The following is a 110,771-nucleotide window of genomic DNA, read 5'->3' as shown; positions in this document are numbered from 1 at the left end:
GTGGAAATTACTGACAAAAGATGTAAAAGAAAATCCTATGTGATCAGACTATGGAAAAGAGATTTCTTTGCTAGTTAGCTCTCACCTTTCTTCAACCAAAGTTCGTCATCAGTTTCTTCATTTCAGTTGTCAGTCTCTCCTTGTTGCAGATTTGAACAGGTCAATGTACACAGGACTCACTGCATGCTGAGTGGATCATGAGTCTCTACAGACTCCAGCAAGGCAGGAGCTGACAGGCAGGAGGATGTTGGCTACAAATCACCCAAGGGACAATGGTCTCCACTCTTAGAGAAACAGGTTGATTTTCCCGTCTGCTTCCATCCCATCTCACACTTCCTGCCACTGACTGCTCCACACTCCCAGTACCTTTGGTTGTCCAGTATGCAGAGACTGAACACTTTTGACCCTGGTGTGAAAACATTTTTTTGTTGATACCACAGATTCTCACCTGCAAATATGGGTTCCTTTTTTTCTTCTTCTTCTTGTTTTTTTTTTTGTTTTTTTTAAATATAGTTTTCTGATTATTGCCCCCCCATCCCCTCCCCGCGGCGTCTCCTATTGAAATGGTGGCCTACCTGAGAGGTGTTTGCCCCCGGAGACGATAATGATCAACGTAATTAAAAACTATTGAAATATGTTTATGAATTATGTATAGACGCCTAGCTTCAGAGAAAAAAAAAGGATGTGGATTTTATCTTTTATGGGAGAGACATTGATCAGACCTTGTGTGCATGTTGGGCACACAAGTTGCCTCACTCCAGAGGAGCACTTTGCATATTTCCAATTGGAAAATAATTTTTTAAAAGGAGGAAAAGAATGTTACAAATGAGAGTGTCTAAGGTCTGTGTGCTAACCAATGGCCGGTCAGTGAGTCAGGGGGTGTGTCATTGAGGTGTAGTTTAAAGGCTGATGAATGGTTTACTCCTGATTTACTTTGCCTGTATTGATCTCTGTAAATGTTGGACTGTAAGTGCCAGTTTCCACACCCCTGGTGCCCAGTAAGCTGACAATAGAACCAGCCTTTGTATAAGCTGTTGCTTACCTGATTACATGTACCAGCATCAGTACAGGCTGACTGAAAAATCAGTATTCAGTTTAAGTAAAGTTATTGTCAGAGTAATCCTAAATACCATTTTAAGGTCTGAGCTAGAGATCTTTGGACCTGATCCTCAAAAATCCACCTTAAGAGCTGATGGGAGTCACACAGACACCAACTAGGCTGTTGGATCAGTCATCAGGCATTAGGCAACGTTTCTCCCCTGTCTTTTGTGGCCTCAGCACTGTTGTTTCTACATGGTTTAGTTGCAGAGTTCCTAATGCAGACCTATTGGAAAAATCTATATTTGTCTTTTTTTTAGTAGCTGCAATTTTCCGATCCCACAGGGCACTGTGCTCATTTCTTCAAACTATGTGACTGAATCATACAGCAAAATACCGAGTGCAGAGCTCACAAACATATTTAGCATGGATATTTAATCAGTGGCACACTGTCAGACATTGCTGAATGCATTGCATCACTTTTGTTACAGATGAACATTAGTTTCCCTTCTGTTGTTGAATTATGTCACACAGAAAGAAAAACCTAATGACATTTCCTTTGGGTTGCACACATCATTAATTGAACTGTTAATCTGCTGTGTAAATGTTCTATTTAGAGCCAATAATTAGTGGCAAATAGGGCTGCAACAACTAATCGACAAAATCAATAAAAATGGATTAAAATAGTTGGAAAGTGACACATTTAACGGTTAGTTAGGTCTAGTAATGTAACTGTGTACAATAGCACATGATGATACATTGAGCAGCTGTTATGTGGATAATGGTGGTGCCTTCTTGTTTACGGTTCTCAGGCCACAGTGACTTACGCATCTCACAGAGCAAACAGGTTTATCTAATGTTGGTCCACACTGACTCTAAGACAAAGGCCTAAGACCCATGTCACCCTTAACCTCTGTGTTTCTAGGCTGTGTCTATATGCCTGTACTTCCCTGGCACATTTAGTGAATTTCGAAAGACAGCTATAACCTATATGGGACAGACAGTGGTTTTTATTTTCTTAAGCCATTGCATCTGTCCTACTGATGGTGAAAACTGTGCACACATATACACACACACACACACACACACACACACACATAGCTGTTCTGATGACTCTGAATGCAGGTCAGAGTCAGCATGAATTAAATGTTTCTGTTTTCACATATAAACTCTGGACAATGTCATGAGAATCATGTCCAGAGATAGTCTGAAGTTGTTTTAAACACATGCTGCCACAGCGGGAGATTGTCTGGGGAGTAAATCCAGTTGATTTCCGATCTTTTTAAATGTCATCACACAAAAATAGAGTTTTTTATTACATGTGTAGCAAACATTTTATGGTTCATATTTTAATAAAATATTGAAAACAAATTTCTTTATATTCTTTTTAAAATTCTGATTAATCAAAAACATAAACAACCAATTAGTCAATTTTTAAAATAGTTGTTTGTTGCAGCCCTAGTTGCAAAGTTTTGAGGATCCTGCAGTGGTATTAATCCTTGTCCACAAAGATGCAGACCAAAGGGCATGGCATGTCTCTCTTTTGTCATGGTATAGTCAACGTGGTGCAGGAGTCCTACAAGCAAAATACCCCCAGAATCTGTGTGTGCCCACCACCATGTCATCCTCTGAGATCACCGCCAGGCAGCCTTTTTTTGACTGTGTTTTTGCTGAATAGATTCCTGCATTCTTTATTTAGCAAAGTTTGATGTGTTGATCTTCTGATGGTGGTCACTTTTTATCATATTTTGGACAAAGCTGATCCAGGTTCTATTTTACAGTCTCATCCACTGCCTGTTTAGATACTTTCTTTTTAGAAGCAATTTGACTTCTGACATTGGCAGCACAGTGGATGAGTGGTTAGTACTGTTGCATCACAGCAAGAAGGTTCCTGGTTAGAAACCCATCAGGGACCTTTCTGTGTGGAGTTTGCATGTTCTCCCTGTGCTTGTGTGGGTTTTCTCCAGGTACTCCAGTTTCCTCCCACAGTCCAAAAACATGTATGTCAGGTTGATTGGTGACTCTAAATTGCCCATAGGAGTGAGTGTGACTGTGTGAGGTTGTTTGTCTCTATGTGGCCCTGTGATGGACTGGGGACCTGTCCAGGGTGGACCCCTGCCTTTCACCCAAAGAGAGCTGGGATAGGCTCCAGCAGATCCTTGTGAACCTAAATAGGAATAAGTGGGTATAGATAATGGATGGATGGACATCTGACACTTTCAGTTAGTTCTGCTGCCATGTTTCCCACTGTCACAGCACTACTCAGTGAGCAATGTGCATCTGGACACATGAGGCACAGCCATATTTGTAACATGTAGTAATAAATAATAATTACACGTTTTATTTATAGAGCACAAGACATTCAAAGACACTTTACAGAAGAGAAAAACACATAAACCAAGAGAACAAAAAAAAAACGTTCATTGAGTAGCAGGAAACATTTATACACTTATCAAAAGCTGTATTGAATAGTTTTTGACGGTGGACTGGTCAGTACAGTTACATGTGTTGGGAAATAGAATGGAGAGTGTCCAGTTCTTGTCCCCTGTATTGACAGAACCCTGATTAAAGTGTACTGACAACTCTTCATTAGTTTCCTCTGGAGTGCCAGGCTTGCAGTTTGCATTAGCTCAGGCATTTCAAGCAGTGTTCAAGTGTGCAGTATTACTCATGAACAGTGCTCAAGCTGTTGAATCAGTTTGGCAGACACAGGAGAACCAGGCTGGTGATGCAGGACTGATACATTCCAGCCTGACACAGAGGCCTCAGCTTACAGCGAAGTCTCAAGTTGTCAACTGTCATTCCACCTATGTCTGATGTGAAAACATATCTTATGGAAAATCTGGTTTAGTGACTTTTGTTAGGATTGAGCCTGATTGATAAGTCAGTTCACGTCAGCCATAGAGAACATCCACATGTCACATGGTGAAAACATCATGGCACAAGTTCATCATTGATATGAGACCAACACTGTTGCAGAGGCATCTCGCAGCCATGTTCGATACCTTCAGGTCTTGGGCAACAGCTGATGTGTTTCTGAAAACATGACCTCAGGTTTTGTGCACTAAATGTGTGTGAAGGGAATGTTTGTGTTACGGCTATCTGACCATACATTTGCTAAGATTACACTTCATTCTGGACTCACACTTTTATCTCACTCACTGCACAACCCATGTTGTCATTTATTACTTTGACCTAAACATTCAACTTCTGCTGGACTTTGTGTGTAACCCTAATCCTAGTGTTCACTAACAAATGTTAGCATGCTAACATGCTAAAATAAGGCAGTGACCATTTTTCTTATTATACCTGCTACCTACCTGGTTACCATTGATAAATCATTGCAAACCTGAAAACATGAAGCTAAAAGCTAGAGAAGGTAAAGTGGGAGTTAAAATCCCTTTTAAAAAAAATAGATGTTTTTGCTTTTTGCTAAAGAATGATCTGAAGTATTTCATTGGAAGTTTGTCTGTGGAAGGTGGAAGTAGCGAGTCTTCATTTGAGCAACTAAAGTATGTACGGTGGTAAAGGCTTGCAACAGTAGAATTCATTTTAGTTGTTTTGCTGAATTAGCCTGCCAGCTAGTTAGTTAGGGTGGCTAACGAAGGGCTGCCTTTGAGTTCCGCTCTGTTGCACTTATTTTTACTGGTCACTATTATTTGTCACTGAGTGCTTCATTCTACATTCTCTGTCAAAAGGTACAAAACTGACACTAAGGTTTTCAGTCCATGTCCAAAATCTAAGTATCAGCTCTTCATATATTAGTCACATCTAAGCACTCTACATTTCAATAGGGTGCTTTGTTGACTTTTTTTCTAGGTAATTCAGCAGCACAATATGAGATCATGACGAAATCCTATATAGATAGAAACGCATTGTCCTGCTAATTGGTAAATGTTATTAACTTGATGCTGAGCCTGGGTCTTTTCAGGTGTGTCTGGTTCTATATCCTGCCAGTTCTCCACCTGGTCCTGAGATATGTGGTGCAGCTGCACAGCGTCTGCACATCCTGTTGATATTTGGGTCATTGTTACACTCCCACTCTGCACTGTTACACTAACACTCTCCACATGTGAACAGCAAGAGGTTGGTGCTGTTTTTTTTAGCCAGGCAATCAGATGGATGCAGTTTGTTTCATTGCATTATGTTGAGTGAAAGGTTAGTGTGAGGAATTCAAACCTGCCTGTCACCCTGTCATAGTGACTCCCTGATGAACAAGCCCTTTGAACCAGAAAGTTTATGCCATGACTAAACTACCTAGGCTTAGAGACGTAAACTAAAGTTTACAGTTGGAAAACATCATTTTTGTTTATTATATAAAAAACATGGATAGCTAAAATTCAGTGTAAAAATATTTTCATTTATTTTTAATGTCTGGGTAAATTTTTCCTTTCAGTGTTTATATTGTCTTCATTTGCTGCCATGCTGAAGTTTAAAAGTTGAAGTTGAAAAAAAAAGCTCCTGTCTCTCTTGCTCTTTTGCAGATGCATCCGCACACCTTTGTATTTGGACTGCAGATTCTTTTCAAAAGTCAATTTTTAGATTTCAGAAGTCATTTTCTCTGATGTCTCGGTTGAGTTCTGTTTTCTTTCTATTGCAATTTAAAAAAATAAACAAATGTATTGAAATGAAATAAATGACACGATATTTGCTAGGTTTGAAGTAATAATACTTATTGTACATAAGCATTTTTTTCTTCCCTTGTACTGAAAAAAGAAATTAAATGGTTGTATATTGTGTAGAAAAGCAAACAAAAAGCCATGAATATTGTGAAGCTTGTCATTTCGTTTTGTGATCACTGTGTATTATTGTGTAACAAATGTGCAAAATGTTGGGGATTCTTTTTTTCCCTCTCCTGCTTGTTAAAGCAGTCTCCCCGGATGCATTTGCTTTGGTTTTGGACTAGTTAGAGTCTGCAGGAATGTGCTCACTGGTTCAGACAGACCTTACGCAGCAGAACATTTTTCTGTTTTCTCTCTGAGCTCTGAAACTTTTACACTTCTTACAGGATCATTTCCTAAATTTGCTGTAAAAGAATAAGATGAAGGTTCCTGGTCTTGGGGTCAGCGTGGTGTTTTTGAATGGACGGGCGGTTTCTTCAGAACCTCAATAGTTCTAATCCCAATAAAATGTTTAGAAATCAGTTAGCTGTCTAAGGCATTGAACATTTTAAAGACTTAATAAAGGGTCAGTAATGCACTCATAATTTGTAGCAAATATGCTCAAACTCACAAAAAAACTCAAACATAATCTTAATCTTTTGAGAAGCTTCCAGATTTTCACCAATGTTCACTCGCTGTTTCTAAGGCCTGTCCTCACTGAAAAGAAGCTATTTTTGGAGGCAACACTACTGGCATCTGGACTGACCTTAAGAGACATATATTTGTTAAATGGCCAAAGCTGACCCTGAATCAGTGATCACTTTTCCTGCTTATACCAGCATTACCAAGTGTATGGTCCTCTACTTTATCTTCTATTAGTTGTTGCTAATACAGGGAAACATTGAATCACTAAATTGGTTTTATCAGTTTGCCTGTAGAAGCATTTCTTTTTGCATAATGTTGACAATGTTGAAATTATTATCCGAAGAAGCAGAAACAGAAGATGAAATCGACTAGAAACTATTTGAAGTCCTTTTAGTTTTGCTTTCATCAATCCTGATCTTTTGCACATAATTGATATTTAACAGTCTTCAAAAAAGTAAAAGAAAATAATGCTGTTTGAATACTGCCAGTTGATTGACAATTATGCATTGACTGAAAAAAAATAAGCTAATTTTGGAGGAAATAACTTTGTAATATTTATCTCTTGCAAGCTATGTTTAATAAAGGTTGAAACAATTTGCTTCCAAGGGTGACTTCATTAACCTTTTTGTAGTAGAACTGAAAAGCAGACTTTTCTGACAGTGATTTAAACATGGACACTGCCTTTTAGGAGACCTTTTAGGAGTTCTAAAGAAATATACTGTAATGTTGGTTACACTATGGGAAAGGTAGTATTCAATGCTTTCTTTAAGAGGTTAACCCATATTAAGCACGCAACTTCAAGATATTCATACTTCCACCACAAAGATAAAAACCTTTCATTTTGTCTTTTGAAAATCCCCTAACTTTCTGAAAGGTTAACACTCTTTCAAGCTGTATTTTCTGTGATGTGAGAGTATATTCAAGCCTGAATTAAGAGTTTCATTGTTGAGCTTAGTAGCAACAGTGGACAAAACATCCTATACCAACCGCTAGGTGGCAGAATGGTCTGTGTAAAAAAAAAAAAAAAAAAAAAAAAGATTTTGGCAAGCAAATTAATTTTACAGTTTAATAGAGCCACACCCAAAGTCTGACTGACTGTTTACAAGATGACCTTTTGTGAGACCTTATCACACCTTCAGCCCCACATCAACTCATCACAGTTCTTCTTTCACTTCTTTCTTTTTCCTGCAAAAACTCCCTTTAACACAAGAAACCTCCAGAGTAGAGTGGGGGGTGGGGGGGAGCCACTGGCTCCCATTAACTTCCATTAAAAAATCAGCACCAATTATCACTATTGTTGCCACAGTAATCATTGTGGCTTCGACCAGATATTCCTAATTTTTTTATGTCGATATTTGCTCCGTAACACAAGATATTAAGGTACCAATCAGGGGCCTGCTTTCATCCATGTCACTGTTTTATTTTATTTAACCTTTATTTAACCAGTAAATAAACTCAATCAGATTAAAAATCTCTTTTGCAACAACAAATAGACATTATAACCATTCACCCATACAATAAACACAGTGCAAAACATATGACTAAAACATCACAATAAAACAGACATGCAATACAAGGTGTCAACGAGTGTAGTCTGCAGTGTTCCTAAAGCATCCATTAGTTAAAACATCGACAGACACAATTTCCAATTAAGTTATGAAATCTTTCTTTGAATGTATTTAATGAGATCAGCTGCTTTAATTTCAGATTTACTTGCAAACTATTCCAGACTGAGGATGCGGCATATTTCTGCATGCCTTCTTTCCCAACTCTGTTTTTACCTTAGGAACACACAATGTCAAGAAATCTCGTGACCAAAGACTGTAATTATTTGAATCCTGACATGTAAAAACCTGAAGTTACCTAGGAAGCAGACTTAAAACACATATATAAATAAATAAATACCAACGTTTTAATCTGTGAGGGGATAAATCAGACCATACAGAGCACAATGGTGAGTGAGAGCTTTGTAATTTGTTGTGAATCACAGAGCACCATTAATAACAGTATCAAGGGCACACAAGCACTGGAAAGAAGCATTCATATAAACATCACCATAATCTAGCAGAGACATGAACGAAGCAGCAACAAGTTTCTACTCTGATTCGATGAGATGACCTTGAGAAGTGGTGATCGAAGGCAGGGCCACAGGCCTTGCCTTTGCTTTTGAGAAGGTCATCAGTTTTGTTTTATGAAAGCTGTCATTGGAAAAGGTTTGAGTGATGTTATTGATATAAAGAATGAATAGAAGTGGTACAAGAACTGACCCTTGTGGTATGCTGTTAGTAACAGTAGGTGGATTGGAAATGAGACCCTTTGTTTGTACACACTGAGTTCTTTGTGAGAGGTAATTTTCAAACTAGATTGGTTTGAAAGTCTAATACTGCTAAGTCTCTGTTTTAATAGTGTATGATCAGCAGTGTCGAAGGCTTTGGAAAGATCGATGAAAAGGACGGCACAATGTTGCTTATTGTCTAGAGAGTCAATGAGATCATTTAGAACTTTTAAAACTGCAGTGGTTGTGCTATGTGATTTTCTAAAACCAGATTGAAAATATTATTTTTTTTCAAGGAATTCCTTAAGCTGCTGACTGACAGGTTTTTCCAGAACCTTGGCCAGGACAGATAATTGGATGGTAAGCACAGTAGGGTCGCCTCCTTTAAAAAGAGGAAGAAAAAAGTCTGATTTCCATATGTTTGGAATTTGAGAGGCGGAAAGAGACTAATTAAAAATATATATCAAAGGAGATGCAATAAGATCAGCTGCTATGCATAAAAAATAAGGCTCTAATTTATCAGGACCAGCTGATTTAGAAATATCCAAAAGCCTCAGAGACAGTAAAAGGAGTAAAACAAAAAGCAGAATTTGCAGAAGGATGAACATCTGGCTCAAAAATACTAGCACTATCACGAGTGAGATTTAAAGACTTTGAGTCCCAATCCCAGATAAAATTCTACTGAATTTGAAGAAAGTCACTTCCTTTCCAGCCTTCGTTATGCCGGCTTTAAGGTACAGATGTGTGAACTGTACCATGGAGCTAATCTCCTCTGATTCACTAACTTTTTTTTCAGACGGACCACAGAATAAAATGTTTTACACAGCAAGGTAGCAGCACTGCCAACAAGATAATATTCTTCCAAATCTAGACAGTGTCAGACAGACAATATTAAAGGATACTTCTAGGATTTCCAAGAGGCAATTCCAGGTTACACAGTGTCCAGCGAACAGGTTAATGCTAAAATGAAGTTCATCTTATCATTCTACTTGTTTTGCTTTTTTTGAAATCATTATTATTATCATTATGATTAATCATTATTGCAGTGCTTTCATTATGTTGAAGTGCATGTGACATTTCCAGGGAAACATGTTGAAGAAGTTTTTGCAGACAACAGTTGCACCATTATGTCTGTGTGTGCAGCAGGAAAGCACACCAAAGCAGTCATGTGACGTGTGAAGTGTGGCTGTAAACAGCCTGTGTTAGGGCGGCTGTGTTGCTATGGGACAAGATGTGACAGTGGGTGGGGCGTGCATGCCGTGGAACACTGTTGAACGTGTGGAACATGAAGTTCTTTAACTGTTTACCTACAGGTCTGACTCAAGGACAAGCACAAAGCAGTTGGAAAATGTTGTACATTTAGTGCGCTTCAGAGTCAAACATACAGCAGATTTATGTTCTGATCCCTTTAGTGCACTGTTCAAGTGCCTTGAAATGATTTTATTGTGATTTGGCACTGCATAAATAAAACTGAATTGAATTCACTTATATTGCAAGCATCCCCTGTGTCTTTTTAATATCTAACATTTTGGCACAGTGTAAGTTAGGTTACAGAGCTGGACTTAGGAAGGGGCTGGCCTCACTTAGCATAAGGTTAAATAGGCGACCAGGTGCAGACACATCTGCCAACATTGCTAAAGCTCACAGATAACAGCTTCTATCTTGATATTGAATCTGTAACAGAAATGTATAAAAAATATTGGTTTCATAGGGGGACTACTATTTCTTACTTCAGAAAAAGTGCTGTTTGTTTACATACTTGCTCATGTAGCTGGGACAGATCCTGACTGGCTGAAGTGAGAGCAAACACACTGATAGAGCATAGAGCCTATCTAAAGTAGCTTTACTGGAAACATGTATTTAATGGTGCAAAGTCATGTTTTTATTAATTATTTTTCTTTAACACCCACCTACTCCAAGGCAACAATAATGCAGAGCTGCCTGAGTTGCAGCATGTAATTATATAAAACCTGGGAACTGATTAACAGTCATGGCATTGTTGAGAAATCTGTCTGAAGCATTCATCTCCCACCTTCTACCTGTATCAGAGAAAGAAGCCAGATCTCAAGATCACAAGAAGCTTATGAGTTAAAACATTTCCTCTTTTACTGATAGCATAGTAGCAAGGTCTTGAAATGATCTGGGTGCGTGCCTAGTCAAGTGTACCTGAGGAATAATGATGGGCATTGGTAATGAACAGTGGAGTGGATGGTGGACCAGCAAGATTTAGTTCACAGTGAGAATTGTTTTGCAGCTGGCCTGCTGAAGGTGGCAAAGACATTTCACATTCCGTCATTCAGTGTATGTTGTTCTCCTATCACTCTAAGCTTTTTGAGCAATGTCTCTTGGTGTCAATGTCAAACCAGTGTCTGTGCATGTCTCAAATGCATGCTCCATCTTGTATACCGTTGTTTGCTTGTGTTAGTGTGTGTGCAGGTAGGGAAGCTGTGTGCTGGTGGAGTACCTGCATATATAAGGGGAGGAGCCGTGTGTGTGTGTGTGTTGAACTTGTGTGTGCAGTACAGCAGTTGTGTGGGTGGGTGGACAAACTGTGTACATGGCTGTACACAGGTGAAACAGTGTTGTGCACAGACAGGGAGCTCACTGAAGATGTGTATAGGTGGAGCTGCTCTGTGCATGAATGGAAAAGCTAAATGAGGCTGTGTGTGCAGGTGGAATCAGTTGTGTGTGCCTGTGGAGTGTGGCCAGTGGTATATGATGGGTATTCAGTATGAGCATGCTCAGACTGTTCTCTGTTAATGTTTTTAACTTAAGAGATAATTGCCCCCATGCTAAGGAAGAGTTCTCACCCTCTTACCCTGATTATCCAGTCACCTCCCTCTCTGTGGTTTACATTCAGAAAAACTGATTTTTTTTGTAGAATTTCTGTTTTAAATCCATTCTTATCAACATATGCAGAAATAAAGTCAGTGGTATTCTAAGATCTGAGGGTTTTATTTTGTTCTAAGACATAATCTGACCTGTCCCCAACATCACAGCTGTGAACTCTCACAACTCTCTCATTTATTACAGAGTGGTTTAAAGATTTTTGTAGTCAACCTTTTTAGAAGTTTTCTTGATACTACGCTGTAAGGGGAATGTTAATTCATTCCATGCATCAAGGCTGAACTATCTGACAGGCAAACTGGGTATCTGACGCTGAGTTCTAGATCCCCTGAGTAGCTGTAAGGCCCTTGGTACACTGTGTTAGTTTGTGGTGAATAAATTAGATATAATCCAGTTTTTTCCGTGCAGCCCCTAACTGGGTTAATAAGGTCCTGTCTAAAATATCCAAAAAACTATACCTTCCTTAAGGATCAGCCAATAATAAAGAATTGAATTCAGCTGAGACCGATGCTCAGCAGAAGAGAAAGGCTGTGGAGCTGTTTTTGTAGAAGTCACAATGAAATACCAAAAGTGAAAGCAACCTCAGCAGAAGTGAACAGAAAGTCCCTCCAGTCCAATAAAAGAACAGAGACAGAGTGTGTACATGCCTTGCCTGCATGGCCTGTGCATGGCCAAGGAATTCAGCCAATCACAAACTGCACAGCAGCAGACTCCAGCCAATCAGGGCTCTGTGGGGTTTTCACAAACAGTGTCATAAAGATGGGAGTTTATTTTTCTGGATGGCTGTACCAGCACAAAGAAGTAGTAGTTGAGAAACCTGTCAAACGTCTTAGTTGTTGTGATGATGAGAGAACTTTCATCTTGCCCACATCTGTGTTCTCAGTTTCTACATATTCCTTCAATTTCTTAGCATATTCTGTACATATACTATAGCCCATACACAGAACTTTTCTGAAAAGCACTGCATGTCTCTAACCCTCTGTTTTGTCCTTTAACTATTGTCCCTGTATTTTTCCTTATCTGCTTTTAGAGGTCTAACATTTTATGGCTTCCTGTGTGGCACTCGGCCCATCCAGTGATGGGCATCATAAAGTCAGAATTGTGTTGATAATCATGAATAAGACTGTTGCCCTGTATCAACTCCACCTGAGCCTCTCTCACTCCTGGTTACCTGACATAGGCTAGACTGTGTCAGAAAAGTGAGGCATAAAAAAACATGATTCAGCTTAACAACATGCCAACCTTCTCAGTGTTTTCAGGACATGGCAGATGTGACTCAGCCTCTAGGGCAAAGACATAAAGGCACAACAGAGTTTGACTACTGTTAGAAAGACAGTATTTTGTGTCAGTATTTGGTGTGTCCCTCTAACTTATTTTATTTAATTTTATTTATTTTGTTTTTATGTGAAATTATATTTAGGCACTTATGGGATCTTCAATTGAATTAAGCATCACTAGAACTATATAAAGATTGAGCTATTTCATCATAAAATTGTGAGCATCATGATTTCATGGTGATGTCACAAGAGTTAGCTTAGTTTGGACATACATGTACTGTTGAACACTGGATTTGGAGCTTGATAGGTGTGAATTATAGGAAGTGTGGTGTTTATGAAGTTGACTGGGACTAAAAGGAAATATCAGCCTCTAGTGCTACAGTTTCAGACATTCTCTTTTCACTTTGTGATTACCCCAGAAGAAAGCTGCAGTACCCTTCTTGACCATGTAGCTTTAGCCAGACTACACGACACATCAAACAATCAGTGAGTACTGTGAAGAATGCTAGTAAGTTGATCATCTCTCTACTTGTTATTCTAAATATATTAGTCTACTCTTTTTGGGTGGCTTCTTATGCATGTTCCATTAACCATAACATGTGTGCCTTTATCACAAGCATGCATTGGGTCACAGCTATGATCAGACTTGCTGTGTAAGTGCACTGAACTTCCTGTGGTGAATCACAGTCTCCACTGAGGGAACAAAAAGAGGAAGGATGAAGAAATAAATGCCTGGATGAAACCAGTTCAGAGGCTGTGTGTGTGGGTGGGTGGATGTGTGAGAACATGCTGCTCTCAAATGTTAACCCTCCTAATCCACTGCTTCAGCCCAAGAGGAGGGGAGTGCTCAGACATGACGAAAATGTATTCCTGACGCTTGAGAGCAGGTTATTTAAAGAGCACTACTGAACAATACTGAGAACTCAGGAAAAAAGAAAGTACAAAGTGTATCTCTGTTGTATTATAATAACATAAACATAATATCAAACCAACCCTACAGAACAAACCATATAAAATACAGTAGCATATACATTAGACTTTACCCAATTTTTCCTTTTAATTCAGCTGCTGAAATATGGGGAGACATTGGCTACACTGAGCCCAGACAAGACCATTATGTCTGTTTCTGTAAACAAGATGTTTCATATGATTAAAACCGTAGACTTGGTAGCAAGTGGGTGAAATGCCATAAGACATGACAGAAATGATAACCAAAGATGAAAAGATAAGGGCAACATTGTCAGAATATGGTTAGAGGACAATCAATTCTACTTCATCAGGCTGTGCCATCGTAAATCTGCTGGTCCTTGTGACATGTAACATAGTTCTCCCTACCCTCCCATACATTATGACTGACCTAACATACCTTGATGAGACCTTTAATTAGCCTTACCCAAGGAAAGAATAAATATTCTGCACCGTGACCTGGCCTCAGTTCACTGTTTCACCTGAAAACAACAGCCCACTCAGGAGTGACGTTTTCCTCAAATTAGTCTACAGTGGTTAGACCAACTGGCACACAACACAAGTTCACTCCAGTATCAACAACTGTTAACCAGCTACAATCACCTAAGTTCATATCAAGCATCAGCACTGCCCCTACCATCAGCACAATGTTGCAGCCTACCAAACCAGGTGGTCACCCTTAGCTGCCATCTTGACAAGTAATGAACCACATGGATGAATAGCCTAATAAGCCTATTAGCATCAGCAGGAAGCTGGCTGCTCTAGATTCCTCTTATATTCAGCGCGGTTACTAGAGAAAAATGTGATTTGTCAGCAGAGCACCAACCTCTCATAGGCAGATCTTAGCTTTCCAACCATGCTGTTCTACCTCTGCTATCAACCGCCAACTCTAAGATTTTCCCTCTCTGAGGCATTTTCTATTGTGTCCAGTTTCCACAGAAATAGATCAGTGATAGCTATATAATTTCCCAGGAGTGACGTTTTCCTCAAATTAGGCTACAGTGGTTAGACCAACTGGCACACAACACATAGCTGCATTGCATCCTGTCTGCAGTGAGGAGGAGCTTTCTTCCTGTTCACCCTTGTGAACAAACAAAATACCAGAGTTTCCTTTTTTGTCATATTGAAATTATATTAGCAGCACTACAATCTTAAACTACCCATTCTTGTTCATAAGTGTACTTTGTTATTTATGTATGTTTGTAAAGTCTATGTACAGGCAAACAAAGTGGGCACAAAACTAGGAGAAACATTACATTTTGCTGTCTGGGTCTGCTGATGAAATGGACTTATTTTGATTTCCTCCTGGCAGAACCTTACAAATATATGAATGTATTATTTGTTCCTGGAATTCCTCTGTAGTGCAGGAATGTGGTCCAGTTAACCAAGAACCATGAAAATCCTTTCTAATGTTCTTTGTGACTATGTAGCAGAATTCCAGTCTACAGTAGTGAAACTGCAGTGCCAAAGGTGCAGCCCCAGTCATGGAGTGATGTACTGATAAATAGTTTCCTTATCTGTTGCTCTCAGCAGTTACCAGACGTCAGCAGCCCAGAGTTGAGAGCATATTTTGAAAAGGAAAAAAATCATGCACAGGCCTGTGGCTGCAAATACAACAGCAAAAAACTGCTTGTATTTTCAGGTATCAAATAATGATATGCCAATGTCCATACTCAATGTAGGGCTTCAAGAGTCGATGGAGATGTAAATGACACAGTGTGCCATGGAACATGTGCCACTCCAAACATCCACTTCGTAGAGCTCTAGCCAGAACACGGGGACTGGTCTCTGCAATATACACCATCTCCTTTAAGTTGCTTACCTATTGACAAATTCTTCCAGTTTTACTGGGAATTAATTTGGCAGATCATGCAACTATTTTCCAGGAACACCAACAATCATGTCACTCATTTTGTGGCAAGGAGGGCTATAGGGTGAAATTAAATTTAATCAAATTTCCCTGACAGTGAAAGGGCCCCATGCAAACACAGTTTGATCAAACAAAAGGTTGAGGCGTTCCTGCAGATTTTACTACCTTTTCAGAAATTTTATTCTACATACTGCATTTCTAGGAGGTCAAATATTTCTGACAAAATTCTAAATTCTTTACAGCAACTGATTGGGCTGCTTTGAGACACTACTCCCCAAAACACTAACACTACTGACAATTTAGTTACCAGTTAACCTAACCTACATGTCTGGACTCTGAGGGGAAATCCAAGCAGGCACTGGGAGAACATGCCGGCTCCAAAGAGAACACCAGCCCAGTGCTATTTATTTCCATGCATCTCATAGCACCTTGTAATTTACCTAGCAATACCTGTTTCCTCTTACACAATCCATTTCCAGTCCACTTGGAATGTGTAATCCTCTCAAGATGCTCCAGGCAATCCTCTTGATCTGTTCACAGTTGGACATCGCCAGCCTCTCGACATTATCTTTTGGGTCAGTTTTTAGACTCAAAGCTCAAAGGTCAAACTTTCCAGGCTATGAAACACTTCTTGCAACTACAACTATTTTATCATGACAACCTCTACAACAAAGTCTCTATGAAATTCAGGACTAAAACCCTCAATATAATAATATCTCCCCCAATAAAAGCGTTCTCTACGGGGTCCAAGTATTGCTGAAAACTGTCTATACAACTCACTGGTCGTACAGGGAATTCTGAACCACAACTTGATAGTGGATAATCAAAACCACGGTTATAAAGGGACAGCACCCACAATGGACATTTTCAACATGGATTTAATAGAAAATAAACCCATAGGGTTTCATACAAAAAAATACTTCTATCAAGGATGCATTGCAAACATGCTTTCTGACAAATCAGTCTTAAACATTGATTTTCTTAGTGCCCTGAAGTAACAGAAGCTATGAAACGGCCACAGTAGAGAGCTCACAGTGAAACGTTGTCTAGGACAACTGCAGGATTGATACAATGATTACCCTCATTATACAGTGAGTGCCATGATTACTGGCGCACTGTATGGATTACGTTTGGCACTCGCTGTCACAAAAACTACAGCCAATCACCAATCAAATGAGGCTCTATCAAATTCAAAGTGTATTCGCTGGAAAATTCACTTTTCACATCACAAACATTTTTGTACTGAATTAAACAGAAACTCTTAATAGGCAGTAGTAGACCAAAATGCATCAAACCAAAAGTGCAATAAAATACAGGAATAAACTTTTTTCCAAACACTGGTACACAAGCAAATATGAATGCTGCAGGAGATTTTACTACCTTTTCAAAAATGTTATTCTACATACCGTATTTCTAGGAAGTAAAATATTTCTGACAAAATTCTAAATTCTTTACAGCAACTTGGGCTTATGGAACAAAAGACAATGGTGAAATCCCTCACAAATAGGCTTAACTGGAATGACAGCATCATGAGGGAAACACAACTGCACCCTCACCTCCACAAAAAGCAAAGATTATGTCATCAGGGGCTGACTCATACACTGCTGGCCCCAGTAACAAAGTCATAAAGTGGCTGTAGATAGACAAGGAGACCCAGACTTTGAATCTCTGGAAGGGACAGCTTATTCAGAAATGCAGCATGCCACATGCTCTGTGGTTCGATCTCCATGTCCACAACCTGCAGAGCACCAGTAGAAAGACGATAGGAGGTGATGAACTGCAGCGAAGACAGCTGACAGAAGTGAGCATCCTTCTGTCAACCTATACAGTCCTGGCTTTACTTCTCCACCCAACACATCTCCTTGAGTTTGGACCTTCTGCTCCTTTTCAAGTGCCTTGGATGAATGGTCCCTGAGAGCTGGACCACGGTTTAGAATCCCTGCTGGATTTCAGCAGACTGGCAGCATGCGAGCATTGCCATTGTACTCCTCTGCCTGGAAAATATTAGAGCTTAATTAGACAGATTATCAATGAAGATTTTTTTATTATCAACTTAACAGTGTGTTAAGGTAACTTGTAACACCAAAGACGACACCTACCTCAGCGTATGCTGGAGGCGGTGCGAACTGGAAGGTTGGTGCATTCATGAAGATGGGGCTGTCGTCTCCATCAACGTCATCCAGGAGTGGTGTAAGGGGCTGGTCTATACGGCAGTCACGGGTGACATCACAGTAACTGGGGAGCTCAGAGGGCATCCTGAGGGACACCCAGCTCTGAGAGGCATTGCTGACTGAACCCTCCTGGCTGCTCACACTGTTGCTACGGCTGCCCAGACCAGCTGTCCCAATGACCAGAGGAAGCTCCAGGATCAGCTTCTCACTACCAGGTATATGGACATATATCTGGAAGGGGAATTATGAATAATAATAATGATTTTCGATTCTCAAAAAGGTGACAGCCAATAACTACTTGCAGAACTCGCAAGCTTACCATCAGTGCGTACTCTACACGAATGATGTTGCAGCCCAGCATGGATGGTTTGATCTTGGGTACCCTGATGGTCTTTGCCTGCCAAGCATCACACATGCCAGAGATTATGTGGTTTCCTCGCACTGAGGATAACTTCTGGCGGAAGACCTTGGTGCGACCGTTGGCCTGGTAAGTGTGCTTGGCAATGATGGCAGCCTTGGGCACCACAATGCGGGAGCAGGTGTTCTCAAACTTTGCATTGATGCAGATATCTTCACCTTCACAGAAGCCACGGCGTTCAATTTTTGCATTCAGTGACACCTGACCATCAGGGATGAACATGCAAGTGACCTTTTTTTCCTTCATGCCACCTGTTGGAGACTGAAGAGACATAAGGAAGTAAGATTCAATTCAGCTGAAGACTATGTCAAGCACCATTATGTCATTATTATTGGACAAGTAGACACAAAGAGCTCAATTTATTTGGGCAGGAGCCAGATTATGAAAAGCTGTTGTTTGTGTCAATGAACTCACCAGCAGGTCTGGTGTGTTGACATCCAGAGGCTCCTCCACCTCAAAGGGCTTCTTGCACTCTAGGGTTGGCTGGTGTGGCCTTTCCATGAAGGCCTTCACATAGTATTGGACATACCCAAACTTCCCCTTGTATGATGATACAAGCTGCCTGTGACAAGTGTGAGGAAAGTTTAAGCCATAAACATTATGTAAAATACAGGTCAGCACTGTTTGAAATGAGAAATGCTGACTTACCCTTGCTGAGGGAGCTCAAATCCAAACATGTACTCATATTTGTTGCCAGGCCTCAAAACGACAGATCCATCAGAATCTAAAAAAAAATAAAATAAAAAATAAAATTACATAAAATTATTTAACATTACTGTTACATTCTTCAGTTGCCTGCTTTCCTTCCTTAAGTAACGTTAGTGACTGCTGTCTCTATGTGTAGCTGGTTTGATTCAACATCAGTGGAATAATTATCCCCAAGTCAACTCTGGGAGTATCCACCAAAGTGAAATCAGTGACTCTCAGCTGATGAAGTTATTCGACCGCTGAAAATACCTTTCATTAACGTTACAACATATTAGTGAGTTAGGATTAACGTTAGCTAACAATTCACTGAAGTGCCACTAACAAATGTGTCAAATCTGTCATGTTAATGTGTTACTGCAGGACAAAGCTGACTGGCCAAAAAAATTAATGTCTATACCTGTAGGCTGGTCGTCCAGGCGTAGGACCTCTTCAAATCGAAGGTACTCGGCCTCCTGCCTGCATCGCTGTTTGCCTTTAGCGTACTCCACCTTAGCACAGCCGAGACCCAGGACCTTCACTGCGGACACACGGGTCAACTCGTTCACTTCTACTTCTATCTTGCCACACACCTTATCCCCGCCGCAATAAAACGTTTTGCTGGGGTCCGTAAAGATAATTTGGAAGGTTTTCGCTCTCTTCGTCATAGCTACCATGTCTGCTTGTTACAAAAATCCAAAGAAGCTGTACTGCTCTCTGCAGCTGCTGGATTAAACCTGTTACGCTGCGTTGAAGTAACAACCTGCGCTTATATCTCCTGTAAACAAAGACTGCTGGTTTTATACGACCATCCACAATGAATAGTATGGCTCAGCGCATGCACAGCGCTCTGATTGGTGGAAAATCTTTGTTTGTGTCAGCTCTAGCCAATCCGCCCCTGAAGCCGACGCGTGGACACCGCGTGGCTGGAAGAATGAGGAGCGTGCTGAGCAAATGTGAACACAGGAAGTAGAAGGCAGACAGAACAGTACATTTGTAGTAAACACTGAAACCAGAAAACTACTGCTATAGATATGCGCAGTTTCATTAGTACATACACTCATCAAATACACCCACAGTCATTAGTATCATAACATATGCTGTATATAAATACAAATAGATAAATAAATAAATATATAGATACATCGAAAATACAATATGTATGTTTGTTAAAAGAGACATTTAGAGGTGCTTCACAGTTCTGTAGATTATAATGCAAATGAAAAAAATAAAGAGAAAAAAAAGGATGTTGACTAATGCATGGAAATGTTTTTAGTATGAAAGTACTGAATTGTTGACATGTTGACTTCATAGATGAGCTTCCCATTCATTCCTGTCCTTAGAAACAGTTGTTGACAAAATGACTAGCTAGTATAATAAGGGGTGTGAAATTGGGCTGATGTTAAAGACAAACATTTACAGCCCCTATAGCATCTACCCTACACTAAATGATCAAAACACCTCTCTGCCAGGGTCACAGTTCATTTATGGACTGGTCTTGTCATGCTCTGAAGTATGGATCAGAACATCTAAATGCTAAAGCTGGATTCCCAACTGGCCAAACAGGAATCTGAACTCCAGAAGCCAATTTAGGTGGTCTTGTACAAAGTAGTTGTAATTTAAGGATAAAAGCTTTACATATGTATAGTTGTTTATGTGTGAGCTGAATATTTTAAGTTTTACAAATCTAGTATTGGAATGCATTTCTGTTATTTTGTCCATCTCTTGTATATGAGGAATGAAGGTTCCAGCCGTTCTTCACTCACCACCGATAGCACGGCCATACTCGTTAATGCCTTTGTCACCTCTTGTTTGGATTACTGTAACTCACTCCTCACTGGTCTACCTCTCAAATCACTTCACAAACTCCAACTTGTCCAGAACTCTGCTGCCCGAATCATCACCAGAACTCCATCCTCACATCATATCACCCCTGTCCTTAAACAACTTCACTGGGTCCCAGTGTCCTTCCGTATAAACTATAAAATCCTCCTTCTCACCTACAAAGCCCTCCACTCTATTGCCCCACCATACATCACTGATCTACTTCATATCTATTCTCCGCCTCGTACTCTCCGCTCCTCCAGTGCCACTCTCCTCTGCACCCCTACAGCGCGCCTGGCCACCATGGGCGCTAGATCCTTCGGCCACACTGCACCCCGCCTTTGGAACATTCTCCCTCATCGCATCCGGTCGTCTCCGGACTTATCAACTTTTAAATCATCACTCAAAACGTATCTGTTCCATATAGCGTTTTCCACCTAACTCTCTCAACTTCTCAAAAGCAGCCCGTGATGTTCTACCACCCTCCACCTGTTTCATATTGTTTCATATTTGTTGTTCTGTCATCTGGGTTTCTGCGTTTCAGTTTACTTTTAATGTACATCGCCCACTTCCTAGATACTCTACACTTTTGCCTTTACATTTTGGCCCTCTGTTTATGTATTGTTGTTATCATTGTTTTAATGCACTCTATGTATTTCATGCTGTATGCTTCCTTTTTCTCCCTGTAAGGTGACCTTGAGACTTTGAAAGGTGCCTTGAAATAAAATGTATTCTTATTATTATTATTAAATGTCATTGTTATAAATGCTGCTACACTTGAGAACTACTGTTTCATAACAAATAAACACATGTGGCTCTGGTTGGTTGGCTAATTCCCCACACACTACCAATACAGCAATAGGTTGTTTTAAGTGCACTGGGCTTTAAATCTCTATAGTTGGGCTACTGACTCAATCTGTGCTAAAGTGCCAGTTTTTGAGTGTGTGTGACTCAGGACTTTTACTTAGTTTTACCGTTGTTTCATTTGTAATGTGTGAGTGTGATGTCATGTGGTCTGCATTGTCCATTATTGTTGAGGTCTTGGGCTAGATGCAGTTATAAATCTGATGAGATTCCTTTGTCTCCTTCTGTAAACTTCCGGTTCTGGACTTCCTAGTTTTGGACTTTTGTTTGTGTTTCTTGTGTCGCCTGGGTTTATTCCAGGTAGTTATGTGTTCATTTATGTTGATTGTTTATCACTTGTGTCTACTTGGTTCTCCCTTGTGTCTCTCTCTCCATGTGTGTGTGTGTGTATGGTGCTTTCCGAGGCAACTAGGTGATTGGCCACACCTGTTCCTAATTAGGCATTAGAGCAAGAGTATATAGACCTGCACACTGCCACACATATTTGCTGGATTATTCTGTGTCTTCTTGTCATCATGGGACACAGTGCATATACTTGTACTGTTAAACCTTGTGCTGCATTTGACATCATCGACTGCAGTATCTTACTACATAGACTGGAGCATGTGATTGGAATCAAAGGAACAGTGTTAAAGTGGTTCTAATCTTATTTATTGGACAGATTCCTAGTTGTTCATGTCCATGATGAACCTTCCACGTGCACAAAAGTTAGTTATGGAGTTCCACAAGGTTCTGAATATAACCTCAGCATCTTCAGCTCTGCTACCTCCAGCTCTGCCTCCTGCCTTTTTCTCAGTGCCACTGTCTCTAACTATACAACTTTGCTGGTCTCACCACTGTCTTGTATACCTTTCCTTTCATTCTTGCTGACACTCTTTTGTCACACATCACACCTGACACTTTCCTCCACCCGTTCCAACCTGCTTGCACATGTCCCTTCACTTCTTTTCCACACTCTTCGTTGCTCTGGACTGTTGACCCTAGGTACTTAAAATCCTCCACCTTCTTCACCTCTACTCCCTGTAACCTCACCATTCTACTTGAGTCCCTCTCATTTACACACATGTACTCTGTTTTACTGCGGCTAACCTTCATTCCTCTCCTTTCCAGAGCAAACCTCCACCTCTCTAGATTTTCCTCCACCTGCTCCTTGCTCTCACTACAGATGACAATGTCATCTGCAAACATCATGGTCCACGGAGATTCCTGTCTAACCTCATCTGTCAGCCTGTCCATCACCACAGCAAACAAGAAGGGGCTCAAAGCCGATTCTTGGTGCAGTCCCACCTCCACCTTGAACTCCTCTCTCACCCCTACAGCACACCTCTCCACTGTCTTACAGCTCTCATACAAGTCCTGCACCACTCAAACATACTTCTCTGCCACTCCAGACTTCCTCATACAAAACCATAGCTCCTCTCTCCTGTCATACGCTTTTTCCAAATCTACAAAGACACAATGCAGCTCCTTCTGGCCTTCTCTGTACTACTCCATCAGAATTCTCAAAGCAAATATTGCATCTGTGGTTCTCTTTCTTGACATGAAACCATACTGCTCCTCACAAATGCTCACTTCTGACCTCAGCCTAGCCTCCACTACTCTTTCCCATAACTTCATTGTGTGACTCATCAGCTTTATTCCTCTATAGTTTCCACAACTCTGCATGTCTCCCTTGTTCTTAAAGATGGGCACCAGTACACTTCTCCTCCATTCCTCAGGCATCCTCTCACTCTCGAAGATCTTGTTAAGTAGCTCAGTCAAAAACTCTACTGCCACCTCTCCTAAACACTTTCATACCTCCACAGGTATGTCGTGAGAACCAACTGCCTTTCCACTCTTCATCCTCTTCAACGCCTTCCTCACTTCATCCTTACTGATCTTTGCTACCTCCTGCTCCACAACAGTCACCTCTTCTACTCTGTGCTGACATTTTCCTCATTCATCAACTCTTCAAAGTATTCCTTCCATCTTTCCATCACACTTGTGGCATCTGTCAACACATTTCCATCCCTGTCTTTCATCACCCTAACCTGCTGCACATCCTTCCCATCTCTGTTTCATACAAATCCCCATACGCCCTTTGTTTGGCCTTTGCCACCTCTACCTTCACTTTACGCTGCATCTCCCTGCACTCCTGTCTGTTCTCTTCTGTCCTCTCAGTGTCCCACTTCTTCTTAGCTAACCTTTTCCTCTTAACACACTCCTGAACTTCCTCATTCCACCACCAAGTCTCCTTATCTGCTTTCCTCTTTCCAGATGACACACCAAGTACCCTCCTACCTGTCTTTAGCTTTACTTTAGCTTTAGCTGTCCAGTCATCTGGAAGAACCTCCTGACCTCCCAGAGCCTATTCCAGTTCCTCCATGAAAGCCACACAAGACTCTTCCTTTTCCACCACTTGGTCCTCTGCTCTGTCCTTGTCCTCTTCATCTTCCTCACCACCAGAGTCATCCTACACACTACCATCCTATGCTGTCTGGCTACACTCTCCCCAGCCACTACTTTGCAGTCACTGATCTCTTTCAGGTTGAAACGTCTGCACAAGATGTAATCAACTTGTGTGCTCCTGCCTCCGCTCTTATATGTCACCCTATGCTCCTCCCTTTTCTGGAAAAATGTGTTCACTACAGCCATTTCCATACTTTTTGCGAAGTCCACCACCATCTGTCCTTCTGCATTCCTGTCCTGCATACCAAACTTACCCATCACTTCCTCGTCACCTCTGTTTCCCTCACCAACATGTTCATTGAAGTTTGCCCCAATCACCACTCTCTCACCACTAGGGATACCCTGAATCACCTCATCCATCTCCCTCCAGAATTTCTGCATCTCTTCTAACTCACATCCTACCTGTGGGGCATAACCACTGCCAACATTCAACATCACACCTTCAACTTCCAGCTTTAGACTCATCACCCTATCTGACTCTCTCCACCTCCAGAACATTCCTAGCAAAATCCTCCTTCAGGATAACTCCTACTTCATTACTCTTTCCATCCACACCATGATAAAACAGCTTGAACCCTGCTCCTAATCCATAGGCCTTGCTACCTTTCCACCTGGTCTCCTGAACACACAAGATATCCACCTTTCTTCTCTCCATCATATCAGCCAACTCTCTAGTTTTCACTCACAAAGTTCCCACATTCAAAGTTCCTACTCTAAGTCCTACACTCCTACCCTTCCTCTCCTCTTTGCCTATGAACACGCCTTCCTCTCCTCTCCTTCTTCGACCAATAGTAGTCCAATTTCCACTGGCACCCTGTAAGTCAACAGCACCAGTAGCAGTCGTCGTTAACCTGGGCCGCGACCGATCCAGTATGGAAATCATATTTGTGATCGCGTCTTTGATTTGGCTTAGATTTTACGTCGGACAGAGTCAACATCATCACTGACTACATTAATTTCTGTAGAGACACAGTACTCCCAGTTAGTACGGTGCTATCCTAACAATAAACCATGAATCACCAGTGACATTAAAGACCTCCTGAACTAGAAGAAGAGGGCTTTCCAGGACAGGGATAAGGAAAAGCTATGCAACAGGAGCTCGAAAAGATACTGAGGTGAGCTAAGGTGGAGTACAAGAAAAAGTTGGAAAAACAGCTGGAGAACAATAATACCAAGAAGATGTGGAGGGGAGTAAGGACCATCACTGGCTACAAACTGAATAACTCTCAGTCTTTGGATGGTGATGTGGATAGAGTCAATACCTTCAACCAGTATTACATCAGGTTTGACATTGTGGCTACTCCCCTCCACCACCACCCCAACGGTTGCTCCCTCCACCTCTGAGGCTCACTACACCTTATTCTTTATGTCTGCTTCCTCCACCTCCACCTGCACCTCCACAGCCACCTCTGTTGCTGCTTTCTGTACCTCCATGTCTACAGCTGTTCCCTCCACCATTATTACCTCTACGGCTGTTCCCTCCACCATTACCTTGGAGGCTGCCCCCTTCCACATATTCAGCTGCCTCCTCTACCTCTGTGGCTGCTTCCTTCTTCTCCAACGTGGTAGATGCGCCTTCTAACTCTACCTCCACTATGCGGCTGCTCCCTCAATCTCCACTTCTGAGGCTGCTCCCTCCACCTCCACCTCTGCAGCTCCTTACTATACCTCCTCCTCTATGACTGCTACCTCCATCTCCACCTCTATGGCTGCTCCCTCTTCCTCCACCATCCCTCTGTTACAATCTGAACAGCTCCTTCTGTCTCTAACTACGGAAGAGGTTGGAGCTGAGCTCAGGAGACATCGGCCTGAGAAGGCAGCAGGACCAAATGGAGTATGTCCAAGGCTTCTGAAGGACTGTGCAGGACAACTAGCTGTCCCTCTTCAGAGGCCCTTTAATATGAGCCTTTGGCTGGAAAAAGTCCCGGTGCTGTGGAAAACTTCTTGTCTAATACTGGTGCCCAAAACATGGTGGCTGGTGGAGCTAAATGACTATGGACCGATGGCTCTGACATCCAATATCATGAAGACCTTGGAGCGGCTCCTTGTCCGTCACATGAGGCTGCTTTGCCTATCAAAAACACATGGGAGTGCAAGATACGGTGTTGTACATGCTGCACAGGGCATATGCCTATCTTGATGTGCCTAGTTCATATATGAGGATTATGATCTTGACTTCTCCAGTGCTTTCAACATTATATGGCCTCCTATATTGAGAGACAAGCTTCTATATATGGTGGTGGCCCCCTCCCTGACATCATGGATTATGGGCTATTTGACATCCAGACCGCAGTATGTCAGGCTGGGGAAATGTGTTTCTGGGACACTGGAATGCAGCACTGGGGCTCCACAGGGGACTGTTCTTGCTCGTTTTCTGTTCACGGTTGACACAGCAGACTTTAGGTATAACTCAGAGTCCTGCCACATACATAAATATTCTGATGATACAGCTGTTGTGGCATGTGTACATGGTGGACGGGAGGGGGAGTACAGGGACCTAGTGGAGACCTTCACTGACTGGAGCAAAAAGAACTATCTTCTCCTGAACACCACCAAGACTAAGGAGCTGGTGGTGGATTTTAGGAGATCAAAAGCACCATGCCAGTAAGTCTGCATTGATGGACATGAGACAGAGACTGTACAGACCTTCAAGTACCTGGGGGTGGTACTGGACGAAAAACTGGAGTGGTCTGCCAATGTGGATGCAGTGTACAGGAAAGGGCAGAATCACCTCTTCTTCTTGAGACGGCTTGGTTCCTACAATGTCAGCAGTGACATGCAGTGCATGTTCCACCACACTGTCATGGCAAGTACACTGTTCTATGGTGTTGTCTGTTGGGGGAGTGGCTTTATGAACAGGAACTGTAAGCGACTGGACAAACTGGTGAAGAAGACCAGTTCTGTGCTAGGCAGTTGGCTGGACCCTCTAAGAACTGTGGTGGAGCATCAGATATGGAGGAAGCTACCAAGCCATGAGGTCAAAGAAACAGCCTGCAGAGCTCAGAGACAGGATTGTTAAGACACAGACCTGTGTTCACTTGCTGTTTTTGGCAAGCACCCTTGTAATGGGATGCTATTCATATAACCTGCCAGTAGTTGTAATGTTGTGGCTCACTGCCCACTGAAACAGTAGTTACCTACAGTATGAAAAGCCACCTCAGTGAAGTGTCTAGATTACTTTGGTTCCAAAAATTGACACCAGTTTACTAGGATCTCACTGCTTCTCTCAACTACAGTAAGCCAGGTGAGCCATGCAGATGATGCAGCAGTGACAGTGACCTGCCCCAATTCCCCTTTTAACAGTTCAGTCCACACTGGCAAAAGGCACCTCATAGTAGAAGACAGTGTACCTAGCCTATCCACAAGTCATTAAGGCAAAAGTTACGCTTTTGTGATCATAGACAGGAGAGACTTTTTTTTTAAATCTTTTTTATTGGGTGTAAAATCTGTTGTCAACACACATAGCTGTTTTTAAATGAAGTCATTCCCAAAAGAGATGATTTTACTTCCAAACAAATGAAAGCAGCAAAGCACTGACAGCTGTCCTCTCAGCTCCTCACTGATAGCTCTGTATCAATCTGCTACTCCTGAAAGCAAAGTAAAAAGTTCATTTGCTCTAGTAATGCATTATATATGGTCCAATGCATTCAGAGATGACATCTTAAAATGCAAGTAAGGCAGATAATGTTCCCAGCAGGTCTTCTAAGTAGATTCTTGCAGAAGCCCACTGGGATGGTTTTTGTTTTCTGGTCAACTCCACAGCAAATCAGGAACAGAATCCTGAAAGCCTTGGTATATGACCAACTCCAAACAGCAGTGAACACTCACTGACCTCAATGAAGGATATCCTCTCCAGAATGGCTTCAGCATTCTGAAACAAAATTTCTTCAGTTACATCTCAGTTCACTTTTTTTAGTTCATTTATCATTAATTCAGCTTTCTTTGGTTTCTGGTGTAACAGCAGTCTGATCAGCTGATGTACATTGCAAACAGATATAGGTACCTTACATTAAAATTAAAAGCATACAAAGGTGCTGTAAACATGAGGCAACATGGCTTAAAGGAGGCACCTGATTGTCAGTTATTTACCTTAATATCTTATACTACGAAGCAAATTTGGAAGATTGTGTTCAAACAAAGATGACAAAGCCACAATATTACTGTCAGGGACTTAGTAATTAGTGCCGATTTTGAAATGGAAAGTCAATGGGAGCCAGTGGCTACTTCCTATATGGCTTCAAAACTGGAAGCAGGCTTGCTATGTCCACCCCTTCGACAGTCACTGGCTACAACTCATTCCATTTAGTTCTGTGATCAGACTACATCAGATGGACAGCAACAGCCTTTTGGTGTATGTCAGAAAGCAGCAGAGAGATGGAAGCTGTCACTGCCAATTCTGAACAGTGGCTGTACAATCAGGAAATGCTCATATTCACACAAGACTGGAAAACAGCTGTTTCACATTTACACACTAGGAATGTGTGTTTCAAGAACCATACCAGGACCCCAAACACAGGCAGCATGGAGACCAACGATGCCAGATATTGAGTTAGTCTAGCACTGACTTTTGAACAAACCAGCTAATGAACCAACTGGCTGCAGATACCATACAGTGCTTTCATTTTGTAGAGGCTGTCAGAACACAGAGATAAACCCACTTGCTGCTGTCACAATTTGATGAGTGTCTCATGACCCTGGCATCACCATGACCTGAAAACAAAAGGACAACTTTTCAACAAATCTCACTGAAAACATTTACAAAATACAAGACTAGCTCATTTTTGAGGTCTTCATATGTGGTTAGCCTCCTTTTATGTGAAGAAAATGTAAATTACATAAATATAAGAAATGTTAATATTCACTTTAATGGCAAACACCCTTCTGTCCTCAACTGGTTGTAACACTGTTTCAGGTACAGAGACTCATAGTATTATTTTTAGAGGATTCTAGATTTCAGCCTGCTCACTCCAGAGTAACAGCCAAGGTTATTGTATTGTCAAACACCAACCCCAATACGGCAATGTTACTGAATGGAATGTTATCAAAAAGGTGCACTGCCTGTCTGCTACGAATGAATCTGTTGGAATACTGTCACTTCACGAGTTATCATTGTGTTCTGCGGTAATATCCCAGCATGCCCATGGCAGTGAACATGTGGGTAAAGCCAAACTGCAGATTTGCTCTGTGAGGCATTTCCAACGACACGACCCTACAGTTAAAGATGTGTCGGGATAGACCTCAGCATTGACTGGCAGAGACCATCTTATCCCATCACTTCCAACTGCTTTCTGTTCAACACACCTTAGCTACTGTTCCTAGTAGCACAGACCTGGAAGAAAGTTTGGAAGTACAGCATGACAAATTGCTTACCATATATAGTAAATGCCAAAGTAACATGTTCACTCAAGAGATAGGCTTCAATGTGCATGTCCTCCACTCTGTATACATTACCCTAACTCAAAAGGCTTACATGAAAAGCAAGCCAAGTAAAAGGGACTGAACACTTTCAGAAGTTACTGCACATTTTTCACTTGATTACTTTGGAGGACGATGCAACTAAGCAATCCAACAGCTTTCATTTCAATTAATTGCACAAAGAGTTTCTCAGTATCATGTCAGTTTAGTTTAGATAACAGAATCAGTATTGAGAAGAGAAAAAGGTGGGTCTCTTACTCTTTCTTTGAATGAGCCAAAATCAGAAAATTTACCCAGTTTACATTGTCATGTTGGCTGAAAACCAATTATGAGGCTTGGCTCAAAGATGGATGGCAACTACTTATTTCCTCTTGGTACCACATATTTAGCCATTTACAGCAAGTGCCGTTTGTTTAGCTACCCAATAGCAGCTGCATGAAATACACAAGGTCAATGTGCAAGGACTGTACTTACATCAGGCTGCTTCATCAGTGGTGAAGGCTTGTACAGTGAGGAATCCTGCAGAGGACAGGACAAAGGTGAAAACAATTCCAGAACTAAACATATTTATTTAATCAGTGCAGTGTGCTGTTCAGAAAGGCAGCTGTCAGTCACACCTCAGAGCAGTTGAACACATTCAGCCAATCATCATAACATTTAGTCAACAACAGATGTATTCTGTGGTAAGACTTACCTAGTGTGATGTCTTCTCCAGTACCTGGATGGGTGACCATGAAAAAATTTTTTAAACCACTTCCAATTATAAGAGGTAGGAAAGACAGGGGAAGACACCAACTAAACAACTGTCAGTTCCCATTAGTAACACTGCTGTAGATAGATGACAGCAGTGGGTTGCAAGAGAATTAATTGCTCTATGCACTGCATGAGCTGCATGGCCCACCTAACAGGACCAGAGTATATGCTGTGCCACCAACAATAGCTTATCTCACTCACCTGCACAACAGCTAAAACAATGACCTAAAATGTAAAAGGGTGTACTCACTAGGCGATTCGAACCGTATCCGAGCGCGTTTGACCCCTAAAGCACGGTTCGTATGAGTGAGCGCTCCGTGCCGCGCTCGTGCGCGGTTCGTCTAGCCGTCCCAGCCCTGCTTGGAAGAGGTGGGCCAGAGCACGGTTCGGTTGGGCTCGTCTGGCACACGTATTTTGAGTGCTATCCGCGCCGGAGCACGGAACTGGAGACGTGACGTCACTTAAGCGACTGTTCCATTTCTCGATTTCTTGAACATTTCTCCGAGCGACAAAAGCAAGAGATCGGTTCAGCAAAACACTGTGCGTCACCGCGTCCCAAACGACTCAAAATGTTAAACAACAACGTGAATACAGCAATGGACTTCATTTTGCTGAGCTACAGCGCTTCTCTTCCTGTTTACTTCAAAACAGTCGCATCATATTGACGTAGGTGTGCTCCGACAAGGAACGTAAAGTGCAATATAAGCGCAGGCCAGCGGGGGAGTAAGGAAGGGAGACAATGGCGCTCGGGCTCGGTTCAAGCCAACCGTGCCTAGTGTGAGTACACCCTAAATGTCCTCCATGATGACATACATTCAGAATATAACTATTTTGTAACACATATTGGAAAATCAAAGAACCTTGTACCTCAAACTCACAAGGGTCCTAAATCTTATACAAGCAGAAAGTCAAATTACATGCCGCTACATTCCTGAAAGGGTGAAGGTTGGTTGCTAATCTCAGGCAGCAGTACATTAAAACTCTTGCTATGATTTGCATAGTCACTAAAAACATTCTTGAATGATATGATGCATAAGCTGTTGTCATACAATATGGTCTTGGTTCAGAGTTCAGCAGCTCTAAGGGTTGTTCAGAAACTACTTCTGGAAAGGAAAGGTTCCTTTTATTCTTTCAAAAGAACACACTGAAGATTATTACTAAGATCAGTACTGACCTCATGTCCCAAAGTGCCACTCCCTATCACATGCACCAATAATATCAGATCCTGGGGGCAGGGGAGAGAGAAAGGCTTGTTCACATCTGACAGTCATATATATTTCATACATACTAAACCAGCAGACAGAATATCCATGTGCCAGGCCTCATTGTCACCATTCAGCAATCAGAAGTGCTGAGATGAAAGCAAAACCTGATGTTCTTGTATCCACTGCTATACTGGGATCAGCTCACTGCATAGAGCAAATCCAACCAACTAGTCTGCACAGTGGCAGTGCAGCATAGGATCCATCTGCCTGGCAATTTCCACTTCCTACTGTTTCCCAACACACAGGACTTTGTTCTTGAAACTCTTCTACAGTGAACTATTGCTTATGTTTTCATCCAACTAATGAAGCTTAGTTTGTGTAAATCATGTGTATTCCTATCTAAGCGAAACGCTGTCTCAAATAGGGAACATACTTCGACTCAAGAACAGTGATGTTACATATGCCACCAAGGCTCTGAAGCATATGTCATGTACTATCAGTATTTTCCACAAAAGCTTGGTTTTGAGGCTTACATTATTTACTAGAGTCAAGAGAGTAACAAATAAATTTCTAAATTAAATGAAAAAAAGTTTTACACATTCTTTCCACAGTTATGACCTTCAATTGGCAATGACATAAGCACTCTTTAATTCACTAGTGAACACTGTTAAATGAGGTTTGGTGGGGTTAATTAATCTTTGACATACAATTGGCTTTGAATCGTCAGGAAAGCTTCGTTCGACAATACAAGTCATGCAACAAGTGCAGTTAACCTACAGTGGGTCAACATAAATTAATACAATTCAGACTTGCTGTATTCTTCAAAATAGTTTAAAAAGCCATTCGCCATTTTAGCATCAAACAGGCTAGCAGCTAGCTCACAATGAGAACAACGTGGTGGTCAAAACGATCACATTTTCCATTACTTAATTACCTGTAAATATTAGATAAAATACATGGATATCGTTATGGCGGTGGTAAACATAGTTCAGTGTGTCATGTACCATGTTTAGGAGACCAGGTAATAATAATTATTTGTAGTTACCTGGTTCACACATTCCGCAGACACGAACCCTTGAAAGCCTAAAGAGGAGGATACAGGCTGCCGCAAAACCATTTATAGCACGAGTTACGTCAATTGAAATCACTTTTCGTCACTTGGTTCTGCGTTCACGGTAACTCGGAAATCGTAAAAGCTAAGGTTTTGTTGGGATAAGTCAGACAGGTTGAATGTCCACACTAGTCCCTAACCCCTCAATCACTATACCGTGAAGCACTATATACGGAGTAGGGTGGAAATTCGGACACAGCCTAGTTTTTATCTTCAACTTTATGCGCATTACATAGTATTGTTATTGTTAGGCAAAAGAGGCTGGACTAGAAACCCAGGGAGTTCTGCTTGTCTCAAACGGAAGAAATTTGTATGGATAGTGTAATTACTACTCTAATTAATTACAATTAATTAATTATTAGAAATGTTTGTTTAAAAGTGAATATGTTAAAATTATATAAAGATATAGCCTACTTTGGTTAGAAGCATGATTGAATAAACCGACTTTCAAAGTGAGAGGGAGTGAGTGTGAGTGTGTGAGGTTTTTTGTCTCTATGTGGCCCTGTGATGGACTGGTGACCTGTCCAGGGTGTACCCCTGCCTTTCACCCAAAGAGAGCTGGGATAGGCTCCAGCAGATCCCTGTCACCCAGGTTAGGAATAAGCAGGTATAGATAATGGATGGATAAATAATTTATCATATCAGAAGAGGGAGAAGAATGCAATTTGAGATCATGGGTACACACGTGGATAAAATTGTTGGTACCCTTCCACAATAGTCACTGAAATAACTTGAAACTAACAAAAGGAATAATAAATAAAAATTTACAGAAAATTAACAAATGAAAATCAGACATTGCTTTTGAATTGTGGTTCAAAATAAGCATTTTTAAAAACAAACTAATGGAACTGGCCTGTTAAACATGTTAAACTAAAGTGTGTCCTGTAATTAGCATCACAGGTGTGTTCAAACTTGGAATCAGTCAGTCTGCCTGTTTAAAGGGTGAAAAGTAACCACTGTGCTGTTTGGTATCATGGCGTGTACCACACTGAACATGGACCACAGAAAGCTAAGGAGAGAGTTGTCTCAGGAGTTTAGAAAGAAAATTATAGACAAGCATGTTAAAGGTAAAGGCTATAAGACCATCTCCAAGCAGCTTGATGCTCCTGTGACTACAGTTGCACATATTATTCAGAGGTTAAAGGTCCATGGGACTATAGCCAACATCCCTGGACGCGGTGACAAGAAGGAAAACTGATGACAAATTAAAGAGACGGATAATACAAATGGTAATCAAAGAGCCCAGAACAACTTCCAAAGAGATTAGAGGTGAACTCCAAGGTACATCAGTGTCAGATTGCACCATCCGTCACTGTTTCAGCCAAAGTGGACTTAATGGAAGACGACCGAGGAGGACTCCACTGTTGAAAGCAAATCATAAAAAAGTGAGACTGGAATTTGCCAAAATGCATATCAACAAGCCACAAAGCTTCTGGGAGAATGTCCTTTGGACAGATGAGAAAAAACTGGAGCTCCAGTTCTATGTTCACATACACAAAACTGAAGCATACAAAGAAAATAACACTGTACCTACTTTGAAACATAGAGGAGGCTTGTTATGCCCTGGGGCTGCTTTGCTGAATCTGGCACAGGGTGTTTTGAATCTGTGCAGGACACAACGAAATCCCAAGACTATTGTGAGGGGTCAAAAATAAAACATTGAATTATTGTAATCACTGGTGTAAAGACCATGTATGGGAAGTTAAATATTACTGAGCATATACTGGTGTAGAGACCATATATAGGAGGTGAAATATTATTGAGCATACACTGATGTAAAGGCCATATATTGGAACAAGCTGAGCAGCAACAGTTACAGTTGAGAAGGGCGTAATCAGACTATATAACCACTGTGTGTGTCCTTGTTTTCAGTTCTGTGGCTACATGCATTCGAAATAGTGTCACAGAACTCCAGATATATCTGACTGTATTTGCTCATGTAATCTGTTTTGCTTTGGAAACAATAAAATTATAGAATCTTCAATAGGCTACTGACTGATCTCTTCAAATAAACCAACTCGGGGGGGCACAGGTGCAGTTCATGTCCCAATACTATCAAGGCATTCTGTAGTGAAATGTGCTGCCTAGTGTCAGAAAGCTTGGTCTCAGTCACAGGTCATGCATCCTCCAAACAGGATAATTACCCAAAACACACAGCTAAAAACACCCAAGAATGGCTAAGAAAAAAACAGTGGACTGTTCTGAATGAGCAGTCCAATGAGACCTGATTTAAATCCTATTGAACATCTGTGGAAAGAGCTGAAACATTCAATTCAATTCAGTTTATTTGTATAGTGCCAAATCACAATGCAATCATCTCAAGGCACTTCACAAAAACAAAAAACCCAACAATTCCCTTATGAGCAAACACTTGGCGACAGTGGAGAGGAAGAACTCCCTTTAATGGAAGAAAAAACCTCCAGCAGAACCGGGCTCAGTTTGGGCGGCCATCTGCCTCGACCGGTTGGGGTGAGTGGATAGAGCAGAGAGAAAAGAACAGCAACAATAAACAACAAATAGACACTGCAGGTTGGTGTATATTAAATGTTCAATTTTGATGCCATATGTCAGAACAAGATCAAGGGTGTGATTAAAACTGGGTGGGTTTATTAACATTTTGAGTGAAACCAATTGAATGTAATAACATGCAGTCTGGAGAAGGAACCCTTCAAACAAGTTACGTCTGGAGTTTGCTCATGAGGAGTCAGGTGCATTGATTGCAGTAATTACCTCAAAAGGTTGTGCAACTAAATATTTAGGGTACCACCATTTTTATCCAGGCCAGTTTCATAAGTTGGTAACTTCAAATGCTTCTGTTGAACCACATTTCAAAAGCAATGTATGATTTTCATTAGTTAATTTTCAGGAAATGTTTAGAACTTTTGTCAGTTCCAAGTTATTGCAGCGACCATTGTGGGTCTTTCTTTAACAGAAGGGTACCAATAATTTTGTCCATTTGTGTAATTGACTTGCCATTACTGGCTAATTTATTGATTCACTCCAAAATAAACATTTCAACTCAACATCTGATTTGTGGTTAATATTTTATCAAATTTACACAATCAGGGAAATTACAATTTCCATTTTAATTAAAATCTACTGTACTTGGCATTGGGTAAAAGAAATGCAGTTAAAGTTGAGAACACTGCAGAAAAATTACAAATGGAAGATAAAGGAAGAAAAGTTTTCACAACACTAATTATTTTTTTTAAATGCAAGAGGTGAATAAAAACATTTGTCTGACAAAAGTATGTAGACAAGTTTTATATCGTACATGTTTTGATAATGATCTAATTAGTGCACACCGATGGTAAAATGAAACTAAAATTTGATTCAAATGATTGTTTAACAAGTTAACAATTTCACTTTATCGCAGATGAGTTTCAAGCCATTACAGAAACTTGTTCCATATATGTGTGTGCATATTTTATATATATAACTAACTGTTCCAGGTCATACATATATCAAGGTAAACACAAACTGTACACAGAAGGGTTTGTTAATGTTTAAAAAGGTCCCCTCACACAGCTATTCCCGAGATAGAGTTTTGCAGGAGCAGGTTGTTGAAAAACTGACTAGTGGTCAAACCACAGTCAGATGACGCCCCCAATTTCCTGCTGAGTGCCAGACACAATCATTTCTCAGCATTTCTGAATTTCCGAGTTCAGCTACAAAGTTCTCTGCTGACTCTACATGTACTTCTGCTTCAGCATCTTTAAAGTCACTCCATGCTATCAGGGTCTGCCTGGGCCATGTAGGCATCCAGTTCAGCATCAAGATGACCTTTGGTCTTTGACATGTAGGCATCCAGCTGGTTGTCCAGTTGTTCACGGGTCACAGCTGGTCGGCCGACGCCTCGTCCACGCCCGCGGCTGCGACCACCTCGACCAGCAAAGCCACCACGCCCACGCAGTCCACCACGGCCTGCCCAACACATACAGAGGCATAACACAGGTGACTGGACAGCACTGACCAGTAAGCAATTCAACTTTAAAGCTTTGAGTTACTCAGTATTCTTCACTTACAAAGACTCACTTCTCACAAATCCTTATGCATGCTTACACAGTAAAGAAAGTAAAACATTGCCAGTCCCTGACCTCTTGCTACTCCTCCACGTGCTGCTCCTCGGGAGAGAGGTCCTCCTCTACCAGCAGCTCCTCCACGGTGGCGGCCCCCTCTACGTATGGCCAGACGACCAGCAGGGCCCCGTCCTCGCAAGGGGCCGCCTGTAGACACTCGCTTACCTTTGCAAGACAAACAAGATGAAAAATCTATAATCTGAAAAGAATAAGAGCCATATTAATGGATGAGGCACTGTTGAAGATTGTGAATAACAACCTCTCAGGTTCAGAGCTCCCCTCATTATTCCTCCTCTGGCTCGCCCTCGCAGGCCTCCCCTGGTCATCCCCCGCATCACTCCTCTACCTCCAGCAGCTCCTCCACGGACTAGAGCACCAACAGGCCGACCCAGCCTGGCCTGGATGTTGCCCTTCCCCAAGCGTTGCTTCAGGCTCTGGATGCAAGTTATTCATGGACACAGGACAAGGTGAACTATACTGAAGAAAAGATGCCCGAACGGTAGTGTTTACATGCAGTTAGTGATAGCTAATGGCCTATTGAAGCGTCACGTTAAACCAACACAAACTGTTCTATGCACTGGGATATGTGGACACATTCTATATGTGTGCTCTAGCAAGTAAATAAATAAAATCGGTGTGTTCCACCACTTTAAGAAAAAAATAAATAAAATACTACATACTAATCTACATTACCATGTAGACAGCTAAACAGTTAGGGATTTTGATATTACTGGATTATTAACCATACTTTCACACACAGACTGACAGACTTAAGCACAATATTAAAAGGGCCTTCAGAAAATGCTTGCCATCAAGTATTCTTAATTCTTTTATTTCTGGATATGTCTGAAACCATTCAGGAATCTAATAAACCACTAGCTATTACATGGTTTTCAGCACCTTCTGATGCTAGGTGGGCACGGAGTTTAAAGAATTTTGCTGGAAACTGCTGCCTACAGAAAACTGCTGGGTGCTACTGTGAACATATTAACATATTAATAAAGTAAAGGACATTTAGCAAGGAGGTAGTCACAATACTGGAACCAAGATTGAGCTCTTTCACCAATTCAGAGTACAAAATTTTTCTTTCTCACATAACACTTTACATACTGCAGGTAAGGCTATTGTATGAGTAAGTTGCTCACTGGTTCCAGAGTAATAAAACATCTAAATTCAAGAAAATGGAGACAGCCTTCCCAGATGAGTTAGTCTTAGGTTTTCATCTGCTGATGTAATGTGATTAAGTAGACCACCCCTCTTATATTACCTCCTTACACAAATACAATATTGACTTAAGTCAGTCCACAGTTAACAACATGGCTCTACATACAAAAGGTCCACTGGCTCCCAGGTTGTCTAACGTTGACCTCCTCACCTGCTTGTGATTCAGAGCAGCTTGCACTGAGGGCCGGTTTTCCATCTGCTGAGCCAGCCGACGATTGCGGGCACTGGCCAAATGCTGCTGTTGCATGGTGGCTCGAATGCTTACCGCAGTGGGCTGCTTGTTCTTCAGCATGTTAGTGAAGCTTTAGAGGTGGGAGGGAAAAAAAAGAGGGAGGAAGTAAAAGAAGGGGACAGGGGATATACAGAGGAGGAGGAAGCAGGGTTCCACATAACGTCATTTCTCATATTATGGATCCAGCCACAGACTCTGGTGGCTCTTTTGTCATGTAAGACTTAAATCCCACTTGTTGGCACTCACTTTCTCTCTCAATCAAATGGCAATCCAGAATTATTTATACTTCAATTTAGAATGTGTTTTCAAACAAACAAAGTTAGACAGGCAAACTAAGATAAGGAAGAAGTAGAGAGAGGCAGAGGGAGAGCACAATTTGCCACTTACAGGCCTCCAGCTGACTGGGTTGTCATCATGATGCAGCAGCAGAGGCCCTGGACATGTGGAGTGCTTAGCCACCCAGTCACTTACAGCATGGACCATGACTTGTGGTCAAACCACAGACACTGAGAGCAGGGAAAGAGAGATGGATGGGAAAGGGAGCTCTTTGTCACGTCCAAGCTAAGACTGAGTAACAACCTTACAGACAGAGTAGAGCAGAGCAGAGATGCCAGAACAGGAGGATAAAGGAGCATGTGCTTCATTTGCTCTGGTTTAAGAGAGAGAAACATTTGACAGATGCAGGAAGGATTAAGAGGTGCTCCATATCCCTGGTTTAGCTTAAGTCTTCCTCTCCTCTTTAAAAGTGTATACTTGATGTATACCGTGCTCTTTACACAATGGGGAGCAGGTGTGCCAAAGCACTTTTTTTTGAGGAGAGTGGTTTGATTCAGCATAGGCTTACCAAGTCTTACCAAATAAGACCACTACCCTTTCCCCTTTTCTAGGTATGTGCACTGCTCACACAAGATATATGGTCTGAGAAAGCCCCCTCTGCTTGTCACAATCACATAAAGCACTGCTAGTGCATCAACAAACTCTGACAGGGCCAACAAAGTTGAATGAGCAATGCACACACTCAGGACAGTCAGAATAGCATCCATGTCGGGTCCGGTCCCCAACAGTAGCCTTCCGTAGAGAGCACTAGAACCTTCACGAGCCATGGATGGCCCTTGCATCTGGTATCTAACTGTTGTTAGGGTGCGTGGCGCCTCACCGCTCATTTAGGGACACTTTAGTGGTGCTTTTCAGGACAACTTTTTGGGAAGAGGCTGCGCTCATTTTGACAGAATTTGCTTGCAGGTTGCTGGAAAAAAACAAAACAAAAAAAAAGACAGGACAGAAAATAAATAAGAATGCAATATATAGATTAAGGAGGTAGTCTACACACGGTGTGAATTAAGCTTGACTTTTATAATCAGACTTTACATTAACCAACATCACATTAACCATTGCCAGAATAGGCAAGGCAATGTTATTTATATAGCACAATTCATACACAGAGTAATTCAAAGTGCTTTATAGAAATAAAAGACAAATTAATGGTAGAATAAATAGAAAATTAACTTGAATGAGCGCAGATAAAGTATTTTTAGTTAGTAATGTGAACCTCATTTTAAGATGGTGATGTTTGCTCAGTTGCCACTAAAGCCACTGTGTGTGTAAGGAGAAGCGATTAACAGCTGCCTGGTCGTATATCACAGATGGACAAACATATGCAGCCAGTCAGCCGCCACTGTAGAGGATGCAGTGTTGGTTTATATTAGCCAGTGAATAACGAGGCAGGCAGATAACGTTAGCCACCACGGGTGTGCTACAGCTTCATATGGTTTAATAGTTAGGAGGTCACAAAGTATTCCAATATTCAATATCAATTTTCAATATCCAATATACAAACTGGCTGAACATAACTGAAACTGAAGCTTGCCCATTGTAGACTTTTGCGCACCACATTAACGGCAAATACTTACTACAGTTTATGTTGTGTTTAAAAATTTTCGATTTACCAAAATTGTCAAATCATTTCAATAGTTCTTCATTCTGACTTACAGTAAAGGTTTCGTAGGTCGAATAAAGCCTTAACGCCAGCTAGCGTCCCCTATTGCTGCTAGCTAGAACAAGCACGATGAGGCCGCAGATGGTGTCCGTACGTTCTTCTTAGGTTAACAAAACCTGTAATGAGGTAATTTCACTTCTCAGCTAAGTTCTGTAACAAACATGAGCAAACTCTACCAGACGAACATGCCTGAACAACGACAAAACACTAGAAAAAGTCTTTCACGAAAAACCTCCCTAAAATGGACGATCCTTGGGAAGAAAATGGAGAGGATCTTGTGACGTATCCGTCACGGTGACGTACTTCCTGTCTGACTGTGTGGACGGCTCACTAACTAAAATGGCTGCAGCTGCGTTAGTGGAGACTTCTTCAGGTAGAGATGCTATCGCTGAAGGACTCCTCGACCTCTTGAAACCTGCTATCCAGCAGCTCGACCTGCATGTACACTCAGTCAGGTAAATCGTATTCTATTCTATAAATCTATTCTGTCTTTATTTATTTAACCTTCACATCCTCCTAGGCTAGTTAGACTCAGTCTCGTGATTCTGTTGACCAGGTGCTGTGTGTTATTGATTATTTCCCCCGGTAAACCAGGCCGTTTTAACATAACATAGATGGACAGAATTTGCGACATTATAATTTTGACTAGTCAATGCAAGTTTTGATATCTAAAATGCAACTATGGAACTCTCAAGCTCGGTCAGGTTGGATAGGGACCGTTGGTGGACACTGGACAGCCATTTTCAAGTCTTTCCAGAGATGTTCGACAGGGTTCAGGTCAGGGCTCTGGCTAGGCCTCTCTAGGACATTCACAGTGTCCCTAAATCACTCCTGTGCTGCCTTGGCTGTGTTTAGGGTCATTGTCATGTTGGAAGGTCTTGTGAGATTAAAAAAAAATGCACCACAGAATCTATAATCTTTTTTTGCACAAGCTGAAGGTTAAGGTACTTTTTTCATGTTTATAGTGAATTTGAATGTAAGAACACTTGCATACAATTTTGATTTTTATAACATATATGAACAGGCAGTAATGCCCTGGAGGTAGCTAATACCTGTGCTTTCACCTGAGATGTGCCTGCCTATAATTAGATTACCGAAGTGTTACACAGCAAGTTGTAATTTTAGCACTGTTCTTAAAAGGATGTTAAGTATTGTAAAATATGGCATTATTAATTGGTATCGTATCACTGTATGGAGGTATGTATCGTGTGATACTTTCTGAATGCATAGTATCTTAAATTACAGTTTTGACTATTTGTAAATACATCACAGATATCTAGATATAATGTAACATTAAATTGGTGGACAACTTAATGTTAAAATGACCTGCCATAGTTTGAAACTTTGTTTTCAGGTGTTGAAGAGCTGCCTTTGTAATTTTAATGTTTGTTCCTGATTTCAGTGAGTCTTTTTTTTTTAATCAACCTACAGTGCATTGTACAGCACTGCATTTTTGTGTTGGATCACTTAGCCTTTCTCTAATGTTACTTTATTCTTTGCAGGGAAAGCCAGGTAGAGTTAAGAGAACATATTGACAGTCTGGCCACAGGTAATTGTAAAGACCGTAATGTTATTATATCAGTCCATGTCACAGGTGTTAACTTTTGCCTTTATCTTAATCAAAGTAATAACTCAGAATACATGTTTGAAGTTCATTAAACAATATCTTGTGTGTCATTTAATGTATGTTCATTGCAGAGTTATGCAGGATAAATGAACATCAGAAGGTGGCTCTAGACCTGGATCCTTATGTAAAGAAGCTGCTGAATGCAAGACGTAGAGTAGTGCTAGTAAACAACATACTGCAGAATGCTCAGGTCAGTGGCCAACCTTTGGTGTGGTAAACATGCATTAACATTTCTGTGAAAGGTGTCACTTGTAGTGACAAACCCATAGTGAACAGAGCTAAAAGATTTTGATTTACCTTTAACAAGTAGATATAAACCACTGCCACTAAAAAATTGTTCCTATCTTTACTACTGTTAGTACTACAACTAATACCTGTAGCTGCTATTACTACAACACATTTTATCATTGTTAGCAACACCACTGCTATTAAAGTTTCTCCCCTAGACTGTCGCTCTCATGAACTCCTAATGTCATAGAGTGGCAATAACACTGTATGCATATTTGCACAACTGTACCTACCTCATGTAAGGTGTGACACCACTGTCACTGTTATACTTCAGTTATAGTTAAATCCTTGCACTCCAATTGCACTAGTTCACAGATTGTATGTATTGTATCGAGGAAAAAAAACCCATGATTTTTCAGTCTTTATTTTGTACATACTGTCTTCCTTTTTTTAGGATTAACTTTTAAGTTTTGTACATTGAGAGCTTAGTGAACCGGAGTCAAATTCCTTGTTTGTGTTCACAAACATAGCTAATTAAGCTGATTCTGATTCCCATTAGTATTACTAAGCTGCTACCTCTAATACTGCTGTAACTCATGATGAAGCCTTATGAAGTTTTAAATCTGGAGAGATTTGAAGCTTCAAACAAAGCAACTGCAGTGACATCTAGTGGCTTTGAAAACCTACAACAGCACTTCAAGGTTGAGACCAAATCAGAACACCCCAGCGATTTTAATTGTTTCAGTCTGTGTAAGGAGACAAGTCCAAGAAGCATAAGGCTTATTAATATTAAGAAATGCTGCATTAAATGCAGATGTCATGCTGTTATATAGGTAGTAATATTTTAAGTAGTAATAGGTAATAAATTAAGTATGTTGTCCAAATAGCCAAGATAGAAAATATTGTTGCAGACATCCAATCCCAAGATTAGATGATAAAGCCTTTTGTCTCTGATGTGCTTTACCTACCATGATAGATATATAGTAATTCATGACTGAATTTAAATGTGATGTGACTGGTAAGGGGTGTTCATTAAATGAAGCTGTAACCTTAATTATTACTTGGTAACAGGTGAAAATGTGTTTATAATTATGCCTTTAGTGCCGATCATCATTATCCCCCATTATTCTCTTCTCTTACAATCTCACTAATCTGCCTGTCACATAGGTTACATGCAAATCTTTCTAAACTTGATTTCTAAATCAAACTTTCTAAAATTGATTTAATTGGTGTCCAAAGCATGAATGACTTTAAATTTCAGTTATCATCATTCACCTGACAGTTTTTGTTAGGTACAAGCTCCGGTATGGTGTGTTGAAACAGTGACTTCACAGATGTGAAACAAGCTTCAGAGTTTCAGTGCTGCACATCTCTAGTTATAATTAATCTTGTATCACCAGCAAATTACCAACTGGTCAAGTTTAAAAGCAAATGATGGCAGAAAAAAACAAATCATACAATGATACAAAAACAAACATACAACCCAAATGTTGTGTCACAGGAACGTCTGAGGCGACTCAACCACAATGTGGCCAAGGAAACAGCGCGAAGAAAGACAATGTTGGAGGCTTCAGGAGTGTTCACATCCCGCTCTCCCAGTAAACCCTGAGCTGCTACCTCCTGCTGCTCTGCCTAGCCAATACTATGAACTGTCGTGACCATCATGTCAGTACAGGCAACTGTAACATGAGAACAAGTCCTGCTTCCTTAGTTCTTATTTAATGATATGTCTGGGTCCTGCACTGCCTTTGTTTCCAGAATAACATCCAGATGGCTATCTGCTTTGCATTAGGCTTCTAGCTTCTAAAACCTTCCAATTTTGTCTGTCTTTTGTTCAAGTTAATGAATGTTCTTGGATACTGAGACAATTATTTATTCATATAGGTTGTTTCAACATTGAGATTAAGATAAATACTTCCATCCATGAACAAGCTAGATTGTCACCAAGTCTGCAGGATAGGTGGTGACATTTGGCTTGAGTTACACAAATTTTTTGTTGAGTACTTTGGTTTAACTTAAAATGTCAGTCTACATGCCCTGTTCCAGTCTCTAGCTTCAGGAGATGGTTGTTGATCTTGAATTGTCCTCTAGGTGACTTCAGAAATGTCATTAAATGGTAGAGATGTGTTTTATTTCTGTTTACAGCCTTTTATTTGCTCAGGTGAATTGATTATGCACCCTAAATATTTGTCTTTGTTTTTTGTATGCTATTCATTGCTTTATTAGGAATGCTTATAAAAGTTACATTAACATCACATTCTCATCTTTTTGTGTGCATAAAATCTTTTGTGTGTTGCTTATTTGCCCACATGCTGATGAAAATAAGGAAAAGGTTGTTTATTGTATCCCTCAATTAAAAGATATTGAACTGAATGAATTTGATGATTTACCTGTCCTTAGTCCCTTGCGTCATTATAAAATAGAAAGTCACCATCTCAATGGGAGCATGAATGCGTTCAGCCAATTTCATGGCAGTTTCTCTGGTAGGGCTTAATTTTACAATTGCAGTATTACTCATAATTCCCATTTATAATTAGACAGTTTATTTTTTAGTTAACTGTGTTGAGTTCCAAACTAGTTCATATCCAGGAATTTACTCAACATAAGTGCAACAATTAAACCCATGTAACACACTGTGTTCACCTGGCCTGCTGTCAATAGCAATACTTTGGTACCCCAGGGGAACACAAATTCTGTTTTAGCTATAGGTCTTATCAAATGACAGTTATTTCAAAGACAGAATGAAGAAATTACAAAATGGTTATGAAAACCATCAAACTATAGAGCAAAAAGATAATATCTGGCCTTTGTGAGACATACCTTGAATTGAATGACTTGAACCCTGAATTTCTACATTTACTGTATTGTCACTTTCATTGACAGCAGAGAGTACAGCGGTGAAGCAGACTGTTGCTAAAAAAAGACAGTTGCACTTTATGTGCGCACGGTTGGTATTACAAACATTTTTGGGGATCGAAACCTGGAGTTGACTTGACCAATGTTCCACCAACTGTAAATTACTGAATTTTAAGGTGATGTCGTTAGGTTTAATGTGAGGTTCAGGTTTAATGTTAGGTTGGTGTTAGATTAAGGTTTAAGGTAAGGATTATGGTTAGTATAGATCGGTACGAAATGAATGTGTGACTGTAAAGGCCCCACTAGGAATAAAAAACGCGCGCATGTGTGTGCTGGGGACGCTAATCTCAGCGGCGCCACCTTAAAAAAACAAGTCTCGCGGGCCTGTCAATCTAGACGAACCAGACAGAGTCTGACTCGCAGCCCCTGCTGTGAGAACCGTTTTGTCATTGGCTGAGAGAGGTAGTCCTCTTGAGACCTGACATCCGATTGGCTGCAGCATGTCGAGACACTGACGCGCACGACGTCTACCGTCTATTGTTGTGGCGTGCGCGTGAGGAATGGGCAGGATGCACGAGGAGGCAGTGGGGCTGATAAAAGGATTGCACAGGAGAGACACCAAGCTAGTGCAGGACAAATGACAAATAATATTAGCTTATGATATTACAAGACTTCAAACAGACCTTAGGCCCGTGGACACTGAGCAAGATATAGGTCTTATACAAAGGGCTATAAACAGACAACACTACAACACTCTAGGATAGCTCAGCGATCCTTCTCTCCAAGTTTTTCTATCCACTCTGGCTGATGTGTAAGTAGAAAACAATTATCGATTTTTTTCTTTCCCCTACTCTCGCCAATATCTCGACCACGCGTTGTAACAGAATAACCGAGAGTACTGTAACCTGCTTGTATCCGCAACGAATGCTTTCTTACGTTATTCTTCCTTCGGGGCCGATTTAGTGTATTCTGTATTCTGCCTTTCAGGCCTGTTCTCTCCCTAATCGTTGAACTTAAAACAATTACATTAATAACTGACTTTATGTAGAAATCAGTTATGTGTTTTATACGCATTTATTTATTATATCAACTGGTTCTTGGATTTATTGAGACAGGGGACTTCGTGACGCATGTTAATCGATGTGGCATCTTAGTGAAGTAAATGTATGAACAGGAAACGGTTCAGGTTTAAATTAACGTCTGGTAGATATGTTGATAGATAGATAGTCTGTATCTCATGTTTTCCTAACAAATCACACTGATGGAAGGGTATTGACCTTCAGTTATCATACTGGTGTTAAAGGTTGGGGCCTGTACGATTAACAGTAACGTTATGTTTAAAAGCATACATGAACGTAAGGTGTGTGGGTGTGTGGCTGGGAGGCTATGTTTGTAGCAACACTGACCTGTGACTGTCAGCATATGGGCAGCTCATCTGTGTGTGAGTTATTTTAAAATAAACTGCCTTGTCTCACGTCTTGTGGATTCTGCGTAATTTGTTAATGACCGTTAGGTGTTCCCGCTGTACAATATATTTGGTTGTAAATGTTAATATCAGTGTTAGTTAAGCCTTAAATGTACAAAAAGGCACATGTTACATGTATATTACATAGTCTTTGTGTTAGGTTGTAATGTCCACAAGTGCAAAGCATTTATTTTACTGTACACTTTTAATATACTTGACAATTAATTTCCATTTTAAATCCACACATTTTGGCATTTATGCTTTAAAATGACTTAAAATTAGTTCAGTAATTAATTGGCTATCAGAAGTGCAGCCATAAGTCTTCTGTTGAACAGCTAATAGATGAATTGTCTAATGTTCCTTAAAAGGATATTTCAACTTCTTTTTGCAGATTGGTATTTCACATACAACACAATTACCTTTTAATTTTTTGACCCCTTAACAGTTAAAAAGTAGTTACAATTAGTGCCTCCAGCCAAACATTAAAGAGAAAGAAAAAGGAAAATTCCAGTATAATTCAACCTGGCAATAAATGTGTCCATTGTGTGCATCATGTTAACTTTGCATTTCAAATAAACCTAAATTTTACATCCAGTCATATCTCAATCTGACCCAAAGGAAACTCAGAGTAACGTCATGAAACCACTTGGCTAACTTCATAGGGATCTATACATGCTGATTAAATATGCAAAAATGCATCTTTGAATTAGTGCTTATATGCTAAGCAATTTGTAATGTCAATAAGCTAAAACCTTTAAAGGGTGAATTAAGCAGAAGCTCTAAAAATGTTTTCATTTGCATACTGGCATCTACTGATTTCTGGTCTCCTTGCTCTGCCAACAGGGACTGATTCAGAGCTGGGTCATCATGATGCCAGTGAACTTTCTGGTCACTCATTGGCTGACCAACTTAATACCAGGTAAGTGATATCAGCACCAAGTGCTTTTGCCTTTATTGACTATAATATCTTCAAACTAAACTAATGTAGAGGTGACTTTTGCACAGGCACAGTGAACTGTGGTCTGAATGAGTGAATCCTGGGGTTGAACACGTGTTCATGCTGTTTGGTTTGTGGTTTGAAACTGTGAAAATCTAAGATATAATAGATATTGGTGTGGGTCTGTAGGTCCTTCTTCAAGCTTGCATCAAGAGGTGGTCAAACTGACTTAAAATATTCAGAAACATACAGGAACTGGAACCAGATATTATATTATGCTGTCAGTATGTCCAGTTGTCATGGAGTGATTATAGGTGTTCATATGTCCATTCTTTGGAACATTTTATAGACTTATTTTTTATGTTGACTTTAAAAGGTGAGATTAAAGTTAATGCAACATTTTCATTTGAAGGTAGCAGAGAATCGTAATCTAAACTTAAAAATAAAATTGGAAAGCATGCTTGTAAATTTTAATTTATCCTGGGTGGGGTGTGACAAAGGACAGGCTGAAATGTAACCAGAGGACAGCAGTCTGGTATAGTAGGCTGGTTGCATGTTTGGTTTGTTTTCTACCTGCCTATGCTTGATTTCAGTGAGTTTATCGATGACCAAATAATGTTCTGCCCACAGGAACACCCTAGGTGAAATCTAAAATGTTATTCATCCTCATTTAACTAAGCAATTCATTGTATACAAGCATAATCTCAAGAGTTTTGTTTACTGGCTTGATTCATTCTATTTCAGTCAAGTGTAAAGCTCCCTTTTTACTCCTACGTTTGATTTAAATATTTATTTCCTTTTACAAATTGAACTCTACTCCACTCTAACACTCTTCCAGGCACATTAGTTCAGTGCGACATATATTTTCATTATCATTGGCTGTTCGTGCATTCTGTCAAAACAATGATGGAATGAGTTGTTAGAGCAAAGTTATATCACAAGTGTCACTTGCTTCTTATTGCATTGAGAAGACACGTTAACAGAGGACAATACTCTACTGGATTCATAAAATTCACACAATTTGTGTTTGTGAGTTCTGTAGGGAAAAATTCTTTATCTTAGGCGACCCAGCATTACCTAGATTTACAAGAGCCACAACAAAGACTGTGCTGATACACAGTAACCTTTATTAATTATATGCTAATAAAATCATTGTTATTTTTGTAGCAAATATGGGTGCAACAATTAATGGATAAAACTGATAAAAAAAACTGCCTTGAAGCACCAGAGAAGTCTGCAGCAAAAGCAGATTTAGAGTCCAGATCAAGAAGGAATAATATTCCTTGGAGTTGGAGTTGCAGAGGGGGAAGAGGGAAACTCTAAACAAAACTATGATACGATTTGTCTCAAAGCTCCTTAAATGCACATTGCCTCTGCCCATGCCCATTGTCATAAAATTGTCTCTTTGAGTGAGGGAATACTGGTTTGTGCAGGGGCCTGGAATACCATCTTAAATTATAATATTGACACAAGAATCAGTAGAAAACACAAACACAGTTCATCAAGAAATGTGAATATGTTAATCAAGGAGAATGGTATATTTGTGTGGAGGAACCTCCATCCCCAAGAGAAAGATTATTCACACTATTCAGCAACTCACAAAGTCGACTCCAGAATTGATTATTTTCTGATTAATATTACAGATAGACACAGGGTTAAGGAATGTATCATAGGGACAGCGGACATCTCCGACCATAATGCAGTATACCTAACTGTAACTTTGAATGACACAAAAAAAAGGACACTCTATGGAGACTGAATTTGGGAATCCTAAATAAGGCATCAATTGTGAAAGAAATAAAGAATGAAATTGAAGACTGTATTAGAATTAACAGAAAAAATGAGATTGAACCAACAATAGTCTGGGACGCAGTTAAAGCAATAATGAGAGGTAATCTGATTTTAAGAACATCATATTTAAATAGAATAAAAAGGTTAAAATATGATAAATTACAACAACAATTAAGGGAATTTGAGATACAGCAACAAACAGTGAGGAATTAACAGAACAAATAAAATCAGTAAGAAAAGATATAGAAAACATGAAGTCTGAAGAGATTGAAAAGAAATTACGATTCATTCTATGAGTCTGGTTCCAAAGCTACAAGGATTTTGGCAAGGCAGCTTAGAACATACCTTCCAAGAAATTAAACACTCAATACAAAAAATCAGAGACCTAACTAGTAATGAAATAAAATATGAGCCAGACATAATTTGGAAAATCTTTAAAGATTACTATAAAACTTTGTAATGATGGTCTTAGAGCGATTACAATAGCACAGGAAGGACATAGAATTGGACTATTTGCCGACGATATTATCACATGCACACAGAATCCTGACTTAACACTACCCAAACTCATGAACGTACCGGATGATTTTGGTCAAATTTCAAGTTATAAACTTAACATTTCCAAAACACAGGTCCCCTGCATTACACTCCAAGTAGCTCTGTCAGACAGAAGTATAAATTAAAATGGGACATGGGCATCATAAAATACCTTGATTGATTATGCAAGATCTGAGCAAGCTATTTGAGATAAACTGTAGTAAAATCATTAACGACATACAGAGATATGTTGAAATGGTTAATGTGAACTCTAGATCTCAGCTCAAGAATAGAGGTGCTGTACTTGTTTCTCTCTCTGCCTGTCCATATTCCAGACTCACAATTTAGAGCATGGAACAAGCAGATATCTAGGTTTATCAACTAGAACTATCAACTAGAAAAAGGGATGGGAGGCCTTGCATTGCCCAATTTAAGAGAACACTACTATGCTGCCCAGATGAAATATATTGTGTCCAGACTATTTTACCAAATAGAAGCAAATAGAGCTCTCCCAAAGCAATGGTTTACCTCAGGCTAGGCTGGGTGATAAACACTACAGACATCAGGAAAACTATACTTTTAAAGTTACTGAAACACTCAAAACTTGGATAGATATAGTTAGAAAATACAAGCTTGAAGCAGGCTGCGTTTGTGGCTTTCGCAGACAATTCATTTTATACAAGGTCAAACAGACAACACTTTTCAAAAATGGATAAATAAAAGAATCACAGCTATTTGCAAAATTGACAGGGTCATTTTTAAACATTTGTTAAAGTTAAAAAAGAATTTAAATCGGAAAATAAAGACTTCTTCTGGTACTTACAATTAAGATGTTTTTATGACTCACAGATCAAAACAGGCCTCTCAGTAGAATGCAATATTTTAATAAAAATGATGATCGAACCTTATAAACAGATACCTTCCAAGATTGTCTCTAGACTGTATACCTGTTTACAGAAATGTAATGGTAATAATTCACTGTATGTAAAACTTAAATGGGAAAAGGAATTTCAGATCGAAGTTTCAGATTGTGACTGGCATCTGATGTGCAACGTACAACATAGCTCCACAAGCTCTGGAGGCTGGAGAGAATTTGGCTGGAAAAATCTTGACACTTTTCTTTGTGACACCTCAAATTAAAAGCAAACAAATTGGCATACAGCAACAATGTTGGAGACAGTGCGGGTGCAGTAATGCCAATCATTCTCACATTTTCTGGTCATATGCCAGAATACAACCTATGGGAAAAGGTTGTCAGCCTTTCTGAGGTTATTTTAAATTATAAGGTTCCCAGGGATCCCCGGATGTTGTACCTAGGAAATGGACAAAATTCAAGGACATGGTGAGTGTTCACTTGCATACTTGAGAATTTATGCGCCATTGATGGTTTCCTTTTCTGTTTCTTTTACCTTATTTTACTGAACTTCATGTTTGTTTCTTCCTACTCAAAGCAAAACAAAGAGTTGAAAAAATGGCACACATACCATTGTTCCTATGCATTATGGTTTCTCTGTGTGTTGCAGAGAGACTCATTTTTGGCACAACAACAAGACTGAAATTCACACTTGATGCAAGGATTCTGAGAGACCTCTCAAATTAGCCTGCTGCTATATTATCAATGGTCAAATTGACTGTCCTGGTTTAAGGTTCATATTTTAACAATAAACTGTTGAAAACAGACTTTTCTATATTCTTTTGTAAAAATCTGATTAATCAATTAATCAATAACATAATTGACAGAATAATCCATCTGTCCATTAGCTATACTCGCTTATTCCTAACTAGGGTCAGTGTAATTGACAGAATAATTGATTATTAAAATATTTTTTTATTGCAGCCCTAGTAGCGAATACAAAATAAATGGCGAACTGTCTGTTTTCCTTTGTATTTTTCAAACTTGAGTATGAACGTGGTCATCAGTGATCACACTACACACTTCAGCATGTAATGACAGATAATGAATGCATTTGTATACAGCATCTCAGTACTGACACCCATCGACTTCCATGTGCTTTGCTTTGTTCAGCTGGACCTAGACTCCTTGTTTCTCCTCTCCCCTCAATTATACCTTGTGATTATTATGTGTTTCTTTTTATTTCAAAATCTTTTCCACCAGCAAATGAGGTATATATCCAGATGTTTGTCACAGAATATATCCTTTATACCAGAATATCAATCAGAAGAGTGTGTGAGTGGGCCACATTAGTGAGCATTATGTGTTAATTAAGCATAAGGAAGCTTCCTCTTGTGTTCTGTGGCAGCAGCATCATGTCGGTGAACCCTCCAAGCAGCAACGACGCCTGCCTCAGCATCGTCCACAGCCTCATGTGTCACCGGCAGGGCGGAGAGAACGAGGGCTTTGCTAAGCGGGCCATTGAGAGCTTGGTGAAAAAGCTGAAGGAGAAGAAGGATGAACTGGACTCACTCATCACTGCCATCACTACCAATGGGGTCCATCCCAGCAAGTGTGTCACCATCCAGAGGACACTGGATGGACGGCTGCAGGTTAGTTAACATCACACATCTAGTTTTATTTACAGCACTCATAAAACTTTAACTGCAATGTTAAAGTGTTACCTTTTTGGGGCAGTTTATGTTTAGCAGGTGATGACATACAATACATATGCATACTATGCAACAAGGTGACAATATACAACAATATACTGTAACGGGTTGAGATACAACTAATTAAAACCTCAAGCCAAAACCTGACTCTTAACACCATTATATAACATCTCCCTCCCTCTCTTTCTCGTTAACCCCCTCTCCTTTAATTGTGTATATTTGTTATGTTTCAGGGTGCATGCATGCATACCTAACCCCCTTACTGAACTTGATGCATTTGACTTTTTGCTTTGGTTTGATTAGCTTGATGTGAAAGCTGTCAGTTGCAGACATTAGTGGTAATATGAGAACAGGAGTACATATGCTGTTTAAATGCTGAAAATGAAGATGAAATACTTGCACTGAGAACATCTGAAAAGGAGCGTGTCAGTCGATCTCCAAGGACATTATCAAATTTTATTTGTGGTGTGAAAAGAAGGCACACCAGTCACAGGAGTTTTTTGATCATACTGTAGATACAGAATATTACTTTGAATTCCAAAGCTGACCTATTAACAAAGCCATCAGTGGAACATGAACTGTCAAGACAGTGATCTTCTAATCTGTGCAATAAAGGAGAGATATGTACTTTGTAGGATTGTTTTATTACCATGGAAATACATATGTACAGCACAGGGCAGTGGTGATTTTCCCTAATACACAAAGTAAAAAGACTGCAGTGTAACTATCCACTCCTAATACTGAACCAGTCTGTTTTAAATTTCTTCTATGGTTTCGTGTAATGCCGGGTAACATCATCTGAATTATTCAATCACTCACTTACCTATCAGTCAATGTGACTTCATGTGTACACCTCTTGATTTCCTTCTCATATGTTAGTGTTCACCAAACAGAGCAGAACCAAATGCAAATAAAAATGTTTTCATTTAAAGTTAGCCTTGTTGCAATGCTGCTGTTACCAAACCCCTGCATTTCCCAATCATAGACATGTCTAAAACTGTTGACAAAATACAGCCCAAATACTTCTCCCAAGTTTTAAACTAAATGATCTGTAGAAAAATACCTTTATAATATTATAGTGTATTATAGTGTGTATAGTGCACATTAGTGCAAAAAGAACAGAGGATGTGTTTATAAAACATAAGAAACTTTCGTTAGAATAATGGTGCTCAATCTTGAAACTAGGCATGGGAATTGGTAAGATTATATTGATAACGTTACCATTATCGATTTTGCTTATTTTTTGATTTTTTTTTATCAATTTAAGAAACACTAGATCTACACAGGTTTTTATTGTCAAAGCAGCTGTTATCTCTGATTGTAAATGCAGTATTAATAAATGCGAGTGAACCTGCATGCAGAGATGAGGGAGCAGACCTTAGATAACGATGAATGTGAATTTAATAATAACTAGGACTGTCAATCGATTAAAATATTTAATTGCGATTAATCGCATGATTGTCATAAGTTAACTCGTGATTAATCACACATTTTTATCTGTTCTAAATGTACCTTAAATTAATACTTTTCAAGTTTTTAATACTCTAATCAACATGGGCATGGACAAACATGGATGCTTTATGCAAATGTATGTTTATTATTAGTGAAACCACAGCATAAAGAACATAGACATGTTTCAAAGATGGTAGATATGTTTTTCAAAGAACTTGTTCATATCTATTAAACACATGGAAAAAAAAGAACACTGAGGTCCAGAGAGCTGGAGTGGGACCTCAGCAGGGATGCAGCCGTCAGCACACTGAGGTCTGAAATGCACGGGAGAAACCTCAGTGGCAATGCGGCCATGGGCACACTGAGATTTGGGGAGCTGGAACAGAACCTCAGCGGCGATGCGATCATTGGTACACTGAGGTCTGGAATGCAGAAGAGGAACCTCAGTGGAGACATGCCTGTTGGCACACTGAGGTCTGGGGAGCTGGAGCGGAACCTCTCTTGCTGAACCGCTGCCGCCTCTGCGGACTCAAGCTGCAAGACTACGGACTCTGGCTGCAGCACAGGATGTCAGCGGCGTTGTCGTCGACAGTTAGAAATGGCCGTGGAACCCATAGCCCGGGTTAATTGATAGAGAGAGGGCTGTGGCAGAGCTTGGGAGTTCAGCTCCTCTGCTACTCCCTGAGCTTCGCTGGGGCTCAAGTCCTGATGCCCAGGAACCAGAGTTTTAGCATGAGTTGTAAGCAGCCTATTACCGATAGTCACCACACATTAAGCAGTGATTGAATAGGAGCCCAGGTCTTCTTCAGAATGAATCAGAGGGACCATATCAGCCACTGAGACTGCCCCAACAACAGAAATCCTATTGAAATACTGAACATACTGAACATTGAAATACTGCCTCCTCATAGTCTTGGGCAGTTCACAGCCTCCCGAAGAAGAATTCCCAAACACAGTTGTCCCTCTGCAGGGTCCATGGTCAGAGGATTCTGTCAAGAAATGCGAACAGACCTGAATGCAGAGATGAGGGTGCAAAGCACATGATGAATGTGAATTTAATAATAACACAAATCAGAAGAATACAAAGAAGCTAGTAACTAATCAGCCAGTAGACCCTAAAAACTAACTGAAACTAAATAGATGCTGAAGACTTGTAGCCTCCTTTTCTTTGGCTTGCTTCTTTGGATGACACCAGTGACTGAGAGAATGAGTGAATCCTGTAATCTGAAACCCCGTGTGTCTCTTCAGCCATCACAACCACACCCGTCGCCAAGCTGCAGGAGGCTAGGGAAAAAGAGAAGGGACAAAAAGGGAGAAGGGAAGAAAAAAGGAGAAACACAACAAAACCCCTGAATCCTGACATATTCAATTCAATTCAATTCAATTTTATTTGTATAGCGCCAAATCACAATACAAATCATCTCAAGCCCTAAAACAAGCCCTTAGCTGCACCAGCTGACCTCCATGCTGTCGGCGGTGTCTGTGGCGCGATATTTGAACTGTAGCTCGGCAGAGATGATGCGGAATCCCTGAGAGAAACAGGGGCAACCAATTTTGTCCTCCACAATCAAGCGCAACCACATCTTTAACAGATCACTGAAGATGTAAGTGTTATGTGAGACTGGAGACTCTGGAGATTCTGGCCAATGAGGCGGCACTGGAGACTCTGGAGACTCTGGCCGAGGAGGCGGCGCTGGAGACTCTTCAATTCAATTCAATTCAATTCAGTTTTATTTGTATAGCGCCAAAGCACAATACAAATCATCTCAAGGCACTTTACAAAAACTAAAACTAAAAACCCAACAAATCCCTTATGAGCAAGCACTTGGCGAAAGTGGAGAGGAAAAAACAATAAACAACAAATAGACACTGCAGGTTGGTGGGGCCAGTAACTGCACGTCAGCGATATACAGCTCCAGGACCAGGGACACCTGCAGAAGATACAGAGAGAGAGAAGAAGAGAGCACAAACTAGGGGAGAGAGAGGGCACAAGGTTAGTGACATTCAGTGGTGGAATATACATGTGAGGTCGGAGGAGAGGAAGAGGGGGGGGGGTTAGGGTAGGGGAGCTCAGTGCACCGATGGTCCTCGGGCAGTCTAGGCCTATAGCAGCATAACTAAGGGATGGTTCAGGGTTGCCTGAAGCCAGCCCTAACTATATGCTTTGTCAAAGAGGAAGGTTTTAAGTCTAGCCTTAAAAGTACAAAGAGTGTCTGCCTTCTGAACCCAGGCTGGGAGCTGGTTCCACAGGAGAGGAGCTTGATAACTAAAGGCTCTGCCTCCCAGTCTGCTTTTGGAAACTCTGGGAACCACAAGTAGACCTGCACTCTGAGAGCGAAGTGGTCTATTGGGATAATATGGTACTATGAGGTCTTTAAGGTATGAAGGAGCTTGATCATGAAGGGATTTGTATGTGAGAAGAAGGATTTTAAATTCTATTCTATATTTTACAGGGAGCCAATGAAGAGAAGCCAATATAGGAGAAATATGATCTCTCTTGCTAGTTCCTGTCAGGATTCTGGCTGCGGCATTCTGGATTAATTGGAGGCTTTTTATGGAGATATTGGGACATCCTGATAGTAATGAGTTACAGTAATCTAGCCTTGAGGTAACAAATGCATGGACTAGTTTTTCTGCATCATTTTGAGACAGGATGTTCCTAATTTTGGAAATGTTGCGCAGGTGAAAGAATGCAGTTCTAGAGATTTGTTTTATGTGTGAGTTAAAGGACATGTCCTGGTCAAAAATAACTCCAAGGTTTTTCACAGTAGTGCTGGAGGCCAGGTTTATGCCATCTAAAGTAGCTATAATTTTAGAAAAGTTATTTCTGAGATTTTTTGGCCCAAATATAATGACTTCTGTTTTCTCTGAGTTTAAAAATAAAAAGTTACTGATCATCCAGGCCTTTATGTCAGTTAGACAGGCTTGAAGTCTGGTTAACTGGTTTGTGTTAACAGGTTTAATAGATAGATACAACTGAGTGTCATCTGCATAGCAGTGGTAATTAATAGAGTGCTTCCTAATGACATATCCTAAAGGAAGCATGTACAGGGTGAACAGAATCGGTCCTAGCACGGAGCCTTGTGGAACTCCATAACTAACTTTTGTTCGTGTGGAAGGTTCATCATGGACATGAACAAACTGGAATCTGTCCGATAAATAGGATTGGAACCATTTTAACGCTGTTCCTCTGATACCAGTCACATGTTCCAGTCTCTGTAATAAGATGTTGTGGTCAATGGTGTCGAATGCAGCACTAAGGTCCAGGAGGACAAGTATAGAAACAAGTCCATTATCTGAGGCTAAGAGAAGATCGTTGGTAACTTTCAACAGTGTTGTTTCTGTACTATGATGTGCTCTAAATCCTGATTGAAAATCTTCAAATAGTTCATTCCTGTGTAAGTGGTCTGATAGCTGCTTAGCAACAGCTTTTTCTAGGATTTTAGAAATAAATGGCAGGTTGGATATTGGTCTATAATTAGCCAAAACTCCTGGATCAAGACTAGGCTTTTTGAGTAAAGGTTTGATTACTGCAGTCTTAAAGGCCTGTGGTACGTAGCCTGATACTAGAGATAAATTTACCAAGTCTAATAAAGATGAGTTCATTAATGGCAGGGTGTCTTTAAGCAGTCTAGTCGGGATGGGGTCTAAGAGACACGTTGATGATTTCGATGAAGCAACTACTGATGTAAATTCAGAGAGATCTATGGGAGAGAAGCAGTCTAAACATAACTGAGGTCCTACAGATGATTCAAGAGCTACTGTAGTAGAAGATTCATTTATTGCAGGTATAGGAAGCATCTGCTGAATTTTACCTCTAATAGTTGTGATTTTATTTGTAAAGAAACTCATAAATTCATCACTGCTGAGAGCTAAGGGAACACTGGGCTCAACAGAGCTGTGACTTTTTGTCAGCCTGGCTACAGTGCTGAAAAGAAACCTGAGATTGTTCTTATTTTCCTCTATTAGTCATGAATAGTATGCAGTTCTGGCTTTACGGAGAACTTTTTTATATGTTAGTAGACTGTTTTTCCAGGCTAGAAAAATTTCCTCTAAGTTTGTGGAACGCCACTTCCTTTCCAGCCTTCGTGATGCCTGCTTTAAGGTACGAATATGTAAATTATACCATGGGGCTAGTCTTCTCTGATTCACTAACTTCTTTTTCAGAGGGGCTACAGAATCAAGCGTTTCACGCAGTGAGGTTACAGCGCTGTCAACAACATGATCAATTTGGTAGGGAGTGGGATTGAAGCAGCTGCCCTCCACTATGTTTGTACTTGGCATAGATGTAAATAAAGATGGAATCATTTTCTTAAATTTATTAACAGCGTTGTCGGATAAACATCTGCTGTAGTGGAATTTTCTTCCAAACTCTGCATGATCCATCATTTTAAATTCAAAAGTTATTAAAGAATGATCTGACAAAACAGGATTTGGGGGAAAAACTATTAGCTGTTCAATTTCGATGCTATAGGTCAGAACAAGATCAAGGGTGTGATTGAAACAGTGGGTGGGTTTATTAACGTTTTGACTGAAACCAATTGAATCTAATATAGAATTAAATGCAATGCTGAGGCTGTTATTTTCAACATCTACATGAATGTTAAAATCTCCCACTATAATGACTTTATCTGATCGAAGCACTAAATCAGACAGAAAGTCAGGGAATTCAGTTAAAAACTCTGAGTAAGGAACAGGTGGACGGTACACAGTGACAAGTAGAACTGGTTTTTGTGTTTTCCAGTTTGGATGCGATAGACTAAGAGTGAGGCTCTCAAATGAGTTATAACTGTTCTGAGGATGAAAGTTTAATAATAAGTTTGAGTGGAAGATTGCAGATACTCCTCCACCTCGACCTGTGCTTCGAGGAACATGATAATTTTTATGACTGAGGGGGGTTGATTCATTCAGACTGACATATTCATCCTGCTGTAACCAGGTTTCAGTAAGATAAAGTAGGTCAATTTGGTGATCAGTTATCAAATCATTTACTAACAGAGATTTAGATGAAAGAGACCTGATATTTATTAATCCACATTTGACAGTTCCGTTTTTCTGTTCAATAAGAGGAGTGGTCTTAATTTTTAAGTTTTTATGAATAACTCCTCTTCTGTTAACTTCTGATTTATTTGATTTATATGTTCGAGGGGCAGACACAGTCTCTATGTGGTTTGAGGGGGCCGGCGGCTCTAAGGAAACTGCAGAGAGGCGTTTTAGACTGAGTCTCTGCATCCCGGTCCCCACTCTGGATTGTCGTGCTTTAGGTCGGCTAATAAACTCGGCCAAATTTCTAGAGATGAGAGCTGCACCATTCAAAGTGGGATGAATGCTGTCTCTCGCTACCAGACCGGGTTTTCCCCAGAAAGTGGCCCAATTGTCTATGAAGCCCACATCGTTTGCTGGACACCACCTAGACAGCCAGCGACGGAACGACGACATGTGGCTAAACATGTCATCGCTGGTCAGATTGGAGAGTGGTCCAGAGAAAACTACGGAGTCCGACATTAATTTAGCAAAATTACACACCGACTCAACATTAATTTTAGTGACCTCCGATTGGCGTAATCGGGTGTCATTGCTGCTGACGTGAATTACAATTTTTCCATATTTACGATTAGCCTTAGCCAGCAGCTTCAGATTTGACTCAATGTTGCCCGCTCTGGCCCCAGGAATACATTTGACTATGGTTGCTGGTGTCTCTATTTTCACATTCCTGACTATGGAATCGCCAATTATCAGAGTCGGTTTCTCAGCGGGTGTGTTGCTGAGCGGGGAAAATCTATTAGAAACGTGAACAGGCAGGTGATGAGCCGTGGGCTTCTGCTTAGGAGTATGTTTCCGTCGGACCGTCACCCAGGCTAATTCTCCGGGCTGCTCCAAAAAAGTGATTCGCTTACCCGGAGAGCAACACCAACAGGGGGCAATCATTCAAGTGTTTGCGATAACTTGCAATGAGTCTGTTACAGCACAGGAGCCTAGTGTTGCGGTTCAGTGATCAATTCTTTCAGTCCACAATGTTCCATGTTCTCCCTGCCTGCTAGCATTTTACACCCTGCTGTCATATGCTGGATTTTCTCGTGGGCCTTTTTGCACAGCCTGGATTTGGGGTCCCGCCTGGTGTGGTTAACCCCAGCTTTGATTGATTGTGTACTTCAGTCACTCGGACTTTATAGTCATTGAGTCCAGCACAAGAGGATACACATAACAGCCATAAGAAGAGTAAAAACAGGGACATAATGAACATGGGTAACTGCATCTTCTTTTGAAAGTGAGTTGTAGTGTAAGATAAAAGGTTTAATATGAGGTGATCCTTTTCAGATATAAGTTAAATTGTACAAGTTTATGATAAATGTAAAAGTGAGAGCCTCTTGTGCAGATGAATTTATACAATGAGCTAGATATACTAGCCTAATCTAACAATGCAACAGAGGAAAGCATTAATGGAACTATTACAATTCAGGGATTCAACAGTTTGTTTTAGAAATTTCTGGCATTTCACTCAATCTCTAACTTCAGAACATAGTTAAAGTTAAAATGTTTTTCAAAACAAATGGTTATCTGTAGTTGCATATTTAGTAGACCTAGGACACCGGTATTCTGTGTACTGCCTAAAGTACATAAATTCCAGAAAGACCCACCATTTAGACCAGCTTGCTTGTTTTACAGGATTTGTTTCATAACTATAGTATTTCACAAGTTGCTGTCTGTGTTTTAAAACCAATAGATGAAAATCGATCATCATGTCTGAATGGTACAACTTAATAACTTGAATAAAGTGAGAAATGTGCATATTAGGGCTGCATAAAATAGTAATAATTGATTAATTGGTCATTTATGTCTTCAATTAATCTGATTTTTACAAATGTAGAGAAGTCTGTTCAACATTTCATTGTCAAAATATTAACCTTAAATGAGTTTGCTACACATGTAATAATATAAAATAAAATTGAATTTTTAAGTGACAACATTTAAACATATCTTAAATTTTAATAAATTAAAACAGGTGCTTACTGGAAACAAAAACAAAGTGACACATTAACACTAATGAAGTGACATGCTTTCAGATGTGCACTTGAATAGACATTATCCTAATGAGTAATCTAAAAATACAATTGTCCGAACAGGAACTGGACGTCACTCAGACTTTTTACTATGAGCTCCCCTGTAAAAAGTCTGGATAATGTCATGGTGTGAGCCAGTGGCGGACAGACTTTCAGGAGAACCAGGACAGCCAACTTAACCAGTGATAATGTAACAGCAGGATAATTTGGGGGACCTTCAGAATCCTTGCATCAAGTGCCACTTTCACTCTCATCGCGGTGCCAAAAACTTTGTCTCTTGGTGATGCACATAGAAACCATAGTTCATGGCAACTGTCCACCAGTTTGCTGGAGCCTATCCCAGCTCTCTTTGGGTGAAAGGCAGGGGTACACCCTGGACAGGTCATTAGTCCATCGCAGGGCACCAACTATTCTAATAATCAATTTTTATAAGTTTTATCAATTAGTTGTTGCAGCCGTATATTATGTAAAGAGTCAGGCTGCATGTTACGTATTTCTTTAGCTGTATGTTATGTGTATTAGTAACCTGCTAATATCTTTAAGGGAAAGTTTCAGCTAGATCACACTTCTAATACCATCTTCCACCTTATGAAATGATGGGGTAGACCTGAGATGAAGGCACACAGAAGTATATGTGTTTTTTCATGTGTCCTCTGTTCTGTATTGTCAAAAGAAGTGAGTTAGTTGTTAAGAACTTAAGCCAACAGTAAGGACGTGAACGAGATACAGTGCTCTGTGAACATAAAAATAACATGTTTTAAATTATACCTTCTATTTTCTATATTTTCATGTTAGACATATTATACTTACATTTTGTAACAGTTATCTCTTTTCCCTGGCTTGTGTGACAGTAAACACTTGTGGTCTAGCCTATTATTCAATATAGTACTGTTTGTGGGAGTTGGCGTCTTTTTTTCTTTGTCTGCAAACCTGCATTCATCTCAGCACCAACCTGTGCTTCACACACAATGTGCAGGTATTGAAGTAGCACTGAAACAGAGAAAAAATTACTCTTGACTTGCATTCTGAGTCATTTAATTAACAATTACATAACCAGTCTGATGGGCACCACACACTGTATATATACTGCAGCCAGTCTGTGTTCATTGATATTTTTGCTCCTTCAGTATAACGTATGCTGCTCAACTCTGTTGTGCTACCTAAATTGGTTTTGGCCAAAGCAAACATTTTGTCATTCACACAGCAGGGAAGCATCTGTGAGATCCGAGGACTGTCTTTAAAGATAAAATCCACTGGTGAACAGGAGGTGAAAAATATAAAGATTTGAACAATGTGTAATGGAATCGCAGAGTAACAACAGAAGCTGAAATCAAACATGGATGTAGGATGTAGTATATCAGGGGTCTCTAACTCCAGTCCTCGAGGTCCACTGTCCTGCTTGTTTTCCAACTATCTCTGTCCTTGGAGCTTCTGATTGGCTGAACACACCTGATCCAGGTAATCAGCAGTGGGTAGGGCAGGGATAGTTGGAAAACAAGCAGGACAGTGGCCATAGAGGACTGGAGTTAGAAACCCCTGCTCGAAAAGATTGATAGGCTTTTTAGTTTTAATGAGCATGACAATGTATAGAAACTGTTATCCTAAAGGTGTGCTCTCTGTCCTCAGGTGGCAGGGAGGAAAGGTTTTCCTCATGTGATTTATGCGCGGCTGTGGCGCTGGCCTGACCTCCACAAGAATGAACTTAAACATGTTAAGTTTTGTCAATACGCATTTGATCTGAAGTATGACAATGTATGTGTCAACCCCTACCATTATGAGAGGGTGGTGTCTCCAGGTATCGGTAAGTCTGCTTCATACTTCAACAACAATGGTAACAATGAGAGTTAAATGAACTGGTGCTTTATTTTTTGTACAACGTGTAGTCAGGTTTTCACTCCATGTTCTCTTTGTCTTTCTCTGACAGTTGGTCTCAGCCTTCAGAACACAGGTGAGTTCTGTTCTACAGCATCACATAATCATTGAATTAGAGCTGGAGACTTAAAATGGTGCCATATGACTTGGTATCTAACTAACAGACATGTTGATCTTCTTGTGCAACAGTCAACAGATGCATGGACTATTTTTTCTGCATCATTTTGAGACAGGATGTTCCTAATTTTGGCAATGTTGCGCAGGTGGAAGATGGGAGTTCTAGAGATTTGTTTTACGTGTGAGTTAAGGGACATGTCTTGGTCAAAAATAACTCCAAGGTTTTTCACAGTAGTGCTGGAGGGCAGGGCTATGCCATCTAAAGTAGCTATAATTTTAGAAAGGTTATTTCTGAGGTTTTTAGGCCCAAATACAATGACTTGTTTGTGTTAACAGGTTTAATAGATATAGATACAACTGAGTGTCATCTGCATAGCAGTGGTAATTAATAGGGATGGTTTCCTAATATTGCCTAAGGGGAGCATGTATAAGGTAAAGAGTGCATCCTAATGACGTAGCCTAAAGGAAGCATGTACAGGGTAGACAGAATCTGTCCTAGCACAGAGCCTTGTGGAACTCCATAACTAACTTTTGTGCGTGTGGAAGGTTCATCATGGACATGAATAAACTGGAATCTGTCCGATAAATAGGATTGGAACCATTTTAACGCTGTTCCTTTGATACCAGTCATATGCTCCAGTCTCTGTAATAAGATGTTGTAGTCAATAGTTCGACACTATTGACCACAACATCTTGCAGCACTAAGGTCTAGGAGGACAAGTATAGAAACTAATCCATTACCTGAGGCTAAGAGAAGATCGTTGGTAACTTTTAACAGTGCTGTTTCTGTACTATGATGTGCTCTAAATCCTGATTGAAAATCTTCAAATAGTTCATTCCTGTGTAAGTGGTCTGATAGCTGCTTAGCAACAGCTTTTTCTAGGATTTTAGAAATAAATGGCAGGTTGGATATTGGTCTATAATTAGCCAAGACTCCTGGATCAAGACTAGGCTTTTTGAATAAAGGTTTGATTACTGCAGTCTTAAAGGCCTGTGGTATGTAGCCTGATACTAGAGATAAATTTAGTAAGTCTAATAAAGATGAGTTAATTAATGGCAGGACTTTATCTTTCAAAGAGATGTTATCCCATCCTGTAAATCAAATATTCTCAATGAAGTGTTTTAATAATGTGACCTAACGGCCTGCCTCCTGCAGCAGCACCAGGTGGACTCATCAAGGAGGAATACATTCATGACTGCATACAGATGGACCTTCCACCTGGCATGCCTCTGTCTGAACATCATGCAGCCCTGAAGCTTCCCCTTCCAGACCACTATGGCCAGCCCTTGCCTCCTCCACAGATGTCCTCTGAGGTCCATGGACCTCCACCTGTCTCCAGATATACTAACCTGCCTGTCTCACCCAAAGGTCAGCTCATCATTACTTATTATTATATTAATTGCTTGTCATTATCAGATGGTGTTCATTATGATTGACCAGAGTACATTGTTTTAGGAAGATAGCAGATAAATACTTTTGGGTCTCAATTAAATGGATTTGAAGAATAAAATAATGTGCTCAAAAACTGCAGAGAGCTATAGCTTCTCTATTTGAATTTGGGCTGTCAAACACAAGTCAGATTGCATTGCTTTCTTGTCCTTCCAGTCTCTGGTTCTGGCGCCATCCTGCCACTGCAGGGTGGTCATGGTGATGGCCGTCTCCAAACTCCATCACCCCAGGTTCAAGTCATGACCCCGGCACCACGACCTCCGACCCCAACCCAACCTGCACCTCAACAACAGGCTGCCCAGCAATCTTCGCAGACCTCCCATTCACAACAACCCTCCGTACCTCCTTCTCACTCGCATGGACAAAATGGATACAGCAACAATAACCACTCTCAGAGCCAGGCTGCTTTCCATAGTGAGTTCACATACTGAAATCTTTACTGTATTGTAGTACTGCACTGCTGGATTGCCTTAGAGTCCTGTTTGTCTGGACAAACAGATGGAAAAATGCCATATGTTTACTGTGTTTTCTTTTCTGCTTAAGAGAATGATTATTATAAATGGGTGCTATACTCTGATGAACACATCAAATTGTCACAGTGATTATGTTACTTTCAGCAGTTTGGACAGGCAGCAGCACAGCCTCCTATACTCCCATAGGACTGCAGCAGAACGGCCGCAGTCACCAACAACCTCCCCTCCATCATTCAAACCATCACTGTAAGATACAGCTTCTCTTCTCTGCAATGTTTCCTTTTTTGCATATGATAACCTTATGTAATGTCTATGGCTTTTAGAAAATTCTCCTCACACTGTTTTAGTATTTAATGACTTAGATTATATATAATATATTGGCAGTAGAAAATCTGGAGTGTGTTTAGTTAATTATATTTTCCCCAGGGCATGTTTTGGTGAATATCATTAATGAAGTGCATGATCAAAGCTGGAAGCTTACATTGAAACACTCTCAGACAGATATCTGCTCACTGATTTTACTAAATACAAAATGTAGTATAAGAAAATGATGATAATCATGATGATTATGAGTTTGGCTTCTTACAATTGAATGTGTTTTCCCGTTTGCCATTGTGTCTTTGTTACTGCACTGTATACTCACCAAAATCTGATCTCTGAGTCCTATACGCTTGTGTCTTATATTTATTTATTTTGAAGCTATGCTATTCTGTAATATTTTACATCGAGGTACTAATGGGAAAATATGTGTTTATGAATTGTAAAGCCTTTGATGCACTTTGAAAACCTGAAGGCACACTCTTTTATGACCTACAATTCAGGTTGAGTTTAGAAAATTCAGAGTTAGGTAGAGACCTACAAATACTGATTTGCTTTTACTTCTTCAGACTAATCTCCTGTTCCTCTACTTTTCCAGGGTCTCAGCATCATAGTTCAACCTCTTTCCCTCCCTCGGTGTCCAATCATCCAGGTTGTTCACTATTGTGTTGTACATATGAAGACACTGAACTGTTAATTGTTAATGGTGCCACTGATTTCTTATAGTTTTTGGACTTGTGTTACTTCCTTCAGAAGTGTGCTGCACATAGCTTAGTGAGTAGTCATTTATAAACATACAGTAATAGCATATAGTAATTAATTTATTTACTTTCACACCAGCGTTTCTTGACAGACATTTATCATAAACCATAAACAGTTGGTGATGACAGATCTACTGACATATATAACCAAACATACATCTAAACAACTTAATTACAATGGTTTTTGAAGCAGGACTATAATTCTCAAAGATTAAATGGAGCACAAATCAGAACTTGCTATCCACTCATTCATTCACTGCATGTGTTAACTACCTGTCTGTCACACCTTTGGTTTGGTCACTGCAGGACCAGAGTTTTGGTGCTCTATCTCCTACTTCGAAATGGATGTCCAGGTGGGTGAGATGTTCAAGGTGCCCTCCAGCTGCCCAGTAGTGACAGTTGATGGTTACGTTGACCCGTCAGGAGGTGATCGCTTCTGCCTCGGCCAGCTAAGTAATGTCCACCGCACAGATGCCAGTGAGAGAGCTAGGTGTGTAGACAAACACTCCTCTGCTGTGTGTCTTAAATAGATTTAATGGCTGCCTGTATTTTTTCTTTTTTATATTAAAGACTTTCATATAGGATCAAGTAGCAACAAAGATTATATTATTTAATGAATGATTTTATTAATTTCATTTGTTTGACTTACTGCTATCCCCCTATAAAAAATCTGCTATTAAACGATTTTATCTTCTGCTGCCACCAACACTTTGTCCTGTTCATGTTACAGCTGAATAAATATTTTAAAATGAATGCAATAATTAAAATAATAGTGATTTTAGATTTTAGATTTAGAGCACAGGTAACTATCCCACCTGTTTTTGATGTTTTTTCTGTCTAACAGGTTACACATAGGTAAAGGTGTGCAGCTGGAGTGTCGTGGAGAGGGTGATGTGTGGATGCGGTGTATGAGCGACCACGCTGTGTTTGTACAAAGCTACTACCTCGACAGAGAGGCAGGCCGAGCACCAGGTGATGCTGTACATAAGATCTACCCTGGAGCCTACATCAAGGTCAGAATCCAGCTCACACACATCACTCACATTTTCACACACATAGATTCTCTATTGTTAAACTCCTCAGCTATTCTATTCGCACGAGAACACCCATGAAAAAGCAGCATTGAGCTTACAGATAGCAAGACTTCTAGGAGAATACACAAGTGACACTTCCATTTGGAATGAGCCTTTCATAATGTTAAGTTGTTAAGTGTTGTTAAATGTTATTAAGAATGAATGGTACTATTGCTTGTGTGTGTCAGGTGTTTGACCTGCGGCAGTGCCACAGACAGATGCAGCAACAGGCAGCGACAGCTCAGGCTGCAGCTGCTGCACAGGCAGCTGCTGTGGCAGGAAATATTCCTGGTCCAGGCAGCGTTGGAGGCATTGCACCTGCAGTTAGTAAGTGTGTTATGAGTTTGTTTGTGTTTGATATTAACATTACCCACTGGAAGCCAGTTTGAAATGCAATGAAGGGTTCAGTGTTCACAGTAGAAATGTTGCCATTCTCTCCATATACAAGCCTCTGGATCATGGGCACAGTAAAGAGGGAATTCAATTCCAAGGGCCCACGGACTAACAGTGGCCCAAGAAACATATATAATTATTATGTAGGGGGATGGAATTACATTCTTTCATTCTTGTGACAGCCCAGTACAGGAGCTGCAAGAAAATACAAATGGTAAGTAAAATGTACTGAAGCTTCCTGATCTGTGGCACTATCCGAGGCTACTAAAAGAAAAAAAAAGCGTAACAATAAAAAAAGAATTGCTTGACACCCAGTCTGGAGCTTTGTGCAGCTTTGATCAACTTTTGGCTCTGTATATGTTCTCTCTGGTATTTGTTGTTTGTATTACCATATGTGTCATACAGTATGTCTTATATGTATTATGTGCTAATGCAACTGCAGCCAGTACACCATGTAAGAGTTTTTATCTTAATACTCTTTTCTGTTTAATACTGATAGCCAAATGATAACTCATGAGTATTCAGGATAGTGTATGTGTGTGTGCCTATGGATTGTTGCTCAAATTTAAACCAACATATATTGTTAAAATTGAACCTTATCAGTTTGTTACTGTAGAAATGACCTGTAAAGTTGTTCAGCAACAGTTATTTAGCGACAGTTGGTGTCGGAATGAACTGTTCTCTGTGATCTGGAAAGAATGACTGAATAGCCCTGTGACAGTAAGCACCATCACAGATTATCACGTGTGATTTCAGGTCTGTCTGCCGCAGCAGGGATCGGTGTGGATGACCTCAGGCGATTATGTATCCTGAGGCTTAGCTTTGTGAAAGGGTGGGGGCCTGACTACCCACGGCAGAGCATCAAACACACCCCCTGCTGGGTGGAGGTACACCTGCACCGTGCTCTGCAACTTCTGGATGAGGTGTTGCACACTATGCCATTGGCAGACCCAGGGCCTGCTAATTGAAGACCATGTTTAAATTCCAATCTGGAGTGTGTGAACATTTGCACAGTGTTTGGACATTTTTGCTTCAGGCCAAAAATGCTATCTAATTATTATAAAGAGCAAATTAATCAGAAACACAGAGAAGACAAGATCAAGAACACATTATGCTTTTAACAATCAATGCACACATCATTCATGCTGTCACATAAACATATATAGACATATAATATACATACAATAAAACCAAAAGGTCTACAGCCACACAGTCATAAAATGCTTAATCTCTAAAATCTAAACTCAAACACATTGAAGTAGGGTCAAATTTTGACTTTGTATACTTACCAGTTTTCATCTGTCCTAATGACATTTGCATAAACTAGAAATCCAGTTCAATTCAAATCAATTCAATTCAATTCAGTTTTATTTGTATAGCGCCAAATCACAATTCAATCATCTCAAGGCACACAAATGCAGGGATGTGTTTCAGAAATCGAATCCCTTATATGCAATTTGGATTTCTTCTAAATGTGGGAGTGTTTGACTCATTCACTTAGACATTCATGAATAATGTTATCCAGGAGTCGACAACATCCCAAACAGATAACTGCTTACCTCTGGAAAATGCTGACAGTAAATTTCAGCATCACAGTTCTCTTCATGTCTTTATAAAGCAACAAATGTGACATAGAAGTGTGGGTTAAGGAAGCCAGTGTTAACGTCCTCTGTGTGTTTGTGCCGTGCTCTTAACTGTATCTTGATTTAAACTAAAACTGTTCACGTGAGTAGCTGGTTAAACCTATTTTGCTCAGTTCGAACTATATTATTTTTGTACCAAAAGTCTAAAATGTCAAAAACATTAAGCTTTAAAGTAGTGTTGTACTTTGTAATGAAACAGTACTACCCTGTATGTAACCAAATTGTTGGTGGAAATCACCAAAGCCAGAATACCTCATAACTAAAGTGCAAAGTCGCAGTTGAGTTTCCTGCCCAAACCGCACACACATTGTTCATCACTGGCAGGCTGAAGTCTGGGAGGGCACAGGCTGGGTACCGGAAGTTTGGGATTTGTTATTGAGTCATACGCTACAGTTTTCCAGCACAGTGGACTCATGAAAGAGACTTATGGTGACTTACAATGTCCAGAGACAGAAAACTGAGTGCTTGTATTGTCAGACCAATAGTGTGACACTAGTGCCTTTCTGTTTTCTGGTCTGACCTGTCAGGATATAATCTCTTGCTAACATGTAGCTAGCAGTTTGTTTGAACTCTGGCCTGTCGTGTACAGTAGGGTTGTGCAGCTGAAGTCCGCTCAGTCTAGGCAGTTGGCTGTGTTAGGAGAGGAGGAAAATGAAGAAGACTGTTTTTGTATGGGTTCAAGGGGCACAGTACCTCCAGTAGCTGACTGAATGTGAGCGGGTTCTCTCACATTGAGGAACTACTTTTAAAATAAAATTCTTTAAGAATTACTATCAGACCAAAACCTTAAGTTAGGACTGACACACATTTTAGGAAGTTGTTCTAGTTAGCAGCTACCTTTAGCCTGAGGGAGGGTGTAGACTTGGAATTGCACTCTCATGCTGTGTCTTTATATACAGTGTTTCTGTGGAGGGAAATGTATGTGCATCATATCCAGAAAAAAAGATTGGCATTAAAATCTACATAACCACTGGATCTGTCTGACTCAGACTGTGGAACATGAGTTTGGAGAAGAGTAGCGATTATACTGAGCCATACATCTTTCAATATATGAACTGTATAGATAGTCTATAAAAATGGACTTGAAAAATAAAAAAAGATGTGCTTTAAAGCCAAAACCCAGCACACAGATGTACTGTATATATAACTATATATGCTTGTAAAAGCCTTTAGTTGATTTCACCATGAGGAAGGATGCACAAGAGTTCAAATAAACCGCTGCAAACAGGCTGCTTGTGTTAGACACAGCATACCATATAGACAGAGATCTGCTGTCCTGAGGCAGGCAACAGATATTACTGAATAAAAGGGTACAATGTAATCTGTGTCAAAGGGTCTAATCTGTGAAATCCAAAGTGGGAATACAGTCTGTTGATCTAGATCCCAATGTGAAGAAATGTACTGTGTTTATGTGTGAAGTCAGGATTCATGAGATGTGTACCTTGGAAACATACAGTATGTCATGTGATTCAGCTGCGTTGCAAAGATCAGCCGTTAACATATGCATATTTGTGATTGTGCCTTTTGTTGTCAACAGTAGATGCACCAACACTGGATTGTAAAGTCAGACACAAGCTTGTCTTTCTACACATAAATTGTGATTTGGTTTTAAGATGTTCAGAATTTTTGCTGATATTCTGTGGTTCCCTCAGGTATCTATGTAGCTCATCAAACTGATTTATAGAGATAGACTAATACTATTAACAAAGAACTCATCTTACCTGCATAGTATTTATTTACTGTCTTAGTCTTTTGTGAGTATAAAATATGAATGAGTATGCCTGGCACTATTTTAATCTTAGCATGGACAACACAAATAGATGTCATATTAATCTGTTCCCTTCTACCTATATTCAGGGAAGTACAAGTGTTCAAGTAGGCTTTCTCAGAAAATGAGCAAATTTGCTATCATCAGCATCATTCTGATCTCTCTCTCATCAGATCACTGTTTATCACATCACCTCCATGAAGTGTCCAGAAATGCTTTGCAGTAGTACCTGTGTGTTTCTAGTGTTATTTTGTGCATTATTATTGATTTGAGCCAATTAATTATTTCACTGCTGTTTTACAGCTTGCAGTTTTAATCGGTCATTTGTACTGATGGAATACCAAAAGTACCATGTAATTAAAAGGAAAATAGGAGAAGCTTAATTTAGACCCAGATATACATTCACTATGTACAGATTATTATCATAGGGCTGTTCCCAAAGCCCAGATTAACTAAAGTGTTTAAGTTCTGATAAAGGTTTCTGACCAATAAGATTCTTTCCATCAGTATATATGTGATTAATGATGACAACAGGGCTGTTATATTCAGCAGTAACATGATGTGTAAAAACTGCTCTCAGCAGCTATGCATCAACACATCCTCAACCTTAGACTGTTAAGTGGGGGTAGTATATAGTCAGTATTTTCTCTGAGATGAATCTACAGAACTGTTTTGGGGTCTTGTGCAGTTGCATGGCAGCCTCTGCATCTCTGGTTGTCTTTGTTCTACAGTACATTTCCTGGAGAGAAATTTAATGTTAAACCAGGATGCACTGCCCAACGGTTTGATTCTGAAAATGGATCAGAAAATGTCTTTTTCTTGCACATGTTAGAAAAAGCAGTTAGGAGTCAGGGTACACTGCAAAATGACAAAGCCTATTACAAGTTGAAAATATTTTGAATTGGAAGTACAGTTAAATATTCCAATATTTTTATATTTCACAAAATATGTTAGCAGAACAAAGCGGACAAAACGTTTCTGGATAAAGTCTTATTTCATTCTATACCAAAACCACTGATGATGCATTTTTCATTCTTGTCTCTTCTTAATGTGACACAAAATTTATGCCATTCATAAAACATTTCACAAGTTTATTCATACAAAACAGAAAAAATATAGTAAATGTTAGAAAATTATTTTTATTTTGTAATTATTTTATTGTAAAATGTGCTGCTCTTGTAATGTTGACTGTATATTAAAATAAAATCAATACATGGTATTGTCATATACAAACTTTGTTGTCTTGCCAGAGACCCCTGTCAAATAAATAGTCTTAAAGTATTATTTGGTGAAATATCCTCACTGGAATGACAAACAGTTCCTATGCAGTGGTGAAATATAGCAGGTAACATGGAGATGAAAAAAAAGCACACAGTTTCTTTTACTCAGAGCCACAGCACATCCGCCATATACAGCCACATGCTAACTTTAACCACAACTTATTCTATGTCCTATCTTCTCTGCCGGACCACCTGAAAGACAGGATCCCTGTGAGGGAGACTGCAGTGGTGTGTGGCATCAAATGTGACAGCAGTAGGAGCACTACATCAGTGAGATACCAAAGACTCCCAGCATCAACTGTCTGTGAACACCAGAATAAAACAGAACCTCAGGGAGTTGCAAAACTGGTGTCATGGACTAATTCAATTCAATTTGATCTATTTGTATAGCACCAAATTATAAAATCATCTCAAGGCACTTTAAATAAAAACCCAACAAATCCCTTATGAACTGCACTTGGCGACAGTGAAGAGGAAAAACTCTCTTTAACAGAAGAAACCTCTAGCAGAACCAGGCTCAGTTTGGGTAACCGGTTGGGGTGAGTGGATAGAGGAGAGAGAAAAGAGTAAACAACAAATAGACACTGCAGGTTGGCGAGGCCAGTAACTGCACATCAGCCATATACAGCTCTAGGACCAGGGACACCTGTGACGCTGGAAGTGTGGGGCCTGCAGCCCCTCCTATTGGTGAGAGGCTGCAAGTGCAAAGCAATGCAATTTTTCTTTCTTTTTAATTCACAAACCATTTTTTACTGTTTATGAGTGCATAATATATGATAGGCAAAATGATATAGTCCCATCTAGAGTCTTTGATCTGCACGCCTAAACGAGAGGCCTTTTCAAGGACGTAGAACACCTACTCCATCTCTATTTCCCTGCCCATCCCTGTGGCCTCAGCAGAGAGGTCATTCTCTGCACTGCGTTGCCTGAAGACCTGGCTGTGCATCACAGAAGAGACTCACTCACCTGGCCCTTTTGCATATGCATCATGATATTCTTGATACGCTTGACATCCGTGCTATCATGAGGGAATTCATCAGCACCACCCCAGAATGCAAGACCAAGGTTAAAAAAATATTTACTGCAGGTTATTTGCGATTATATCAGATGGTTGGGTCGTGTTTTCATTATGTAGTTGATTTAAAGTCTGTCCCCTGTGTAATCTTGCAAAAACAAAATGGACTTTAGAACAAATGAATGTTTCTATCCGCATGTATGTGCATGTGTATGAGTGTGTCAACCTAAATTAAAGGCAAATGTTCTGAGACATAGACTTGCATTCCATGTGTGATTCAATGTGGCCATGTCATCTAGGCCAAACATGACTAGACTTTCCCAATCAAGTTGATTGCCTGGTGTAGCCTATTCAAAGGTTGAAAAACTCCTGTAATACAATTTGGCTATAAGGACATTTTAGTGTAAATTACATCACATGGTCACATATGTATAGTCTAGATAGAATAAGTTAAAACTATGTATCTAGAATTTTAATTTTTATTTATTTATTTTGCTGTTTCACAATATGAAGACACCGGACCGCCTCTCAGCTCCCCCAGCCTTGAATGACTTCCAGTGTCCCTGGGGACACCTGCAAATGGTGCAGCGAGAGAGAGGACAGCAGAGAGAAGGCATAAAATTAGTGACATTCAGTGGTGGAATATACATGTGAGGGTGGAGGAGAAGAAGAGAGGGGAAGGGAGGGGAGGGGTAGGGGTAGGGGAGCTCAGTGCATCATGGGAAGTCCTCAGGCAGTCTAGGCTTATAGCCCTCACTCTGAGCCTCTCACATCCAAACTGGAAAACACAAAAACCAGTTCTACTTGTCATTGTGTACCGTCCACCTGTCCCTTACTCACAGTTTTTAACTGAATTTCCAGACTTCCTGTCTGATTTAGTGCTTAGTTCAGATAAAGTCATTGTAGTGGGAGATTTTAACATTCATGTAGAATGTCACTAACCTTGTGCTCTCTCTCTCTCCCCTAGTTTGTGCTCTCTCCCTCTCTCTCTGTTCTCTATCTGTATCTTCTGCAGGTGTCCCTGGTCCTGGAGCTGTATATTGCTGATGTGCAGTTACTGGCCCCACCAACCTACAGTGTCTATTTGTTGTTTATTGTTGCTGTTCTTTTCTCTCTGCTCTATCCACTCACCCCAACCAGTCGAGGCAGATGGCCGCCCAAACTGAGCCCGGTTCTGCTGGAGGTTTTTTTCTTCCATTAAAGGGAGTTTTTCCTCTCCACTGTCGCCAAGTGCTTGCTCATAAGGGAATTGTTGGGTTTTTAGTTTTAGTTTTTGTAAAGTGCCTTGAGATGATTTGTATTGTGATTTGGCGCTATACAAATAAAATTGAATTGAATTGAATTGAATTGAATTATAATATTAAAGTTAGGACCAAGGAAACGCCCACTCTGGTACTCCGGGTTAAAGAAAGACTTCATTTTAAACAAGAAACTAGAACAAAGCAAGAAAGACCAGACACAGGGAACTAGAGAAACACAAGGACGTGGGAATCTGAACACGGCACATGAACTACAGGGACAGGACATGAACATGAACACAGGGGAGACAGGACAGGAGGGTCTGGGTCATACACTTACTTGGGGGACACACCAGATTCACAGGAAAACATGAACAGGAATACAGGGCATGAGGGTCTGGGTCACACACGCTTAGGGAGACGCACCAGACTCACAGGGAAACATGAACAGGAATACACGGAATCAGGACATGAAGTAGTCTGGGTCACACAGACTTGGGGAGGTGCACCAGACTTCACAGAGAACATGAACAGGGGTACAGGGACACAGGGAAACAGAGTAAAACAGGCTACAGGGAACATGAGGAAAGCAGGGCTACAGGAGAGAGACAGAACAGGAACAAAGCAGGGCTACTTAACTTAAAACAAGGTATCCATGAACATAAATCCAAAAAGGGAAACAGCAAGGCAGGCGTGACAAACGAAAGGAACCAAAGGAACAAAACAAGACACAGGTGAAAACAACTAACTAATTGGGGCAAAGTAAAGAGAACAGAATAAAACAAAAACCAGTTCTGGTCATAACCCGCCAAAATAAAATACCAATAGGAAGTTACAAAATGCAGATCATGACAATATATGGACAAAACAAATTTTGTAATTATTCCACACAAGTGTCATACAGATTTTAAACTACAACTACATATAGATGAATAAATAATGATTTATGAATTATTCCTTTAACAAAAAATTCTCATTAAGTATTTTATGGACTGTAATATAACAGCTTAGTAACTTAAACAAAAAAAATGAAACAGTACCTTCATCTTTATTCTCTCTCCTCAGCCAACCTGTGAGAGGGATGCTACCTTTGGCTGCATCAGAGAGTTCCTTGTGTTTTTTTCTTTTGATCCTTTCTTTCCTTGGCATTTTATTGAAATTGTTGATAGAAATAGAATGCACACATCAAACAGAAATGAGATGATAATATTACTAAACATTTTTAACTTTTTACACAAAAACAGTGAGAATCCTGGAGGGTTGTTAATCATGTTGAATTAGTGTTGATATTGTAAACTTTATGTTTGTATTGGATGGAAGTGCTAGTTATAACTAAATCAAAGATATAAATGTCTTGCATGTTAGCGTTGGACGTGGAATTAGATTTAATTTCACTAAATGCATTTCCTCGGGCTAATGACATGAGAACCTACTAAACTATGCTAGTGCCATTTAATGGCCTTGGATAAAACAAAGGAAATGTCAATGTCAGAAATGTGGAACCAATCGAGTGAAGGAGTTCTGTGGGCACTGGAACTGGTGGAGGAATCCGGTGATTTGGTTAAGATGGATTTTACTGTGGATAACTCAGGAAGGCAGAGTGGGCAACAAGTAAGTTTAATGCTGTATATTATAATTAAGCATAACTTTTATACTACCGCATTTGCAAAGTTTACAACAGCATTATGGTAAGATAAATGTCCATTTTCCGCGTTACCTGTCTGCATGTCATGTTTTGAAGCCTTGCGGTCAAGATACTGCTGCATAGCGCTGTAAAGGGTAAATCTGCTTACCGCTCCGCCTAAATAAATCCACAAAAATCTAAATATTTTATTATGTGTTTATTATAATTGTTAGTGGTAAATGGTATAGAAGCGTATTGTTATTTATAATAATAATTATTATAATAATTTACTATGAGAAGAGAGGGGCACTTTACACTTTTATTCAAAAGGGGCCAGGGTTGAGCCCCCCCCCCGGCCCCCACCCCCGTGCACGCCACTGCATGGTTATGTTCTCCCTCGCACTCAAATGTGAGTGCTCTTAAATTTGTGCCTCAAATGGGTTTGCGCACTCTCAAAACTTTGGCTTCGATATACACTACTCACAAAAAGTTAAGGATATTTGGCTTTTGGATGAAATGTATAGAAATTTTAAAAAGTTTATGCTGCAGTGATATTATATTTCAAAAGTAAGACATTTAAGTAGAAGCATGCAAGGGTGATTACCTCATCTCAAAGAATTTTTTGTAACAACAGTGGTGGGTATACCGCAACAAAAATTTCAATGTCTTAATAATGTGTCATTTGCCCTTGACCATCAATTACAGCTTGACAACGACGTCTCATGCTGTTCACGAGTTGACTTATTGTCTGCTGAGGCAAGGCATTCCACTCTTCTTGAAGGGCATCCCTCAGGTCATTGAGGTTCTGGGGTGCAGGGGTACGAGCCTCTACACGGCGACTCAGCTGATCCCATAAGTTTTATAGGGGATTCAGGTCTGGAGAAAGTACAGGCCACTCCAGTTGAGGTACCCCAGCCTCCATCAACCGTTCTCTTACAATGTGACCTCGATGAGCTGGAGCATTGTCATCCATGAAGATGAAATTAGGCCTGTGTTGTTCATGCAGGGGCACAATGACTGGATTAATGATGTTGTTCAAGTAGTATTGGCTTGTCACTGTACCACTGACAAGATGTAGGTCAGTTCTGTATTGTGTAGACACACCTGCCCAGACTGTAACACCACCACCAGCAAATCCTCGTCTGGTAACAACAGTGGCTGATGCATATCGCTCTCCTTGACGTCTCCAACATCGTTGGTGGCCATCGTTTCTGCTCAGTGTGAATCGTCTTTCATCAGAGAATAGCACTGAGGCCCACTGGTCCCTCGTCCAGGGTAAATGCTCCCTGGCCCATGCAAGACGATGACGCCTGTGCCCGGTGGTGTGGTCAGGTACCCTTGCAGGTCGTCTAGCACGCAGACCATGCTGATGTAAACGGTTTCGAATGGTCTGTGACGCTTGGGTGCCTCTCACCTCCCTTAAATGTGCCTGGAGTTGAGTGGCATTCATCATCCAGTTCCTCAGGGCACCGTTCACAATAAGGCGGTCATCAGCACGGGATGTTGCCAAAGGTCGTCCAATTTTATGCCTTTCTGTGACTCTTCCCGTCTCTCTGTATTTTGTCTCAACCTGCTGATGACACTCTGTGACACTCCAAACTCAGTGGCCACTTCCCTTTGCGAAACACCTGTTTGAAGCCTCGCAATTGCAAGGTACCGTTGGTCAATTGTTAGGTGTCGTCTTGGTCTCATGATGTCAAAGTGTGAACAGCATGGTGAAGAGGACTGTTTAAATACCAATTCTAACTGAATCAGGCAATTTATTGGTTGATTCATGGATCACACACCAGTTGTGAATTTTCCTGTTAAGCACCTTGTTATAGAACAGCAAATTATGCAAAAAGTACTGAAATGAGGAAGAATTGGACATATGCATTCAAAAGAGTAGAGAAGGTCAAATTAAGTTCACCTGTAAAGGTTTTAGTGCATTTTAGGTGCAACCTGAAATTTTACATGAAAGCTAAATATTCTTAACTTTTTGTGAGTAGTGTACTTCCATAGAAATCCATTGCACTGAAGTTTAATGATTTTATGATTTTTTTTTTTTAGATTTTTCTGCATTTCCCCCATGGGGAATGAATAAAGTATCTATCTATCTAACTATCTAATGTGATCGCTTCAATTAAATGGAATTCTGTAGATAACCTATGGGGGGCAGAAATGTGCGTTCGCTACATCTGGTCTGCTGCAAATACTACAGCAGAAGAAGTAGTAGTTAGGGTGTTTCGGTTATCCGAGTAGGTGGAACGCGAGATTGCAAATAAGTGGTTGATTGTTGTGTGATCCGCTGTGGTATTTTCCTGAGAAGTTCTGAAGACATCAGATCAAGCACGACAACATCTGCCTACTAATTAGCAGCTCCGGTGTTGCAGACATAATCAGCTAATAGCTAGAGGTTACTAGCTAATTGAGATTAACTGTTAAGCAGCTGTCACAGGCCAAGAACAAGGAACTAGTATGGACTCCTGGGTCCGCTTTAACGCCCAGAGCCAGGCCAAGGAGAAAGTTATTAGGTAACGTTACTGATTTTATTACCGACATGGAGAACGCCTGATACATAAAAACCTGAACCCTCACTGTAGCCGTTAACTACCGAACTGCTCCTTACTAGTTAGCTAACGTTAGCATTAGCTATGTCTCTGCTAACTGTCAGTAAGATCAGTCACTTGGTCAGGCTGGAGCTGTAGTTGTGAACTTAGAGAGAAAACACAGCTGGGCCGACCTGGTTTCAGTCTTCATACCTTAAGAGGGTCTGAGTTACCTACAGACTAACCTCGGTCCTTATACAAGGATAATTGATGACCCAGATGGCAGTAGTACGCAAATTTTTGGCTCTTCAAAGTTCACCTGGAATTGTTGTCATAGCAACAGTTCCTTTAGACAAAACCATAGCATTAAAATGTGAGTGGGAACTCAAATGTGGAACAACAGCATACACAAAATGAGGCTTATTTGTGGTCCCAGTGCCTGCTGTGAGGTTTTGCTACATACCTGTCCCGTGCAGACTACGTGCAGTCACATGATCAGGACTCAGACAATGATATAAGTGCTAAGCATAGTTTAGGGTTATTATAATTCCACTAATTATGGATTTTATAGGGTGATAATTCTATTAACATTTATGAGATTAAAAATCTGATATCACCTGAGTAATGTTTTTAACAACAATTTTAGCTTTTTAAATTAATTGTTATCCACACACATTATCTGTGACATTTTACAGTGTAAAAATCACAAAATTACCTGAAACCCAGTTTGGTGTGTGTAGATATTTACTAATATTGAGAGATCTGCAAAAAGGTGATCGAAGCTGATATTTTGACCTGGCTGATTAATCCATCTAGCTTTACTCTTCACAAGAAGTCTGCTTTCTCTGTCTTCTATCCACTCACTCCAACCGGTCGAGGCAGATGGTTGCCCAAAACTGAGCCTGGTTCTGTTGGAGGTTTCTCCTGTTAAAGGGAGTTTTCCTCTCCACTGCTGCCAAGTGCTGCCCATAAAGGATTTGTTGGGTTTTTTGCAAAGTGCCTTGAGTCGATTGTATGGTGACTTGGTGCTATACAAATAAATTGAATTGAATTTTTTGAGCCTTCTTTAATGAGCTTTGCAGTCAGCCTAGCAACATTGTGTTGTGCACTCACAGGGCTGCTCAGTATGCCTGCACTCTGCTAGGATACACTCTGCAGAAGGGTGGTGCAGCAGCTCAGCTCCACAAAATCATCTGTCAGCTTGAAGCACATATGAGCCTGACAAGAAAATGTGAGTACAGCCGCCACTTTGAATTGGAAGCACCAATTTTGGAGGAGTGTGACTGTTGTGTTTGTGTCCCACAGTGCTGCGTCTGGGAAACTCTGTGGAGGCGCTGGAGGCCGCTAAGAGGGCCATACACCTTTCCGATAGCATGCTGAGGCTCTGCCTGACCATTGGCCACCTCAACAGAGCCATGTACTTCGCTTGTGACAACATCCTATGGGCTGGAAAAACAGGCCTTATTTCTAACCTGGACCAGCACAAATGGAGTCAGAGATCTTTCAGGTGACCAAGGCTTTTTTTCTTTGTATTTGTTGACAAAACCTTTCAGACAGAAATCTGACCATATACTGAAAGCAGCAAGTCAGTCTTACAATTCAGTTCATTCCAACTGTGTGTTTGAACTATTCAGGTATTACCTCTTCACTCTGATCCTCAACTTGACTCGAGATGTGTATGAGCTCAATCTCCTCATGGAGTGTGAAGCACGTAACAGAGCCACCAAATCCCCACCCTCCCCCTACCCCAGCACAGCCTTGCCTGCTGACCACCAGACCTACTCTTCCTCACCTGCTGCTTTGCCCACCGTGGGCCTCCCTGTCATATCGGTGTGGCTCCGTAGACAGTTTCACCTGCTGGTGACGGTGCTGTACAGCAACCCGCCGTTGCTTTTGGACTTGTTAAAAAACAGTTGTGACATCTTCATCCCTTTGGACCGGCTGGGGATTTACCCTACAGGGACTGGGTTTGTGGGGGCATGTGGCCTGGCCTCCTCTGTCCTTTCCATCCTCACCATCATCCACCCCTGGCTTAAGCTCAAACCATAAACAGCAGCAGCTGTTGGAATAGTAGTAGGGAATCTAGGTCCTCCAGACATGCTCAAAATAAGTAATAGATTACATCTACTGTATGAGTACTACTAACACCTGAGGCATGTCTGCATTACACACAGCTCATTACTGACCTGCATGGCTGAACAGATCAACTAATGCTCTGCTTCAGATGGGTCCACATGGTGCTGAAGTGTAGCACTGTTGCACAAAGCTTCAGCTGTCATTCTATAAACCACCGTCCTGCATATACAGTACCAGTCAAAAGTTTGGACACTTCAATTTAGTTCAATGGTAAAGTGTGTCCAGACTTTTGACTCACCTCATCCTTTAAGATTGGAGTCAGTAAAGAACTGTAACTATTCTGTACAGTTCTTTACTGGAAGATTTAGGGTAGACACTGTTCCCTACAAGACCTAAGGTTCTGGTATGTTGTCCATGTAACACCACCCAGCTGTGATGCAGAAAATGCACTGATGCCAGCTTTTTCACATGGCACCACCATCTTATTCAGTTTATGCAATAACCATTATAAGGAAATGTGGAGTAAGCTTTAGTCTCCCACTGGTATTGCAGTACAATGTTTGCAATCTTAAATAACACAGGACCTGTTTTAAAATAAATGTTTCTATGAATGTGAATATGTTGTCTGTGGCAATGCACAGTTATCTTTAGGGGAAAAGAGTAATTTTATCCAGTGCTCAATACTTACTCTTGCAGACTTGCATTTCTTTATTTTATGATTATTAGATGTCTATTTTATATTTAAAAATCTCTCCACTGCCCTTACTAAATATATATCACCAGTTTGTCGATATAGACTAATGGATCAATAACTTATAAGAAGGTCATCAGCACAACCAACCACAACATGAGCACCGATCATCACTGATCAGTGACATATGTTTCCAGATTTTTTTTTCAGGAAACAGTAATGTATAATGTACAGCAAATGTTTCAGGGGAACTGAAGGACAGACAGTTGTCTTCATGTCTGCAGGGTCAGTGTTAATAGTTCTTCCTTCACACTCAGCTGAGAATGAACCTGCCATGTGGAATGCTTGCATTTGAGTGTAAGGACAGGCTGTCACAAAAAAGACTCAGGGTAAATTAAAAAAAAAGAAAAAAAGTTTACTGTTAACAGTTACAAAGAGAAATTAAAAACATAACATCTGACAACAAATGAGGCCAGCCCGTCTGACCAGACATGGGACACTTTTCCTGCTGGCGTTTCTGCATAGGAGACCACCAACATTCACTGCAGAAAGAGTAGAATGTGAGAGTTACAATGATGCTCATTGGCCTAATTTACAAAAATATATTTGTTTAATAATGTGATTTGATTACATTTTGCATTAAGAATGTGCAGAGCACATGCTGTGAAATAAATGTAGTGAATAAAATGTTTCCCTCTGAATTAAAGTAAACATAAAATGGAAATACTCAGTACTTGAGTAAATGTAATTGTGTGTGAATGGTTGAATGGACAAGCGATATAGAAATATAAGACTTTGCTTCCACTAGTCATTAAGTAATAATTTATAAAGGAATTTCTCAGTTAATAACTGCTCAGGTTTAATGAAAAGGTTGGTACTCTACAAGATGCATGCACATTTATTTTACAATGGTCAACCTACACTTGGGCACAAATTGTTTTTCTTTCTACATGTTTTATCTCAACTTCCAATTGTTAAATAAGGGCAAAGTGCAAACATGCCACATTTATCAACTATTGCCAAATCATATAGAATTAGATAAAGTAGTCATTTAAATTCATACAATAGCAATAATTCATACAATAAATTAGGACATTAGCAACTGCCTGTTGCCCTAAACGTGACAGGTGTGGGGTTTAGTTGAGGACCAGCCCACATGTATACGCTGGCTGAAATTTAGAAAATTGATGAGGTGTCCAAGGCACAGAGCCTAAAATGTTGCAGCTCATTTTTATATATGCAGTTCTCGTGTTTTCTCTAACCCACTCAAAGATTATACAGTATTGTTCAAAATAATAGCAGTACAATGTGACTAACCAGAATAATCCAGGTTTTTAGTATATTTTTTGTATTGCTACATGGCAAACAAGTTACCAGTAGGTGCAGTAGATTCTCAGAAAACAAACAAGACCCAACATTCATGATATGCACGCTCTTAAGGCTGTGCAATTGGGCAATTAGTTGAAAGGGGTGTGTTCAAAAAAATAGCAGTGTCTGCCGTTGACTGTACAAACGTTTTTGTTTCTAGGATTTAGCAATCCTGTGAATTAACTAATATATAGTTGTATGACCACAGTTTTTTTTATAACTGCTTCACATCTGTGTGGCATGGAGTCAACCAACTTGTTGGCACCTTTCAGCTGTTATTCCACTCCATGATTTTTTAACAATATCCCACAATTCATTTACATATCTTGGTTTTGCTTCAGAAACAGCAATTTTGATATCACCCCACAAGTTCTCGATTGGATTAAGGTCCGGGGATTGGGCTGGCCACTCCATAACATTAATTTTGTTGGTTTGGAACCAACGTTTACTAGTTCGTTTACTAGTGTGTTCGGGGTCATTGTCTTGTTGAAACAACCATTTCAAGAGCATGTCCTCTTCAGCATAAAGCAACATGACCTCTTCAAGTATTTTGACATATGCAAACTGATCCATGATCCCTGGTATGCGATAAATAGGCCCAACACCATAGTAGGAGAAACATGTCCATATCATGATGCTTGCACCACCATGCTTTACTGTCTTCACTGTGTACTGTGGCTTGAATTCAGAGTTTGGGGGTCGTCTCACAAACTGTCTATGGCCCTTGGACCCAAAAAGAACAATTTTACTCTCATCAGTCCACAAAATGTTCCTCCATTTCTCTTTAGGCCAGTTGATGTGTTCTTTGGCAAATTGTAACCTCTTCTGCACATGCCTTTTTTTTTTTTTTTTTTTTAAAACAGAGGGACTTTGCGGGGGATTCTTGAAAATAGATTAGCTTCACACAGACGTCTTCTAACTGTCACAGTACTTACAGGTAACTCCAGACTGTCTTTGATTATCCTGGAGTTGATCATTGGCTGAGCCTTTGCCATTCTGGTTATTCTTCGATCCATTTTGATGGTTGTCTCTCTGGTTTTGCCCTCCATTTTAAGGCATTGGAGATCATTTTAGCTGAACAGCCTATAATTTTTTGCACCTCTTTATAGGTTTTCCCCTCTCCAATCAACTTTTTAATCAAAGTACGCTGTTCATCTGAACAATGTCTTGAACGACCCATTTTCCTCAGGCTTTCAAATGCATGTCCAACAAGTGCTGGCTTCATCCTTAAATAGGGGCCATCTGATTCATACCTGTTTTTTCACAAAATTGATGACCTCACTGATTGAATGCCATGCCATGCTATTTTTTTGAACACACCCCTTTCAACTAATTGCCCAATTGCACAGCCTTAAGAGCGTGCATATCATGAATGCTGGGACTTGTTTGTTTTCTGAGAATCTACTGCACCTACTGGTAACTTGTTTGCCATGTAGCAATAAAAAATATACTAAAAACCTGGATTATTCTGGTTAGTCACATTGTACTGCTATTATTTTGAACAATACTGTATGTTCTGCCTTACGTATATACTCATTTGACACTTCATATTGCACATTGTGGCCTCGTCGACCTGATCCCTGGATACTGAAACTGGCTCTAGGGACAGAGAATGTCACCTCACTGGGGGGTAAGGAACCTAAACTTGGGTGGGAGGTTGAGCGGTACGACTAGAGATAGTCGAGCTCACCTCCATGTACAGCTTGGGCTCTGGAACCCAACTCCTTGAGAGCCCCTCTTCTACTGGTTGTGGGCTAGCTCATAGCTCCCCAGCTCAGCTGCCATGTGCAGGAGTTCTCCCCGATGAATGAGAGGGTTGTTTCCCTGCGCTTTCGGGTCGGGGATAGGTCTCTTACTATTGTTTCGGCCTACGGGCTGAGCAGCAGTACAGAATACTCAGCCTTCTTGGAGTCCCTAGGAAGGATGCTGGAAGGTACTCCAACTGGGGACTCATTCTGCTGGGGGACTTCAACACTCATGTGGGCAACGACTGTAAAACCTGGAGCGGTGTGATTGAGAGGAATGGCCTCCCCGATCTGAACCTGAGTGGTGTTTTGTTGTTGGAATTCTGTGCTAGTCACAGTCTGTCCATAACAAACACCATGTTTGAGTATAAGGTGCACCCTATATATACACCCTAGGCTGGAGATGCACGATCAATTTCTGTCATCTGACGTTCAGCCGTATGTCCTGGACACTCGGGCGATGAGACAGGCTGAGCTCTCAACTGATTACCACCTGGTGGTGAGTTGGATCTGCTGGCGGAGAAGGAAACTAGACAGACTCAGCAGACCTAAAGGAATTGTGAGGGTCTGCTGGGAACACCTGGCTGAACCCTCTGTCAGAGAGCTCTTTAACTCACACCTCTGTGAGAGCTTCAACCAGAACCCAAGGGAGGTTGGGGACATTGAGTCTGAGTGGACCACGTTCTCCACCTCCACTGTCACCGTGGCTGCTTGGAGCTGCGGTCGTAAGGTCTCTGGTTCCTGTCGTGGCGGCAATCTCTGAACCCGGTGGTGGACACCAGAAGTAAGGGATGCCGTCAAGGAGGGAGTCCTATCGAGCCTGGTTGGCTTGTGGGACTCCTGAGGCAGCTGAGAGGTGCCGGCAGGCGGCCTGGGTGGTGGTGGAGGCCAAAGCATGGATCAAGGAGGAGTTCAGTCAGGGCGTGGAGAAGGACTATAGATCAGCCTCGAGGAAATTCTGGCAAACCGTCCAGCGAATCAGGAGGGGGAAGCAGTGGATGTGGGGAGCTGTTGACCTCAACTGGGACATTGTTGGTGCACAGCCGGTGGAAGGAATGCTTCAAGGATCTCCTCAATTCCTCTGACACGCCTTCCATAGAGCAAGCAGAGGCTGAGGACTTGGAGGCTGAGCTGTCTCTCAGCTAGGCCGAAGTCACAGAGGTGGCTTGGAAGCTCCTCGGTGGCAAGGCACCAGGGGTGGACGAGAGCTAATCACCCACTAATAGGGAACGTGAGCTGGGATTAGACCGTTGTGAGACAGGTTAGTTTTACCCTACTGATGATGTGTTGTTGCAATAGTAAGCTGCCCCTGAGTACCTTAAGTCTCTGAATGTTGTTGGGCTGTCTTGGCTGACATGGCTCTGCAACATTGTGTGGCGTTCAGGGACAGTACTGGCAGACCAGGGTGGTGGTCCCTCTTTTCAAGAAGGGGGACCGGAGGGTGTGTTCCAACCACAGGGGGATCACACTCCTCAGCCTTCCTGGGAAAGTCTATGCCAGAGTACTGGAGAGGGGAATTCGGCCGACAGTAGAATCTCGGATTCAGGAGGAACAATGCGGTTTTCACCCTGGTCGTGGAACACTGGACCAGCTCTATGCCCTCTCCAGGGTGCTCGAGGGATCATGGGAGTTTGCCCAACCTGCCTACAATGTGCTTTGTGGACTTCGAGAAGGCAATTGACTGTGTCCCTCGTGGCATTCTGTGGGAGGTGCTCTGGGAGTATGGGGTCCGGGGCCCTTTGCTAAGGGCTGTCCGGTCTTTGTACGAACAGAGCAGGAGTCTGGTTTGCATTGCCGTCAGCAAGTAAGACCTTTTCCCAGTGCATGTTGGACTCTAGCAGGGTTGCCCTTTGTTACAGGTTCTGTTCATTATTTTTATGAACAGAATTTCTAGGTGCATCCAGGGGCCGGAGAGAGTCCAGTTCGGGAACCACAGGATTACATCTCTGCCTTTTGCAAATGAAGCAGTTGGCTTCCTCGAGCCAGGACCATCAGCATGCGCTGGGGAGGTTTACAACCAAGCGTGGAGTGGCTGGGATGAGAATCAGCACCTCCAAGTCCGAGGCCATGGTTCTCAACTGGAAAAAGGTGGCTTGCATTCTCTGGGTTGGAAGAAAGATCCTGCCTCAAGTGAAGGAGTTTAAGTATCTTGGGGTCTTGTTCACGCGTGAGGGAAGAATGAAACGGTAGACAGATGGATTGGTGCAGCGGCAGCAGCAATGTGGTCGATGTACCAGTCTGTTTTGGTAAAGGGGTTGCTGAGTCGAAAGTCGAAGCTCTCAATTTACCAGTCAATCTATGTTCCTACCCTCACCTATGGTCATGAGCTCTGGGTCATGACCGAAAGGACAAGATCTTGGATACAAGTGGCCAAAATGAGTTCCCTGCGCAGGGTGGCTGGGCGCTCCATTAAAGATCAGGTGAGGAGCTCAGTCACCTGGGAGAAGCTCGGAGTAGAGCTGTGGGAAGACCAGGGATGACCCAGGACATGCTGTAGGGACTATGTCTCTCGGCTGCCCTGGGAACACCTTGGTATCCCCCCCGGAAGAGCTGGAGGAAGTGTCTAGGGAGCGGGAAGTCTGGGCATCCCTGCTTAGACCACTGGCCCTGCGACCCAGGGCCGGATAAGCAGCAGAAAATGGATAGATGGATGAATGGATATTGCACATTGTTTAATGTTGAATATTATATATTATTATATATATTAATTTTATTTATAAATTTTGCAGTTCATCATTGGACACTAAAAATCAGTATTGAATTTATGTTGCTTTAAAAAGGTCTTAAAAAGTCTTAAATGTATTGCTGTGAACCTGGTGCACACACACCGTTAATAGAAGCTGATGTAAAGAAAGTTGGGAAAATCTAAGAATGTGTTAGTGGCAATATGTGCACATGCTGCAACCTGAACTCATCACTCCTGTGTCTCCATGCTCTCATCCTCTCCATCTCCTCCCTCCTCCAGAGCTTCATCTTCCTCCTCTTTCCTTTCTGGGGGTTTCTCATAGGCCTTTTCTGACGGAGTGACAATCACACCATCCCATGTAGACATCTCTGTTGCCAGGTCTGCAACCACAGATTATTTTATTTCACAGGCAAAGAGAATTGTGGAACTAACAGCATAATACATAAAAATAAGTGCATGTCCCATAGAGAAACTATCAGAGGCTGTTATCAGAGGATATCAAAATCATCTTTACTAAAACCCTTTTACCTAAGACGTGTCATTCTGGCCATGTTTTAAATGGAACATCATACTGGACAAAAGATCACTGCGGGATGCTCACTTTTTATGTACCTGTACAGCTATGTGTGTGGTCTGTAATAGCATTTTCACTGCTACCAGCAGCTTTACTACTGCACATCATGTAGTGTTCTATGCGCACTACTGATATCCAGCAAACTGCACCAAAATGCAATGTCCATACATAAGCTAGCAATGGGTTTTCTACCACTGCTGTAGGCAGAAAACCCATCTATTGTGACTAATGAAGACAGATGATCTTACAGCTGGCATCTCCCTCCAGGCCGAGGATCTTCCTGTAACCTCCATGCGACAGCACCCTCACCAATGTCTGAGCTGTGAAACACACCATGTCCTGCACAAAGAGACAGAAACTGAATATTATTACACTGTCATCAATTTCATGAAACACTTTTGAGAGCTTTCAATTGTCTATATTTAAGGGATTTTTGTAATATCTGATATGGACAGGATTTCTTTTTTACTTTATACATATTCATGCAGATAATATGTACACATTTCAACAGGTACATTTTTTTAAAAATGTGGTCAGTATTTCACAATCTCATAGAAAGAGTTTTTGGTGGATCCATCCAGGATGTTAACCACAGGAAAGCATTCAAGACATCACTCCATTCCAGCAGAAAACAGAAGATACCAGAGGACACCAGCAGCTCAAGAGTGAAAAAAAAGTACACCCAGCACTTTCGTCCGTTGTGGTAGACACACTTGCTAAGAGCAGGAGGTGATATCCTGCAAGTCCTGCTGGAAAGACTGAACACATGCACGCACATGCACACACTATAATATACTCCATATGAAACTCTATATATGTTTATTCTGGAATACGAGGACAGGAAGTTCTGATAGGATGTAGGTGTCCAGATGTGTGCAACAGCTATTTTTACACATATAGTGATGGGACAGGATATGACCTACCTGCTGTTCAAGTGTCATGACTGTGTGCACTCTGAAGTTTCCACTCTCGCAGGGGTCAGTGATGCCCACAGAGCCAGGCAGAAAGAGACCGGCAGCTAGCATCTGCAGGCAACGCCTTCAAAACAGCACAAGACTTAGACAGTGGTCTGTCTGTAATGACTGAACAGAAATGAAACCTATGAGAGGGAACCAACCGGTAGGCCACGTTCAGAGACAGGGGCTGCCTGGATGGGTTGTTCATCACTGCAGAGTGGCCCTGGAACACAGTGGACACCAGCCTCACCACTCATAGTACCAATATAAATTATCTAGCATCTTATCTAATAAACCTTTTAAAAGCTGAGTGCATACAGGCACATTCATTTGCTTTTTACTTTAGGGTAAGTTACTGTCAGGACATGCGGACTTGTGGTCTTACCAGCAGGTCCAGGATCCAGGGAGTCAGGGGTTCAAAACCAGGGAAGCGCAGTCTCAGGTCCTTGAGCAGGCGGATCAGCACTTTCACCCTAAAAATGATTACCATCACATAATGCATTAAGTTCAGGGGGTGTATTGTGCGGTTATGCCACGTCATCTCTACTTTTAGGAAACAACAGGGACAGGGAGGCTTTCTCACGTTGACTGAGAGGCATTCTCCTCAAACCAGCGGGCATGGCGAATAGCAGCAAGGGCACTCTGCAGCACCTTGATGTCCACTGCAGAAATAACACCAAAAAAAAAAAAAAAAAACTTAAGCCCAGCATCCCCAACTACATTTTTGCGTCCACAGGCTGAATTGTATACACTCAGTTTAAAAGAATTACTGTAGTGGGACCTTTAAATATTCAGCAAAATGTTTTACAAATTAACATGTCATCATGTTCATCAGGATCATCATGTGAGCACACCTTTGGAAAGTCAGTGAACTGTAAGGTAACACTTATTACACTTACTAATTTATTGTCACTGTGTCCTCAAGGCTGACAACCTTTAGAATCCCTTTCTTAGTTAAGTATGTTAAAGATTTGAAAACTATAAAGTAATGGACTTGAGCAACTGACTTTTGGTTACAATACAGCAATGTTTCTGTACATTTTTCAAGAAGTTCTGCAAAGAGACTGACCTCGGAGGACCATTTCTGACCAACAGCAGTTTTGCTAAACAGTTTGGCTTTATTCACATTGTAGGTATACTGCATGGGTGAGAATAGCTGTGGCCTACACTGAAAGACACAGAATCACCAGAGGAATCCTCAGGAAAAATGTATTACAAGTTGTAGTTATTGACCACATTTCTGACCAGAATGTAAAAGCTCCTGTTACACCATGACGTCTGCTGCATGGTTTTTGTTGGCCAATTAGTAGTGAGGTTGAGACTTTGGACCTATCTGCCAAAGGTGTTGTAGGTCAAGATACTTTTAAGGGAGGAAAACAAAGATGCAAAGAAACAATTTAAATAGAACATCATAGTCCCAAATATATATACAGTATATATATACAGTGCTCAGCATAAATGAGTACACCCCCTTTAAAAAGTACTAATTTAATCAGTAGCTCAATGAACAAAAGAACAATTTCCAAACTTTTCACAAGGCTGAGTTTTATTGAATACTTATTTAACTCCATAACATGAAATTAAGGTTAATAATCTAGCTTAGATCACAAAATCTTCAGTTTTACTCAAATTGGTTGAAGCAAAAATGAATACACCCCGCAACAAAAACTACATCTAGTATTTTGTATGAGCACCGTGATTTTTAAGGACAGCACCAAGTCTTCTAGGCATGGAATGAACAAGTTGGCGACATATTGCAACATCTATCTTTTTCCATTCTTCAAGAATAACCTCTTTTAGAGCCTGGATGCTGGATGGAGAGTGATGCTCAACTTGTCGCTTCAGAATTCCCCACAGGTGTTCGATTGGGTTCAGATCAGGAGACATACTTGGCCATTCAATCACCTTCACCCTGTTCTTCTTCAGAAATGCAACATTAGCTTTAGATGTGTGTTTTGGATCATTGTCGTGTTGGAAAAGTGCACGACGACCAAGTGCACAGAGTGATGGCAGCATCTTCTCCTTCAGTACAGAGCAGTACATTGTTGAGTTCATGATACCATCAATGAAATGCAGCTCCCCAACACCAGCAGCACTCATGCAGCCCCACATAAGGACACTGCCACCACCATGTTTCACTGTAGGCACCATGCATTTTTCTTTGAAATCCTCACCTTTACGACGCCATACAGTTTTAAAACCATTAGTTCCAAAAACAGTAATCTTTGTCTCATCACTCCAGAGTATAGAGTCCCAGTAGTCTTCACCTTTTTCAGCATGGGCCCTAGCAAATTCTAGGTGTGCTTTTTTGTGCATGGGCTTTAGGAGAGGCTTCCTTCGTGGACGATACCCATGCATGCCATTCCTCTGCAGTGTGTGCCGTATGGTGTCACGGGAAACGGTCACTCCAGTTTGGCTTTCTACTGCTTTAGCTAACTGCAGTGAACTTGCATGGCGATTTTCTTCAACCCTTCTCATCAGAAGACGCTCCTGTCGAGATGTTAACTTCCGTGGATGGCCTGGACATCTCTGTAAGATGGTTGCACTTCCATCTTTCTTAAATTTTTGGATCACTTTTGCTACAGTATTTTGACTGATATGTAAAGCTTTGCTGATCTTCTTGTAGCCCTCACCTTTTTTGTGTAAAGAAATTTCCTTTCTCAGATTTTGTGACATTTCTCTTCCATGGGGAGCCATTGCTGACAGTATGAAATGGGAAGTGCTTTTCTTTGTTAAGTAATGTCCTTTTATAGTCACACCTCTTAAATGAATCATTAGACTCACCTGTGGTTGAATGCCTGTTAATTAGAATTTTGTAGTCTTAAGTGTGGCTTTTCTCCTAAGACTATAATTGGGGTGTACTCATTATTGCAACATGGTCTTGAATGAATTTGTTAGGAAAATCACTTTTTTCTGTGTGCAAATTAACAAATCTTGTTTGCAATCAATGGCCCACATTTGTGGGAGTATTTTGTAGTATAGTATCTCATAGAAAATGTTGATTCTGAAAGGAAACTAAAGGTTTTCTGACAAATGTAGTGGGGTGTATTCATTTATGCTGAGCACTGTGTGTATGTGTGTGTATATATATATATATATATATATATATATATGTGTGTATGTATAGTGATACATGATATGTGTGTGTGTGTGTGTGTGTATAAAAGCTTATACAGTGCAGCTCAGGATCAAGCTTTCGCAGGTTGGGAGGGACAGTAGTGATGAGGATCTTGACAGTAGCATCAGCTGAACTGATCTCAAAGCCTGTCTCATTGGTCAGCATGGACAGCACTGAAACCAACAGATACACATCAAATTACTAAAAGGTACCAATTAAGCAACATACCAAAGATAGCAAAAAAATGTGCTAGAGCGAACTTATGAGTTAAACCAAAATTAACTCTTGTCTTGTAGATTAATTTCTGCAATGATCTGTGTATTTCTGATGTGTTTGAAATGACACCACATGCTGAAGTCTCTGCTCCCTCAATGTCTTACCTTCAGTAGGATCCTGTGTACGAAGGGTCTCCACTACTTTATTTCCCAGAGCAGCAACTGCTTCCACTGCAATACAACAAAAATCAGCATTACACAGATTAAAATACTATTGTTTCTGAATAAACTTCTCCAACCACATTGTGTCATACACAATGACGGACCAACCAGATGGATTCCCCACCCAGCATGGTTAGACAAAAAGACACTATGTATAATTATATTTGCCAGAGCCATATATTGGACTTTAGAATGCCAGCTCTATCCCTCTTTGTGCTGTCAAATAGCAAAATTTATAATCTAATAAGAGGTATAAATATAGCCATAGATTTATCGATTTTCTTTGGGTTGCTATGGGCAATGCCAGTTAGTGAGTGTTTTCTCAATGCTTCAATGGACTGTCAAACGTATTGCAAATATACTTTGTGTAACTGCAGAGCAAGTATGTGTAATATGATCATAAAAACAACATGCCACTTAGAGGTGGCTTGATGATTAGCCATGTGCTCATGTTGGTGTATGCAAATTAGTCATATGGGGCAAAGTTACCATAAAGTTTAACTGAACTTTCATTTGTTAATGAAGAACTATTGTAATGCTTTATAATACTCAATATTATTGGCCAATAATATTGATCATTAATATTTTTAGTGGTCCCGAGATTAAATTTAGCTGTCCTTGAGCAAGTTGTAGTTAATGTATGCTAAAAGTCACATTATATCTAACTAATTAACCCTCATGTACTGTTCGGGATGTTTTCATCCAATCCACCAAGTGTCATTTTTCACTCTTAATTTGGCCATAACTTTCACTGTATTTCAGCAAATGGAATGATTTTTGGTGACAAACCTTAATTTGACATAGATTTTGGAAATATGATTTGGAAATTTTCCATAGGTCAAAAATACACTGTGCGCAAATTTACTACACTGGTTATGTTTGGGATGAAAACATCCACTAAAATAAACTGCTGTAAAAATATATCAGATAAATATTTTTTTCCACCTTGTTTTTGCATGAATCAATCAACTTGAGGTCTGATCAAAGCTAATACATGTAAAAATCCAGGATTGTAACTCTTTAAATGCCAATTTCATAAGTGATTTTGGAAAAAAAAAAAAAAAAAAAACAAAAAAAAAAAACACAAAACCAAAATGACTTATTTGCAATAGAAAAAGTGTTTGTGGACTGGATATTTATTTTTCCTTTTATCACAGTCTTGGATATGTCAAAGATTAGTAACAACACTGATGTTGATGCATTGTTAGTTTTTGTGCAGCATCAAAATGTTTTTTTTGTGGATGTTTTTGCCCCATTGGCATTTTACTGTTGACAACCAAGTGGCCCCATTAACCCTTTACACAGGCCTGTGCATAGAAAGCTTAGTTTCTGGCTTTTATATGGAGTTTTATATGGACTATATCAGCATATTATAGTCCATATATAGAGACCTTTGCATGTTGACCCTGAGGTGTCTGAGAAAATCAGAATATGTACCTCAGTAAAAATCACAAATTTTACCTCTTCCCAACAGGGAAACCACCAACCAGAATTCATGATTATATAGTGTCATGGCTGTGCAGTCAGAAAATATCGTTATAATGGCAGTCGATGGGGCAAAAACATCCAGGAACAGTAAATTAGTCCGAAAAAATTAAAGTCTGATGCTGTACAAAAATGCATCAAAAATCAGTGTTGTTACTAATCTTTGACATATCCAATACTGTCCACAATCACTTTTTACATTGAAAATAAGTCACTTTGTGTTGTTTTCCCCAAATCCATGACATCACTTATGAAATTGGCATTTAAAGGGTTAAAACCCTGATAATTTTTTAACATTTAGTAGTTTTGATCAGAACAGAAATTCATTAACAGATTTATGCAAAAAATGTTGAAAAAAATATTTTCTGATATATTTTTACAGCAGTTTATTTTAGTGGATGTTTTCATTCAGTCTGCAATATTACACTGAAAGCCTGTTCAGTTTTTAAGTGGATGACATTACTCCCAGTGATCACTCACATGTAGGAAGGATCTTGAGGATCACAACCAGGTCAGCAACATTGTGTCCTGTTGTCATGGTGCCCTTTTTGTAAGATCCCACTTGACGCACCTCTTCAATTTGCTATGAACAGAAATGTACATTATTCAAATATATTACACTAAAAAAAAACAAAAACTATACCATACTATTTACAGGCTCCATATTTATTTACAGATGTTAAAGAATTCATAGATTTGGCTAACCATTAGTCACTTTCACGTTCATACTTATGTAGTACTAAACTGGAAGCCTGACATATTCTGGCAGAACAGTCATCTATTAATTTAGTACTGTAACTGATTATCTAGGAAACCAATGAAACCAAGATCTTTGTCACTGGTACAATACGCATGTTGTAAATGACTCACCACTTCAAAGTTGCCGGGCGCAACAATCAGGTTGTCAATGACATTATTGATCTTTGTGACCAGGGACAAGATGGAGGACTAAATGCAGATAGAGACCAATACACAAGGTTTCTGTCAGTAAACGTGAGTAACAAACTACATGCACAAAACAAATTCATGAGACATATTTGGCCTGTGCAGGTCTGACTGACCTGCTCTGCAGCGGTGGGACTGAGGTCCTGGTTTCTCTTCAGCAAAGCCTCACTGAAAGCTGTCTCATCAGGTGGAGGCTTCACTCTGGGGAAGGCCATCTCACACTTTGGACAAACAACTGTCTGCTTCAGTAACTCACACAACAACTTCTCGCCTTGCTGCATTTATGTACATGTATACTCACAAAACAACCAAAACTAGAAGTAGGTCCTAAATATAGAAATTAAAGTAATCACAGACTATTAGCACTATACAGTAACTAGTCAAAGGTTTGGACACACCTTTTTTTTTTCCAGTGTTTTTTCTCAATTTTATTATTTTCAACGTTGTATATTAATATTGTATGTATTTAAGAAGATGTTTTATAATTTTGGTTTTGCAAAATAGCCAACTTTGATTTGATGACAGCTTTGCACACTCTTGGGTTTCTGTAGGTCAGCCTCATGTGGTAGTCACCTGGTTGTCCAACTATCTTGAAGGTGTTCTCAGAGGTGTTGAGTACTTTGGCTGCTTTTCCTTCCCTTTCTGGTCCAACTCATCCCAAAAAGTCTCAGTTGGATTTATATTGCTAGGTACAGTCATCTGACAATATTCCATCACTCTCTTTCTTGGACAAATAGCTCGCACAGAACCTAGAGGTGTGTTTGGGGTATTGTCCTGTTGGAAAACAAGTGATGGTTGCACTAAGTCACCAACAGTGGCACCAGCAAAGCGCCTGCACACCATTACAGCTCCTCCTCCATGATTCACAGTGGAAACAACATACAGGAATTTTCTACTCACCCTGTGCCTAACGAGCACGGCAGTTAGAACCAAAAATTTGAAACTTAGACCTATCAGACCAAAGACAGTTTTCCACTGATTTAATCCCCGTTCCCTGTATTTCTTGGCCCAAACAAGTATCTTCTGCTTGTTGTTTTTCCAAAGTACTGGTTTCTTTGCCACAATTCAACAATGAAGGCCTGACTCATGCAATCTCCTCTGAACAGTGGATGTTGAAATATGTCTGCCACTTGAACTCCAGGATTTTACAGAGATGCTGTAAAATGTTGGTTTCTGAGGCTGGTAATTCTAATAAAATTATCCAATGCAGCAGCAGTAGCTCTTTGTCTACTTTTCCTGGGACAGTCTTCATGATACCCAGTGTCATCATAGCGCTGACTTGCTTTGATCAACTGGCCTTTATTAAAGTAATGATGTACATTTTTTTCTCTTAACTGTTTCTTGCCATAAAATGTACTCATACAGCTGCTGATGTAGTACTAATAGGGCGATTGATTCTGTACCTACCCTTTCTCTGGACAAGACAACTGATGTTCTAAAGCACATTAAGAAGACAGAAAATGTCTCAAATTTCCCACCAGTAAGCATGTATGCAGCTAGTCTGGACAATCTAAAGTATAAAACATCCTGGGTTGTTTAACACTTTTTTTTATTATTACATATTTCCATTCATGTTCTTTCATAGTTCGGATGACTTCAGTATTAATTTAAAATGTTGAAAATAAAAATAAAGCCACTGAAGGAGAAGGTGTGCCCAAAGTTTGGACTGTTAGTGTACATAGGTCTTACGTTGCAGAGTTGGAGGCAGTCCAGACAACTACTCACAGGGAGCAGCTGCAGGTAATGTGCCTCATGATTGCAGTGTTTTGTAAAAATACAATTATAATCAACTGTTAAAACAGTATTTAATGGCAGATATAACCAACAAATGTATTCTTCAGACCCCAGTGACCCTAGTTCATTAAGTGTCTTAGTGATTTCATGACTATTGCTAGACTTATTTTCTTAAGTGGAAAAATATCCGATTTGATGTTACTTGACACCAGATACACTGTAGCTGACAAGTTGATTTATTATGTTTCGTGTTAATTTTGTTCTTTAGTAAAATGTCTCTGCACCTTTTTGAAAAGCTCTGAAGAAGGAACTCGTAATAAGGACGTTTTAGCACCATTGTGTAATAAGACCCTTTTGTCTAGTCATGTAAATTTCTGAATGCAGGCCCTAGACACTAGGGAGACAAACTGTTCTAGGGACTCAGGTCTAGGAAATGATACCTTTCCTCCACTGAGGACTTGAGAAGTACAGACCATAAGGGCCTTTTTTTGTTTGCATTCACACCACCAGTAGGAACACTGAAGTAATGTAAGCCAGCTGATGGTTGCTATAGTGACGACACTTCTGCACAACATTTAACAAGGCTAGCAAACATTTTCACATTCTCTGAATTTTGTCCTATGCATAGACAACCTGGACTTTGGCATTTTGTGTGAGTTTTTTTTCTTGCCAAAAGCAGATGTTTACACTACTAAAATTAACTTTTGAAATGGTGGTTGCTGGTGACGCACTGGCTTAAGTTTGTGTCTAAAGAATCATCATAAATGTTCGTCACTCATGGTTTGCATTGCACTGGAAAAGTACCTACTCCAGAGTAGGAGCCAAAAGTCCCCCAAAACAGTGTTCTAGGAACTATCATAATTCTCAGTTCGTGTGGTGCAGACACACAAAAAAGGGGAACTTCCCCCAAAGAGTCTAAGAACTATGAAAATGCTCCTCCAGTACCAAAGCGCATTATAATGTCACTACTACAGGTGCAACAGAGCACAATCTTACCATGCCCAGCCACATCCAAAGTAATGCTGGCTTCAGTCAAATCTGAAACACTGAAACTTTGATCAATAAAAAGCAGTTAAACACTTTTACTCACCACATAAAAGTCAAAGGGAATGTGTGGGACAAATGGGCGATACCTAAACAGGAATGCAACAAAGAGCAACAGTTTGTTGTTTTATAATAACAGAAAACCTCTACAATTATCATAATGTCTGAATGAATGAATGCAGACTTGACACTTCCAGGTAGTATTTGTAATTGCCATGGAGTGCCTGCACACAATAAATGACTTCTAAACTAGGGCTACAGTCATTGAGAATACCCAGCCCTAGTTAATCAGTCATCAATTTAACATCAAGAGTGCTTAATTTAATTTGAAAATGAGGGACATTTCTTCTGTATGATTCAGATGTGTCAGAAGTGTAAACACTGTGCAGTGCAGGCTTTTTAATATAGTGATTTCAACGTTATTGAAAAAGTACAAGTGAACAGAGCTCGGAGGCTGAACTCACCCCTGGACCAGTCCTCCGCGGGACCCAAAGCGGCCTCCCCGGCCCCTGCCGCGGTCTCCTCTGGATAGAAACACAGTAGCTTCATTAAAGTTAAGAAAGTAGAACTAGAAATGTGGTCAGTTCCTCCAAACAGTATTTCTGGGATTCATGGAACATATGTTAGGCAATGCATTAGAACGGAGGTGGCCAACCGTGGTTCTCGAGAACCACTACATTGCTAGTTTTCCAACTATCCCTACCCTACTCAGTGCTGATTACCTGGACCAGGTGTGTTCAGCCAATTAGAAGCTGGAAGTGGAGCGTTGGTTGGAAAACAAGCAGGGCAGTGGCCACCACTTCATTAGAGTAAACAAGCACCACAAATCCATGCCATAATTCAAATTGCATTTTTTTTGAAACTCCAAAAATTTCACATACTTTGAGGGGCAACTTTGTTCACAGTTATCTGTCACCCATTTGCTATTTCTATTTTTATTTCTTTTATTTGTATTTAATTCTTATTTGGAATTTACTGGAGTCATATTCCTTCTATGTCAAATATACTAGGCAATAAATAAGACCTCTTTTCAAAAGGGGAAGTGACTGGTTAAAAGGACCAGTGGGTACATTAAAATGTCTCTGTACTAATTGAGGTGCACTCAATATGGCAGAAGGTACAGCAGCCCAAGTTTCAGATGCCCCAGGGTTACGCTGATCTGGGCTAAAACTAGAAATATACAGGACTGTGGATTCCAAAGTAATTGTGGAGGATGAATTTCTAAACTTTCTGACTGTTAAATCTAGAACTTTAAGCCAAGATGAGACTGTTTTGCTGGCTGTAAACAATTTTGACTCAGAGTGGATAGAGGCCCCTAAGAAAACCTTGTTTGAGCTCTGCCCCACTACGCAGCGCAATATATCACACAAAAGAGCGCAAAATATAGTCCAGCATATAGTCCAGCCATGAATATGTGGCTGGACTATATGCTGAAGCATGTGAGGCCTTCAGTGAATGGGTATTGGCTGGGAGGCCACAGCATGGTGCTGTGTTTGAACATAAAAGACTCATAAAGGCCAAATATAAGTATGCAGGATGCTATATCAGTAAAAATGAACAAGCAATGACAGCTAATTCATTGGCTCGGAAACTTTTCTGTAACAATGCATGTGATTTTTGGAAAGAGGTTAAAGTTATTACAGGAAGTAAAGCGTTACTACTATGAATGGTTAATGGAATCTCTGGCACAGATAATATTTTAGACTTATGGCAGCAACACTATTATAAATTGTTTAATTGTATATCAAGTGCATGTGTTATAGTTGATAATATTGACAGCACAGATGGAATCATGTCTAATGATGCCTACCAAACTATTACCAAACAAAGTGACAGGGATGGATGGAATTTCTGCTGAGCATCTGAAATATGCAAAGGGGAAGTTAGCGCCACTCCTTGCTATCTGTCCTACTGGTTTCTTGTACATGGATTATTTTCTGTTAACTATTTTGTTAGTTCCTGTCATGAAAGATAAAGCTGGGAGAGTTTGCAGCATGGACAATTATAGACCCATTGCTCTGGCCAGTATACTCTCAAAAGTACTTGAAAGAATCCTGCTGGACAGGATGACAAATTACATTAAATGTACAGATAAATCAGTTTGGCTTTAAATCTAAGCTTGGTACAAACATGTGTGTCTATGCTCTAAAAGAGATTGCAAACAAATATAAGAACCAGAACTCCTTAATTTTTATGTGCATCCAAAGCCTCTAAGTGTAAGTCACAGGAAACTATTTATTAAACTTATACAAAAGGTGTTGCTAGATACATTGTCCATATTTTGGTTTATTGGTATGCCCAGGAAACTATGCAAATTAAATGGGCTAACAGTGTTTCTGCACCTTTTAAGATGAGTAATGGGATTTAAGCATCTTATCCCCTCTTCTGTTTAATTTGTGTATGGATGACCTTGTCAGTACATTTAAAATCTTGTAATACTGGTTGTGTGGATGGTGGTCTCATCCTGAATCACCTGATATATACAGATGATTTGTGGTTTTTACACTAAGCACCGCTGGACTCCAGCAGTTACGGAATATTTGTTCTGATTATGGCTTAGAGCATGACATCAAGTATAATCCTAACTAAAAGTGTGGTCATGATTTCTACGACTAAAGAGGATAGACATATGAATTTTCCTGATTTTTGCTTGTCAAATACTGTTTGTGTCACTGATAAAGTAAAATATCTGGTACATATTAACACAGAGGATATGACTAATGATAATATTTATAGACAGTGTAGAATGTTATACACTCAGGTAAATATTCTTTCTTGTAAGTTTGGTTTTTGTACAGATCAAGTGAAGTTGACCTTGTTTAAATTATATTGTACACATTTGTATACTGGTCATTTATGGACTAACTACAAGAAAGCCAGTTTACGGAGGTTACAGGTGGCATACAATGATACCTGCAGGTGCTATTGAGGACACCTAGCCAAACTAGTCAAAGCTGGGAAAACACTGGTACTGTTGTCTTTTTAATAAGTATATTTGAATACATTATTGGCTTGTTGTGATTGTGCTGTCTATTTTTATCTTTGTTATTGCACGATGAGCCCAGAATATAAATTAAATGAATAAATATAAACATTGTCCAAACAAACACTGAAGAAAGAATTCACAGACTTAAAGGCAGGCCAGAAACATATAAAGTTTACTAAGTGCAATACCACTTTTGTGGTGTATAGTCTCACTTGCCCCTCTGGATTTTTTTTATACCAGGTGTAGTAAGATTAGATAGATTGAGTGAATTACTGATTATGCAATGGCACATCATTTTGCTAAACACCACAAAACGTAATGATTTACTGTGGTTAGATAGAAATAGAAGCCATGAACAATCCATTATAAGGGGGAGCTCACCTTAGAAAATTAAGAGAAATCTTTAGGGTTGATGGTCTGAGATATCTAGGTTCAAATAAATTTAATAAAAGGTAAATAATTTATTTACCATATCATAAACTGAGGTGTATATTTATATAAAGGTAAATAAATTATTTCTTTATTTGAACCTAGATATCTCGGGACCATCAGCCCTAAAGGTTGTATATAAATATATACACACACATACATACATATATATGTACCTAACCGGATTTTGTTCATGTAGCTGTATTTTCCAATTGCATCAAATTGTTGATATTTTGATATATTGATCTGTTTCTGAGGGTGACGTGAGTTACGGCGTTACGTCCGTGACCACGTTTACAAGGAACACCAGATGTAACCAATTTGTTTTCATCGGCTGGCGTAGTCACGCCATGCCCGATTAAATAAAGGTTTTATATTATCCTTGCTCTGTCACAGGATAAGAGAGCGAACTGCTCACAGATCTTTGATTGTCTAAGATAACGTAATAATCCCGTTGAACATCCTGTGTGGCTGAACTAACCTCTGCACGGGTTCATTCATTACACCATTACTTAGCTAAGCGACGTTAACGTTGACCTACTGGACAAGTACCACACGTCAGGGAATAACAAATGACTCAGTAAAACTATGAAATCCACACTCGGCATGGAGAAAAGTCCAAACCATGCAGCCTTCAAACAATGCATGCAGCTAGCTGCTAGCATCACTATAGCAAAAGATTTACCAACTACAATCTAGACTCAGCTTGTATACAACTGTTAGTCACAGCTGAACTGGATCTTCAACAGGCTGAAACATATTTACCTCATAGCGTACGACGTCTTGATAGTTTAATATGAAAATTTCAGGAGAAATCTTCACTTCCACCTTCAGTGCTTCACTGCTCCCTCTTCTTCTTTGAGTTTCAAAGCATTTCTCAAGACAATTTAAAAATGCATTACTGCCACCTGCTGGACTCCAGTGTGGAGTGGTTTATTAGCAGAAAAAAGACAAAATTCAGTGCCCTTCTTTCGTCATAATAAGCACCTGCTACAGTCCAAGTAGTGTTCCCAGTATGTCAGCTGTGTAAAATGTGTTCTCTTTTTTCCTGCTATTTCACAATAATAGCATCTAGTCTCCAGTTCTTTTAAAATATGAATACCAATATATAATACAATAGCTTTATTATTAATTAATATTGTTATTATTCCATCAATATTAATGTTAACAACAGCAACATTATTGTTATTATTATTATTATTATTATTTTTATTATTGCCCTCTTTTTCCACATTTGTAATTCCAGTGTAATTTTGTAAATATTAACTATTTATTTATTAGCTGAAGTATTTCACTGTTTGCAAAACTGCAATATTCTGGAAACTGCTGTTCCAAAAATACATTACCATCACCAAAACACAGGAATCTTCTGTAATTAAAATAAACTTTGTGGTTTTAATTGTACATTAAATCTTGTGTATTTAATAGTTTTACTTTAAAATGAACAAATGAACTATGTGTGTTTTTATAGAATTTTTGAATTGGCATTTTAGGCTAAAATAGCCAAACAAAAACCAGAAAATAAAGAAATAAAACTTTTTGTGTTTTCCAGCTTTGGGCTACCAAGTCTGGAGCAAACAACATGGACAATATCACAAAACTATAGTGACCAACACCAACACTGGATAAGATAAGAAAAGATAAAAAGAAGAAGTACTTTATTAACCCCCAAGGGGAAATTCAATTGTTACAGTAGTTATTCTAATTTAAAGTTAATACATTTAATATGATTTAAATTATATTAGTTAATTGTAATTAATCCATCCATCTTCTTCTGCTTATCCGGGGCCGGGTCGCGGGGGCAGTAGCCGAATCAGGGATACCCAGACTTCCTTCTCCCTGGACACTACCCCAGCTCTTCCGGGGGGACACCGAGGCGTTCCCAGGCCAGCCGGGAGACATAGTCCCTCCAGTGTGTCCTGGGTCTTCCCCGGGGCCTCCTCTCGGTGGGACATGCCTGGAACACCTCCCCAGGGAGGCGCCCAGGAGGCATCCGAAACAGATGCCCGAGCCACCTCAACTGAATCCTCTCGATGTGGAGGAGCAGCGGCTCTACTCCGAGCTCCTCCCAGGTGACCGAGCTCTTCACCCTATCTCTAAGGGAGCGCCCGGTCACCCTGTGGAGGAAGCTTATTTCAGCCGCTTGTATCCGAGACCTTGTCCTTTCGGTCATGACCCAGAGCTCATGACCATAGGTGAGAGTAGGAACGTAGATTGACCGGTAAATCGAGAGCTTCGCCTTCCGGCTCAGCTCCTTCTTCACCAAAACGGACCGGTACACCGACCGCATTACTGCTGCCGATGCCCCGATCCGTGTGTCAATCTCACGTTCTGTCGTTCCCTCACTCGTGAACAAGACCCCGAGATACTTAAACTCCTCCACTTAAGGCAGGATCTCTCCCCTGGCCTGGAGATGGCAAGCCACCTTTTTCCGGTTAAGTACCATGGCCTCGGACTTGGAGGTGCTGATTCTCATCCCAGCCGCTTCACACTCGGTTGCAAACCGCCCCAGCGCACAATGGAGATCCTGGTTCGATGGAGCCAACAGGACAACATCATCTGCAAAAAGCAGAGATGAAATCCTGTGGTCCCCGAACTGGACTCCCTCCCTAGTAATTAATAAAGTAATAAAGTAATTAACTTGTATGTAGAAAAGTAATAAAGTAGTTATTTATTTTGTGCATGCGTGTGTGTGTGCGTTATTGTTTATATTGTGGAATTATGGAGTCTTATGGCTGTGGACACGAAAGACTTCTCTGAATCTCCTGAGTCTTGGCTTTAGGAGGAATTAGTCTGTGGCTGAATGAACTTCCCATTCGCCACAGTTCCTCATGAAGTGGGTGGGCAGGATTTTCCATTATGGAGTTGATTTTGTCCACCATCCTCCTCTCTGCCACAGCCTCCAGACTGTCCGGTTCCAGTCCAACAAACCATTTTCTCCACTTTCATGACATGTGATGTTAGCGCTACTGGTCTGAAGTCACTAAGGGTACTGGGACGACCTCTTTTTGATAATGGGACAATACAGGAAGTTTTACATAACTTAGGCACCTTTTTGAGCCTCAGAGAGAGATTGAAGAGTTTCTGAAAAACCTCTGAAAGCTGTCCAGCCCACACCATAAGTACTCTGGTACGCTGATCTCATCTGGTCCTTTTGCTTTGTTGGTCTTTAGTTTAGCTAGTTCCTTCCTCACCTGTTCTGTGGCAAAGGCTGGGCCTGTGCATTATGTTGATGGGGAGTCAGATGGTGAGGGCAGGGGAGGAGGTATTGGAGGTGACATATACTTCAATGTTATATGGCTGCTGATAGAGGAGATGGCATCAGTGGGCAATCGGGATGCAGCATTGGCAGAGATGTTGGGTGGAGGGATGTGAAGAGACCCCAAGGCATCAGCTAAGGTGGTGTAGGGAGGAGGGATGGTGTGTGAGGACACTGGGTCAGATTAAGAAGCAGAGGTGGTGTCAAATCTATTAAAGAACAGGTTAAGTCCATTAGCAAACTTTGAGTCTCCTTCCACAGCAGTGTGTGACCTCTTATAGCCAGTCATTATTTTCATCCCATTCCACACCTCTTTGATATTGTAACGGTGGGCATATTGGAGCTACGCTATCTCACTAGCCCCGAGCTAAAGGCAGCTAGCGGGAGGCTAGCGTCTACCTACCACCACTATACTGGATACGTAAGGTGCACTGCACGACCTGTAAGTCAACAGGAAGCAGTGTTGTTTTCTCTTCAGCTCATTTATTTGTATACAAGAAGTAGAACAAAATACACACCCAGTCCTTTTTCCACCCACCCTTCTTAGCCATGGTGACGGCCGCATCATTATTAACCCAGGCATGAGCAGACACAAACCGCTCCAGAATACTCGAACGTAACTAAGTAACACTGTGAATTCAAAATGTAGAATAACACAATTTGCCAAAACAGCAACCAAACCCAACCAGATACCCACAATGCACCTGGCCGTCAACACCGACCGCCAGGTCATTACAATATTATTCTGTCTCAACTTGTGCTCTATTCTGTCTTCATAGAGCGTTCCTCGGTGTCTCTTGCCATGAACACCCTCTTCTTCTTGTTGAGGAGGCCTTTATGTCCTTTTTGATCCATGGCTTATTATTGCGGAAACAACAAACTTTTTTGGATGGAACACCATTGTCCTCACAGAAGTGGATGTAATCTGTGATACAGTCAGAGATGCCTTCGATGTCCTCACCATGCGCGTCCATGAAAAGGTCCCAGTTTGTAACCCTGAAGCACTCCTGCAGGGCCTCCTCAGCATCCTTTGACCAAACCTTCACATACCTCTTGGTAGCAGACTGTTGTCTTACTACTGGCTTGTATGTTGGTACTAGATATATTAAGTTGTGGTCTGATCCACCAAGTGGGGGGAGGGCTGAATAGCTGTATGCCTCCTTCATATTGGCATAAAGGAGATCAAGAATCTTATTTTCCCGTGTTGTACAGTCCACATACTTTTTGAAGTTGGTCAGAGTTCCCGAAATACTGACATGGTTAAAATCACCATTAATTAGTATAAGGGCACTGGGGTGTTTTGTCTTGAGACCAGTGACAACTGTGTGGAAGATGTCACATGCACTCTGTGCTGCAGCTGATGGAAGAACAACAATGACTTGTGAAAACTCACGGGGGAGGTAGTATGGCCTCAGTCTAACCACCAACAGCTCAATGTCTGGAGTGTAGATGCAGTCCTTCACTGTTACATGTCCAGGGTTGCACCATTTGGAGTTAACAAAAACAGAGAGACCACCTTCTCTGTTCTTGCCGTTCTTCCCTCTGTCCACTCGCACCAGTGAGAACCCAGGCAGTTCAAGCGAGCTGTCCGGTATATTTTCATGCAGCCAGGTCTTGGTGAAGCAAAGCAAGGTAGACTCTCTGTACTCTCGCTGGCTGCTAGCCAAAGAAGAAAGTTCATCCACTTTGTTGCAGTGACCTCATATTCCCCATAATAATTTTTGGGAGAAATTGTTTAAATGTCCTACGTTTTTCTCGATGCTTCACTCCTGCTCTGCAGCCCTCTCACTCCTCCTACGCCTCCTCAGGTCTTTAGGGATTTCAGGTTTTATACCAAGAAGCAGACTTGCTCCCTTGAGAGCTAGCAGTTTCTCCCTTGTATAGATGCCATTGCCGCAGAAATTTATATTTTCTGATGCAGTTTCTATAATCTCATATGTCTCTCCACAGGAATTAGAAGATTCCAACTCATCTACTTTAATTCGTTTATCAGACAGAAAGCATAGATCTTGACTTGACTTGGATTAACATAATTCAGTAAAAAACTAACAGGAGCTGCTGTAACTGGCTGACGTCTCACAGGTGCCATTCTAGAATTGAAAAGATAAGATAAAATAAACTTTATTTGTCATGATCCGCACTTTGCACTTCCTGTTTGCTTTATTTTGAAAAGGATCATGACAGGATCTAGTTTTGTTTCATTTTTGTTCTCGTTACGTTGACCTGATTAGTTTGATTGTTTTCACCCGTGCCTTGTTTTGTCCCTCACTTTAAATACCTTAGTTCAGTCACTGTTTCCTTGCCAGGTTGTCTGTTTTAGACAGCGTTCTGTCATGCTACGCCCTTTGACTTCATACCTAGAGTTCCTGATTTCCCCATGCCTCAAGTCTGTTTTGTTCCTCCTTCTCTTTTTGGAATTTTCATCCTGGACTGCCTTTTGTTTGCCAAGATTTAAGTTAAGTTGTTCTGGTTTCCTTTCTCACTGTGTTGTCACTGTCTTGCGTGTTTGTCTAGCTCCTCTTATGTTTGGTTTCTGTCTTGCTGCCCTGTCCATGTAACTCCTTTGTTCATGCCTTGTCCCTCCTTTCCATGTTCATGTTTTCCCCTCGGTCTGTGAGTCCTCAGTGTGTGTGACCCAGACCCTCATGCCTTGTTCAATTCAATTCAATTCAATTTTATTTGTATAGCGCCAAATCACAATACAAATCATCTCAAGGGACTTTACAAAAACTAAAACTAAAAACCCAACAATTCCCTTATGAGCAAGCACTTGGCGACAGTGGAGAGGAAAAACTCCCTTTAACGGAAGAAAAAACCTCCAGCAGAACCGGGCTCAGTTTGGGCGGCTATCTGCCTCGACCGGTTGGGGTGAGTGGATAGAGCAGAGAGAAAAGAACAGCAACAATAAACAACACATAGACACTGCAGGTTGGTGGGACCAGTAACTGCACATCAGCGATATACAGCTCCAGGACCAGGGACACCTGCAGAAGGTACAGAGAGAACAGAGAGAGAGGGAGAGAGCACAAACTAGGGGGGAGAGAGAGCACAAGGTTAGTAACATTCAATGGTGGAATATACATGAGGTGGGAGGAGAGAAGAGAGGGGAGGGGAAGGGGGGGGGTTAGGGTAGGGGAGCTCAGTGCACCGATGGTCCTCGGGCAGTCTAGGCCTATAGCAGCATAACTAAGGGATGGTTCAGGAGGAAGGTTTTAAGTCTAGCCTTAAAAGTATAGAGAGTGTCTGCCTCCTGAACCCTGGCTGGGAGCTGGTTCCATAGGAGAGGAGCTTGATAACTAAAGGCTCTGCCTCCCATTCTGCTTTTGGAAATTCTGGGAACCACAAGTAGACCTGCACTCTGAGAGCGAAGTGGTCTACTGGGATAATATGGTACTACGAGGTCTTTAAGGTATGAAGGAGCTTGATTATGAAGGGATTTGTATGTGAGAAGAAGGATTTTAAATTCTATTCTATATTTTACAGGGAGCCAATGAAGAGAAGCCAATATAGGAGAAATATGATCTCTCTTGCTAGTTCCTGTCAGGACTCTGGCTGCGGCATTCTGGATTAATTGGAGGTTTTTTATTAAGATATTGGGACATCCAGATAGTAATGAGTTACAGTAATCTAGCCTTGAGGTAACAAATGCATGGACTAGTTTTTCTGCATCATTTTGAGACAGGAAGCTCCTAATTTTGGAAATGTTGCACAGGTGAAAGAATGCAGTTCTAGAGATTTGTTTTATGTGTGAATTAAAGGACATGTCCTGGTCAAAAATAACTCCAAGGTTTTTTACAGTAGTGCTGGAGGCCAGGGCTATGCCATCTAGAGTAGCTATTATTTGAGAAAAGTTATTTCTGAGATTTTTTGGCCCAAATATAATGACTTCTGTTTTCTCCGAGTTTAAAAGTAAAAAGTTACTGGTCATCCAGGCCTTTATGTCAGTTAGACAGGCTTGAAGTCTGGTTAACTGGTTTGTCTTAACAGGTTTAATAGATAGATACAACTGAGTGTCATCTGCATAGCAGTGGTAATTAATAGAGTGCTTCCTAATGACATGGCCTAGAGGAAGCATGTACAGGGTGAACAGAATCGGTCCTAGCACAGAGCCTTGTGGAACTCCATAACTAACTTTTGTTCGAGTGGAAGGTTCATCATGGACATGAACAAACTGGAATCTGTCCGATAAATAGGATTGGAACCATTTTAACGCTGTTCCTCTGATACCAGTCACATGACACTTTGTCCCTCTTTTTCATGTCCATGTTTTCCCCTTGGTCTGTGAGTCCTCAGTGTGTGACCCAGACCCTAATGCCTTGTCCTACTTTTTCAAGTCCATGTTTTCCCTTCGGTCTGTGAGTCCTCAGTGTGTGACCCAGACCCTCATGCCTTGCCCCTCCTTTTCATGTTCATGTTTTCTTGTAGTCTGGTTCGTCTCCCCAAGTGTGTGTGATCCAGATCCTTATGCCTCGTCTCCTTGAGTCCCTGTCTTTGTCTTCGTGTTCATGTTTCATGTCCAAATGTATCCCTGCCTTGACCTGTCCCTGATTAGCCAAGTGTTTGTTTTCTGTTCTTGCCTTGCTTAGTTAAAGTCTTGTTTAGAACCCTGAAGTACCAGAGTGGGCGTATTATTAGTCCAAAAATTAAATACTCACCTTCAGAACGTGACAGTATTCCTCCCCAAGGGGAAATTAAAATGGAAATGGTATAAAATGGTGATCAACTGATGAAAATTGTCTATTTTTATATGTATTTTAGAAATTTAAAAAAATGTCATACAGGACAGTTTTTTGTGCATACACACACAATAACAACAACATAAAACAGGGTCTTACCACACTTTTTTTGTGAATAAACTCAAGATTAGATAATATTTAGAATAAAAAGTTTATGCAACACACAGCTATCTCCACAAGCTAAATTAGGCTTGTTTTTCAAACCAAAGTAAACAGTGAGGGTGTATGTGAGGCCCATTTGCCTTTACATCTGAATAATGTGCAGGTGATATCACTCATTTCTAGTCCAGCCTCTAATCCCTGCCCATTCTTATCCTGAATGAATAAAAGCCTTGACATGTAAAACTACAAGAGACTTTTTCATTACAATCAAACGGTCGCATCCCAGAGATCACTGGAGCAAAACCGGACCAGCATTTATTTGTTTGGATTCACCATGGTGCAAGTGCAGTTGTTTTGGGTCAACATGCTGTGTCTAGTGACCATTTCAGGTAAGGAATGTTGAGGCATTAAAAGCTATTTGAAAGAGTGAAATGCTGTGTTTTACAGCAGAGGGATTAACAATCTGGGAATACAGATTACAGGTACCTATTGAATAACAGTACGAGCAATTGATCAACAATCTGGCGTTTGTAGTTTTTAGCTATCAGGTATTGAATCTAAGTTAGAATAATTATAGACAGCTTCAAAGAGATAAAAATTGTGACCACATTTGCAGGTGGAGTATGTGGCACTATAAGAGTTTTTTTGTACAGAGAAGATAGTAGTTTTAACATTTGGGCAGCTCAGTTTGGGGTGAAAGTGTAAATGTCAGATTGAAAACATCAATGTGTAAGTGATATTCTGGTACATGTTTACAAGTTGTACCAGTTAATAGCCAATATGTTCTACTGAAATCTGCAGGCCTTGAGCAACACAGTAACACTCCACAGAGGGCTTTCTTTGTACCAATGGAAATCAGCAACAGAGTCTTTACAACCGCACTGCTCAACCCTGCATCGAAGGAATATCAGACCATGTATAATGAAGTCAGTTATTTGGTAAGATGAAGAACAATAGATGATGATGAGGAGGAGGACCCACTGTGCAGTTGATGTGCAATGTACAAGTAAAATGTATATTTTTGAGAGGGTACATTGTTCCATTGTTAAAGTGGACTCATGATCTCTGTTTATCTAAAACCACATCCAGTCCCAAAAAATATTATTTCACTAATGTTTGCACAGAGCTAGTGTTGGTAGTGGCGATAAAAATATGTTATGAAATTATATTATATTGAGATTTTGCTGAATTTATAAAGGAAGTAAAAGGTCACTTTCATAGTGACTGTAAAGACACTCCCTTTAAAAAAATAACTGTCAGGTTTATTGATTTTTAAACTACCTCGTATGACTATGTTTTGGTTATTTTCCATACAGAGACTAAAACAAACAACGAATTAACTGAATTGTGTGACAGAGTTCCATTTTAAAAACACCTTTTTCAGCAGGCCATCAGTATTGCTGAAACAATGTATGCTATTAGAAACTTTCAACCTACAAAATTATGAATGCCCCATTTATCACAGTATCAGCAAGATAACCAATGGAGATACTTTTTGTAGAAAGTTAAGACCAGCTAGCCAATGGCCATTACAAAACACAAGGTAGGCTCAGCAATAAGTAAATATGTGCTCAACATTGCATAATTGTATATGATGTCAGTTGTCAGTTACCTCTGTATTATAAGTTAAAATGAAAAGTGTTGATCCATTTTTCCTTTTTTGAATGACAGCTTAACGGCATCTATAACTGCTCTGACAGCTATACATGTTCAACAAATAAATTCTATGGAGGTGTTGGAGTAATGAATTTCAGGTATCATCATTGCTACTTATCTCTCACTCATGGATGAATTGTGTTGATATTAGTTATAGATCAGAATGTCATAAAGGATCGATAACATTATGTTTAACTTTGCTGTTAATACTTTCTTTCACAGATCTGGATCAGTAATCGCAAATGCAACTGTAATCTTCAATACCTACTCTATCAATTCATTCATCGTCTATGATTACTTTGTTCACAACAACAAGAATGTTAAGCCCCAAACTCTGCAGCTTAATCCTGGCTATACAACCTGTAAGATCTACTTTTGTACATATGATTCCAAATGATTTCCTTAGTCATGTTCATATTGTGTTTCAACATGTTCTACATTTCTTCTTTCTTTCAGTGGACAAAGTAATAGAAACTACCGTTCCTAAGACATCAGCTACAGCCACAACAGCACTAACTCCAATTAGTACAACTTCAACGACATCTATCACAATCAGAACAACACCTACAACAACCACAAAATCCACTACAACCACCACATTAGCACCTACTCCAACCACCACAACACATACTACAACCACGACTACATCAGCTCCAACCACCACACCTACTACAACCACAACAACAGAAATTACAACCACCACAACACAAACTACAGCTAGTACAACTA

At 40.4% G+C, this 110,771-nt stretch overlaps 6 protein-coding genes, 1 long non-coding RNA gene and 2 other non-coding genes across 12 annotated transcripts; 3 read left to right on the top strand and 6 right to left on the bottom strand.

The window, feature by feature from the left end:
- Positions 1-16,379: 16,379 nt before the first annotated feature.
- txnipa (thioredoxin interacting protein a) lies at positions 16,380-19,587 on the bottom strand. Its single transcript, XM_026300574.2, has 6 exons — positions 19,214-19,587; positions 18,757-18,832; positions 18,523-18,670; positions 18,010-18,369; positions 17,619-17,921; positions 16,380-17,513 (listed from the first exon to the last, which is right to left on the bottom strand). Exons 1-6 carry the CDS (start codon positions 19,467-19,469, stop codon positions 17,469-17,471), a joined length of 1,188 nt encoding a protein of 395 aa, XP_026156359.1. The 5' UTR covers positions 19,470-19,587; the 3' UTR covers positions 16,380-17,468.
- Positions 19,588-27,340: 7,753 nt separating this feature from the next.
- Positions 27,341-32,428, bottom strand: LOC113126559 (uncharacterized). Of its 2 annotated transcripts, XR_003295318.1 has the most exons (8): positions 32,347-32,428; positions 31,271-31,321; positions 30,038-30,061; positions 29,818-29,862; positions 29,230-29,257; positions 28,587-28,638; positions 27,761-27,799; positions 27,341-27,515 (listed from the first exon to the last, which is right to left on the bottom strand). It is a non-coding gene; the product is annotated as an uncharacterized LOC113126559 (long non-coding RNA). The 2 variants fall into 2 exon arrangements; XR_003295317.1 differs by lacking the exon at positions 29,230-29,257 and having other exon boundaries at positions 32,347-32,427.
- LOC113127019 (small nucleolar RNA SNORA8) lies at positions 28,420-28,545 on the bottom strand. Its single transcript, XR_003295361.1, has one exon. It is a non-coding gene; the product is annotated as a small nucleolar RNA SNORA8 (small nucleolar RNA).
- Positions 29,038-29,171, bottom strand: LOC113127024 (small nucleolar RNA SNORA18). The gene has a single exon (XR_003295366.1). It is a non-coding gene; the product is annotated as a small nucleolar RNA SNORA18 (small nucleolar RNA).
- A 2,945-nt stretch (positions 32,429-35,373) lies between the features above and the next one.
- chtopa (chromatin target of PRMT1a) lies at positions 35,374-40,231 on the bottom strand. The gene is made up of 6 exons (XM_026299893.2): positions 39,937-40,231; positions 39,104-39,193; positions 37,867-38,017; positions 36,751-36,925; positions 36,510-36,656; positions 35,374-36,336 (listed from the first exon to the last, which is right to left on the bottom strand). Exons 2-6 carry the CDS (start codon positions 39,166-39,168, stop codon positions 36,134-36,136), a joined length of 741 nt encoding a protein of 246 aa, XP_026155678.1. The 5' UTR covers positions 39,169-39,193; positions 39,937-40,231; the 3' UTR covers positions 35,374-36,133.
- Positions 40,232-40,244: 13 nt separating this feature from the next.
- Positions 40,245-44,175, top strand: snapin (SNAP associated protein). Its single transcript, XM_026299894.1, has 4 exons — positions 40,245-40,398; positions 41,446-41,492; positions 41,642-41,760; positions 43,300-44,175. The coding sequence occupies exons 1-4, from the start codon at positions 40,283-40,285 to the stop codon at positions 43,405-43,407; spliced, it is 390 nt and encodes a 129-aa protein (XP_026155679.1). The 5' UTR covers positions 40,245-40,282; the 3' UTR covers positions 43,408-44,175.
- A 578-nt stretch (positions 44,176-44,753) lies between these two features.
- Positions 44,754-72,020, top strand: smad10a (SMAD family member 10a). 3 transcript variants are annotated; one of them, XM_026299828.1, is made up of 13 exons: positions 44,754-45,465; positions 46,963-47,038; positions 51,646-51,889; positions 62,089-62,263; positions 62,387-62,410; positions 63,608-63,820; positions 64,058-64,315; positions 64,522-64,620; positions 65,291-65,344; positions 65,760-65,943; positions 66,298-66,466; positions 66,715-66,853; positions 67,676-67,887. In XM_026299828.1, exons 1-13 carry the CDS (start codon positions 45,462-45,464, stop codon positions 67,885-67,887), a joined length of 1,851 nt encoding a protein of 616 aa, XP_026155613.1. In that variant the 5' UTR covers positions 44,754-45,461. The 3 variants fall into 3 exon arrangements, with proteins under 3 accessions (XP_026155613.1, XP_026155611.1, XP_026155612.1); XM_026299826.1 differs by having other exon boundaries at positions 44,758-45,465; positions 64,519-64,620; positions 67,676-72,020; XM_026299827.2 differs by having other exon boundaries at positions 44,758-45,465; positions 51,649-51,889; positions 64,519-64,620.
- Positions 72,021-77,687: 5,667 nt separating this feature from the next.
- pex11b (peroxisomal biogenesis factor 11 beta) lies at positions 77,688-81,512 on the top strand. Its single transcript, XM_026299800.2, has 4 exons — positions 77,688-78,000; positions 79,131-79,246; positions 79,321-79,522; positions 79,650-81,512. The coding sequence occupies exons 1-4, from the start codon at positions 77,945-77,947 to the stop codon at positions 80,062-80,064; spliced, it is 789 nt and encodes a 262-aa protein (XP_026155585.1). The 5' UTR covers positions 77,688-77,944; the 3' UTR covers positions 80,065-81,512.
- ilf2 (interleukin enhancer binding factor 2) lies at positions 81,177-101,193 on the bottom strand. Its single transcript, XM_026299799.1, has 15 exons — positions 101,055-101,193; positions 97,339-97,398; positions 96,921-96,963; positions 94,213-94,317; positions 94,022-94,099; positions 93,632-93,734; positions 91,610-91,675; positions 91,286-91,402; positions 88,695-88,773; positions 88,497-88,584; positions 88,273-88,334; positions 88,079-88,193; positions 87,404-87,494; positions 86,801-86,961; positions 81,177-81,324 (listed from the first exon to the last, which is right to left on the bottom strand). Exons 1-14 carry the CDS (start codon positions 101,057-101,059, stop codon positions 86,810-86,812), a joined length of 1,164 nt encoding a protein of 387 aa, XP_026155584.1. The 5' UTR covers positions 101,060-101,193; the 3' UTR covers positions 81,177-81,324; positions 86,801-86,809.
- Between the last annotated feature and the right edge of the window lie 9,578 nt (positions 101,194-110,771).

The sequence above is a fragment of the Mastacembelus armatus genome, chromosome 11 (genome assembly GCF_900324485.2).
Source record: "Mastacembelus armatus chromosome 11, fMasArm1.2, whole genome shotgun sequence".
In the NCBI taxonomy this organism is placed as follows: Eukaryota; Metazoa; Chordata; class Actinopteri; order Synbranchiformes; family Mastacembelidae; genus Mastacembelus; species Mastacembelus armatus.
The sequence above is the reverse complement of the archived record's forward strand: the minus strand, read 5'-3'. Positions and strand labels throughout refer to the sequence as shown.

Bases quoted from the DNA above. Each gene is read 5' to 3' on its own strand.
- snapin (XM_026299894.1), top strand. From the start codon at position 40,283: ATGGCTGCAGCTGCGTTAGTGGAGACTTCTTCAGGTAGAGATGCTATC. The intron at 41,493-41,641 runs GTAATTGTAAAG...TGTTCATTGCAG, and splicing joins TATTGACAGTCTGGCCACAG to AGTTATGCAGGATAAATGAA. The intron at 41,761-43,299 runs GTCAGTGGCCAA...GTTGTGTCACAG, and splicing joins ACATACTGCAGAATGCTCAG to GAACGTCTGAGGCGACTCAA.
- chtopa (XM_026299893.2), bottom strand. From the start codon at position 39,168: ATGAGCGCAGCCTCTTCCCAAAAAGTTGTCCTGAAAAGCACCACTAAA. The intron at 38,018-39,103 runs GTGAGGCGCCAC...CCACCTCTAAAG, and splicing joins AAAGTGTCCCTAAATGAGCG to CTTCACTAACATGCTGAAGA. The intron at 36,926-37,866 runs GTGAGGAGGTCA...ACTTGCATCCAG, and splicing joins CTGCTCTGAATCACAAGCAG to AGCCTGAAGCAACGCTTGGG.
- smad10a (XM_026299826.1), top strand. The intron at 47,039-51,645 runs GTAAGTGATATC...GTTCTGTGGCAG, and splicing joins GCTGACCAACTTAATACCAG to CAGCATCATGTCGGTGAACC. The intron at 62,264-62,386 runs GTAAGTCTGCTT...TTTCTCTGACAG, and splicing joins GGTGGTGTCTCCAGGTATCG to TTGGTCTCAGCCTTCAGAAC.
- txnipa (XM_026300574.2), bottom strand. From the start codon at position 19,469: ATGGTAGCTATGACGAAGAGAGCGAAAACCTTCCAAATTATCTTTACG. The intron at 18,833-19,213 runs GTATAGACATTA...ATTTTTTTTTAG, and splicing joins CCTGGACGACCAGCCTACAG to ATTCTGATGGATCTGTCGTT. The intron at 17,922-18,009 runs GTAAGCTTGCGA...TTCCCCTTCCAG, and splicing joins GTGTAGAGTACGCACTGATG to ATATATGTCCATATACCTGG.
- ilf2 (XM_026299799.1), bottom strand. The intron at 94,318-96,920 runs GTGAGTAAAAGT...GTTTGTCCAAAG, and splicing joins TTCCCTTTGACTTTTATGTG to TGTGAGATGGCCTTCCCCAG. The intron at 91,676-93,631 runs GTGAGTGATCAC...GTTGTATTGCAG, and splicing joins CCTCAAGATCCTTCCTACAT to TGGAAGCAGTTGCTGCTCTG.
- pex11b (XM_026299800.2), top strand. From the start codon at position 77,945: ATGGACTCCTGGGTCCGCTTTAACGCCCAGAGCCAGGCCAAGGAGAAA. The intron at 79,247-79,320 runs GTGAGTACAGCC...TGTGTCCCACAG, and splicing joins TATGAGCCTGACAAGAAAAT to TGCTGCGTCTGGGAAACTCT. The intron at 79,523-79,649 runs GTGACCAAGGCT...TGAACTATTCAG, and splicing joins TGGAGTCAGAGATCTTTCAG to GTATTACCTCTTCACTCTGA.